Source organism: Sus scrofa, chromosome 9 (genome assembly GCF_054392235.1).
Source record: "Sus scrofa isolate SSC_HxYL_T2T_F1_AM1 chromosome 9, Sscrofa_HxYL_maternal_Yorkshire_Landrace_v2.0, whole genome shotgun sequence".
Classification (NCBI taxonomy): domain Eukaryota; kingdom Metazoa; phylum Chordata; class Mammalia; order Artiodactyla; family Suidae; genus Sus; species Sus scrofa.
Window position 1 is genome coordinate 86,410,366 of NC_139391.1, and position 121,896 is coordinate 86,532,261.

The window sequence follows — 121,896 nt, forward strand, 5'->3', positions numbered from 1 at the left end:
GGCAGAACAAAGAAATACATAAGTAACCTATAATTATAAAATTCAGAATACTGATTACCTCTGGATCTGAAGTGTTACTGAGTGTAAAAGGGCATGGAGAGATTTGGGGGATGGTGAAAATGTTCTACGTTTTGATCTAAGTGATAGTGACATGGTTACATACATATATAAACATTCACTGATATGGATACTATATATAAATTAAACCTCAGTAAATAAAAATGAAAGTTTAAAAATAGGTTTGTTTGAAAGGTCAAGATCTACAAATAGCTAAGTCGATTTGGAAAAAGTTGACCAAAAAGTCCAGTACATATTCTGTTGGATATTAAGACATGTAATAACTACAATAGTAAAAGCATATGGAACAAGCACAACACAGAAATAACCCCATGAAAAGAATACAGACTTCAGAAAGATAGAAATATAATGTTGATATATGATAAATAAGGCTCCACAAAGCAATGAGTTATAAAGAGATTATATAATACATTATGGAGAGAAAACTATAAATGATTACACAGAGGAAAGTAAGACTCAATCATTAACTGCCACCATAGATTAAAATCATGGAGAATATCTTTATGACTTCAACATAGGAAATTGCTTATTAAAGAAAACCCTGGGACCGAAATCCCTAAGTCAAAAATTGTTGTGCTTGAATAGATCAAAAGTAAAGATTTCTGTTGAATAAAAAAGACCGCAGAGAAAGGCAGCAGATAGCCAGAAAGAAGCCAATTGCAGTATGTAACACTGCCAAGGGACCAATGTCTAGAACTGTACACTTCAACACAGTAGTGTCACTAGCCACATGTGACCATTTAAATGTAAATTATTTTGAATTAAGTAAAATGAATTCATTTCCTCAGTGCCACTAACCATATTCCAAGTACTTAGTGGATACATGTGGCCATTACTATCATATTAGATAAGAAATAGAATATTTTTGTCACCATAGAAATTTCTATTGAACAATCAATGCTCATCTAGAATAGAGGAGTTTCTGCAAATAAACTGGAAAAGGATAGCAAACATGATTGAAAATTGGCCAAAAAAAAACTTAAAGGACAAACAAAAAAACAACTCACAAGGAGAAACCCATGTAGTTTACATGTAAATGAGTTTCTCAAGTTCACTTGTAATTTAAGAAATGCAAATTTAAAGATATTATACTTCACCTTTGAACTAGAAAAATTTGAATGTGGTATAATACCAAGTGTGGTCAAAGATGTAAAGGACTAGGAATCCTCATGCATGGCTAGTTGGAATATAAATTGTTCTAGTTTCACTGGGAAGCAGTTGATCCATATATAGTCAAATTGAATATGTATGTAAATTATGCCCAATGGTGCCACACTCAGAGAAATTCCTTCAGAATTTTATGAAGTTATTCATACAAGATTATTCATTGTAGTGTATTATGTAGTTCCAGAAGGTTGAAGACATATGCATACTGGTATCCATTCCTCCAGAAAAGGATAAGCAAAATGTAGTTGGACATACATTGTCAGATATGGTGGAGGAATTAAACACAATTCACTAGATAAATTTACATAGAGAAATATAAGTATTTATAAATATTTGTAAATATATTGTGAATATTATAGGGAGGATCAAACAGAATAGAGAGTATATACAAAAATATTTATGTAAATTGAAACATTCATGTACAGATAACTATATATTAATGATATATATAGAAATATGTGTGTACATGTCATACACACATACACACAAACATACACACAATAACAATAAGAGTGGAGATAGAACAAAGAGCAAAACAAATAAAAGAACAATTAAAAAAGAAATGCATGAAGTTCCCATTGTGACTCAGTGGTAGAGCCCAACTAGTATCCATGAGGATGCAGAGTCAATCCCTGGCCTTGTTCAGTGACTTAAGGATCTGTTGTTGCCATGAGCTGTGGTTTAGATCACAGATATGGCTTGGATCCCACTTTGCTGTGACTGTGGCTATGGCCAGCAGCTGTAGCTCCAATGTGACCCCTAGCCAGGGAACTTCCTGGTGCAGATATGGCCATAAAAAGGCAGAAAGAAAAAAAAAATAAGTAAAGAAAGAAATGCATAAATTCAATAGAAAATTCTTGGAACAAATGGGCACCTATGTGTAAAAAAAGAAAAAAAAGTAAAGAAATAAAGAACCTCAACCCATACTTTATCCCACATAAAAATATTAATTCAAAATAGATGATAACCCTAAATATAAAAACCTATAACTATAAAGTATTTAGAATAAAACAGTAGAAAGCCTCTGGGAGCTTGAACTAAACAAAGCTTTCTTGAATATACCACTGAAAGCATGATCCATAAAAGAAAAATAAAGATAAATTGGATTTAATTAAATTAGGAAATTTTACTTTTCTAAGACACTGTGACATAAGTGAAAAGGCCTACTTGAGTGGGAAAAAATATTTGCAAAACACATCTGATAAAAGACTTTTATCTAAATATTAAAGAACTGTCAAAACCCTAAAAAAATCTAATAGAATATGGGCAAATAATTCAAACCAACATCTTACCAAAGAAGGTATAGAGATGGCAAATAAACAGTGAAAAGTTACTCGACATTATTCATCATTAGGGCAATGCAAATTAAAACCACAATGAAATACTACTACACATGTATTATTACAATGGTAACAATTAAAAGACTGACAGGGCAAAGTGTTGGTGAAGATGTAGGACACTTGCACACAAAGCTAGTGAAATTATAAACCGGCACATCCATTTTGTAAAAAGACTCAACAATCTTTTTAAAAAGTAAACCTTGGGAGTTCCCACCATGGCTCAGTGGGTTCGTAATCTGACTAGTATCCATGAGGATGCCGATTTGATCCCTGGGCCTCATTCAGTGGGTTAAGGATCCAGCGTTTCCACAAGCTGTGGTGTAGGTCACAGAGGTGGCTCGGGCCACACATTGCTGTGACTGTGGCATAAGCCAGCATCTGCAGCTCCTATTCGACCCGTAGCCTGGGAACTTCTAACCATGTTGCTTTAAGGATATTCACAAAAGAATGACATCAAGCACTTAATGACATCAAGCACTTAATGAGTATGCCACAACTGGAAGATTCTACTAATGCTCATAAGGATGGAGAGAATTTTGGAAAATAAAATTCACCAACAAAAATGGTCTATTTCCACCATATTTATCAAATTTGAACTAAATATGACACACTAAGGATAATGAAGCCTGGAAGGCAACATCGTAAAAGAGAGTAGCAACTAAATTACCCACACACATACTGAAGGATGTTCAGTGTATGCTCCTAAAAAAAGGAAAGTGGGAAATACAGCTCAGTTTTTGTGGTCCTCAAAGACCCTTTATTTGAAATAGATGGTTATTAATTTCAAGGTAACATTGAGTCTGGGTCAAACAGAAACATGTAACAGTTTTATAGCAGAGTATTTTCCCAGAATGTTGTAAGTGACCATAGAATGCCTAAACTCTTTACAGAGAAGCAAAAATATTTTACAGAGTATGGAGCATGCAGGATGGCAGACTTCTTCCTAAAACAAAAACATTGATTCATTGCTCCTACTCTGATACCTAACAAATGCTGAAGTTTCAAAGAGAACTGTTTTCCATTTTGGTTTACTATTAACTTTATATATGACTTAGCATAAATTGCAGACCTTCTATATCTTGCTTTTAATAAAACTGTAAAAGCCTATCTTTGAATATTAATACAAACTAGTAACTATTTTCCACAAAATATGTTAAAAGTATTTTAAGCTTACACAAAAGAAATTATGACACTAGCTATTAAAATATATAACTAAAGAGATGTAACTATTGAAAAATATTAAATATTTTCAATATTGACTTGATTGGAGGTTGGTTGAAATCTATAGCTTGATATAATAAAACTATCTTGATTCACTGAAGTTTTACATTGACTGACATGTCAAAAGGTCCATTGAGAAAAACCTTGTATGGCTGTCATCAAAAGATTATAAAGTGATATGCTTTTCAAAGATGAGATCAAGCAGTCACACTAGATATCATATTATCTGTATAATACATTACATATTATTTTATGCAGCATTACAGCATCAGTTTATGAAGTGCTATGTGCAAAATTCCGTGAATTTACATGAGTGATACAAGTTTTCCTATATATAGTCCTAAGTATAAATGGATTTTACTGAATAGTGATCTTAATTACTAGTTTTTCATTCTGCAAGGAAAAAAAAAATGGTTGATTCTACAATAGGCCTTTTTAATTTACAGTTAGCTGACTGAAGCACATGCAAATGGAAATAAAACTGCAGCCCTGGGACATTCTAAAACATGACACAGGAGGTTGCCAAGGTAACCCACCAGGAGGCTGTCTTGGCATCTCCTGGAATAAAATGGGAAGAAAACATTATAGTGAACAGATGGGGGATGGGGATCTTCTGGGCCCAGTTATATAATAAAGTGTTGCAAAAAAACTACAGCTCCATGAAATTGCTTCCAAACAAAAAAGAAACAAGTATCACTCACACTTGCAATGTTTAAACTGGGCAGGATTTATGATCCACAGGAGCGGAATTTAAAACAAATTATTTTAAGCATTATTTAAATGATATAACTTCTGTAAAGTCACTATCCAATAATATTGGTGAATTTTTACACAACAAAAATACAACATGGGTGTAGAGCTGATATTCAAAGTGCAAAAGTGATGCTAACTTTGAGGCATGTTATTATTAGGATAGGTCTTGAAGTGGTAGCAGAATATGGCTAAGAAAATATACTCAAATAAACATCACAAGAGAACAGGAACAGGAAACAATAGATGACAGATCCTTTCACTTTAGCTCATTGATAATTTTACATACTTCTTTTAGAATTATAAAGTGTTTCTTTGATTTATGTGTTATTTCTTTGTATTTCAAAATGATGCTGTTTCTAGTAAACACACACACAAAGCTTTAGTTCCCTCTCTTTGAAGAGCTGACTCTCTCCAACATTAAGTTTTTCTATAAATAGTAAGTGAGTCTCCTTGGCCTGTCCTTAGGCTTTTTTCGTTTTTTCTCTGTCCCTGAAGATTGAATAAGAGCCCTCTGAGCTGACGAAGGACAAACATAGAGATAGGCCACTTTGGTTGGTGTGTGACAGCTCTTCTGGCTGTCACAACTGAGCTGCATTTAAGAATTCTATACACAAGGAAAAAGTTCCAATAGGAAAAAGGAGAATTTTAAAATAACACCGTTTTATTTCAGATTTTTATAAACTTAATAACTGTGGCGTTCCTGTCATGGCTCAGTGGTTAATGAACTCAACTAGCATCCATGAAGATGCAGGTTCAATCCCTGGTCTCCTTGAGTGGGTTACAGATCTGGTGTTGCCGTGAGCTGTGCTGTAGGTTGCAGATGCGGCTCAGATTCCACATTGCTGTGGTTTTGGCAAAGGCCAGAGGCTACAGCTCCAATTTGACCCCTAGCCTGGGAACTGCCATATGCCGCTGGTGCAGCCCTAAAAGACAAAAAGACAAAAATAAATAAATAAATAAATGAAGTGAAGTGTGATTTATTTAAAAATAAATAAATAAACTTAATAACTGCTTTTTTTTTCTTTACATAAAAACATAGACTTTTGTGTCCTTTGGAACATTGCCCATGCATGGCAAGATCACCAGAATCTTTGATTATTATGTGCCCTAGACAGCAATAATCCAATCAATTCAATTTTTAAAATCAAGGCTGATTATTTTGCATTATACATTCATTCATAATAACCAATGTTATTTTGCTGTTTGTGTTCAATGGAGATATTAAGGTACAATCTTCCTTTTAAGAGATTACTTTCCTTTTAATACATAAGCAGATGTAGACCTCCATCTGTCATATCACTATTTTCCTTAAAATCTTTCAATGTTTTTAATCACATGCAGACTAGTAGAATCTGTTACTGTAATTCACAGGGCCCTTCTCAATCAAGCCTCTAGATTTCTGCTTATATGCAGTAGGCTCCAGTCACCAGAAATTTTCTTTTTCTTTGAACATACAGGGATTTTTTTTTTCTCTCTCTAGGCTATCTGTCTACTTCTCTGGAAACTTGCTTCAACCCAGCTCACATGTCACATCTGTGAAATAATGTACCCTCCCTTTCTCTACTAAGGGAAGTAGCTTTTTTTTCTTCGCTACTACTGCAGTTGGAGTTTATCTAATGTACTATGTATCGCATTGCGATGTGCTTTGGAGCTCTGTCCCCCACGTGTGCGTGTGATATATTTCTTGAAGACAGAGGTACGTTTTGCTCATTTTGGACCACTGGTACCTAGCAGAGCCTCTGGCACTTAGTAGGTTATCAACAAATATTTGCTGAATACTGAATGAACTTCTTCAATTATAGAATGAAGAAGTGCCAGGGTGAAAAATGGATCCACAACTAGCTAGTTCCTAAATTTTGTGTTAAATCAGAGTCACATAGTTAAGGAGATCTGGAGTTGGACATATATACCTGCTTTTTAAATAAGTATTGGAGGTGATTGTGACACCAAGTTTTGGGAATTGAGGCATAGACAGTGGAAGGGGATTTTACTTGCACCATACAATTTTTTTCTAACATGGGAAAAAATGGGCAAGTGGAGGAATAATATAAAACTGGAGATATTTTCTCTTAAATAACAAATATGATTAATTTTAAGAAAATGCAGCATAATGCAGTAAAAACCTTACCATTAAGTCTAAAATGTAATCTGTCTGTAATTTTTAAAATGCTATTTGTTAACACCAGGGAGGGCAAGTTACAAGGTCATAAAATTGTAATCTCAATTAGGTGGTATTCTTCACTTTCTCAAGATCAAAAGAGCACCCATAATGTCATCCTTGTAACATCCAAACATGTCAGACTGAGGAACCCTAGAGTTCCTGCAGTGAGAACTGTAACACTCTTTGTATTCAAGAAAAGTCCGAGAAAAGAGTTTACAAAATGAGTGTCAGGTATAGAAAACCACTGTATTGCTCATATCAGGGACTGAAGTCTCTGCTGCTTGAGAAATAAACACTGGGCACCAATAAATTAGCACAATTATTTGGCTATATTTCAAATTTTGAAATGATTAAACAAAACTTATTTGAAAGGCTAGAAAACTTGCTTATATATTTCAGCTGATTTTTTCCTAAAATTACTAATTTTTCCAAGAGTTCCTGAGGATCCCATGGAAGGGTAGGAATAAGGTATGACGGAGATGCTAAATGGGCTTATCTCCAGTCTCCTCTGCCTACCATTCTATAGGAACGATAACTGGTCTCTCAGCCATTCCCATAACAGCCACAGTTTGTATCAGCTTAGCAGGAATAAGCTTATACATTAAACTTGTGACTCTAACTCCATTTTAGCTTCGAGTACCAGCTCCCAAATAGGGAAAGAATATTTCTCTGAATCACATTTTCTTTTCTGATGTCCTGCCTTGCCTTATTAACACTTGCTGTTACCTTAAGATGCAGACAGCACTATCTGTCACCCCCTTCCCAATGTCATCACTGGCCAGAATTCTTTCATAGGGAGCAGATTACCTGGACCAAAACGCCACTGAATTTTACATTGTGCCAGTTAGACTTCTCGTGTTAACTCTACCTAAGTGAAACAGGTCTCTGCAACTGCCATATCCACAACTTTTCTCTCTAAGCCATTCACATAATATACACATAATGATTCAGTGTCAGATCCAGCTATGCAGCTGTCTTTATATCCTTGCCCTTATAAAGCTGGATCTTTACATCCTCTTCTTTTCAACAGACCAAGATGCAATAGCTTTAACATATATTACTCTTAAGCCTGCATGGGCTAGGACACAATTAGGTCCTGATTAAATCATAAACTCTCTGGGAAAGTAATGCAGTATGTGTTATCAAGAGCCTAAAATCCTAACTTCTGCTATGAAATAAACAGTCACATTATTTAAGCACAGAATCATTGAAGATGGAGGAGTTACCCCTGTTGATCTCCTGGCACATTTCCTTTTAAAGGCAGTTTCTGCCTGTATGTTAAAAATATTCATTCTCCTCTCCTTTAGAAATCCACACATCATTTACCCCCATAAAAACAGTAACAGAGAGAGGAAATTCTCAGAAGGAAAGAAGCAGCCTTTCTAAGAAGAGGCACACTTTGGAACTGATGGGCAATGAAAGGGGAGTGGTCCTTTTTTTGGCTGATTTTGATCAGTTATTGTTTTATACTTTTAAAATTTTTACACCTTCCTCATTTTTTTTTTATTTAACTGGTTACTCAAAATAAGTTGTTGTTATTGGACTAAATTGGAAACAAGAAGAATAGTGGGGAAAAAAGAAATGCCAGAAATAAAAGAGTGACAAGAAACAATGTCATAGCTAAAATTACATTTCTTCTTCACAACTTTATCCTAAAAGCTTTAAAGTCTGAAAACTAGGAATTCCTGTTATGGCTCAGCGGTAACGAACCCGACTAGGATTGATAAGGATGCAGGTTTGATCCCTGGCTTTACTCAGTGGGTTAAGGATCTGGCATTGCCATGAGCTGCAGTGTAGATGGCAGACGTGGCTTGGATCTGGCATTGCTCTGGCTGTGGCTGTGGCCAGCAGTTTTAGCTCCCATTCCACCCCTAGCCTGGGAACTCTCATATGCCGCAGGAGTGGCCCTAAAAAGCAAAACAAAACAAAACAAAACTGAAAAGGAAGAGAGCCTAGGGTCAGAGGACTCTAAAATACTCAAAAGTGGGATATTTCTTTATTTTATTAATTTTAAAAAGTAATAGGAGAAAAACTGCCCTGAAAAAAGCAGACAGGGCAACTTTGCTTTTCTTCCTTACTCTACAGCTATGGTCCTCTGAAGAGTAATAATGCAAAATGTGATGATCTCCCTGTCTACTGTTTGACAGTAAACAGTAAGTGTGTATATAAATTAATGTTATGGAACATTAATTTCTATTTGTAAATTTCACTAGAACTTGACAATTAGTCCAGTAATATGCTGAAGATAAAAGAAGATCTTTAGGAGTTCCTGTTGTGGCTGAGGAGAAAGGAATCCAACTAGTATCCGAAACTAGTATCCATGAGGATCCCTGGCTCCACTCAGTGAGTTAAAAGATCCCATGTTGCCATGAGCTGTGGTGTAGGTTGCAGATGTAGCTCGGATCTGGCATTGCTGTGGCTGTGATGTAAGCCGGCAGCGATTCAACCCCTAACCTGAGAACTTCCATGTGCAGTGGGTGCAGCCCTAAAAAGACAGGGACACACACACACACACACACACACACACACAGGTCTTTATCAATTTTGCCTGACTTAGAATTAAATCCAGTGCTATAAAAGAAAAATAGTTTTGATACCACAACCAAACTGCTTCTCTATAAAAGCTACTTAAATATATGTCTAAGTGTTCATTTAGTGATGAAAATATAAACAAAAGAAAATGAAGTACCTTCGGTTCTTGATTAGAAAGCAATGTAAAAATTGCTTCCAGGTGTGATACTAGGAAAAGTTATATAGGTGCACATGTTTAGCAGTAGTTATAGTAAGTAGCAGCAGTAGTAGTAAGCTAATGACTACACTTTTAGATATTATGTCCTAAATAGAATCTGATCAGATAAAATCTGAAAACCAAACATCAGTCTTATATGTGGAATCTTATTATTTTTTTTTTTTTTGGTCTTTTTTGCTGTTTCTTTGGGCCGCTCCTGCGGCATATGGAGGTTCCCAGGCTAGGGGTCGAATCGGAGCTGTAGCCACCGGCAACCTACACCACAGCTCACAGCAACGCCGGATCGTTAACCCACTGAGCAAGGTCAGGGACTGAACCCGCAACCTCATGGTTTCTAGTCGGATTCGCTAACCACTGTGCCACGACGGGAATTCCTGGAATCTTATTAATAAGGATTTTAGCTGATATTTATCAGAGATGCCTGAGGATTTGACTCAGTCAATTCTCTTAACAACGTATTTCACAAAATTTATAGAAAAATAGGACACAAAATAGGAAATAAGTGAGAATCCAGCCAAGAACTATGTATTAGACCAAATGCTTGCTTTATCGTTCAGAGCAAGCAATGGATAATCTATATTGACAAGAAGCATGTTTTCAGAAGATGGGGTTAATTATAAGTACCTGAGGTGATTATGTGACTAATTAAAGAAAAAAGCTAACGGGGCTACAGCACTGATTACTCTCTAAGCTTAGGTTGTTGAGCATCTTGTTTCATGATCACATTCCCCCAAGTGTGAAATGACCGAAGCATCAAAAGCAGTTCATGATAGTCATGCAGAATCCACAGCTTCTGCTACATTGCTGCTATGTGTGATGTGTTATTTACTTCCTATCCCTTCTTAAAACTAAACAAAATTGTGCTGGTTAAAAGATATTGCATTTCATGGGTTTGACGGTCAATCCAAACCATAGACTATTACTGCTAGTATGACAGAGTGAGTTTTTCAAGGACTATTTACTATCTCTGTTTTGCAGATAAGAAAACAGAGGCTTAGAAATTGTTATGATGAAGTAGTCAAGACAGTACTGGAATTGCCTGACATCAAAGAATGTGTTTTTAAATAGTACCATATGTTCTGTCCATATTGTTCCCTGCTGTCTTAGCAAGTCCAGTTATGGAACTCTTAATTATTGTTACTAATGACTCTACGATATAACTGTATTTTGATACTTGGTAATATAATTTAATTCTATTCCCAATAGATGAAACTCATCACTGTACAGCAGGAAATCTATCTGACATCGAGAGTAGCCACCCTCAGCTCTCTCTGATATATGTCCTTTTATTGTGCAAACTATCACTGAATATTTTCCCTGAATTTCCCTCCAGGAACATGGGGTACAACAACTTTTTTCTGGGCTTGTTTATGTATGCATCTATAACTATTTTGCTGACTTCTTCTAAAATGCACCAAACCCTCAGTTTATTCCTTTGTTTTTCTATTTAATATTGGTGTCAATTATTTGCCAGCATAATCTTCATGTGACTCTTCTCATGTTGTCATAGATTATAACTACTTTAAATGTACAGAATGTGTCTGCCAATATCTTCCTCTGTATGCCAAGATGTCATACTTGTTTAACAGTGATAGATATTATAATAAAAGGTCATTAATTGATGTATGTGGTGTGCACAATTTTTATAGAAAATAAGTAGACATCTACTAAATTCAACTTAGATTACTATTTTTATAGAACACCCAGAAAAAAAGCTGAAATTTATGAACCTGGATTTATGTTAGAGTGTGCATGAAAGAGAAATTTCCTCTGAGCTACAATTTTGTTTGAGCCTTAGGGATAGAAAACTTTATTTCCCTTGCTATCACTTTTAAAGAAGAAATAAATTTTACTACAAAACCTACACAAACTTAATCATGAGAAGAAAAGGAGTTAGTTTATCTTCCAACCTAAACTTAAAAACAGCTGAATGAGCTGGCTCTGCTTTTTATAAAGTCATATAGGAAAATCTCCATTTTTCATTTTTGTGGGCCCAATTTATAACTGGTCTTTGCATTTTACTACATTAACCTTTTGGAGTTCTACTTTCCAGATTCCAGAAGCACAATTACACCTTTAACATTTCAGTGGATCACATTTGGTTTCTGTAGAGTATATAAGCACATAGTAAAGGATGACAGGATACTTTCTGGGGACACCTAAAAATACAGAAAATTTTCAAAGGATATATATTATTGATGATAGAGTTTCTGCTATCAAAAATCAGTATTTTTGTTCTAAGAACATAAGGCAATAGAGACTTACTAATGTTACATATTGTATCTACAGGTTACCCAATAATTCCAGTAGCTTACAAAAAATTCTATTCGTTTCCTTATTTATTGCACCATTGTTCTTTTTATATATTCAACTTATGCTATATGACACATATTATAGATATTAAAATTATGTATAGGAGTTCCCATCATGACTCAGCAGAAATGAATCTGACTGGTATCTGTAAGGACGCAGGTTCAATCCCTGGCCTCACTCAGGGGGTTAAAGATCCGGCATTGCTGTGAGCTGTGGTGTAGGTCATAGACGGGGCTTGGATCCTGCATTTCTGTGGCTGTGGTGTAGGCCAGCACCTGCAGCTCCAATTAGATCCCTAACCTGGGAACCTCTATATGCCACGGGTACAGCCCTAAAAAGAGAAAATAATAATAATAATAATAATAATAATAATGTATATATGTTTGTATGTTTATGTGATTTTTATTATTTTTTAAATCTATGGAAGTGTCTTAGTTTGTTGGAGCTGCTACAACAAAAACAACATAGAGTAGGTGATTTAAACAACAAACGCTTATTTCTTACAGTTTTGAAGGCTAAGAAGTCCAAAATCAAGACGCTGGAAGACTTGGTGTCTAGGGAAAGCCCAGTTCCAAATTCACAGACAGCCATATCCTTGTTGTGTTCTCATAGAGCACAATGGGCAGGAAACTCTCTGGAGGCATTAATCCCATCTATGAGGGCTCTACACTCATAATTTTACCACCTCCCAAAGGCCCCCATTCCACATATCATTACATTGAGGATTAGGCTGCAACATATAAATTTGGGAGGAATACAAACATTCAATCTATAACAGTAAGTTATTGAAAGAATGATCATTTTTTAAAGTATTAGAAGTTTAATACATTGTCAATATGATCTTACAACTCTCACAAGGCATCTATTATAATTACACTTACAGAGCGAATGAAAGCGTGACTCAGAGAAATTAAATTAGTGAGTACCAAGCACAAATCTGAACCAAGTTTAGGAGATTTTAGAGCTTATTATACTTTGTTTGTAAGGTTAACCTTTAAATTGTGACTATAAAAGGAACACATTGTGAAAAAATCATGTCAATGAAACTATCACACAGATATAACACCTGTTTAGTCTATGTAGCACCTATTTATATTCCATGAATAGAAACTCTTCCAGTTATATTTACATATGTATACATACATTTAATGTAATATATAATACCTGAAATTGACATCTTTTTATTTCAACATGTATAGTCAGATTGTTATAGTCATATATTTTAAAGGATTTTTGTATAGCCAATATTATATTCCACTTTTCATTTAAGTTAGTGAACTTTTTCATATATTGTTCAATATTTCACATTACTTTTAAAAGTTGTGTAATACTCCCTTATGACAATTTACAATGGAATAATGTTATTAATTTACAACTTATAACCCAGGTTGCCAAGTGTTTAGATCATACAACATGAAATTGGTCAAATAAGTTGCTTTTGAAACTGACTATATTCATGGCTTTCCTTTACCACAAGCCCCACCCTGATTCATTCCTCAATTCTGAGCAATTTGAATTTTGTTCTCTATCCTCAATTGAAAATGCTCTTGGCAAAGCTCTTGACAAAGCAACTTAGAACCTCCATGCTACTAAATTTAATGACTACATGTTGTTCTTAACTGACAATGCTCACATGTCATTTGTCGTATGTCATCTGAACTGACAATTGTTCATTGCAGGGAGTGACACTGTAGACAATTTCCTTCTTTTCTTCTCAAGGTCAGATAAGGCCATATTCTCTTGACATATTTCTCCACCATATCTTTCAAATCTTAGCTTAAAAGCCACCTCCCCAAACAAGCCCTCAAAACATTCTGTCTAAACAAGTTTCCCACTGCTTTATATCCATAACTCGGTTCATTCAGATACTTAGCACAAGTGTTTCTAAAAAACAATAAAACCAAAACAAAAAAATATATATAGTTTATGTGTTTATTCAACAGATAGAAAACAACAAAGTGCAAGAAACTTTTTTTTTTTTTTTAGGGCCTCACCTGTGTCATATCGACGTTCCCATGCTTGGGGTTAAATGTGAGCTGCAGCAGCCAGCCTATGCCACAGCCATAGCAACTGCTGGATCTGAGCTGCATCTGTGACCTACACCACAGGTCATGGTAATGCAGAATCCTTAGCCCACTGAAAGAGGCCGGGGATCGAACCTGCATCCTCATGGATATGAGTTGGGTTCATTACCACTGAGCCACAACAGGAATTCCAAAACATTCCTATTTGGCCATATGAACGTATCCCACAGCACAATGCCTGGCCCTGTGTACAGTGCTGAACAGTGAATAAAATTTTCCTTACTTCATTTTTCATTGGGAAGTGTGACTTTCTTTGAAACTTTTATCACTGAAGGGCATGCAGTACTATCTGACTCAAGGTAATGCCATAAGCTTTGTATAATTCATGAAAAGATCTTTTTAAGGTGGTAACATCAAAAAAAAATGTGTCTCTTATAGGAAAAGAAATTATCCCTTTCACTCATAAAGACCTTGTCGATGAAACCTATGAAAACTCTTTGTCACTAACTGTGTATGATCAAAAGCTATTTAGTCAACTTGCCCCAGGACAGAATTTGATCAGCAATTATAAACATCTTCCCTAGATTAATAATTTGAGACTCTTCATTAAAAAATGAAAATGATGCTAAGGAAATGTCATAAATCCACACGTTCTTTGTTTCTACCTTTAAAAGTAGATGATTCTATGTTCTTGGAAATCCAATTATATACCTCAAAAAGGACAATTTCTATTATAATACTTTCAGTCTTGAAGATTAATTACCTTCTCTAGCTTTGCTCCTTCAGCTGAGTTTTCTATAGCAGACATTAACTGGAAATTTCATTGTCTGCATTTCAAAATTTTGATACTAATTATATTTACATTTTTGCATAATTCTTTTCAAGCTGTTGTGTTACAAGGTATTAAATAAATGCTTCTGTGAATCTCTGCATATTTAAGTGTGCTCTATAAACTCAAGTTCCAACTTTATCTCCTGATAAGAAAACATGCTTCATTTTATTCTTAATCTTAGAGAATTGTTTTAAGCTCATTTCTTGGACTTAAAAACATTTTAAACTCTATTTTTCAATATTGAATATTCCCAAATAACAAAACAAAACACAAGCTCTGTGCAACACATCATTCAACCAGTTCCTCTCCAAATCTCTATCTTCTCTAGTTTACATTCCCAGTGGTATAAATTGTACTCCTAACGTAAAGCAACTTCTTCTTTAAAAAAACTTGATTGGGGTAGAGTTGATTTACAATGCTGTGTTAGTTTCAGATGTAGAACAAAGTGATTCAGATATATATATATATGTGTGTGTGTGTGTGTGTATATATATATATTCTTTTTTTTTTTTACATTCTCTTTCATTATAGGTTATTACAACCTCTTTCATCAAACTCATTAACTGGCAGCATGGCACAAGATAGAAACAGTTCCAGAATGTGTTTACTTAGCCAAGATTCTTTTTTTCTTTTTTTGTAATGGAGTTATCCCTTTCCAAGACAGGAGCATACCCCTAAAATCACTAAAATTCCTGAGATATTTGTATTAAACCACATGTTGATGGTCTTAATCATAAACATAGTACTGCCACCCATGGACTTCTTTAAGAAGATATGTAAATTGCAGCTAAAATCAGTTCCTCCATCATTTCTTCTTGAAATAAGAAATAATTTACATTGTTGGAATATATTTATTTAGTAACGGTATAACTTAATTAGTAAATAGGGCAAGTAGTTAATCCACAATTGCATCAAAATGAAAAGAATGGTTATGTCCTGATAAGCAACCAGCACATAGTATTAAAAATTATGTTCCCAGAGCATGAGGTTTTATGGCGACCACTGAAGAGTTACAAGATATGGTACTTGCAAGACTGATAATTTACACAGAGAGTCAAACCAAAAACACATGGAGCAAAGTAAGTGTTTTCAGAACTTTGAATCTGATTTCTTTAGTAATAACAAAAGCTGCCTCCAGAGAAGATTTATGTAGGACTTTTATTCATTCAACAAATATAGATTGAGCCCACCAGTGAGACAAACTGCTCTGGGTGCTGGCAATAATAAGATGAACTACTAAACATTAAGCCTCTGCTTTTATAGAACTTATGTTCTATTGTAGAGGAGGTAGAGGCTAAACAGCAAAACTAAATCCAACCAGAAGAAAATACCACCAATGACTGATTCCAAAAGACAATAGAAACAAGGTTATGTAATGTCAATGATGATTGGTAAAATTCTAGATTAAATAGTCAGAGAAAGCCTTTCGGAGAAGGTTACATTTACTTTGAAGAGAAGATAAGCAGGGAGAGGAAATAACTACATCAAAGGCCTATACGGAGAACAAATTTTGAGTGTGACTGTGACACAGAGGCAAGGGGAGAAATCATAAGAAATCATTAACAGAGGCCAACTCATGTTGGTCTACAGACCTTGGTGAGGACTTCAGCCTTTATTCCAAGTGGGTTAGAAAATTACAGAATGTTACAAGCAGCAGGAAAAGAGATACGTTTGGAGTCAATGGGTCCAATCGCATTTTTAAAGGATCAGTGTCTGAAACATAATTCAGTTTTCATGGGATTGCCTATTAGATTCTCACTTTTCATCAAAAATTTAATGAATGTACGTGTGGAGGACATAGTCTAAGGGGGCCCCCAGCGTCATATTCTTATATAATCTCATTCTTTCGAGGGCAAGCAGAACTGGTGGCCTTGCTTCCAACCAATAAAAACCAACAGAATGTGGCAAAGGTGATGGCATGTAGCTCCTACGATTACCTAAATTTATATAAAACTAGATATCATTAGCCCACAGCTGGGAGAGATGCTCTCCTGCAAGCCTTGAATAAGCAACCTGTCATGTTACAAAGTACTCAGCACTGTGGCAGGGAACTGAAGGTGGCCCCTAGAATCTGACAGCATCTTTCAGCCAATACCCAGTAAGGAACTGGGTGCCCTCGGACATAATTTTTATCATTTTTATGCTAAGTAGATTTTATACTCTCTGAAGTAAGTTTTCTATAAAAAGATTTTATGAAAGGTAATTTAAATATCTATAATTTAACACCTTAGGTTGCTTAATCTACATGGCATGCCAAACTGGCTCATAGTGTGATATTATTTCTTTTACAGTGGTTTAGTTCTTCATATGCTCTAATCCCAACTGGGTTTAATCAGTACATGGCAAAAAAAAATATGAACACTCTAATTACAGTGAATTATACAAGGACTCTAAAAATAAATATTAAAGTAAAAATATTTCATAGTCATTTGAAAGTCACTTTCTTCTATTATAGTCATTTCTTAACATGCTCTAGCCATTTTATTTGTTTTTATTTAGAAATAAGAATTTTTTAAGCATAATATATTTTCTATTTTTAAAAATCAAAGGAGTTAGATAATATCACATATCAAATTCTCTTTATCCTTAGAGTGAGGAAGAAATAATTGGCATTAGAAAGAGTATTTATTATCAGTTGTATAAAAGATCCTACACTATAAATATAAATACTAGATTTTCCTGTTTATTACAATTCTCAATGTTCTACATCACATCTGAGACGGTCAGGTCTCTACATATTTCCTGCTTGGTGGCATCATCCTATTTTACTTCCCTCCTTATCAAGCTCAGATCACATTACCTATTATTTCAAATATTCTCAATATCTTTTCCTGCCAGCCTCTTTGGCTTTTCCTTTCACCTACCTACCAAAATTCTAACAAGTATCCTCTATATCTGAGCTTGCTTCCAGGTTCCTGAAATCTACTGGAAAAAATAAACAATAATAGGGATGCAGATTGGAACTTTCCAATTTTATTGATTTCAAGTAATGCCTAAGAGGAGTTCCCAATTGGCTCGGCAGGTATGAACCCCACTAGTATCTATGGGGATGCGGGTTCCATACCTGGCCTTGCTAGGTGGGTTAAGGAGCCAGTGTTGCCATAAGATACGCTGTAGGTCTCAGATGCACCTCTGATTCGACCCCAGCCTGGGAACTTCCATGTGCTGTGGGTACAGCCCTAAAAAGCAAAACAAACAAACAAAAAAAAGAATGCCTAATAAATTTATGAATCCATAACAAGTCAAGAAAATTATAGGGAGAAATGATATAGAAAACTAAGCTTTTACCTAGTAAAGTTAGGTCTATGGCAGTTATCAGAATGCCAGATCTTGGAAAATAAAATTTAACTTTATCACAACAAGCTTGTTGGAGCTGTAGATATCAATCTATCAAGTGGCAAGATAATGTAAGCAGATAGACTTTATGATGATGCACACTCTATTTGAAATAAACATTTGCACAGACTACTTTTAAGCAACCCTCAATTTATTTTATTGGTATAAATTGAATGTGGTTTTTCCTTATGAACCCAATCTGCCAAAAGCCAAATCTATGATTTTTCTCACAGCTTCTTTACTCAACCCCAGGGCACCTAATGCCATTATTCTACACGTATATAACATGGTTGAAGTTAGGAACCTGTCAACTTTTTCCCATTAAGCATTTATTAGTTCACTCACCTTAGCCTTATCTGTGAAGCAGTGATAAGGTTTAGCTCATCTATCAACTCACTGCTGATAATAATTCTTCCGTATGCCTATGTGAGAAAACAGGACTCCTAAAATATGTATCACTTCATCATTAAAATGAAGAGATAAGCTCTTTCAACAGTTGTGTCTAAATCTAAACTTTTAAGCAAGTTAATTTTATCATTCAAAATAGTTCTTTTTATTGAAATCTATGGTGAAAAAGTCTTCTGTTTTCAATACCTATTTTTAAATGTATTTCATTTGTAGACCACCAACCAGAAAATAAAAGGACATGGTTTTGTTAGGAAAGAACAAACAGCTAAAATGAAAATTAATCTTCTACCGTTACATTCATCTAATGCTTATGGGAAAAACATAGAGACCCTGGATTAATTATTGACTTTTCTTTCTGATCACTTCAATAGAATTTATTTAGAAGTTCAAGTCTATCTATCTAATGGTCAAACTTAAGCTTTAAAATCTTAATATCTCTTAAACTGTTCATTCCTGTTGATTATTTTCCTCTTAATCATGTGTCTATTTTCCCTATTCCCTTGTCTTTTTTTTTTTCTTTTTTCTTTTTTTTCTTTAAAACGGCTGCACCTGCTGCATATGGAAGTTCACAATGCTAGGGGTCAAACTGGAGCTGCAGGCCTATGCCATAGCCATGGCAACAATAGATCCCAGCTGCCTCTGCGACCTACATCACAGCTTGCAGCAATGCCAGATTCTTAACCCACTGAGCAAGGCCAGGGATTGAACCCATCCTCACAGAGAAAATGTCAGGTCCTTAGCCTGCTGAGCCTCAACAGGAACTCCTCCCTGTTCTCTTGTCTTTTCATTCAAGTCGTGTTTTTACTATTCTTTACCCCCACACACACACCTCCTCCCTTCTCTCTCTCTCTCCTCCCCGCCCTACCCCCCCATCACACACACACACACACACACACACACACACACACACACACACACACACATTCAATTCAATTAGTCTGTTAACACCTATTAGTCCACCCACAAACATCTCTACCATCAGTCATCTTTTTTCCATGTCAACTGCCACAAACATGGTTGGCGTGTTCAATAACTCTTAAGTGGCAAAGCACAATAATTATTAACTGATTTCCTTCCCTGATCTATTTGTCTTTAGCCTTTGGGAGTTTCAGATTCTTTTGAAAATCTGATGATAGGTTTTAGATCCTCTTGCCAGAAAATTCCTGTCCACATGAAATTCACCACAAAGTTTCTGATGAACAAAAAACTAAAAACAAACAACTAAAATCTCTGATGGCAGAGTTAAGAAACCAGAACACTGGTAGTAGTTTAAAATTTGCTCTGATTTCCCCCACCTCCAATCTACCTCTATCCCACTGCCACTTTAATCCTCCTAATGTATTAGTGAATCATATTAATTTCTTCAAAAAACTTGTTTGATCCCACCATTGTTGTATTAAATCTAAATCTTTATTCTGGACTCAAAATTCTATAAGCCACAGCTTTAATTCCTATGGGACCCAACATTATCTCACTCTCAACTTGACATTCCAGCCAAAATCGATATTTACCAAATTTGCTGCCATGCTGTCTTTTTTTTTCTGCTGATTCTTTTCTTCCTAAATACTCTCTATCCCAATTTAAATATACCAATGCCAAGGTCCCAAACCAAGAGATTATGAATTTGTCAGTATGGGATAGAGCAAGAGCATCGGAGGGTTTAAAGCTTTCCAGGTGTCTCAATGTAGAGCAAAGTTTGAAAACTGCTGATGAAGATAATCTGCGTAATACTCTAATGCCTCAGTTCTTTCTCCATTTAATAATCTTTTCCTTCAGACTTAACTCAGAAGATGACCCAGGAAAACTTTTCTATAACCAAATGAAAGGTAATGATTTTTAAAAGAGGAAAGAAATAAAAAGCACTAGCTATAAACGAAAATATGTTCAGTTAGACTTGATTTAAATGAAGATCTAATGCTCATCAAAAGATAAAACTGGAAGAAGATACTTTAAATATATTTACCCAGTAAAGTCCTCATTTATAATATATTAAAACTTCTGCAGTTTAGTAAGAAATGGCAGGAAAAAATTTTAAATGTGAAAAGGTCTTGAATAGGCTTTTCATTAATGATAGTACATTTATCTAAGTGATCAATGATAAAGTAAAGGATGGATGCCATCATAAGTCGTCAGGGGCATGCAAACACTCACTACAATAAGGCACAGCCAAAATCTGAGACGACTCGATTAACTGACCACAAAAGTTGGTATCAAGCAAATTCAAAACTAGCATTCTTTTTCACTGCTCATACACATGTAAAACCACTTTGGAAAACTACTTCATAGCATTTATAAAAGTTTAACATAACTGAATATATACATCCTTATGACATGGCAATTTTATGCTTTGATATCACCCTCAAAATGATGTTCATATGCACAACTAAACATAGCATTACTTAAAATAGCCAAAACGTGGTAAAAATATTGTTTTGTTGTACAGTAATTAAATATTCACATATTCATACAATGGAATACTATCAGCAATTTAAAATAACAACTTACTGCTAAATGCAGCAACATGGGCAAATTTCTCAGATATAGTGATTACTGAAAGCCAAAGAAAAAGAATGAACTCTGTGTGATTTCATTTACATAGACTTAAACTGGCCAAATTATGAGCTCCCATCCTGGCACAGCGGAAACAAATCCGACTAGGAACCATGAGGTTGCGGGTTCGATCCCTGGCCTCTCTAGGTGGGTTAAGGATCTGGCATTGCTGTGAGCTGTGGTGTAGGTCGCAGATGCAGCTCCGATTAGACCCCTAGCCTGGGAACCTCCATATGCCGTGGGTGTGACCCTTAAAAGGCAATCAATCAATCAATATTTTAAAAAGTAAATAAATAAACTGGCCAAATTAAACCACAATGGTGGAAGCCAGCATACCTGCTACTTTTGGATGAACAGATGGAGATAAGACTGACAGGGACACAAGAAAGTCTTCTGAGCTTCTGAACAATGTTATATATTTGAATTTTGGTGATGGTTACACAAGTATGTTCACTTTGTAAAATACTCATTGAACTATACAGTTACTTGGATGTATATTATATATTTCAATACAATGTTTTCAGAAAGGAATAAAAATCTATACAGATATCTTGTTTTATTGTGCTTCACTTCATTTCACTTTGTAGATATTACATTTTTTTTTAACACACTGAAGGTTTGTGGCAACCCTGCATCAAGCAACCCCATTGGCACCATTTTTCCAACAGTGTTTTTTTTTTTCACATCATGTCTATGTGTCATATTTTTGTAATTTTCACAATGTTTCAAAATTCGAAAAAAAATTTATTGAAGTGTAGTTGAATTACAACACTGCATTAATTTCTGCTGTACAGCAAAGTGACTTATACGTATATATTCTTTTTCATATTCTTTTCCATTATGGTTTATCATAGGATATTGAGTGTCATTCCCTGTGCTATGCAGCAAGAGGACCTTGCTGTTTATCCATCCTATATATAATAGTTTGCCTCTGCTAACCCCAAATACCCAACAAATACCTCCCTCATGACCCTTCCCCTTGGCAACCACAAGCCTGTTCTCTATATCTGTGAGTCTTTTAATTTTGTAGATAGGTTGATTTGTGCTGTATTTTACATTACACATACAAGTGATATCATATGGTATTTGTCTTTCTATTTCTGATGTTTTCTGCTTAGTATGATAATCTCTGGGTCCATGTGTGTTGCTTCAAATGGCATTATTTCATTCTTTTTTATGACTGAGTAGTATTCCATTGCATACATGTATCACATCTTCTTTATCCATTCCTCTATACATGATCATTTAGGTTGACTTCATGTCTTGGGCATTGTAAACATTGCTGCTATGAACAGAGGGATGCATATATCTTTTCAAATTATAGTTTTACCTGGATATATGCCCAGGAGTGGGATTGATGGATCATATGGTAATTCTATTTTTAGTTTTCTGAGGTACCTCAATACTGTTCTCCATACTGGCTGGACCAATTTACGTTCCCACCAACAGTGTAATAAATCTTCACCAACTACCAATACAGCATTACAGCATTCTGTATTTGACTATACATTGACTTTACCAGCAGCTTATATTTTCATGTTTTTATGTTGTTGTATCACTTCCTATTATTTCAACTTAGAGGATTCCCTTTAAACTTTCTTATAGAGCAGGTCTAATGGTGATAAACTCTCTGAGTTTTGTTTATCTGGAAAAGACTTTTATTCTCCTACATCTTTGCAGGATAGTTTTGCTGGAATATAGTATTCTTGGTTGGTAGTTTTGTTTGTTTGTTTGCTTGTTTGTTTTTCTATCAGCACTTTTAATATGTCATCCCATTCTCTTATGGCCTAAAAGTTTCCTGCCAAGAAATCTGCTGTTAATCTTATGGGAGCTCCCTTGAAGATGACAAATTGCTTTCCTCTTGTTGATTTCAAGATTTTCTATTTGTCTTTGACTTTTGACAGTCTATTTTGTGTCTCTTGGTGTGGGACTCTTTGATTTTATCCTGGCTGGTATTCCATAAACTTCCTGAATTTTGGTGTCTATTTCCTTTCCCAGATTTGGGAAATTTTCAGCCATTTTTTCTATATATATTTCCCTCTTTCTTTCTTTCTTTGTTTCTTTTTCTCTCTTTCTTCTTTTTCTCTCTTTCTTCTTTTCTTTCTTTTTCTTTCATTCTTCTTCCTCCTTCTGCCTTCTAAAACCCCTGTAATGTATATATTAGTTGCTTAATATTGACCCTTAAGTCCCTCAGACTTCCTTCCCTTTTTTATATTTTTCTTTTTTCTTTGCTCTTCTGAATCGACCATTTCAAATGGCCTATTATTGACTTCACTTTTTTTTCTACTGCTTGATCAAATCTGTTGTTAAACTCAAGTGAAATTTTCAATTGTTATTTTATTATTAATTTTATTTCTTTTTCTTCCTTGATTTCCAAGGCTAGGACTTTCAAAACTATGCTGAATAACAGTGGGGACATCTGTGTCTTGTTCCTGATCTTAGCAAAAATGCTTTCAGATTTTCACCATTGGGAATGATATTAGCTGTGGGTCTTTCATATATGCCTTGTATTATGTTGAGGTAGGTTCCCTCTATTCCCACTTTCTGGAGAGTTTTTATCAGAAATGGGTGTTGAATTTTGTCAGAAGCTTTTTCTGCATCTATCGAAAGGATCATATGGTTTTATTTTTCAGGGTTTTGTTGCTATTGCTATTGTTGTTGTTTTTTAGGGCCACCCTGTGGTATATGGAAGTTCTCAGGCTAGGGGTCAAATCAAAATTGCAGTTGCCAGCCTATGCCACAGCCAAAGCAACAAAGGATCTGAGCCACATCTGTGACCTACAGCACAGCTCATGGCAATGCAGGATACTTAACCCACTGAGTGAGGCCATGGATCAAACCCACATCTTACTAGTTTGGTTCATTATAGCTGAGCAACAACAGGAACTCCTCTTCAGTTTGTTAATGTGGTGTATCACACTGATTGATCTGCAGATATTGAAGAATACTTGCATCCCTGGGATAAATCCCACTAGATCATGGTGTATGACCCTTTTATTGTATTTTTTTACCATGATTATTTTTAATTTTTAAATTAAAGTTTAGTTGATTTACAATGTTTCCTCAGTTTCTGTTGTACATCAAAATGACCCAATCACACAGTTTCTGTGCTGTACAGTACGGCCCCATTGCCCATCAATTCCAAATAGAACAGTTTGCATCCCAAAACCCCAAACTGCCCATCTATCCCACTCCCTCTCTTCTACCTGCTGGGAACTACAAGCCTGCTCTCCTTTGCCATGATCTGTTCTGTTTTGTAGACAGGATAATCTGTGCCATATTTTGGATTCCACAAATAAGTGATATCATGTGGTATTTTTTTTTTCTTCCTGGCTTACTTCACTTAGTATGAGAATCTCTAGTTCCTGATCCTTTTAATAAGTAGTCAGATTCAGTTTGCTTATACTTTATAGTTATTTTTTTATTCATCTCCAGAATTTCTATTTGGTTTTTATACCTTTTAACTCTTCACTGATATGTCTGTCTATATTTTCGGGTAGATCACTGACCTTCTTTAAAACAATTATCTTGAATTCTTTGTCAAGTAATTCATGGATTTATGTTTATTTAGATTTATTTTGTTCCTTTGATTGGACCATGTTTTCCTGTTTCTTTGTATTGCTACAATTTTTTTTTTTTTTTGATAAATTTTGCATTTGAAAAAAAAACAAAAAAACAAACAAACAAAAAAAAACAGTGCTTTGCCTATTACTTTTAGGCTGGCTTTGTACAGGGAAATCCTGTCACCAACTAACCCAGCTAGAGATTCTGGGGAATCTCTGAAATCTTTTTCAGGGGGATGCAGCTTCTGAGTTTGCAAATTTCCCAACTGGAGAGATTTTTCTAGTTTCTTTTTCAATAGCTCATAATCTCTTGCTCCCTCCAGTGTCTCCCTCCAATACTGCAGGTTCTGGGGTGCTGCAGCAGCAAGTTGTCCAGCTCCTTTTTATTCTCGGTGGCCTGAAGGCATCCAGAGTATACTGGTTCTCTGCTGGGGCTCCAAATCAGGCAAGGCAGAAAGTCCCTCTGAAAGCCGCTGGAACTCTGGGGTGAATGTCCCCACACTTCTCTCTCCCTCCCAAGAAGCCATAAGTTGGGTGTTCTTATAGCACCATGCCATATTCACCTCTATATGTGGGACTGTAGATCCTCTGATGTGACAGTAAGCTACTCCTATTCTCTCTTACTTTCAGTGGCTCCAGGAATCCAAACTATGCTGATTTCAACCATGACAATTCTCTAAATCATATGAAAAACAAAGTCCCTCAGGCACCCTTGTGAAAATCTTGCACACTGGACACCTGTGCCACTCTTTTCTTTCCTCCAAAGGAGAAGCCGTGAGCTGGCATTCTCTTCAAAGGCACTGAGGTTTGCTAACTTTAGGTGAGACAATTGGGAATATAGCGAAATAGATCTTATCATTCGTTTTGATGTGGCTGTTCTCAACTTTTCACCTGTCTGGATTACCACACTTCTTAACTGATTTTGGGGGTTCACATAAAGACGTTTTGGTTCATATATTGTCGTTAGGTCAGTGTCTTTGTGGAGAGACAAGGGCTGGGTGTTTTTGTCCAGTCACCTTGCTCTCATTCTCATTGATTTCTGCTCTGATCTTGATTATTTCCCTTTTCCACTTAATTTGGTTTTATTTTCTCTTATTTTTCTTGTTTCTTATGGTGGACACTAAAGTCATTGTTTTGAGACTTTTTTCTTTCCTAATATAGGCATTTGGTATTACAAATTTCCCCTTTAATACTGCTTTAGTACATCACACAAATTCTAGTACATTGAGTTTTCATTTTTGTTCAATTCAAAGTACCTTCTAATTCCTCCTTTGATCTTTTTATTTGACATTAAATATGTTATTAATTTCTAAATTTTGGAATATTTTTCTGTTAGTGACTTTTAACTTAGTATCATTTTGGTCAACAACATTCATTGAATGATTCAAATCCCTTTAAATTTAGTGAGATTTGTTTTATGGCCCAATGCAGTCTATCTTTGTAAATGTTTGTATGTACTTGAAAAGAATGTTCTAAAGTTAAGTATTTTATAAATGTCAATTAGATCAGTTCAATTGACTGACTGAACTTAGAATCTTTTATTCTAAGTTCTGGTTAGAATCTATTATTTTCTTATTCATTTTTCTCTTCTCTTGTTCTGTCCATTAATGAGAGAGTTTTATTGAAACCTCTGACTCTGTGGATTCATCTATTTCTTCTTATAGCTAAGCAGTTCCTGCTTCATGTATTTTCAAGTTCTGTTATTAGATGCATAAATCTTGATAAATTGACTCCTTTATTACTATGAAATAATATTCTTTGCTCTAAAAGTGAGTTTCTCTGATATTAATATAATTACTCAGTTTTTGTTTTATAAAGTGTTTGGATGGTATAGATTCTTTCACCCTCTTACTTTTAACTTACTTGCGTGTCTATGTATTTGAAATTTGTTTCTTATAGGCAGCATAGAATTGGTTATTGCTTTTTATCCAATCTTACCATTGTGTTTTTTAACTAGAATCTTTATATCATTTCAATTTAATTTGTTATTTTTTTGTCTTTTTGGGGGTAAGGGGGCCACACCCATGGCAGATGGAAGTTCCCAGGCTAGGGGTCGAATCAGAGCTGTAACTGCCAGCCCCCACAACAGCCACAAAAATGCCAGATCTGAGCTATGTCTGCAACCTACATCACAGCTCACAGTAGCGCTGGATTCTTAATCCACTGAGCGAGGCCAGAGATCCAACCCTGTCCTCATAGATACTAGTTGGGTTAATTATAGCTGAGCCACAATGGGAATTCCAACTTAATCTGTCATTAATATGGTTAGCTTCAAATTCTATATTTTGCCATTTAAAAAAAAATTGTCCCATCTTTTCCTTGTTTCTCTCTTATTTCTAGATTAATAAATATTTCTATCATTTTATCCCCTTTTTTGGCTTTTTAGCTATAATTCTTTTTTTTTTTTTTGTCTTTTTGTCTTTTTGTTGTTGTTGTTGTTGTTATTGTTGCTATTTTTTGGGCCGCTCCCGCGGCATATGGAGGTTCCCAGGCTAGGGGTTGAATCGGAGCTGTAGCTACCGGCCTACGCCAGAGCCACAGCAACGCAGGATCCAAGCCGCCTCTGCAACCTACACCACAGCTCACGGCAACGCCAGATCGTTAACCCACTGAGCAAGGGCAGGGACCGAACCCGCAACCTCATGGCTCCTAGTCGGATTCGTTAACCACTGCGCCACGACGGGAACTCCAATTTTTTTTTTTTTTTGTCTTTTTGTCTTTTTGTTGTTGTTGTTGTTGTTATTGTTGCTTAATTCTTTGCTTTATCATTTTAATGGTTGCTTCAGAATTTACAGGATACATGTTTAACTTATCACAATCTTCCTTTAAGTGATATACCACTATACCTATAGCATAAGAAACTTAAAACAGTATATTTCCATTTTTTCCTCTCTCAATATTTGTGCTATTTTATCTGTTTTATTTTTACATATACTCTAAACCTCATATTATGTTGTTATTATTTCTGTTTAAACAGTTACTTTTCTTTTAGAGAGTTAAATAATAAGAAAAAAATCTTGAATCTCTACCTATCTATTTACAATTTCCCATGAACTTCATTCCTTTGTGTAGATACATATTTCTATCTGCTATCATTTTCTTTCTGCTTTTAAAAGAATTTAAAAGAAATTCCCTTTGGAGTTCCCTTTGTGGCACAGTGGAAACAAATCTGACTACTACCCATGAGGTTGCAGCCTCACTCAGTGGGTTAAGGATCCAGTGTTACCACGGTCTGTGGTGTAGGTTGCAGACACAGCTCGGATCCTGCACTGCTGTAGGCAGTGGCTGTAGCTCTGATTTGACCCCTACCCTGGAAAATTGGGTACAGCCCTAAAGAAGGGAAAAAAGAAAAGAAAAGAAAGAAAGAAATTGCTTTTACTTTAGTTTTTTGTTTTGAATGTACTTTTTAGTGGGCATAGAATCCTAGGTTTTTACTTTTAGTTCTTAAAAAATTGCTTCATTGAATTGTTTATGACACAAAATATGCTATCATCCTTATTCTTCCATCTCTATGTCCCCTTAATTTTTCTATTTTGTTTTTTTTTTTGGTCTTTCTTGCTTTTTTTTATTACTCAATGAATTTATTACATTTATAGTTGTACAATGATCATCACAATCCAATTTTATAGGATTTCCATCCCACAACCCTAAGAATCTAGGATTTGTGGGTTTATAGTTGTCATCAAACTTAGACAATTTGTGATCATTACTTGGTGAAATATTTTTCCTTCTCCCTCTTCTGTCCTATGTGCTAATTCCATGGAATTAGGTAGATCGTTTAAAGTTGTTCCACAACTTCCTGATGCTCTGTCCATTTTTTTCCCTCTTTCTTCTATGTTTCATTTTGAATAGTTTTGTTGCTATACCCTCAACTTCACTAATTGTTTCTTCTGCAATGTGTTATCTACAAATAACCCTATCCAGTATATAGTTTTCATTGTGAGACAACCTCACACAATGCAGTTTTCATCTTTAGAAGTTATATTTGATCTTTTTAATATCTTCTGTGTCTCGACTTAAACTTGATCATTTAGAGTACCTTGATTTCTTGATCAGTTTAGATCACTTGATTTATCTTGTCAGTATGAATAGTATTTTCCTGCTTTTTTTTGCATAATTGGTAAATTTTGATTGGTTACTATACATTGTGAAATTTAATGTGTTGAGTGCTAAAACTTTTTTTATCCCTGGAAATAGTCTTAAGCATTTATTTTTCTGGGGTCCAGTTATATTACTTGAAAACAATGCCCTCTCTCTGATCTTGGTTGTAGCATTTGTTATATGGGAACAATGTAGTGTTTGGTTTAGGGTCATTTGTCTTCTGTTACTAAGGAAAGATCCTTCTCCATACTCTGCCAGATGCCTCATGATCCAAGGTTTTCCCAGTCTGTTTGGTGGGCACTGTTATCTTTCGCAAGGTTATTTCCTCAGCCTTGCATCTTCACACATATGTACTGATTATTACACAATGGAGGATCCTCTGAAGATCTCTGGAGTTTCAATACACAATGGAGGATCCTCTGAAGATCTCTGGAGTTTCAATACACAATGGAGGATCCTCTGAAGATCTCTGGAGTTTCCTTTTTGTACAGCTCTAGTGATCTATTCTGCAAACTCTGCTTTGGCTGACTGGACTCTCAGTTCCATATTTTTCTCTGACCCTCTGTATTTACTGAACTCCACCTAGGTTCCTCTTCCCTGTGTTGTGGTCTAAAAACTCTCTCAAGGGAGCTTTATCTTAATTGCCTGATGCCCAGTGTCTTAAAAACCATCACCATATATATTTTGTTTGTTTTTTCTTTGGACAGGAACATAAATCTAACCTCTATGACTCCATCTTGACCCAAAGCTGAAATTCACCAAGATGTTTTCATTTTTTCTCAAGAATTTTTAGTTGTTTGCTTGAATGGGTTGTTCTAAATGTGATGATGATTATAGTAACAAAGACTCTGTTAATTTCTTACCCTTCGGATTATCTATATTTTATGTTAATTATTTTCCAACATCTTCCTTATGTCCACAGTGATTCTTATCCAGGGGAGAGGTACTTTACTCATAATTGTATCACAGTTAAGTAAAATAAGTAAAGGATTTACAAATAAATCATTCTTATGACCTCAGAGATAAGAATAAGATTACATATGCTAGCATATAAAAAAATCAATGTAAATATTTGGATGAGCATGAAATGTAAACAAGACCTATCATAATGTAACCATTTTCTAACATGTCAGGCCATGGATATTAACCCAGGGATTAATGAGAATCCCTTCCCAAGATTTGGAAAGAGAGGGTTCTTACCCTCTTTCTTGCAAAACTTTAAGGATGTGAAAAAAGTGCTATCACATGCAATGGCTTTGGTTTTGGAAGAAAGCAATATGCAAGAAGTGAAATGATACCAGTAGGGAAATTGAAAGAATGCCTTGGTGCTCCTCAGCTTCCCACAGTCAGTCATCTTCACAGCCACCCCCTTAGCAGTCACATTAGCCAATGAATGCTCTCTCATGCTGATGAGATTTCGAGTATGGGTGTCTATCACTTGATGTCAAAATTGTACTAAATATTGATATTAAAGTATTTAAATACACTTTTAGAAGAATATCTTACTGGAATTTTAAGAATTCCCTTTATTTAATTTAAACGATGGCAAATAGGAAAATAGAGTTTATGACTGTAAATATTAGCTTATTTATTTATTTATTCTATTTTTTTTTTTTTTTGTCTTTTTGCCATTTCTTGGGCTGCTCCTGCAGCATATGAAGGTTCCCAGGCTAGGGGTCTAATCAGAGCTGTATCTGCCAGCCTACGCCAGAGCCACAGCAACACGGGATCCGAGCCGCGTCTGCAATCTACACCACAGCTCATGGCAACGCCGGATCATTAATCCACTGAGCAAGGGCAGGGACCGAACCCGCAACCTCATGGTTCCATAGTCGGATTCGTTAACCACTGAGCCACGACGGGAACTCCTTAGCTTATTTATTTATAAGACTCTGAGTTGGACTGCCAGTTAATAATAAAATCACCTATAACAAACAGTTCTAGTATAAAATATTATCATTATAATCTTTCTTTTGGTAAATATTTGGATAAGAAAAATAATTCACATTCTTTCATTATTTTTTATGTTCATGTAATGAAAAGGAAAATGTCTACATAGGTTCAATATTCAACAAAAGTTGCTTGACTTAATAATGTAATATGTAATGTAATGTTATTTGGAATTCCCCTTGTGGCTCAGTGCTAATGAACCCAACTAGTATCCATGAGGATGCGAGTTCATTCCCTGGCCTCACTAAGTGGGTTAAGGATCTGATGCTGCCACGAGCTGTGCTATAGGCCAGAGACACAGCTCGGATCCTGCATGGCTGTGGCTATGGTGTAGGCTGGCAGGTGCAACTCCAATTTAACTCTTAGCCTGGGAATTTCCATATGCCGCAGGTGCAGCCCAAAAAAGAAAAAAAAAGTAATGTTACTAGACAGCAACATTTTAGGTAGTAATAGATATCTTCATGGTCTACTAGTACAAGGATTTTTTTCTGGAATAAAATCTAATAGGAAATGGAAAAATTAGACATAACTGCATAATCGAGATGAAATCAAATATGAAATGAGAAAACATGTAAAAGAGACTGTGAAACCTGTTTAATCCTATACTTAACATTACATCAAGAGCTGAAAACAAATTTATAATGTAAAAATTTGTTTTTCAGTTTTAATTTTTTCTCTAAGATAATCAGTGATTAATACGATAGTGCCTATCAATTCCACATTTTTGTCATTTTCTCTCATAATATATTCATATTTTTTTCTGTGAGTAAATGGAAAGCAAATTAACCTATAGATATTAATGGATTTTAAGGCACTATGCAAGGTGCCAGCATTGCAGAGACTAATTTCACACTTTTCTAAAGTTTTATTTTAACGTGTTTACACTAAGAATAATATGACTTAAAGGGTTTATACCCTCTAACTGGCAGAATTTTTAATGGGTTAGGAAGGAGGAATTGTGGAGAGTTATGGAAGAAAAAAAGAGATGACTCATACTCTCTGTTTAGCCCACATTTTCACCTCCAAATAGTTTCCATATATGAAACCTCTTAAATTATATCATAACCCTTCTCTCTAGAGTCTTGACCTGCAGTTTGTGAAATACTGGCATTGATATATGAAATACACTGATAATGCAAAAAACTCATTTTACCAGATAGTTTCACCTTCTGCACCCATCAATCATATTACATAATCTGTCAACGGAAAGCAAATTGCCTGGCTTCACCCCCACTCCTTTCACATGGTCACTTTAAAGGAAGTGTAAATGGCCAATATAAATGTCAAAAGTGAACAGGAATAAAGATATGTAGACACCATTCTAGTTAATTAGCCTCTAAATAGTGGTATTAAACTATATTGCAAAACTTGTGTTGAAAAAAATGGAAGAAGTTTCCAGATATGTTTTCAAGAAAATTTGATACTATTCTCCAATACCGTGTTTCCTTTTTACCTTCTCCTGTTTTTCCAGTTTGCAGCTCTTCAGCCAATCTTTTCATCAAAATTTCTCCTTTCTTCACCTCACCTACTAGCCTGACAAAGTTCAACATGGTAAGGGGTGCAAATAAACTTGGAAGAAAATACTTTAGGTATGTGAAACTATATGGTAAATTTTAAACTACTGTATATGTCAGTTGGTTAACAATTATTTATCATACGGTGAATTTTAAATTATTGTATATGTCAGTTGGTTAACAAATATATGTCAGTTGGTTAACAAATATTTATCTACCAGACAAAATCATGAATTCAGATTATGGACATGGGAAATAGTTCCTTTTTTCATGGAGTTTATATTCAATAATTAACAGAGAAAAAAGTAAGTGTACCAGTATTTACCATCTGGTAAATTGAGAAACTGCTATGTGCAAAAGATAAGAAGTAGATTTTCACAGTGCTAAGGAAAGATGTAATTTGAAGATCCAGCTTATTCAAGTGCATTAGGAAAGGTTTACCTGCATATCAGGTATTCGTACTATGATTTTAAAGAGGCTCGCCACTTAGATAAGGCCAATATATAATAGTATGTATTAAAGCTGTGAGGCAGGAGAAAGCATTGCATGTCAAAAGAGCCAGAATGGCTGGCATGAAATGAGCAAATACTAAAATAGTGCAGATGTGCCTGGAGAGGCAATTAAAGGTCTGGTTGGTGGGATTTTACAGGCATTATCTGAAGAACCATTGGAAGCTGTTGAAAGATTTTAAGAGAGAAATGATGTATTCAAATCTGTGCTCTAAAATGAACATAACCTGGCTCTTGTGTGGAGAATGGGGCGCGGGACAGAGGGAATATGACTGTAATGACTGTAGCCTAGTTGAGGATTCTGTCTATGAACACAGAAGTGAATTAATTCTGTGGTGGTGAAATGTACTGTATTGGGGAGTAGGATGAGAGAAGAGTCTAGAATTATGCCTATTTTTAAATTAAATATATGACAGATAATGGAGAGTTTTACTGAACTTGGGAAAACCAAAGTTGGGAAAACATTTCTAGATGGTAAAATATATACATATCTTCACATTGCAAAGTTGGCTTAAAACTTAACTGCTAGCTGAATATTAAATGTATAATTATCAATAATTTTAATTGCCCTTTTCAGGGATTATAAGAATTCTGGGTGGATGACATGGATGGCCCAGTTCTTACTAAAACTTTCTCAATTTTGTATGAACATCTAAGGCATCTAAAATAAATATCACTGTTATTTTAAAATATGGATATGTCCATTAAATTATTTCTCATTAAGAAAAAAAGCCATGTTTAAAGGAGGGGTTGAAAAGTATGTCTTACTTCCTTTTTTTTTTTTTTTTGGCTTTTTGTCTTTTTAGGGTCAAACCCATGTTATATGGAGGTTCCCAGGCTAGGGGTTGAATCAGAGCTGCAGCTGCCAGCCTACGCCAGAGCTACAGCAACTTGGGATCTGAGCTGCATCCTCAGCCTACACCACATCTCATGGCAATGCCAGATCCCCAACCCACTGAGCAAGTCCAGGGATTGAACCCACATCCTCATGGATACTAGTTGGGTTCGTTAACCACTGAGCCATGACAGAAACTCCTGTCTTACATCTTGATGTATTTAGAATTATAAGAGGAATCTCAGGTGATAGAAATAATTCCATCAGAAAAAAGTAAGAGCTTTAAGCCATTTTTTCTCATTTCTTTCTTCTGCCACTGAAATTTTCATTTTGGGCTTATAATTCTGTGTTCTCTATACAATAAACTGTGATTTATGTTTTCCTCAGATACACAAACCCCCAAAGCTGACAGCTGCTTACCCAAAGATGCTTTGAATATTCTTTCTAAAAAACAAAGCCCAGGAGTTTCCATCGTGGCTTAGTGATTAACGAACCAGGCTAGTATCTATGAGGATGTGGGTTCGATCCCTAGCCTTGTTCTGTGGGTTAAGGATCTGGCATTGCCATGAGCTGTGGTATAGATTGCAGATGTGGCTCAGATCCCACTTTGCTGTGGCTGTCATGTAGGCCTGCAGCTACAGCTCTGATTAGACCCCTAGCCTGGGAACCTCCATATGCCGTGGGTATGGCCCTAAAAAAAAGAAGAAAAGACAAAAACAAACAAATATAAAACAAAGCCCAGTTATTACCTCAAAAAAAACTTAAATATTGGGAAAAAAGACAATATGAATTGTCCTTGTATCCTTTGCCTAGAGTTTGAGCTTTCAGCAAAGGATACAAAAGATACAAATTGTTTATAAAGCAATAATCCCATGGAACCCCATGAAGTAGTTTCTTATCTGTGCCAATACTGTCTGTTATTTTCCTCCAGCTATTTATGTGATAATGTACTATTGAAAGGATGTCACCTAACATTTCTCTCTCTTGGCCCATGACCAATTCATTAAATTTACTTAAGAAATGTTAAAAAAAAAATTCCATACTAAAACCATAGGTTGTGGTTCAGTAATCCCCAAATCAATCATTCATTTAAGTTTAGTGTGACGACCTATTTTGAGCAAAGCAGTCTGCTAAGTACTGAGCTGAAACAAAAAATATTAACTTATTATATCTTTCAATGATTTAAACCTTGCTAAATTGATGGCAGAGTGCTTCATATAGTTTGGGGAAGATGAAATAAGTATAAAATTATTAGCACCAAGGTTTAAAATACCTAATTTATTTGTTAACATTAAACATTTCTAATATAAACCTAAAAGAATCTTATGAGCTAACACAATTGTCTTTTCCAGTAGAAAAGGAGCAAATAATGTGATAAAGAGAAGAGATTTTAGCAACTTGATTTAATAGTAACATGGAAAGCATTAATTAATTTGACACAGAACCTGATCTCAAAATTTTTGTACATTCAAATACTTTATTTTTATTTATTTTTTTTTTTGGTCTTTTTGTTTTTTTAGGGCCTCACCAGCGGCATTTGGAGGTTTACAGGCTAGGGGTCCAATCGGAGCTGAAGCTGCCAGCCTATGACACAACCACAGCAATGCCGGATCAGAACCGTGTCTGAGACCTACACCACAGTTCATGGCAACGCTGGATCCTTAACCCACTGAGCAAGGCCAGGGATTGAACCCGTGTCCTTATGGATGCTAGTCGGGTTCGCCAACTACTGAGCCACGACTGGAACAACTACATTCAAATACTTTAAAGCTAATCAGTTAATCTATCAGTTACATTTAAAATGCCTCCTCATGACCATCACATTAACTCCTTGCTAGCCTTGAGTGATAATTAGAGCTAAAATGCAGCTAAGACGCGTTAAGAGTTAAGTTACTGTGAGGAAGAGATATGATATTTAAAGCTCTTCTAAATGAGAATACCAATCTTGCTTAATCTTTGAAAGTTGTTTTCCAATGATTATTGAGTTCTATTCAGATTTTAGAATTGCAAATCAACATAAATATTATAAAACTGTCATCTTTTTGAATGTAAACAAAAATGGGATAAAATATTAAGACGTATTCATGGATCGTATATACCTATTGCCTTTATGATTTATTCATTTTCTATCCTGAGGTCTGCTATTTATTTGAATCATGAGTAATTTATAAAGTTATCTTGGGCTTCTGATTTAAGATGACAAATTTGGCACAAGTATTTACCTCTTCTCTTGCATAAGTTTAGAAAATCTTGCAGATTTTATGAAAGCATAGAATGCCAGAACAAACCAGAGGAGAAATTCAAAAAGCTATACAAGAAAGGCACAGTCCAAGAACGTAGTTAGCATTCAAACCTGAATAAGAAGTCAGCAGGCCTAAGGAAGAATAATGGAATGGATAGCAAGAAAATGAAGTAATGCTGAAAATAATAAAGATATTGTGAGGAAGAGAAATATTTTTTCTTCAAAAAATAAAAATAAAAGACACAGGGAAAATAAAGCTACATAAGAAAAGTATAGGAGAGGATACAGAAAATTAAAACATGACCTGGTTTTGAGAAATTATTAATGATGCATATTACTTCTTTTCCACATTTTACTGGCTTTGTAGCAAGCTGCAGTGATAACTAGTAACTTACCTGCACTAAAAAAAAAATTTGATGACCATCTAGATCATATCTTATGCACTTACTGCAGAGTAGCAACAGTTTAAAATCTTATTTATTATTCCATCATTCACAGATATGACTTTCTCACTGCCCACTTTGCAAGATGACAGTATAATAATTTTCCCACCTCTTCTCATTCTATCATCTAGTTTCTGCCACCTGTACATTTTTATTGCAAAATTGGTAGTATTTACATTATTTTCAATAATAATAATATAATTTTCTGTCTTTTGAATATTCATTAATTATAAGTGTATAGTCTATAATAGCATTTATCTCATTATAACTATAGAAATATTGTTCATTACAGAGCCATATTGTGTTCTTTTATTGTATTTTTTCACTTCTATTTGCACTTCACAGAAGAGAATGTTTAATGAATTTTTACATCTAACTCTAACCATCCTTAAAAACAAAGAGAATGTTACACATCAATAGATAGATAGATAGACAGACAGATAGATAGACAGACCCTTGGGGATCTGTAGGACTGTAACAAAATATTTAACATTCTTGTCATTGGAGTCCCAGGAGAAGAGAAAAATGATGGGGCTGGAAATATAGATTAGACATAGATATAATATTAATATACAGATATAGCACATACATATATGCATACATATACATAATGTAATAGAGCAACCACCAAAAAGCTATACAGATTACACTAAAAAACAAAATAGATAAATCTAAATATATAAATAAATGTATCAAAATTTGGAGACAGCTAAAGCAGTGCTGAGAGGAAAATTTCTAGCACTAAATGTATATGTGTGTATGTATGTACTATATATGTGTGCATTATAAATATATACATATATTACATATATACATATTTATTTAGAAAGTAGATTAAAAATCTTAAGGATTAGACTTTAAATGTTTTTTAAATATATTAGAAATATTTTAAATTATCTAAGTTTATATGCATACATATTGTTAGGTATTATGTATATATGTTTGTGTATTCTGTATATGTGTACATATGTGTATGTATTATATAGACATAATAAAATACATAAAACTTAGATGCATTTTTTAAATGTTTTAAAGTATAATTCTTAAGATTTTTAATCTAATTACTCTAAAAAACAAAAATTATTCTGTATGAGAATAATTTTATTTTTTGATTGGTTAGGAAAACTAAACTGATACATTCAGACGCAGAAGCCACTAAGCTTAGAGAATTCAAATGAGTACTATTAACTAGAACATCAAGAACATGAAGACATTCTCAGGACTATGAAGCAAGCCCAATTAGAGTACAGTGGAGGAAGGCAATGGATAAAACCTTGGTGTGTACAAACTAACATTGATTATCACCCTTGTGTATCCTGGAACAGAAATTTGATCCTAGAAAAAACTGAAGAATGTGAAGGAAGTTTCTAGTTTTTTTAATTGTAAAGTACCAATATAAATGCTTATTTTCCCAAATGTGCATTGGTTATGTAGGCTGTCAATACTTAGGCAAAATGGATGAAGGCCATTCAGGAGCTCTCTGTACTTTCTTCGCAACTTTTTTACAAAGCTGAAAATATCCTACAGGGAGTTCCTGTTGTGGCTCTGTGGTAACGAACCTGACTAGTATCCATGAGGATTCGGGTTCAATCCCTGGCCTTACTCAGTGGGTTAATTATTTGGCTTTGCCAGATCTGATCCCTGACCCAGGAGTTCCATATGCCACAGGGCAGCCAAAAAAAGAAAAAAAGGAAAAAAAAAAAGGTGGACATGCCAGAACAAACTGAACCAGCTTCTTTAATCAAACTGGTTTACTTTCTAAGTGATAAATCCAGAATGAAATCAGAATACTTCACAGATTTTAAATAATTTCACATTGATAATATAGTGCATTAATTGAGTGTCAGAATAGTTCATACTTTGAAGTAGCCTCTGTTTGCCATATGCACTAGAAATGGATACAGTCTTCAAAGTTCCCACAAAAAAAGCACATTTGTATGCTATTATGAAGAAGATTAAGGAAAACTCTTGCAGAATACTTTGACAAAATGCAGACTGCCTTTAATCTCTGAAGTAAACTATAAAGTATAGGAAGCCCGTGTGTCAACCCAAGCAGTTTGGGTTATGTTTCACATACAATCTAAATTCAATTGCTCCCCATGCTGAATAATTAAAGGTGAAATCTCTGCAAGCCACTTACCATATTTTCTTCTTTAAGATCAGATTATAGTTTCAATCAGGAAAAAAATAAATCATGAATCCAGGCAAGCAAGCCTTGTTTTTTGTATTAACGTGAGATGGCTGGTCATTTTCCAGACACTATTATAAACTTCTCTGTCTCCAGCACACTGTTAGAAACTACAATTTGATTAAAAATTTAGAAAACATAAGAGTGTGGACAAGTAGTATTTTGTGTCATCCCCTGTTCCTTTAGGGGATTGGAAGGTGAGCAAAATTAGTATCAACCTCCAAAATCCTTGCCAATACAGAGCAAATCTGTGGAAGTTTGTTCCCTGTGTGTCTTGAGAAGCCAGCTCTCAAACGCATAGTTCTGAAAATTGAGTTAACCTTGAGTTAACCTTTTAACCTTTTAAAAAAATTCTAAGCAATACTGAAAGTAGAAATAATGAGGGAAAAAATGACTATAATTTTTAAAAAACAAAGATTAGGTATTCAATTTTGTTTTCTTCATAATAAAGTGTAAAACAAACTCCAGAGTAAATGCTGTAAAATATTAGAACTAATTAATGTAGGCAGATAGCACACAAATTAAGGTAATTTACATTTAGAGACTATAATTTTCCTCTGCTTAGTTTTAGCAGATTCTACTACATAAAGAATGAGTAAAATAAACAGCTGGTCTTGGTGGGAATGCATTCCATCAATAACACTTACTAGATCTGTTTGCTATTTAGACACCTTCTCAAGAACAGTCAATGCTACACATTACACTTATGCCTTTAGATCAGGTACTACGATGAATAAGTTTACGACAGTCAACAATAATATAAATTATGACATTCTGTAAATAAACTGAACTTTAGTCAACTGAGCTTTTATATAGGCAATACTCTACATCTCTGATATGAAAGTGATTTGCATATACCTACAATCATTAAAGTTGTATTCCTCAAAATATTAGAAAATTGAGACCAATGAATTTGAATTTGCAATATAAAATACATTTTTGTGTCTCTAAATTTTACTGTTCTTCAGATAATTCAAAATTTAAAACAATAAAATTAAAATATTTTAGGATAATTTATCATATGCTACTATATTAGGGTAATTTTTAAATTTATAGTCTGAAGTATTAGTCTATTTCTATTTAGACACAAATCTAAGGGACCTTTCTTATTATCAACCCATTATTTTTTATCAAAATGACAAAATAGCCAAGGGATTCAAAGAGGTAAAAGCAACGTGATAACATAAATGGGTACCACAAAAAAAAAATGAGTATTAATAGGTTTAGGAGTTTAATTCCCCCTCTGTCACTAGCAATATAACCAATACATGGTCATGGATCTTCATTTTTTAAATTCACTGTTTTGTCCCAAGATCCAAGGCAGAGCTACAAAGTATACACTTTAATATTCATTTCAGGACTAAAATGTAAAAATCAAAGCAAGTAAGCATGGAAAAAGAAAAGTTAGATAGTTTTTTAAATAAGTCCTCCATTTCTACATCTTTGGTCAAGACAAACCATATTAGAGGTAAAATGATTATTATTACAAAAAAAAAGGCAGTGAAAAAGCATAATGGATAACAATTTCATATGGATAATTTGTAATATACCCTTTTTTAATAGTAATAATTAAATGGTTGTGAAGTCAAACCATCTGGTTTCCAATCCCAGAGCTAATAACTTGCTGTGTGACCTGTGAGCACTTAACCATTCTGTGCTTGCTTTTCCTCAACAGCATGTTGCAGACAATAATAGTACCTACATCATTATTAGTTATGATAATGAAAGGATAAATGAAAACTGCTCCTTAAGTATTAGCTGGCAGTATATAATAGTGGTGGTAGTAGCAGCAGTAGCTGCAGCAGTAATGTAACTTAAAATGTGTCCAGAATTATTTGAGTGTCTTTATCTATGGACACCTCTAACCAAGGCAAAAATGGACTGAAAAAAGAATTTCACTTCACAAATAAAATGTATACACAATAGTAATTCTTCAAATTTCTAATGATTTTCATAGTTAATAAACATTAAAAATTTATCTCTAAACAGTACTCTACAGATATATGAAGAATATAAAACAGATTTAGAGACTGGGAATACCTTTTTAAACTCATACCTACAGATAAAATCACATGTAAACTATCCTAACCACAAGTGAATTATTTAATATGTATTTAAATATAAATTAATGTCTAATATTGCTTATAATTACATATCTTCATTTTAAAGCTAAAGATAAAAAACATTTATTTACTGCTTATAGCATCTCTCCTCTAGACTTTAGTTGTGATAACACTATTAATTTCACTGTGAGTCTATGTTCTGCCATGTTGAATCATTTAAAAGGAATAGAAAAGAAATGTACTTCGATTACTATATGGGAATCTGGAACAAGTCTACTTAAACAATAAGTTAAATTACTATGTGGTTAGTCTTCATGAAGTAATAGATCTGAGGACATCAATTTCAACTGCATAATCTGAATTCAATATTTCAGCACAAATGTTTAAAAATGATTTTAAATGTGTGATTTTTTTATACATTTTATGGGTTGAATTGGGTACCTCCCCAAAAGAATCTTGAAATCCTAGCTCCCAATATCTCCAAATTTTAGCTTACTTGGAAACAAGGTATTTACCAGGTAAACAAGTTTAAATAAAGTCATTATTCTGGGCCTTAATCCAATATGACGGATACCCTCGTAAAAAGGGAAAATTCGGACAGACAGACAGGCACAAATAGAGTAAAGATGGAGCAAAAAAACAAGGGAGAATGTCATTAGAAGACAGAAAATTGGAGCAACTCATCTACTATACGCCAAGGTATGCCTGAGGTTACAAGAATTAGAGCCTTAGAAGAAAGGCAGGGTAAGTTTCTTCTCTACTACATTCACAGGGAATATTGCTTTGCCAACACCTTGACTTCAGACTCCTGGTCTCCAAAACTGAGGGACAAGAAATTGCTTGTTGTTGTAAACCATTCAGGTGGTGGTACTTTGTTACAGCAGTCCTAGGTATAAATGAATTTTTACTAGAGGTGCTGTTACCTTTCTGATGTTTGGTTACCTGTCTTCCATAATCTTAATTTTAATTCATTCAAACTGGAACTTTCTATTAAGAATGTTAGATCCCTGTAAAAATAATAGCGAATTGAAAGGTGTTAACACCACCGGCATAAATCAGATTTTTCATCAGTAGATTTTACTGCATTCTCTTGCATTCTGTATTTTGTCTATGCAGAAAAACTGGATCACACATTGAAAATGTTAATATAAATGTCAGGTTTTTTTTTCTAACAGAATATTTTATCTTGGAGCATTTTTCAGTGAGAAAAAGAAAGTTCTATGTTCTTGTACACCTTGATTTGAATACACAATCCATGTATATCTTAATGCTAGTATTGGGTCTAGGATATCAATGCTTCAAATGAAAGAGCTATACTAAACTACATCCTATATATAATTTGGACCACAGTAAATGAATGTACCATATCATATGTATTTATTCACCAGGAACTAAATACAAAATAACAAGCAGGAATCAACTGAAATTTCTATTATAATGAATTCTACTATAATTGAGAAACATTTTGCATCATTTCTTTTAATATTTGAGAAAGTAAATTCATTCTTCAAGCCATAATTCCTAGGTTATTCTTATATAATGCATAAAGTCTATTGACATAATAATTGTAAGAATGATGAATATGCCTTTTCTTTGTCTCCTCAAATGTATCTTCCTTCTTTTTGTTGGACTTCCTCTTTCTAATAGTTCTGATTACCTCCTGTGCACTACTTTAGTTCAGTTTTGAATTCCTCAGCTATATTAGTCTTTAGTGAAAAGACTGAAGTTTGTAACAGATTATATTTACTACACAATGTTTAAGCAATTGCAGCCTGCAAAGACATATGTTGACAGCTCCCAAGGGTAGAAGAAAGTAATGTGATACTAACTGGATGGAGGAAAAGAGAAAATAAATTGAGAACAGCAAACCCAGGCAGGCATAAAGAATACAAATCCATGAGCAGAAGTGGAAACTTAGAATCGGGACCAGGCAAGTTGGACACAAAGGGAAGCATTATAAAGGAAATGGTTAAGTATGTAGATTATGGAGTCACACCACATTCATTGGCTGTATCTTTTAGTAGCTATGTGATCTTCAGCATTAGTTTTCATATCAATTAAAAACAGCAATATTAACTATCTCATTAGGGATAAAGTGAGATGACCTTTCTATGATTCTTAGCACAGTATTTGTGTGGCACATCCTAAGGAGCTAATAATTAGTTAGCTTACAATTAGTTAAAGAGTAGTAGCCATGTTAAAGCAGATATAAGAACTGACCCATTAAGTAGCAACACTGATCCTAGGATTATTTTCTGCACTTAAAAAAAAAAAAATCTAGTTGACTGGAATATTTCTTCTCTATGTCCACTGAAACAAAATAAGTATTGCATCCGTGCCATTATTAATTATATTTTCCTCCAGACCCAAAGCTTTGAAGTATCAATATGTTGATAACTCCAAAACTTATCTTTCCAGGTCTGATATTCCTTCTTCACTATATATTCAATTTCCAACCTAGTTTATCCCCATAAACTTTTAGGTGGTTCCCATGATCCTCACATCCTGGATTTCATGCGCTTGTAGAATACAGCACAGAATATGGGATGTCACTCTTGTGATTATATCACATTATATAAGACTCCATCCCACTAGATGATTGCTCTAGAGTTTTGCTCTCCTTGCTGATTTTGAGGAAGCGAGATTCCATAAATCCTAAGGCCAAAAGGAAAGGAAGTCTGCCAACAATCTGAGTGAGCTTGGAAGCAGATACTTCCCCAGTCAAGATGCCAGATGAGAACCCAGATGGTTGATACCTTGTTTTCAGGCTTGCAGAACATCCAGCTCAGCCATAGCCATACTCCAATCCCACAGAAACTGTGAAGTAATAAAATTTAAGCTTGTGATGATTTTTTTTTTATGCAGCAAAGAAAACAAAGACAATGATCTAGCAGATATATATATATATATATATATATATATATCCCATCTAAACTAGATGCCATTCAAAACAGCATGTCTTCTAATATTCTATATATAAGTTAATGGCCCCACCATTCACCCAGCTGGTCAGGTAAAACTTCTTGGAAACATTCCTTTTTAAAAAATTATTTTTATATTTGGCCCCATCTATGGCATATGGAAATTTCCAGGCCAGGGATCAATCCCCAGCATAACAGTCACAATGCCAGATTCTTAACCCACCATGCCACATAATTCCATCTTGGAAACATTCCTGATGCCTTTATTCCTCTTGGACTCAAAGTTCTATCAAGCTTAATTATGTCTAGAATAGGAATACTAAATCCTAAAATCATTTGGTTCTATCTACCATGGATTCTTTTCTAAGTTACTATATTGGCCTCTTTCTCCAATTCTTGATCCTTTAGAGTCTATTTCCATACACCACCAGAGAAGCTCTTTAACAGGTAAATCATTTATCAATTCCCTGCTCTGAAGTCTTCCAAATAGACTAATGACACCTGGAACAAAACCCAAAGCGTTTATATGACTTGTGGTTCCAAATGACCTAGCCCAGGGATAACTCCCACCTCACATTCTACCTTTCCTGTGTTCATTCATTGTTCTCCAACCACACTGATTCTTTTGCTAGTTCTTGAACACTTCAAGCAAATTCCCTATGATGGTCCTTTTTGTCTGAAAAGATTTTCCCTTAAATATTCTCACAAATTACCTTTTTTTAAATTAAAACTTCTGCTTATATGTTATCTCCTCATATAGGTCCTTTATGAACAAACAAATGTAGAAAACTGCAAGACACCCATTTCACTTATCTTGCCTTAGGTTTTTTGATAATAGTTCTTATTAAAACTATCATTATTACCATTTGTTTATCCATTTATGTTCTGTCTTCTTGTAAGTTACACAATGCTAGGTAATTTGTTGGTTTTGTTTGTTTCTATATTCTAGGACATTGTATGGCACAAAGTAAATAGTTGATGAATTTCACTTAAAATTGCAGTTGAAACCATTTTGGAATTCTTCCAGAGGAGACATTCTGCCACCAAGCTTTTGGAAGTTTAAGTTACTGCAGAGAAAAGAACAAGGGTACATTTAACATTTTTATTGCATACTTAATGTTAACTAATCACGAGGCTATATTGTCTTCATCTTTTTGTATTATGTTTTCAGAAATTATTTACATGAGTTATCCTCATGAAATAGTGAGTATCCCAAACTGCAGCTCTTGACTTCTCTGTTGGCTACATTTCCACAATCATTTTTTTAAATCTCTATTGTGCATTTAATACAAAGATATAGAAAATAGTGTGGCAGAAAAGTAAAATAACCCATGCCATAAGTATGTTAAAGGTGAGTGTAAAAGTCATGTCTATAATGTTATCAGACAGAGGCCAGAGACTGTATTCACAGGAGATCTGCTGGGGGTGACTCGATCCATCATACTGCCATTGTTTGACAGTCACAGGCAAGAAATACTTAGGAACTGCAAATGAATCTTCTAACAATTCATAACAATTTTCAGAGTGTTCTATTTGGCACATTTTCTTCACATATGTTCCATATGTTATCATAAAAGGAAGCTATTTTTTATGCTGTTCATATTTTATGCAAGATGATATTTGCTCACAGAGTGGCATAATGTGTTAATGAGTTGAATCAAGTAATTCTCCCCTTCCTTCTCTGAGTCAGTGCTTTGCTGCTGGAAGAGTGGGTAGCTTAGATGATTGATAACAGAATCCACAACCTTCTGCCTCCAACTCACCAGTTTGTACCCAGCCTAGTTGAGCAACGAGAGACATTTGTTTCCATAGGCAGTTCGTCAGAGACGTGCATGAAATGAATGAGTAGCCTCTATTTGCTTACTGGACCTGAAATGATAGTTACTTTGAATCAGAAATACATTCTGCTGTGAGTAAAGACCTAGATTACCATTATACCAGTATATTTTTCTCAAAGCCCTAAAGTTAATATTTAATAGTTTATATTCAATTTCTGTCTGGAATTTTACTCACTGAGCTAAATATATATTCAATGTTTTCAATGTTTTAGCATTAAATAATGTTTATTTTAGATTTTTAACAATTAAAATTTAAGTATATCACAGTAATAAATCAAGTACACATGTAATAATTAAAGATTTGCCTTAAATTTATTTTCATTTCTCAGAAGTTGGGTTGTTACTTTTTGAAAATTTTAAATAGCTTTTATATTTTAAGTTAATGTAATAATTAGTGAATTTTAAAAGTAAAGTCACAGAAGAATGTTTTCTAAAGACATTTTAAGACAAGGGAGATTACATCTTCCGCTATTAAACTGACATAATCCAATGAAAGAAGTGAGACAGGCTAATGGGGCCTTTCTTTTTCCTAGAAGCTATCAAAATCTATTTAATGGAGGAGTTCCCCTCGTGGTGCAGTGGTTAACGAATCCGACTAGGAACCATGAGGTTGTGGGTTCGGTCCCTGCCCTTGCTCAGTGGGTTAACAATCCGGCATTGCCTTGAGCTGTGGTGTAGGTCGCAGACGTGGCTTGGATCCCGTGTTGCTGTGGCTCTGGCGTAGGCCGGTGGCTACAACTCTGATTAGACCCCTAGCCTGGGAAACTCCATATGCCACGGGAGTGGCCCAAGAAATGGCAAAAAGACAAAAAAAAAAAAAAAAAAAAAAAAAAAAAAAAAAAAAAAGTGCTGTAAAACTGATGCATAGAGGTAGACCCCAGAGGCACCAAGTGGTGGTAAAATGTTTATGACTAATTTTCTGCCTGAAAGGTGACACTTATAGCACATCATATACTTTCCAAATGAGTAGTCCTTCACTTAGGTATTTCAGACTCACAGTTCATGTTTAACTACAGAGGGAAAGTTATAATCCCCTCCATAATCCAACTAGGATCTCTGACTAAAGAGGGGACTTGAGAACAATAGGAATAGTCTCACTCTAGATAGAGATGATTACAATCTTATGGCATAAAAAGGAGTCACCAATGCTCTAACAATTGTTTCTTGTTGGCGCAATAGGAACAGATGTGTCAGAAGATCTCAGAAAAAGCAATATTAGGTCAGGCTGAATACAGACCATGGTACTTCAGACTTTTCATTGGGTGGCCCTTAGGGGCCCTTTTCTTCAGGAGTCAAGTCTGTGATTTCAGTGTTTCTGGAAGTAATCAGGCTTCTGAGGACCAAACAGAACTATCCCTATAAAGGTGCCTGGGTGTTGAGGGAATGGACACCAATCCCACAAGCACACCAGTGAGGACTAGGCACTTCTATTGGATTTAGCAGACAAAGACATTAAGGAAGCTATTTTAAATATGTTTAAAGTAGAAAAAAAAAACAATATTGATTTCATTAAATCAGAAATAATGAGTAAGAAGAAAGAACACAGCAGGAAATGAAAATAAGATATGTTGAAGTTGAACTGAAAAGTTCAATAATTTAAATGAAAAATCATTGAAGCTGGTGGAAGAAATTGTTAAAGAATGTTAAGAGTGATTAATAGAAACTACTCAAAACAAAGAAAAATGAAGAAACTGAAGAATAATGAACAGAGCTGTAGTGTACTAATTGGACTCTCCGAAGAAAGTAGGAGACCTGGGCAGAAAAATATGTAAAGAAAGTGGCAAACATGTCACATGTTTTTGGGAGAAGAACATAAGCTCATAAATTCAGGAATGTTAGCAACCCCCAAGAAATATGAAAGAAATCATGAACTTCTTTTTAATTTTGTTGAGATTTTTCTATGAATAACATATATATAACAATGTAACAAAAACTATATATATATATATACATATATAAAATTTGTAAGAGTCTCCTTTGTTTCCAGTATAGAGTCCCTATACTCACTATAATGGTTAAGGTTGTCACTAGAGTTATTTAAAAATATTCTATTTGTCCTTCCTGGCACACAGTAGGGTAAGTATTACAGTTAGGTGTGGACATGTGACTTGCTTTTTCTAATAAAATGTGAGTGAAAGTAATGTGTTAGCCTTCCTGCTGTGGCTGTGGTCATGGAAGCATAAATCAATCTGATGGAGATCTCCTCTCACCAACTTGCACTGGGTATGAATCATGAGCAAGAAGGGTTTTTTTGTTGTTGTTGTTTTGTTTTTTTAATATTAAGGACTTGACATTTAGGGGCTACTCAGTACCAGGGAAATAACTTGGCCTATCCTGACCAATACAAAGTTCTTTCACTGACATGCCATTAATATCGCATTTTGTCTCTGAGGATGAAAAGCCTCAGAAGGACTACAATATGTAGCACAAGAATGGACTGGGGCAAGGCAAAAGCTGGGAGAATTAGCTCTATGGACAGGGAATTACACAAATTATTCAGAGGAAGGGAAAATAGAAAAATGTTCACTGTCATGCAACTGAAAAAAAACAAAGACATGGGAACTCATTTCTGAGAGAGATTTTGATGAGTGAAAATGTTGTATATGTAATAGTACATGACACACACCCCCTCAAAGCCTCCCCCTAACGGGTCTTTGGTAAAATCCTTTTTGCTCACTACTTCACTGTGAAGTGTGTTTTTTTTAGGTGACTGGAAAAAAAAGTCATTGTTATCATACAGAGAAACCAGAAGCTACAAATGGGAGACAACCAACACAATTTCTTTCCCAGAAGATAAACCGAAAATATATTTTATGTGGTCAGAAAATGTACAGCCTTTGTTATGATTGATAATTATGTATCCATAAATACTGCAAATGCTAAATATTGATTTAACCAACAATTGTAAATATGTGTATTGAAACTATAGGAAGAGGGAAAGTGTGTATGATGGGAACGGAGAAGCCAAAGAGGAGAAATAAAACCTCATCCAAGGAATTCAACAGATATCTGTAACTGAAAATCAGGAAATATCAGTATGTACATGTTATTTAGAAATATGAACTAAAGCACTATCAATTCAGTGATTGAAAATGCTTGTCTCTGGGTAATGGTTCTTACCAGGGAAGAGGAGAAAGGTATGGAAGAATTAATCATTCCTCCAGAATGATTTATTTATTATTTGACAAAAACTAAAAATATAAGTAAAATTAAACAAAAATATATTCCCACTTCCTTACTTTTAATCATCTAAATTTGTTTTGATTCCTTTAATTCTTTTTTTTTTTTTTTTGGCTTTTTTGGCTTTTTTGCCATTTCTTGGGCTGCTCCCACGGCATATGGAGGTTCCCAGGCTAGGAGTCTAATCGGAGCTGTAGCTACCGGCCTACACCAGAGCCACAGCAACGTGGGATCCGAACCGTGTCTGCAGACTACATCACAGCTCACGGGAACGCCGGATCCTTAACCCACTGAGCAAGGCCAGGGACCAAACCCGCTCATGGTTCCTAGTGGGATTCGTTAACCACTGTGCCACCAAGGGAACTCCTGATGCCTTTAATTCTTTTAAAAAGTTCAATATTACTGTGATCATCAAAGAAAATAATTTCGCAAAATTTAGAAAAATACAGAATATTACCATTCTGACTTGGTTATGCTTCCGAATCATTGTCCAAGGCTGTTCTGCGTCACACAGAAAAGGATGCTCTCAAATGAAATAAGGAACTGCTCATCTAAACATCAATGTTTTGCTTAAATACTGAGATTCTCTTTCATCTCAGAATCTACAAGGGCATAACAAAGTGTAAGCTTAATAAATAATTATGGACTGAAAATTTCCAATTGACAAAATTTCCAATTGAGAAGAGAGTTGATGTGGATTATCAGAGCACATAGCAATGCATATTACTCAAAAGATTTGAAATGATCAAGAAAATCATTACTTGTGATTATTTACACAATTATGAGAAACAAGAATGCTGAACTAATCTATTTCACTGAAGGCCTTTTGATCAATCAGTCAAGTAAAGAAAATAATCAGGAGCTCCTGTCGTGGCGCAGTGGTTAACGAATCCGACTAGGAACCATGAGGTTGCGGGTTCGATCCCTGCCCTTGCTCAGTGGGTTAAGGATCCAGCGTTGCCGTGAGCTGTGGTGTAGGTTGCAGACGCGGCTTGGATCCTGCGGTGCTGTGGCTCTGGTGTAGGCTGGTGGCTACAGCTCCAATTGGACCCCTAGCCTGGGAACCTCCATATGCCGCAGGAGTGGCCCAAGAAATGGCAAAAAGACAAAAAAAAAAAAGAAAAAGAAAAAGAAAATAATCAAGGAAGAAAATGGACAATGGTAGACCTTTTTTTTTTCCCCCCCTCTTTTTTCCCTCCATCCTTTCTTTTCTTCATTCTTTTTTCTCTCCCTCTCTTCTTTTTCTGTAAAAAACATGTGAAGGAACAGTCATTTTCAGTAACTGAAAAGATTTCTCCTCAGGAAACAGTTGTTTTAGGCTCAGGATTCAGCACAGAATCAATCTTAGCTGAGGAGCAGGGGGAGGGAAATAGGATTTACCAGGGATTTTTTCGATGGTTGTGACCTCCAGGGCTTACAATTCTTGTTGATGTTGTTTCTTGACTTGTAGTTTTCTAATGTTTCCCACTAAATTGATTATTGCCTTTAGAAGTAATTTCATGGCTCTTGGAGTACTATAGCTTTATCTTTCTAACCTTCATGGTGCTGTGAAAGATGGGTCTCATTTCTTGTTAATTCAGATTCTTCTTTGAGGTTATTCTTTCCTTCTCCAAGGGAATCATCAGGTATAGTTTTATTAGTCTTACACATCATGCCACCTCTGGGGAATTTACACTGACTAATTCATCTTTCCTGACAATTGCCAAAACAACTGGTAGCCAGAGAACTTGTTTTATTTCTGTGCATTTATGCGATTGCCTGCCACCTCTCCCAGCAGTAAGCAGTCATAAACACCAAATAGACAAGGATTTTCTTTTTCAAATATTTTGTATAATGGTCAATCATAAATCATTATAGTTGTATAACTCTTTTTAAAAGACTAATTTAGCTATACATTTTTATCTGACATATTCTTTTTTTCTCGTACATGGCAGTGAAGGATAACGAAAGAAACAGTTCAGTAGTAGTAGAGTCTAGATTCTGGTCTGAGACCTATGTATGACCTCACAAAACTTACTTAAGTCCTGCAAGCATCAATTTTATCATCTGTAAAATAAAGGGACCCACCTTTAAAGCTGGTTGAAGTTTTAAGATATTGTGTTTCCAGTAAGAAAAAAATATCTTCCAGTTATTAAATCCTTAAATACCACCAAATTCTCTCAAGAATATATTTTACCTTCCATTAATTAAAAGGTATCCAGAAGACAAATTTCAAATGTCTCAGTTTTTAAAAGATATGTCTTACTATGAAATGCTCTTTTGCACATACACAATTAACAGCAGACTAATAGATGCTGTGATCACAAAAGGTTGCAAAGTTTGGAGCAACATCTTAGAGCATGTTATTAGACTAATAGAGACATTTCATTTTTCCTCCAAAATTCAGCCTTCAGAGTCTAAAATATTTACTATCTGGACCTTACAAGGAAAAGTTTTCCAAGCCTTGGAATTAAATCTTTTAAAAAATGGGAGGGAAAGGACAAATTTTCCTTATAGAAGAATTTCAAAGATTAAATATAGAAGTGTGAGAAATAGACAATCACCATTAGAATACAACAGTAACAATTACTGTAGATGAGAAATACAGATAAATGTCAAAATTAGTGAACAAAACTTTAAAAAGAAACAGAATAGTTGCATAGTGTCAAAATATTCTCCCCCCATATGTAATAATTACTGTGGTCATTTTAACATATACCCCAAATTTGTTATATTCCTTTCTCCAGAAAATTGAGCTCAACTCTCCTACTCTTTATTCTGAGCTGGATTTAATGACTCACTTGTAAATAATAGAATACATAAAGGGAAAAATAGTGCCTTTACAGAAGAGAAACATGGCAGATACAATCTCAAACAAGTGATCAAGATTAAGTGATAATACATCTTGGTATCATGCGCCTCTAATAGGCTGCAATGAGAAGGGCATGTCCTCATTGTGGTATTCTTCCTCAAGACCCAGAATCTCAGTGTAATCATGAGAAAACATCAGTTGTGCCCACATCGAGAGACACTCTACAAAACATTTAACTAGTGATCTTCAAAAATCTCAAGAGACTTTGAGAAAATGCCATAAACTGGAGGAAACTAAAAGACACAATGCCTAAATGCATTGCAATATTTTGGATTGGATCCAGAAACAGAAAAAGGTTGGACATTTAATGGCCACAAATGCGGCATATGGAAGTTCCCAGGCTAGGAACATCTGTATTTCAGAAATCAAGAAGGGAAAGGAAGAATAAAAGCTTTCTTAGAGTTTCTGAAATTGCCCCACACTCATACTTATAAGACCGGTGCTATAAAAATATCTATTTTAAAAGTTCTTATGACTGCATCTTTATTTATAAAATGAAACAATTATTTTGGTGTCCAATCAAATTTCTTTTATTTTTATTTTCATTTTTTTATTTTTAATGGCTGCTCCTGCAGCATATGGAAGTTCCTGGGCTGGGGTCGACTCTGAGCTGCAGTTGCCAGCCTACATCACAGCCACAGCAACTCAGGATCTGAGCCCCATCTGAGACCCACACCATAGCTCATGGCAATGCAGGATCCTTAACTCACTGAGCAAGGCCAGGGATCAAACTCGCATCGTTATGAATTCTAGTCAGGCCTTTGTTACACTATTGTGCCCCATTTTTCCATTTTCTTCTACATCATCTCTATTTTATTCAAGAAAAAAATCCATGAAAATTTCTACCTAAAATGTTACTGTCTAATAACATTACTTTTGTTTTTTCTTTTTAGAGCCACACTTGCAGCATACGGAAGTTCCCAGGCTAGGAGTCAAATCTGAGCTGCAACTGCCAGCTTTTGCCACAGCCACAGACACATGAGATCCGAGCTGTGTCTGTGACCTACACCACAGCTCACATTAATGCCAGATCCTTAAGCCACTGAGCAAGGCCAGGAATCAAAGATACTAATCAAAGTCATTTCTGCTGAGCCACAATGGGAACTCTGAAACATTCCTTGTTCACAGAGTTGAGTATTAAACATTCCTTGTTCACAGACTCTGTATTTATTAGATGCTTTAAAAGCTCTTGAATAAATTAATCTAAAGGTAAATACTGTCGAGTTGGTAGGAAATCTGCACTAGAAGTAAAAAAAAAAAATCAGCTTCTTGCTCACTTTAGTTTATATTTCTCTAATGTTTCTCTCTCTCTCATTCTGTACCTGCCTCTCCTTCTCTATTTAGCAGAGTTCATTTCCAACAAATGGAAAAAAGTTAAAGTGGCCACCAGGAAATTCTTCTAGTCTATAGTCAAATACCTTTGGAAAAATACACTTAATTTACAATCACAACGCATACATCGGGGTATCTTAACCACAAATCTAATGCAATTATTGTTCCTTTATATATTTCCTCAATTTTATATGAATAATAAGTACACTCTCCAATGACAAAAAATAAAAACTAAAAGCAATATAAAAAACCATACAACTTTGAGAAGTTTCATATATAAACATGCACCGTATGACCCAGCAATCCTGTTACTAGATAGTTACCCAAGAGAAATGGAAACATACCTTCACAAAATAGTATTCAAATGTTAGTAGCACTGTTTATTACTTATAGTAAAACATTAAAAACAGTCTAAATGTCTGTCAGCTGGTAGATGAGTAAGCAAATTTTTGCATATCCATGAAGCTGTAATACACCACAACAAAAAGAGATGAACTACCAATTCATGCAAAAGCGTGAATGAATTTCAGAAACGTGCTTAGAAGTTAGACACTGAAGGCTACATACCAGGTTACTCCATTTTTATTAAGTGTCCAGAAAATGGTGGTCTATAGTGGGAGAAAATAAATTTGTAGGTGCCAGGAGCTAGGGTTAGTGGGAAGGGATTGACAGCTAGAGGCCCAAGGGAACTGTTTGGTTCAGTGATAGAGTGTTATATCATGAATACTGTCAAACTCCATCAAATTGTACACTTACTGGTGAATTTTCTTATATGTAACTTTTACCTTAAAAAGTCTGATTAAAAATAATTTTTAAAATGGTAAATATGAGCCTCAAGTAGGCTCCAAATATTTAACAGATTAGAGGGGTATACTTGGAATACCTGCCTAAATTATTGGGGCCACTCAAATATGCTTTCTTGCCAGGCACTCACAGTGCATATCAGACATTCACAGGCGTCTTACTACTTATGACTATGGAAGAATTTAGTGAGTGAAGTGCATAGACCTGAGACTACATCCTGATAATATTAAGGGATTGTTAAGGGGTCAGGTTATAGTATGAACCTGAGTTGGCCACAGCATGCTGAAGCCTTGAGACAAGTCTCAGAGTGCTCTTTGGATGACATATAACTGGCAAGGGGTAGTGCATGTATCAGACACCAGAATGTAATTGGCAGGAGGAGATTGGAAAATACTCAATATCCATGATTTAGTGAAATATAAGTAATTTTTAAAATGACTAAACAGAAAGGGCTGAGTAAAAAGGTCCTCTTATTTTAAGGTTCTCTGCTTAGGACTAGTGATAATAGAGACCTTAATGTGTAACCAGGAATTCTTTTATCAACTGGAAGAAATAATCACAGGCAGGGATAATTTCTAAAGAATATCAAGATATTTAAATAAGATCTGTTGTACAAAAAGTATAATATATGCAATTATATAATATAATGTTAATGTCCATTAATATATAAAACATAGATATGACCTTTCCTTTTTAAACATGACATAAATTATGAGTATTAAATGAGTAAAAAGAAACACTGAATTAAGTTCCATAGTACAAAAGATATAGCAATAAAAATTGGAATTTTATTTCTAATTTGGGGCTTTTTCTTTTAAAAATATATAAGAAAATGAAAGTCAAAATATTGGTAAAATGTTATATAATAATCTGCTCTTATATAATAATTATTCTTGACAAAGTGATAATGTGCTTCAATGATAAAACTCTTTTGAAGTTAAAAAAGAAACTCTTGAAACATGCATTTGTTTCATTATAACTGTATCTATTAGTAAAATAGTTTTTCCTAAAAAGCAGAATAAGTGTCTATCTTTGTTTTGTCTTGAAGGGAAAGTGGCCCAAACATTACAAAAACACATTCAGATTTCTGTTCTTTCTTACTGGATTTGAATTACACAAAAACAGGGATAGATTACGCTGTGGACAATGATAAATAAGTGGGAACTTACAGTTATACTTGAACAGATAAAAGCAGCTTTTCATTACTGGGGCAAATTATGATTCTTTTAGAAAGTTTACCCCAAAACCCCTGCTGACAAAGTTATAATGCCTGCCTGAATGCCCTTACTGCAGTATGTGTGCTTTTGTTTACTAAATTATATTTGCTAATAACAAAGATTCAACTAGATCTTGGTCCCAGCCTAAACTGATCCTCATGATCACTCATGACTTCAAACACTGCTGATTGCTGCTCCCTCCATACAGAGATCTGCTTGAGAACAGGATACGTGAGCACAGGATTTCTCTATTCCAGGAGTTTTACATCAGGTCCTCAGAACCTATTCATCATACAGATTAAACTCTGTACCCTTCTACCAACTTCTCCCTATTTACCCCACACCCCGGCCCCTGGCAACCACTTTTTTCTCCCTCTGTTTTTATGCGGAGTTTTTAGTCTGTGTTGTTTTTAAATTTACATATAAATGATACTGTACATGATTTGTCTTTCTCTGCCTGACATTTCACTTAACATTATGGCCTTAAAAATCCATCCATGTAGTCACAAATGGCAAAACTGCCTTCTTGCCCATGGCTGAATAATATTCCATCTTCTTTTTCCAGTCATCCATTGATGGACACTTAGATTGTTTCAATGTTTTAGCTATTGTAGATAATGCTGCAATGAACATGGCAGCACAGATATATCTTCAATGTCTTGTTTTCATTTTTTTTTTTTGAATATACAACCAGAAGCGGGATTGCTGGATCATACAATACTTGAATTTTTAACTTTTTTAAGGAAACTCCATACTGTTTTCCATAGCGGCTACACCAATTTACATTCCCACCAACAGTGCACAAGAGTTCCCTCTTCTCCACATCCCAGCCAACCCTTGTTTATCTCTTGCCTGTTTCATGATACCCATTTTAACAAGTGGGAGGTGACATCTCATTGTAGTTTCGATTTGCATTTCCTTGACAATTAGTGATATTGAGCACTTTTCTGAGTACTTGTTGGCCATTTGTATGTCTTCTTTGAAAATATATCTATTCAAATCCTCTGCCCATTAAAAAAATCAGATTGTTTGTTCTTGCAATTGAGTTGTTTGAGCCCTTTATGTATTTTGGACGTTAACCTCCTATTAGATATATGATTTGTGAATATTTTTTCTTATTAAGTTGGTTGCTTTTTCAATTTGTTGATAGAATTGCTCTGTTAAGCAGGTTGCTTTTTTGATTTGATAGTCTCCTTTGCTGTGCAGAAATTTTTTAGTATGATGTAGTCCCACTTTTTTGTTTTTGTTGCCTATGCTTTTGTCAGATTCAAAATATCATGGCCAAGAATCATGTCCAAAAGTTTACCCCCTTTGTTTTCTTCTAGAAATTCAATGGTTTCAGATGTTATGTTAAAGTCTCTAATCCATTCTGAGTTGAATTTTGTGTATAGCATAAGATACAGGTCCAGTTTCATTCTTTTTCATGTGTTGGTCTAGTTTTCCAAATACAATTTATTGACAAGAATCTCCTTTCCCCATTGTATATTCTTGGTTCTTTTGTCATAAATTAATTGACGATAGGCTTATTTACGGACCCTCTTTTTTGCTACATTGCCTATGGATCTATTTTTATGCCAACATTATACTGTTTTTATTACTATAGGTTTGTAATATAGTTTAAAATCATCTTCAATACTAAGTAATAGATTGCTAGCTATATTTGTACACTATGCTTTTTTGTCTGTTCTCATACTGTACTATTATCCCTAAGGCATGCCCTTCACTGTCCCTCTCTACCTCTCAAAATTCTATCACTAGAAATGCCATTATTAAAAGTTTAAATAAAGGTTAGTATTTATTAAACAATTAAGTGTTTGTCTATTCTTTTCCTAGAAATTACTGTCCCCCTCGAAAAATGCTGGGGGGGGGGGAAACAGAGATGTGAACCTCACTGCCAACAAAATAACAGAACAAATTAAATGACTGACAAAAGTAACACAAGTCAAGCAGAATGCAGGAAAATGTGGAAAACGGATGCCCCCAGCTGTGTATTCTTAACACTGCTGATAGAATACACATCTTCTAATAATCATCTCAATGTGAGAAAGAAACCCCAAAATCATCTGTTTTCAATAATAATAAAAGGGTGAGTGGGCAGGCAGTGAGAATGCTCCTGTACTCATGTGGTAGAAGGCAAGGATGAATGGGGAAAAAATTATTTTTGAGCATTGCTTCTTTTCTGGGATGTTGGTCATTCAAGTGTTCATTTGCATTAGTTCATTGTATATTAACATTCATTGATTTTTCTAATGTTGTATTTCCATAAAAATAATTCATAAGGGGATATAACTTCTATTTACTAACCTCTATAACTTGAAGAAAGAGAACGCACTTTATATTCCAGTTATTATGGCTCTGTAACAAATTACTCCATGCAACTATTTATTATCTTCATAGATTCTGTGGGTCAAGAGTTCAGTCAGAGCACAGCAGGGATGGCTGTTCTCTACTCCAGCACTTCTCTTCTTCAGCGACAAGGCTCTAATCTGGGGGCAGGAACAATCTGAAGATTTATTTTCTCATACGTCTGGGAGTTGATGCTGGTTCACAACCATTTAGAGGATCTTATAAAGGATACAACTTCATTTACAAAAGCGACAAAACAAACCAAAAAAGAGTAAGGAACAAGAAAGATATCTATGAAGGAAACTGTAAAGTTCTACTGTGGATATAAGTCAGAAAATAAACATTACATTTCTGAGTTTAAAAAATCAGGGAAAGGAATTCCCGCCATGGCGCAGCAGAAACGAATCTGATTAGGAACCATGAGGTTGTGGGTTCAATCCCTAGCCTCACTCACTCGGTGTTGCTGTGAGCTGTGGTGTAGGTCACAGATGTGGCTCAGATCTGGCGCATTGCTCTGGCTCTGGTGTAGGCTGGCAGCTGCAGCTTTGATTAGACCCCTAGCCTGGGAACCTCCAAATGCCACAGGTGTGGCCCTAAAATGCAAAAAAAAAAAAAAAAAAAAAAAAAAAACACCAAAAATAACAAAACAAAACAACAGGGAAGAACACAAAGATGTTGATTTTCCCTATGTTAATTTAAAATTGTAAAGTGTATCAAATAAAATAAAATAGGACTCAGAGTTCCTGTTGTGGCATATGAATCATACTAGTATGATTGGAAATGAATCACACTGGTATCCATGAGGATGTAGGTTCGATCCCTAGACTCACTCAGTGCGTCAGGGATCTGGTGTTGCCATGAGCTGTGGTGTAGGCTGCAGACATGGCTCAGATCCCGTGTTGCTGTGGCTGTGGTATAGGCTGGCAGCTGTAGCTCTGATTTGACCCCCAGCCTGGGAACTTCAATATGCCAAGAGTGTGACCCTAAAAAGCAAAATAATTTAATTAATTAATTAATTAATTAAAAAACAGGACTCAACCATAAAAATTAATGAAATAATGCCATTTGCAGTACATGGATGGACCTAGAGATTATCATACTAAGAGAAATCAGACAGAAAAAGACAAATACCATATGATATCACTTACACGGAGAGCCTAATAAAAATGATACAAAACAACTTATTTACAAAACAGAAACAGACTCACAGATTTCAAAATCAAATTTATGGTTACCAAAGGGGAATGTAGTAGGGAGGGGATAAATTAGGAGTTTGGGATTAACAAATACATACTACTATACATGAAATAGATAATCAGGGAGTTCCCCTTGTGGCTCAGTGGGTTATGAACTACATGAAGATACAGGTTCAATCCCTGGTCTCGCTCAGTGGGTTAAGGATCTGATGTTGTCGTGAGCTATGGTGTAGGTCACAGAAGTGGCTCAGGTCCTGCGTTGCTGTGGCTGTGGTGTAGAGCAGGAGCTGCAGCTCCCATTCCACCCCTAGCCTGGGAACTTCCATATGCCACATGTGTGGCCCTAAGTAGCAATAAATGAATAAATAAATAAATAAATAAATAAAATGCAAATGAGTCAAGAAGAGCTGCACTTTTAAAACAAATAAATAAATAAAATAGATAATCAGCAAGGATCTACTGTACAGCACAGGGAACTCTACTCAATATTCTATGGTAACCTATATGGGAAAAGAATCTGATAAAGAATAGATGTATGTATATAAAGAAAACTGAATCATTTTGCTGTACACCTGAAATTAACACAACTTTGTAAGTCAACTATACTCTAATAAAATTTTTTAAAAAATAAATTAAATAAAAAACAGGATTTTTTTTTTCTATGAAGGCAAAGTGATTCTAGGCAAATTACATCATCTGTTCCATGAGCTGTTACTGGATTCAGAGCACCTTTGCTGGCCTGAATCCATCACTGGTGCAAGACATCATTACCTCTCATCTGGGCTACTGAAATACCCTAACTGGACTACCTGCTTCCACTCTTCTTGTCCTCTCCCTCATTCCACTCCCATTAGGCTATTCTTTAAAACATGAACAATTCCTCTGATAGCATCGGTCAGACTTGCTCCATTGGCTTTCCTACACAGTCATAATCCAAAGTTCTTCACGTGGTCTACAATGCATTCTAGGACCTGGATATTTCTCAGAACACATTTTCTACCACTGCCCTACTTAATCGCCTTTGTCCTTTTTCATTTTTCCCCAGAAATATTCCTCAATATGCTTTTCAAGCTCTTTTCAGGTTTGCACTCATTGTTCCATCTGCCAGCAATATTTTTCTCTATAAAATCAAATCCATTCCCCTTTCACATCAAATGTCACCTCAGAGAAACTTTCTCCAGAAATATTCCTCAATATGCTTTTCAAGCTCTTTTCAGGTTTGTACTCATTGTTCCATCTGCCAGCAATGTTCTTACTCTATAAAATCAAATCCATTCCCCTTTCACATCAAATGTCACCTCAGAGAAACTATCATTGAATATCCTATATAAAATACAGTATTTATGCTGATTTATTTTCTTTATATTATAGTTTTATTTGTTTGGGGGTTTTCTGTCTTCTCCACTAGGAAGCACATTTTTACAAGGATAGAAACCTTTTCCCTAAACACTTAAAATAATATATGGCATATTTATTGGCAAGCACTCAATAAATAATGAACTGAATGAGTAAATAGAGTGAGAATCATTTTCAAAATTAGTATATCATAAAAACAATGTAACCCCAAAGTAGCATAACATAACAGCATGACTCTATAGTAACATATCATAACCCTACAAATAACAGTGATAACAATCAATGGAATTAATAGTTATATTTAAGACCAGAAATTGACCCAAATACAAATGCAATTTAGTATAAAAGAGAAAACACTTCAAATTAGGAGAAGGGTTGGTTCAAAATTATTGGTGTCTCAACAACTTGAAAAACTATTTGGAACAAGAAAATAAATTAAGCAGAATATTTTACCTTCAGGCCTTAAAGTAAACCAGATGAACTAAGTATTTAAATATAAAAAATGATATCAGGAAGTACTGGAAAATTCATAGGAGAATCTGGAAAATCACCTTAGAAATGGAATACTTTTTTTTAAAAGGTTGCACAAAGTCCGGAAACCATTTTTTAAGCATTGAAACTTTTTACTGTAAAAAATTTTAAATGTCTTTATTTGAAAAATCGCTTAGGGAGTTCCCGTCGTGGCACAGTGGTTAACGAATCCGACTAGGAACCATGAGGTTGCGGGTTCGATCCCTGCCCTTGCTCAGTGGATTAACGATCCGGCGTTGCTGTGAGCTGTGGTGTAGGTTGAAGATGCGGCTCGGATCCCGCTGTGGCTCTGGCGTAGGCCTGTGGCTACAGCTCTGATTAGACCCCTAGCCTGGGAACCTCCATATGGCGTGGGAGCGGCCCAAGAAATAGCAAAAGACAAAAAAAAAAAAGAAAAGAAAAGAAAAGAAAAATCGCTTAAAAAAACCCAAAGGAAGGAAAAACATCCATAACTTGTATCAAACACAAATTGCAAATTTTCTCAATATATGATAAGTTCCTAAGATAAATAAGAAGACAACTGACAACCTGGTAGAAAAATGAGCAATGTATGTGAATAGATACCATATTAAATTAAATAACTTTAAATATGTGAAAATATGTTAAACTGCACTAAGAAAATGCAATTCAACATGTTATGGCAATGACATTTTGTTATTTACCTGTTTCACTGGCAAGCATTAAAAAAATGACACTACACTGTTTTAGGGCAGACAGAGGATATCAGGCACGTTCATACACTGCTATTGGAAGTTTAAATTGGAGCAACTTTCATGAAGAATGTATTAGCTATCTATTGTACATAACAAAATACTGTGAAACTTAGAGGCTTAAAAACAACAACAAACATTTATTTTCTCTGACAATTTCTCTGGGACAGAAATTTGGGAGCAGCTTAGGTTGGGTGGTCCTGGCTCAGGTTCCTCTATGAGGCTGCAACCAGGATGTTAGTCAGGGCTGCAGTCATTTTAAGGCTTTCTGAGGCCTAAATATTCCACTCTTAAGAGTGACTCACACACCTGGCTACCAATTTGGTGCTGATTGTTGGTGGGAATCCTCAGTTGGTCCACCTGTAAGCCTCTCCCAGGGGTGCTTTGGGTGTCCTCATCACATGGCAGCTGGATTCCTCTAGAGAGATTCAAAAGAAAGCAAAGTGGAAACATTATTTTTATTACTAGACTCTGTACTCTTATCATGTTCTCAATATCCTATTGGTCATTTAGGTTAACACTGTTCATTGTGGGAGGGGACTACAAAGAAGCATATACTTCAGGAGAAAATGACAACTGGAAATCATCTTGGAGGTTGGCTACCACAGGAAACAATTTGGAAAATAATTTTCAAAATAAAATTTCATATAAATTCTGAATCTTAAGTTCTACTTCTAATTATCCTCCAGATAAACACCCACTTGTATATAAGGATATATTCATCTCAGCTTTGTTACCAAAACACAGAAAATTGAAATAATCTAAATGCTTTTGAATATGGGTTCTGATTAAATAAATTATAATGCATCCATACAATGTAATATACATGTCTTTCAGTAGATTCCACACAAAAAAAAGAAAAAAAAAAAGAAAGAAAGAAATAGTACTGCCTTTGGAAAAGGCAGTAGTAATCAGGGTGACAAGGGAAAAGACGGAACATTTTTTTTCTATGCATGCTCTTCTGTATATTTAATATTTTGTAGCTACGTGCAAGAATTATCTACTTTGAGAAAAATGGGAAAAATATACAACTGCTGTAGTCTTTGTAAAATTAAGTTCCCAAGCAAATGTTAGTTGGGCTGTACTGAGCCATTGTGCTTTTATTTTATCTTTTTGTTAATCAATTTTCTATTATCATCATCATTATTTGGACCTTCAAATCAATTCTCCTCTGAGATTTCAAGCCTCTGAAGTGTACTGATTACCTGGCATATTCCTAAGTGCTTAACATATATTTGTTTAAGTCAAGGTCTCATAACCTCAGCACTACTACTATTTTGGGGCCAGATGATATTTTGTTAAAAGGGGCTGTTCTGAAGTCAGATAAAGACAAATATATGAAATCACTAACATGTGAAATATAATAAAAATTGTATAATCGAACTCACAAAACAGAAACAGACACAAAGATTTCAAAACCAAACTTATGTTCACCAAAGAGGAAATGTGGGATGGGGGGGGGATAAATTAGGGGGTTGGGATTGATATATACACACTACTATATACAAAATAGATGGGTAACAAGGACCTAATGTACAGCATAGGGAAATTAACTCAGTACTCTGTAATAACTTATATGGGAAAAGAATCTGAAAAGGAATGGATATACGTATAACTGATTTACTTTGCTGTACACCTGAAATTAACACAACTTTGTAATCAACTGTATTCAAATAAAATCAAAAGAGGTGGGAGGTTGTTCTATATATGGTAGGATGTTTAAAACCACCCTGGCCTCCAACTAGATGCCAGTAGTGTAATATAAATCATAACAAATAAAATATTTCGAGACATGGTCAAATGTCCCCTGAAGGGAAGGAATCATCCCCAGTTGAGAGTCATTGATTTAAAGTAATGACATATCCAACCTTGGAGTAGACACAGAATTTTAAAAGATTTTTAAAGCAAGATTTAGTATACATTTTCTACTACAATATAATAATTAGGCATATACTTTTGATATAAGTGAATTAAGGGATGGAATATACTAGAGATTATTAACTAAAGGAAGAATAATATTTAATATTTTTGTTATTATTCATTTACTATTCTTAATTGTTCCTTGTTATTTGACATCGAGAATTGACCTTGCATAAGAAGGTGAAGAATTCAGAACTCCTCATTTAGCGAAACAGTATGATTTGCAAAATGATGAATGATGGCCTATACGTGAGATACATCATTGTCTTTCCCCTTTCTTCTAGATGACTATAATGATAGCAAAAAATTGATTGTCAGTACACGAAGGGTATGATTTAGAATAAACACTCCATTCTTTGATGCAGATCACTTCATCAAATAAGGATTAAACTACATAAAGATTAATTACGCTAGCCAAATTGCTAGTTCCGGATGATTTCTTTTAATTGATAACCAATGGTTTACAAACTAGAAATCACCACCTATGAAACTGGATGAAGAGCCTCACAGTGAGAATGACAGAGTAACACTGAGGATATTTAAGATAGATCATTGTTGTCTCATAACAGCCTTACTATGGAGGAAAGACCTCCATAACACATGGATGAGGGAATTAACAAATCTTTCCCTGTCTTTAAGATCATTATTTTGTCATTAAAGGCTTTGTGGTATTTAGAGCATTTCCCATTTCTCCTACTCAACTCACTGTCTTGTCTTAATCCCAACAAAAGGAGAAGGAAGAAGAAAGGAAGGAGGAAGGGAGGCTGGGAGGAAGGGAGGCGAAAAAGAAAGAAGATAGCAAAGGAAGAATTGAAAGGAATTTTTCTGTTAAAGAATAAAATTTTCAATTATCTACAAGATAAAAATTAAACTAATGGCCTAATTTTATATTTTCTTTCCCTTTATTTCTACTGAAACACAATTCAGCCAACATCTATAAAGCCAATTTTGAAATATACTTAAGAAACTTAACTAAAATTACTATGTTCACTACATTTCCATAATGTAATTTTTTTAATGTATTATAAAGGATCACTATGGGCAAACTTACTGGTGTTATTCAGACTAATTTCAAATAATACTGCCTTAAAAACTAGAAATTCCTGCTGCCTTTAATTCTACAATATTTGCATTGCTTTCTCTTATCTGTCTTGATACTTGAGTATCTGCCACCAAATTCCAAATGGTGTTATGTATCTACCAACAGTTCCAGTACTTAAAAAAAGAACTAAAGGTATTTTCAGTTAAATTTTTTTTCTCAATCCTAATTTGACTAGAGTATAAGACATTAACACTGTATATTGTTTTTAATACCGACTCAATTTTGTTGGCTCTATCACTGTATAATAATAGTCCATCTGGTTAAAATATTAGCAGAGTGCAGTACCTAGTTATTATTTCCTAGTAACATATGACATATTATTATCATTATTTATTTGAAAGGCAACCAGTTATATAGTCTGTTCATAAAGCAAGAAGATATTATAGAATCATCCTATCAAGGTAGGTCACTTGTGTAATAACTAGAAATTTACACAAAATCCACAATTCAGTAGTTTAAATGACTGATCATACATCAAGCTTTAAAAACAGAACAAGTAATCAAGAAGGAATATGCTTTGTGTGCTTATAAGTGGAAATATTACATCTTCTTTGTAAGATAAATGTTATTTCATGGAAAATAATAATGTCTACAACATAATTAATCTCAAACGAACTGATCTTAGAATCATGATGAAGCTAAGTATAATGTTTATATTGATGAAACTAATTGTAAAGTTTGTCTAGAAATTCTAATTTATCTTTTTTTCCCAAGGAAAAAATAGACATATAGTATTACTCATGAATATTTAAAGATAAATACTCTTGGTATCATAAACACATACTCATTTTCTATTGTAATTTCTCATAATTTAAGCCCAATGCAAGAAATGGAAGAAGTTGAAATTTCATATGGTCCAACCTAATTGTATGAACAAGAAAATTAAGGAACTGAAGTAAGAAAGTAAAAGAAAGAAAATGTAAAGGAGAATATTGGCTTAGTAAAAAGTAGAAAATCCTGCAGCATGGATGGACCTAGAAATTATCATACTAAGTTAAGTCAGTAGAAAGACAAATATCATATGAGATCACTAATATGTGGAATCTAAGAGAAATGATATAATAGACCTTACAAAAGAGAAACAGACTCAAAGATTTCAAAACCAATTTATGCTTACCAAAAGGGAAACACTGGGTAGGGGGAAGGTTAAATTGGGATGTTGGGATTGATATATACATACTACTATATGTAAAATACACAGACAACAAGGAACTACTATACAGTACAGGGAAATTATACTCAATACTGTGTAATAATCTATATGGGAAAAGAATCTGAAAAGGAATAGATATATGTATATGTTCAACCGATTTACCTTACTTTACATTTGAAATTAATACAACTTTGTAAGTCAACTATATTCCAATAAAAAATTTTTAAAAAGTAGATGTCCACTTTATATTATATTCAACAAAACAACAACAAAAACACAAAAAAAAATACATACAAATAGTTTTTTCACTTTGAAAAATTTATATATAGTATTATGAGGTTTAAACAACCAATTCACATATGACACGTAAATATTACATTTTAACTTGGTGTCATAATCGGCAGCCTAATGGATAAGAGATTAATTAAAACATTCCACACAACACTGAATAAAGATAGTGAATGCATTAACTCTGATTATAATTTACATAAATTTCAATGCATTTGCAAGAGAAAAGATCCTTTATTTTTCTTCAGATTTAATGACAGGGTTTTATCACCTTTCATGACTGCAGATTTTAAAATCACACTGTAGTGACTAAAGGATGGTCTCTGACATCTTACACCTGAAACTGCTCTACCTAAAAACCTAGGAAGCAATTTGCCATAGGTTTATTAAGAATGTAAACATCTATAATGAATTCTAAATTAATAATCAACTATATAATTGATATATTTTGAAGGATGTAAAGGTCAATTATCTATGATGGTTTAGGATATTAATATTAATTTGAAAAGGACAAAAATTGTGAAAATACCATTGATTTCAGCTTTAACATAAAATTGGCATAATATCCAAAGCAAGTGAATGTTATTAGGCAATTTGAAAATATTATATAAGACAGAGTATAGAACTTGAAAGAATTCAAAGACCTCAGTATAGGATATAAGAAGTTATTCAATACACACATTACTGACCACACTTTCTACTTGAGTACTGAATTTTGGGCTTTCCTCTAAGGAGTAAAATCACCTGGTAATTCAGATTGAGAGAATGACTCAGTGGTTTTTGACTTTGTCTGGTATTACCACATTTCAGTTACCACATGCTACATAACATACACTGGTAATTATAGCCACCATACTATGCTTTAGAGACCCAGAATTTACACATCTTATAGCTGGAAGAATATATTCTGACCAAATCTCCTACCCCCCCCCATCCCCTTCAGCCTTTGCCAAATATTCCACTGTGTATATATACCACATTTTCTATATCCAGTCATCATAGATATGAAGTCACCCATGGACACACATAGTTGTTTCTATGTCTTGGATATTGTGAATAAAAGCTGCAAGGAATGTGGGAGTACAGATATCTCTTTGATACCCTGGAGTCAGCAGGTGCTGAGATGAGCCAGGGGCCTGAAAGCCCTCACCTGGTATCCTTAGCACTTATGAAGTGACTTCCAAAATTGATATTTCTGGGAGAAAAATGGTGCTAAAATTTCCTATATAGCCATTTTGCTGATGTCCCTCCCTTGTTCAGGAGTATTTCAAAATAAAGATTATTTATATTTCTGATTCTGACTTTACTATTTCAAAAATTTCTAAACTGTGGCAAAGTTAAATGAAAAATTCCGAAGCAAAATTCCAGAAATTCCACTACTTTAGAAAAGCTAAAAATATTCAACTTTGGATTAATTACCAAATACTTCTTCAGTATTTTTAAGTGAACATTTAAATTAACTGATTAGAATTTCACATACACAAAAAAGAAAACTATTCATGAAAATGAATTAATGTACTGCTTCCATTTCAAATAATTTCCAGGTGGATAAAATTTAAGACAATCTTCCTTTATCCTAAAGAAACCAAAAGAATTTTTGATCTATTAAAGGTATACGACATTTCAATTTTTTTGTTTGTTCCACAAGATGAAAAATGATTAAGCTGCCAACCCATACACGCTCTGCTCTCATCTCTATTGGTCAAGAGCTGTTCCCTTCCCTAAAACAAGACATCTTCCTCTATGCTTTACCACCACCACCTCCATAGCACCAGTATATCAACATCCATGTCACCATAAACAAGCATCCTCTCCTTCATTATCAAATTCTGTGAGGTCATTCCTTCAGTACCATTTCCTCATAGGGCCCCTCCTTGGCACTCACAGCCAACTAAACCAACTGTTATTCCAAGTCCAAAACCTTCCACCACTCACTGGCCAAAGAGAAAATTGGAATGATCCAGCTGAAGTCACAAATATACTTCAGGACCATATTACTGAGGCCAGCGAGAAAGGATTTCTTTGTCATGCATGCCTGTCCCTTCCTGGATTATAGCCAAAGGGAAAATTCTCACAGAATATGTGAGCACAGAGCCAATGACATTGCTAGTAAACCTTATATAAATTCATAGTAATCCTCAAAATACATATTTTAACTGGTCAATCACCCTAAATATATAATTTTCTACCAGATAGATTCACCAACTCATTAGTAAACTAGCACTGTAATGATTTTTAGAATTTTTTTTTTCTTTTTATGGGAGCACATGTGGCATATGGAAGTTCCCAGGCTAGGGATCAAATTGGAGCTGCAGCTGCTGGCCTATGCCACAGCCATAGCAACACCAGATCTCAGCCTCATCTGTGAATCTGCGACCTACACTGCAGCTTGTGACAACAATGGATCCTTTTTTTGTTGTTGTTCTTTTTGCCTTTTTTTCTAGGGCCGCTTCCGCAGCATATGGAGATTCCCAGGCTAGGGGTCTAATCAGGGCCTTAGCCTACTCAAGAGCCACAGCAACCCAGGATCCGAGCCACGTCTGCAACCTACACCACAGCTCAGGGCAACGCCAGATCCTTAACCCACTGAGCAAGGCCAGGGATCGAACCTGCAACCTCATAGTTTCTAATCTGATTCGTTAACCACTGCGCCACAACGGGAACTCCAACACTGGATCCTTAACCCACAGAGTAAGATCAGGGACTGACCCACATCCTCACAAACACTATACTGGGTTCTTAACCCAATAAGCCACAACAGGAACTCCAATTTTTAGCATTTCTATTTATTTATTTATTTAGTCTTTCTGTCTCTTCTAAGGCCACACCCGTGGCATATGGAGATTCCCAGGCTAGGGGTCTAATTGGAGCTGTAGCTGCTGGCCTACGTCAGAGCCACAGAAACTTGGGATCCAAGCCATCTCTGCAACCTACACCACAGCTCACAGCAACACCAGATCCTAAACCCACTGAGCCAGGCCAGGGATCGAACCCGCAACCTCATGACTCCTAGTCGGATTTGCTAACCACTGAGCCATGATGGGAACTCCAGAATTTTTATTTTTTTAAATTTTTGGTTTTTCAGCAGATTTAACACAGACTTTCAACTACACAATTTAGCAGAAATTTTATGAGGTCAGATCCCATAAATAACATTTATATGTATGTTTTCATGTGTCAGACAGACATAAACAAATCTCAGACTCTTGATGCTATACTGCATGAGTGATCTACCCCTTAAACACACCAGAAACACCCAGGAATTGAGCTCTTATGTAGAGTTTTTCTACAATGATCTGAACAAATAATTCCAGATAAATAAGCACTTTAAAAGCAGAGGAAATATTCAAAAGTACATTATTTACCATGTATTTCACTTGAAACTCTAGAGTTTAAGAACTTCTAGCATTTCTTTCCAAATGACAATGATTTACCTCCTGATATCAAAGAAAGTATTTAATAATATAAATGCATGCATTGCACTTTCCAAAATTTAAAGTAATATTTTAATTTTTATTTTATATTTTAGGTCGCACCTGTAGCACGTGTAAGTTCCAGGGCCAGAGACTGAACTTGCACCACAGCTGCCACCCGGAGCCAAAGCAGTGACAATGCCGGATCTTTAACCTGCTGGGCCACCAGGGAACACCTGAAGTAATATTTTTAGATAAAATTTTATCTATATCAGTGCCCTTTTTTTTTCCCATTTGAAAAGAATTCTTTGGGCTATAGTTTATCTTCAGATTGAAACTATGGTAATTTATTTTTCAATTTCATCCTTACATTTTATTATTTTATTATTTTTTATTTTGGGGTGCATATCAAGTTTATTGCTGTCTTCCACAAGAAGGCAGCCCACAGCATAGAATGGTCCCCACCCTTGTTAATGGTACTTGTCAGGACAAAATCAGGCTGAAACAAACTGTACACATTGTTATAATTCAGTCTTATAATTTTAAGTTGAAAATTAAATTCTATTCCATAGTCAAATAATTATAAGGAAAATGGCAATTTATGTAATAATCGATAGTAAATAAATATATACCACTTTGTAATTTTAAATTAACATGTGAAAACTATCATTAAGCTGACTTGACAAATTTATGTGGTCTCCTCCGACCTGTGTATACAAATCACTTAACAGAATGTGTTAAACACAGACTGTGACTCAGGAAGCCTCGGCTGCAATCTGAAATTCTTCATTTCCAATAAGTTTTAGTGATGCCAATGCTCACAGACCAAACATGCAACCCACTGCGTAGCAAGCGAAGATATTAGGAAATTCGTGACATACTATAGTTTAACTATTGTAAATTGTACCTTCCTACAGGTTGTGCTAACCCATTATATATTATCCTAAATTAGTATTTATGCTGGACACAAGTTGGAATAACTACCCAGCTCACACTGATCCTTCCAATGGCTTTAGTACCTATGTAATTTGGTACTAAATATGCTCCAGATCAAAGATATTGGTCCAGTTAGACACTTGATTTAGGAAGAGAGTAAGATTCTCTCTGGATGATTATTACAGCTCAGTCACTTTAAAAGCAATCTCTCTGAAAGTCTCAGTCTCCTGATACTGAAGTCCTTGGAGCTGCCTTTTTGAAGCTTGATCAATTCATATTTTAATATCCAAATTAATTTAATACCTTCTCATAAGTCTTCTTAAGTTACTCAAAGTTGATTTTTGTTGCTTGCAACCCAATGAACCATAATAACACAATTTATCAGAGCAGGGGACAAAATGGAATTATTAAAAACATCCCGGAGTTCCCGTCGTGGCGCAGTGGTTAACGAATCCGACTGGGAACCATGAGGTTGCGGGTTCGGTCCCTGCCCTTGCTCAGTGGGTTAACGATCCGGCGTTGCTGTGAGCTGTGGTGTAGGTTGCAGACGCGGCTCGGATCCCGCATTGCTGTGGCTCTGGCGTAGGCCGGTGGCTACACCTCCGATTCAACCCATAGCCTGGGAACCTCCATATGCCGCAGGAGCAGCCCAAGAAATAGCAACAACAACAACAAAAGACAAAAAAAAAAAAAAAAAAAAAAAAATCCCCTCTACTGAACACCACAAAAAAAGAGTAAGTGCTGCTATGCTGTCTATCAGAATAGCCACCAGGCACATATGGTTATTTAAATTTAAATAAATTTAAAGAAAATTTAAAATTCATCTTCACTGTCACACTAGCCACTTTTTAAGTGTTCTATACCAACATGCGGCTAGTGGCTATCACATTAGATGGTGCAGATAAATGGCATATTGAACATTTCCATCGCTAAAGAAAGTTCTATGGCAACACACTGTAAGGAGACTGGGCATCAGATAAATTACTTGGGGTATGTGGGTATAGCAAATTTTGGAAAAAGACTACTCAAATATGGTAAGAAATTCTTCCACTGACACTGCACTAGGAACAAATTTATACATGATGCCTCTAGGTTCTAATTTCTCTTTTCAGAAAGAAATTATTCACAAACTGCCCATTCCTCTAGGAATGCTATGACATTGTTGAAATGATTTCTATGACTCTTTGGTCAGCATGCTAATCCAATCCTTATAGTCATTAGTAAACCATACAAAGTTATTATTTAATAAAACAAATTTTCATTAACATGGTAAAAAGTAAATTTAAAATGGGAATTATAAATAAATGAAAGAAAAAACATTAAAGGATTGGATAATAAATATGAATTAATTTAACATGCATATTTGTATCTGGTAAAATATGCTAAAATATGCATATTAAGTAAAATATGCTAAATAAGGTCATTCTCAAAGACATTAAAACAAATGAGCCTCATAGATTCACTGCAGACTTATGAGGAGGGGGTTAAAGGCCATTCACCATCCATTGGTTGGACAATGATCCCCTTCATAGATAATACAAGAGAAATTATCTTGGTATTTTAGGTCTAAAATCATATGTCATAATATATTTCTACATTACCCAAATAAAAAAGTAAAATATTACAAAGTTTGTTAGAGATTAAATATTTACCACACCATCCTCCTAATAGGTATGCACTCATTTAAAATGCAGCATCAACCTTATAAAAGGGAAAGGGGACTACATACCTACATATGTTAATACATTCATGCAAATATACATACATATATTCACAAATCTGGAGTCAGACTCTTATTTGCCTGAATCTTCAGCCCTGTGTTTTCCAGTCACTGTTTTCTCCCAATATAGGATGATACAAGCATGAAAATAGCTACTCTTTTAGTTTTTATTGTTTTCAAACTACAACATACTGCATCTAAGAGGCAATAATTGATTACAAAAAACTGCCTGATTAATAAAAGTAATGAACAAGTTATGGTCTGTACATATGTGTAAGTAAACATGTCATTGTAAGAAAACCCGTGATATTCTAATGTAAACTTAAAGTGATAACACTTACAGGCTGATGTGTTCTCTACCAACTGATAAAACAAATCTTTTTCTGCATGACTTCAAACACAACATGGTACTTTTAATCTGAATTTTATGATGAAAATATATTGACCATTAATTTTAAATAAATAGACCACTTAATATTCATATGAAAATATGGATACTACTTAGAGCATGAAAAATCCTAGCTCTGAAATTTAATTATTTAGGCTTTTAAAAAACTGTAGCACAGTTTTTAGAGTATAAATGATGAATTAACTAGTTGATAAAAGAAGTATGCTAATGAGACTTTGGTTCCTTTTACATCAGCTAATTTGTCTTTTTCACACTTTTTAAATATTAAGACTGTGTTTGTGTGTGTGTGTGTGTGTGAGAGAGAGAGAGACTGAATTAATGTAAATGATCCCTATATCAAGAAGAATAGCTTTGAGTACATGTGCTACTGATACTGGATCACCAGAATTAATTTGAAAATGACATTTAACCATATTGTTTGTTCATTAAGTTACAACATCCTCTAAATCTGGAATCTATTATGGTATATTATGGCTTGTTATATCTTATGCAATTTTATAATAAAATAATTTTAGCGGGTCTTCCCAGCAGATTTACCAGTACTGATTCCAGAAATTAAACCAAACTATTCAATTACATGTAATTGGCCAGTGCTCTCCTAACTCAAAAAACAACACTCATTAAACTTCAATACATCTTATTACTTGATATAACAAAAACATCATACATCAAAGCAAAGGAGCAACTGTAGTAAAACAAAATACCCTCTTCCTTTCTGGAGAGTGTTAGAAAATCTGATAGGTGAATTAAATCCACAGGGGAAGCTTAGAAGAGTAAAACAATAGAGATACATCTCCTCAGCAGAATTATGAACCTGTTAAAGGAGATTTCTCTCTGGAACTGTCATCAATGACCCCTACACTTGTTCACACTAGACCACCAATATTGTGTGACAAATGGAAGGTGTATGTTTCAATACAAAATGTCACATTAAAAGACTCTGATCGATACTCTGGCACTTCTCAAAGTTGAAACACATAGGCCATGATGTCACCATTGCTATTTCACATTTGTATTACTTTGCATTTTCCTAAAAATATTATTTATCACTGATTCTGTATACTTTTTCTTTACCACTGATACAAATTTTATTTCATATTGATGTGAATATGAGTAAGGAAATACTCTGCTATTCTATCACTACTACTGATTATAGTGTTTGCAAATTTCAAAGGTAAGTTCAAGAAGGACACTTTAAAGGCATTTCTACTTTACTTCACCAAAATGTTATGTTTTGTTACTGTAAGTTTTTAATTTTTTGATGTAAATGAACATGTGGCTATAGATTTAAATGTTCTGAGGAGTTCCTCAGAACACGACTGGTAGCCACTGCTGCCGGAATCTGGCCTCTGGTCTGCTGGTGTGGAATTAAAACACAGAGAGAGAGTTTTGGGTAAAGGAGAAAAAAAAATAGCTTTTTGCTTTTCCAGGCAAAGGAGGGTCAAATCAGGCTAATGCCTTAAAGACTGTGCCCCCCTTAAAAAGAATTGAGAGGAGTTTTATAGCAAAAAGGAGAAAAACAGGTTTTCAGATACGAATCAGGATTGGGACAAACATGCATTCTTCTTTCTTTGGGGGAATCTTAGTCATCAAAGCTAGAGTCAGGAGATCTCAGCCTGATCAAGATGGTGGTCTTCTGGGTTATTGCCTAGAATAACACTACTTGCAAAAAGGGAATATTGATCAGAGATTAGAACAAACTAGGAAAGTTACTGAAAAATGTCTTATGCTAATAATCTTAAAACACAAGTAATTATGCTCAGGGTGCCTAATCTTTAGTTTACAAGTGATTGTGTTTAGGTGCAATTCAGTCAGTGAGAAAGACAAAGAAGGACTCTAAGCTGTTCAATTTCAAAGTATTCATTTCTAAAAGAAACATAAGGAATGTAGCTTTTCTCTTAGGTGTATAAGATGCCTGTATTATTATGTGTATTCTTTTAGAGGGAAGCAGGATACTGCCCCAAGGTTGTACTATTGTTGCTTGACTGTTTCTCCCTTCCCTGATCAGCAACTGTCTGAACCTGTCCCTAGGAACTGAGGGAAGGTCATAATGGCTGAATGAGGCCCATTTCCTAACAAGAAATGGGGGACACAGAAAGGCTTTTGCACCCAGGAGCCACACAGAGCCATGTCCGGTTTCAGCATGAGGACATGGGTTCCATCCCTGGCCTTGCTCAGTGGGTTAAAGGATCCAGCGTTGCCGGGAACTGTGGTGTAGGTCACAAATGTGGCTCAGATGTGGCATTGCTATGGCTGTGTCATAGGCTGGCAGCTGCAGCCCTAATGCAACCTCTAGCCCAGGAACTTCCATATGCCCTGGGTGCAGCCCTAAAAAGAAGAGAAAAATTTTGAGAGAGCATTTCAGCTCAATCTTTATAAATATTTTGATTTATAGTCAGTGAGCTACAGAACAAGAAGCTGAGGCTTTAGAGAGAAGAGACTTGTGGGTGGAAGTCATGGAAAGGGAGAAAAGTAGAATCTTAAAAAATTTAAATTACAATTACATGAGTTTTTCATTTTAAAATCAGTATCTGCATAACAAACAGTCCCTTTTCCTCTGGGAGGTGGAGGAGGAAAAATGTTTACCATATGTTGGATATTCCAAATAAAGAGGGCGAAGAGTACTCCCTTTCTCTGCCTCTATAGTACAAGTGTTATCTATCAATAAAGCACTGTAGTCAGACCAGGTGGTCCACTTTAATGAGTCCTCCCGAGTGGCTATTAATAAGCATGTTATTATATAATGTCTCATTATCATTCTATCATTTATAATTGGTTCCTTTACTTCCTTCTTTTTTTTTTTTTTTTTTTTTTGGCTTTTGTTGTTGTTGTTGCTATTTCTTGGGCCGCTCCCACGGCATATGGAGGTTCCCAGGCTAGGGGTCGAATCGGAGCTGTAGCCACCGGCCTACGCCAGAGCCACAGCAACGCGGGATCCGAGCCGCGTCTGCAACCTACACCACAGCTCACGGCAACGCCAGATCGTTAACCCACTGAGCAAGGGCAGGGACCGAACCCGCAACCTCATGGTTCCTAGTGGGACTCATTAACCACTGCGCCACGACGGGAACTCCCCTTCATTTTTTAGAATACACTTCATGACACTTATGAAGAAGTTGAAATGCTTAGAAGAGCTCAGTGCAGCAAATTGTTTTGTGGTGAGGGGGAAACTTGATACTGGTGAAGAGGGAGCAAACAATGAATGAGCCAACATAATAGAGGATAACTAGTAATAAAGGAAAGACTAAATAATGATGAGTGGAATTTGTTAGTTTTCTATATCTCAGGATTTAGCACCACTTAACTAGACAAAATATGTACATATCTGGTTCAAATAATACTATGTTTTCTTCCTTGATATTCATTTATTCATTCAACAACTATTTATTGTTTACCTGTGTTATTTCTGGCAATGTGGTTTGAGGTAAAATTACTTTTTTTGCCCATGCACATGGCATGGGGAAGTCCCCAGGCCAGAGATCAAACACACACCACGGCAGTGACTCAGCCACAGCAGTGATAACACTTTTCCTTAAACCACTAGGCCACCAAGGAAGTCCTAAAATTACTTTTTAGACTTCCCAATAAACATGAATTTTAGGTCTCTTGCTTTTTTGCACTTATACAAGATAAGAACCATCTGACTGAAACTTGTGAAAACTTTGAAAAGGTGAATGAAACACTGTAACAAAAAACATCCACATTACTTAAAAATACAAGAAGCTATTATGTGGCATTACACAAAATGTATGTGTATTTCTGCTCTTTTCAATTTAGATTCTTTCCTTCAGAACAGTAGCATTCTATACCCCCTCTTTTGAGGAGACTACTTAGGCAGCTACCCAGTCAACACAGATATAAAGAAAAACAAACAAACAAAAAAAAAACCAGGGCAACGTATTTTCTCTAAAAAGAAAAATAAGCTGTATCTAGAACTATAAAACTGGTATTACATATTTTATAAAAAATATAAAATGCCAATCTTTAAAAAAATAATATAGACAATACTTAAACTTCAAAGAATTAGAAAAAATAGAGTAAGAATTAGAAAAATTTAGGAGTTCCCGTTGTGGCGCAGCGGAAACGAATCCCAACTAGGAACCATGAGATTTCAGGTGCAATACATGGCCTCGCTCAGTGGGTTAAGGATCCAGTGTTGCTGTGGCTATGGTATAGGCTGGCAGCTATAGTTCCAATTCAACCCCTAGCCTGGGAAACTCCATATGCTGCAGGTGCGGCCCTAAAAAGAAAAAAAAAAATTGGAAAAGTTTATAAAACAAACAATACATAAGCATAGAGACACAGCAGAATACCTAACCATAACTGGAGATCAAAAGAACTGAACCCAAACTTAATTAAAAAGAAGGTGATGTCTTTTCATACATCAGGATAAATGTTATGGCAATTTCTTAGAGAAAAACAAATATGGAAACCCACTATTTGTTGTACATAATTATGCTCCCAGCTGACTGAACAGCAAAGTTTGTACAGTTCTCATTCTACAGTGAGTTCAGTGATTCTAGACAAAAACATCAAGTATTCTTAGAGTTCTAATAAAGAGGATCCTCCCAGGCACATTTGTTAACAACGACCTCTATGTAATTAATTACTCTAGCCAAGTTCTAGTACCAGGAGTAGGAATAAAATATTTTCACAGATGATTGCATTTAATAGGGCTTATTTTTGTTTGGGTGTTTTATTTATTACACATGCATGCCTGATCATTTGTGAAACTAACAACCTTTAGGAATGTGAAGGTTAAAAGTGAGACTCTGTACTTTTCCATTAGTCATCAGGTACTAGATTCAAGCAGCAGATTGTGTCTTTCAATTGGTTTATTTAGCTAGTTCCGATGTTCTTGTGTGTTACTAACTTTTGTATTTGTGACTCAAAACATTGCTGCCAAATATTCTATGAGGTCTCCAAAATAATTCAATGAAAATAGCTTGGCAAATGACATAGGAACGATTATATTAAGCAAAAAGTTCAAATAAATCTACGAGTGAGTTGGGGTAGGGAGAAGTACTTCCATGGAAATAACTGTTAATAATGAGGATAACAAAAATAAGGCATTGATGATATACTAAGTGTTTAACATTAGCTAGGCAATAATGAAACTGTGATTGCAAGGTAATGAGTACATTCCAAGCAGAAATGAAACCAAAGTGGCAGGAAGAACAAGACAGGAAATGCAGAAGAGCAGGAAATGCAGCATCCTGGCAGAGTGTTTGCACCTAGATTCCCTTACAGAAGGCTTGGCTGGGCTACAGTGCCAATATTTGGCCAAACATCATTCTGGATGTTTCTGAGAGGGTATTTGTAGTTAAAATTTATATTTAAATTAGTGGACTTTTGAGTAAAGCAGATCGTCCCCCCCCATAATACAAGTGGGCCTCACTCAGTCAATTGAAGAACTAAATAGAATAAAAGACTGATCTTCCCAAAGCAAGAGGGAATTTGGCCAGCAGTTGGATTTTGGACTTGAACTGCAACACTGGCTCTTCCCAAGTTTCCAACTCTCTGCTTCTTTTTATCTTTGTTAATATTGATGTAAATATAGACATCAGCATTGATACAGACATAGACAAAGAGCAATACATCTTGTTGGTTTTGTTTCTCTAGCGAATCCTGGCCAATACATTGGAGTTACAGATTTTGGGGGTGAAGACTCCAAAATTAAAGTGCCATTCTCATGCCATTATATCAAGGGTACATGTTATCATCATGACTTATCACCACTGATGTTAACCTTGATCACCTGGCTGAGGTAGTGTAAGATTTCTCAGACGCAAAGTTACCATATTTCTGCCTTTCCATACTGTTCTCTTTGGGAGGAAGTCACCATATGCAGTTTACAGTTAAGGAGTAAGAAGTTATGTTCCACCTCCTTAAGGGAAGAACTCCTATGTAAATTATTCCAAATTCTTCTTTTTATTTCCCACATTTATTTATTCAATCATTTATTTACATCTATATGAACTTGGGGATGCATATTGCATAATTCAGGTTATGATCATATACCATATTTATTTATCATCATATACCATGTTATTGTGGTTCAAAGTGTACAAGCTTTAGCTGCTGGGAACTTTTTCACTGTCTCTTGTGTCCCTTTGATATACCTGCATCACTGTGGATTGCTGTAACTCTCTTTTGTTTGCTTAGCCAATTCCTTACCTTACAGAAGTACAAGATTCTTCAGGCTTATCTTATATATTTCTTGAACCAATCCTACAATAATCCCTTTCTCTAAGGATCCTTAGTTTCCTTCCTAACGATGTTAGAAATCAAGGTATGGGCACCAGGTAAGCTCATGCTACTCCCCAGTAGCATGTCATTGTTTCCATGTCTTCACAACTGACAGAGAAAGGACATCTATGTGTGTATAATAACATGTGAATATACACAAAAATATGTAAACATTTGTGTAAAAAAACCTTACTATTTGTATTTCCATTAAGCTAAAATGAGTTCATACCCGTGTCTCCAACCCTAATCCATTACTGCACTGATAGCCCCTTCCCTTGCTTATCTACAACCTCCCACTCCAACAACGAAAAACTTGGCTCCACTTGTGTCCTATCCATCAATTGTCCAATTCCCATATATATGTATGGGGGTATCAGAATTGGTCATCTGTAGCTCCACATGAAACCACTTTATTAACTATAGTATGGTGCTTACATACATTTTCTTTTGCATTTAAAGGCTCCATTCATCTCCAAAGTTACTTAGGTCAGTATCTTCCTCCCTCATCCCCATACTTTCAGCAAGGTCGTTTCATTTATTTATAATAAAGTTAGATTGTTTTGCCATATTTTATCTGCATCATTCCTGGGATCACACAACACGCTAAATTTTTTTTTTTTTAATTTCCATACATTTAAGCTCAGTCATTATATTGTAAAGTTCTGTGGGTTTTGACAATGCATAGTGTTTATATTCTATTTCATTAACTTCTGCTTTTCTATATATTATTTCCTTTCATCTTCTTAAATTAGATTTAATTTTGTCTCCTCTTTTGTGTCTTAATGTATAAGCTTAGCTAGTTCACTGTATGTCTTTTTTCTTTTCTAATATAGGCATGTAATATGAATCTTTACTGTGACTGGTTTTAAGATTTTATTTTGTTTTTTAGGATTCATTGAGCTTCTAGAATATGGGGATTGATATCTTCAGTCATTTTGGAAATTTCTCATATTTAATCTCTTCAAATATTTCTTCTGTCCCTTTTTTCTTCTTCTTGGACCTCAAGTACACACATGATAGACCATTTGGTACTGTCCTATAGATATCGGACACTATCTTCCATCTGCCCCCTCCCCTTTGGCTCTGCATATTTGGTTTGTATAATTTCTATTGACCTGTCTCAAGTTGCTATGTCCTTAAGTCCTAAAGTTCTGCTGTGTCCAGTTTGCTGATAATCTAAACGGACATTTATGTCTGATATTTTATTAATTCTTTTCCATCATTTTCATTTTTTTAACCAGTTCCCATCTCTTTCCCAAAACACCCTGTCTGTTCACACATGATGTCCATTTTTCCTACAGAGTCTGTAACATATTTATCATAGTGATTTTTTTTCTTTTTTTTTATTTTAGGGGCACACTTGTGGCATATGGAGGTTCCCAGTCTAGGGGTCCAATTGGAGCTATGGCTGCCAGCCTACACCACAGCCACAGCAATGCCAGATCCGAGCTGAGTCTGCAACCTACACCATAGCTCACAGCAATGCTGGATCCTCAACCCACTGAGCGAGGCCAAGGATCGAAGCTGTGTCCTCATGGATGCTAGTGAGATTTGTTTCCGCTGAGCCATGACAGGAATTCCAACCATAGCCATTTTAAAGTCCTGTTCAGATAATCCCAACATCTGGGCCATTTCTGTGTTTGCCTCTATTAACTGTTTTCTCTTTTGACCATGGCTCACATTTTCTTGGGCCTTTTCAAACCTCACTTTTTATTGTATGTTAGATATTATATAAAACAGTAAATAATTTTTACCCTAAAAAACTATCTTGCCACTTTTTCTGCTTTTTGAGTCCTTAGATTTGCTGAGTCTGGACACTGCTGAAATTAATTAGTTTCAGTTTACCATGTGCTTCAAATGTGTTTGGGTTCTTAGTGCTGGCAAAACCCCAGAGATGACTTTGTACCTGATATTCCATCCTCTCAACTATCTGCTCCTCTCTTAGCTCAGAGGCTTAGCTTCCAGCATGTCCACGGGATGTTCTCTTTACTGCCTAGTCTTGCCTGTTTTTCTGTGCCTCAGAACTCTCTCCATCCTGATGCCCTGCCCCAGCCTTCAGAGGATTGCTACAGTACACCTGAACAGGCCTGCTATCCTCAAAGGGATTGTTCCCAGCAATCCTGCCTCACTCTCTGCCTTTCACATACTACTTTTGAGCACTTAGCTAAGGACTTGGGAAGAGTCACAGGGTGGCTGCAGACTCAAGCTATGACTGGAGCTCCATGAGACTGAGAGCTTGCATTTCAGCTCACACACAGGTGTTAAAACATTTGGCTGGTCTCCCTTTACTTCCGTTTATGGTAGTAAAAAGCTACTTGGTGCACCATAAACACCATAAGCTATTCCGTAAGAAATGAAAACAGCTGTCATTCTTTTCTCTCTTAGGAAGTTCTTATTACCTTTAAATTTATTAAAGTTTACTTGTGGGAGTTCCTGTCATGGCTGAGGTAACAAACCCGACTGGTACCCATGAGGTTCAATCCCTGGCCCTGCTCAGTGGGTTAAGGATCCAGCGTTGCAGTGAGCTGTGGTATAGGTCACAGATGCAACTTGGATCCCGCATTGCTGTGGCTGTGGCATAGGCCAGCAGCTGCACTCTACTTCGACCTCTAGCCTGGGAACACAGAACGAGAACAAACAATCCAAAAATTTATTCAGAACCACAAAGACCCAGAATTGCCAAAGCAATTCTGAAGAACAAAAACCAAGCAGGAGGCATAAATGTCTCAGACTTCAGGCAATATTACAAAGCCACAGTCATCAAGACAGTGTGGTACTGGTACCGAAACAGACAGACCAATGGAACAGAATAGAGAACCCAGAAATAAACTCAGACACCTATGGTCAGTTAATCTTTGACAAAGGAGGCAAGAACATAAAATGGGAAAAAGACAGTCTTTTCAGCAAGTATTGCTGGGAAACCTGCACAGCTGCATGCAAATCAATGAAACTAGAACACACCCTCACACCATGTACGAAAATAAACTCAAAATGGCTTAAAGACTTAAATGCAAGACAAGACACCATCAAACTCCTGGAGGAGAACATAAGCAAAACATTCTCTGGCATCAACCTTACAAATGTTTTCTCAGGTCAGTCTCCCAAAGCAACAGAAATAAGAGCAAAAATAAACCAATGGGACCTAGTCATACTGACAAGCTTTTGCACAGCAAAGGAAACCAAAAAGAAAACAAAAAGACAACTTACAGAATGGGAGAAAATAGTTTTAAATGATGCAATGGACAAGGGCCTAATCTCTAAAATATATAAGCAACTTATACAACTCAACAGCAAAAAAGCCAACAACCCAATGGAAAAATGGGCAAAAGACCTCAATAGACATTTCTCCAAGGAAGACATTTCTCCATCTGGCCAACAAGCACTTGAAACAATGTTCAACATCACTGATTATTAGAGAAATGCAAATCAAAACAACCATGAGATACCACCTCACACCAGTCAGAATGGCCATCATTAATAGGTCCACAAATAATAAATGCTGGAGGGGGTATGGAAAAAAGGGAACCCTCCTGCACTGGTGGTGGGAATGGAAGCTGGTACAACCACTGTGGAGAACAGTACCTTAGAAAACTACACATAGAACTACCATATGACCCAGCAATCCCTCTCTTGGGCATATATCCGGACAAAACTCTACTTAAAAAAGACACACACCCCCACATGTTCACTGCAGCCCTATTCACAATAGCCAAGACATGGAATCAACCCAAATATCCACTGACAGATGATTGGATTAGGAAGATGTGGTATACATACATGATGGAATACTACTTAGCCATAAAAAAGAACAAAATAATGCCATTTGCAGCAACATTGATGGAACTAGAGACTCTCATCCTGAGTGAAGTAAGTCAGAAAGAGAAAGACAAATACCATATGATATCACTTATACCTGGAATCTAATACATGGCACAAATGAACCTTTCCAGAGAAAAGAAAATAATGGACTTGGAGAACAGACTTGTGGTTGGAAGGGGAAAGGGGAGGAAGTAGGAGGGACTGGGAGCTTGGGGTTAATAGATGCAGAATGTTGCCTTCAGGATGAATCAGCAATGGGATCCTGCTGTGTACTACTGGGAACTCTGTCTAGTCACTTATGGAACACGTAATGTGAGAAAAAAGAACGTATACATGTGTGTGTAACTGGGTCACCATGTTGTACAGTAGAAAAAAAAAATATATATATATGTAAATGATAAAAAAATAAAAACTAAAAATATTAAAATAAAATAATAGGAAAAAAAATAATAAAAAAAGAAAGTTCACTTGTGTCCTCAGTTCTCTAAGTTGTGTGTGTGTGTGTGTGTGGTTTTTTTTTTATTTATTTATTTTTCTGTAGCTTATGCTTTTTTTTTTTTGAGGGGTAGAAAAAGTGTAAGGTTATTATACATAACTGAATTGTTATGAAGTGGAATAATCTCTTACTACTTTGTAAATTCTGACTGGACACTGTATTTTTGTTTTATAGTCCTTTCAATACACCTTGTCAAGAGTTCTCTTTTCAACAGCAGTGATGACTGATCACTAAAGAGTGAACTTTCTTTTTTCTCTTAACCATTTAACTTTATTCACTGTTCTCCCTTCCATTCATGTAGTAAAAACTACTTGATCCCCTTGTGACTATTATTATCTGGCCTTATTTCCCATTCTCTGAGTCTCTAACACCGATAATGTTTCCTTTTCCACCTACCTGTGCATAGTTGGGCCTCCCCATACTTTGAGAACAATTCTGACTTTGGAAAGAGAGCAGAACTTGCCCTAAAGGGCCTTGATTTACTATTAAGCTCCATTCTTTTGTACCCACCAAAGAGGTATCATTGCTCAGACATTCTGCCTACATACATAATTTGTATTATGTTGGCTCTTTGTTCAGAACTTCCCATACTGTTTTAAGGATAGCATCTTCCTGAAAGCTTTTGTTTCTTTAATATTAACCATCTAGTACAAGCCAGGAATCAGAAAGTACTGCTTCAAAGCTGGGCTGACTTTTTGGATTTGATTAACTGCCCAGCTGAACACAAAAACTTGCTTATCATTCTCTGACTTCACTGATCTCTATAGTTATGAACTCTGAAGGGAAACAAAAGCTGCCAACTCCTCTTCCCTCCAATCACTCCAACTTGAATAGTCTCATTGTCTCCCATGTCACTTAGTAGATTTGTTGCCTAACCTGAGATTACTCTTCTGATTATTTAATAATTAACCTTGTAGTACAAACACAGCAGAAATTAATTAAGATACTAATACCAGGAGAATATATTATTCTCCTAGAAAGATGTGAATCTTAATCTCCTGGAAAGGTTTGAATCCCAAATAATCATGAATTTGCAAGACATATAGGGATATACTTTGAATATAGTGGGCTTCACCTATTTCTTGATGACCAGGGTCTATTACTAATCTAATGACCGTGTTGATTTACCAGCCATCTCATTGATCCCACTCCACTACTTCATCAGAAAACAAAGTATGTAAAACAAATACTGAAACTTCAAATTATGTATAGCTATTCCTCATCTACACTATTTATGTTGTTTAAGCTTTTGGATTTTTTTGGCTTTTTAGGGCCGCACCTGTGGCATATGGAAGTTGCCAGGCTAGGGATCAAATTGGAGCTTAGCTTCCAGCCTACGCCAGAGCCACAACAATGCAGGATCTGAGCTGCATCTGCGGCCTACACCACAGCTCAGGGCAACACCAGGTCCTTAACCCATTAAGCAAGGTCAGGGATCGAACTTGCGTCCTCATGGTTACTAGTCAGATTTGTTTCCGCTGAGCCACGAGAACTCCTGTTTAAGCTTAAAAATACTTTTTTCCAACTGCCATTATTTCACTTCTTCCACAATCTCTCAGGTAATATTCAGCAATAACCAAGCCTTTCTGATTCTATTTTCCAATTAGTTGTAGCTATTCAACTTCTCTGTCCCCTAGGCATCATTACTTTTGTCTGGGGTCCTTCTCAAACTTCTTATCTAGTCTCTCAGCCTCCAATATCCCTCCCATTCAGTTCCCATGCATTTCCAGTAACAATTCCGTAAATGATCTTTTAAAAATACATACATGACTATAATGATTGGCACTACGGCATAACTCCTTAATGAAAAGGATCCTTCATGACTAATTTATTTTCTCAGTTTTCAGCCTAATCTCATTTTCTACTTAGTTTTCACTTGCACACTATGCTCCATATTCATAGTTAAATATACCTTACTCTTTCAGAGCCTGTGCACATGTTCTTTTCTTGCATATAATTCCACTTCCAGCTTTACTCAGTGAGCTTTTCCTCAAGTAGCCCCTCCTGCAGAACGTCTTTTTTAATCCCTAAGTCTGTATCCAATGCCATCTCTCTATATAGCCTATGCAAATCCTTATCTTAGCACTTAACACCTTATATTGTATTTGTTGAGTTACTTAACCCTCTTTCTCACTTGGCTTTAGGTAATGTTGATGAATTCAATTCTATCAAAATGAACTTCTGCTCTTTGAAATACACAGTTAAAGGAATGAGAGAGAGCACAGCCACAGTTAAGAAAAAAATTCTGCATATCCCTGATAAATACTTTTTTTTCAGAACACTTTTCCAAAGGTACTATGAGAATGGCAAATAAGAACTTAGAAAGATGTTCAACATCAGTAACCGTTAGGGAAATGCAAGCTAAAACCATAATAAAAAACCACTACTCCTTTATCAGAATGGCTAAAAAATTTTTAAAATGACTATACCAAGTATTGGTAAAAGTTTAGCTCAGTGGAAACTTAAACACAGCTAATGCGAATATAAAATGATACAGCCACTTTGGAAAGTAGTTTGGCAGTTTCTTAAAACTTTAAACATTCAACTACCATAAGTCATTCTACTCCTGGGTGTATACTCCAAAGAAATGTAAGCAACATGTCTTGGAAAGTCATGTACATGAATGTTCAGAGCAGCTTTGCTTGTAACAGCCAGAAAGTCAAAATGTAGGCCAAAATATCAAACAACAGGTGAAGAGACAAATTGTGGTATATACTTAAAGTGAATGCTCCTCGGCAATAAAAAGGGATGGACTCTGAGTACTTACAAGATGGATGAATCTCAAAATGAGCAGACAGTGAAAAAAGTCAGACAAAAAAGAGTACATAATGTTTGATTTCATTAATGTAAAATTCGAGAAGATGTAAGCTTATCTATAAGGACAGAAAGCATATCGGTAGAAGAGTAGCAAGCATGAGGTTACAAAAAGACACAAAAAAAAATCCTTGTGGTTGTGAATATGTTCATTATTTTGATTATAGTTTTGGTTTTACAAGCATATTCATATGTTCAAACTTCTCAAATTTTACTCCTTAAACATGTACAGTTAAGGGAATGTCAATTATACTCCAATAAAACTTTAAAGAAATTTTTTAAAAATCTTCACATTCCTCACTTCTCTAATAAGGAATCCTCATCAGTCTTTTAGTACCAGTTAGATAACATTCTTTAATGCATGTCTATCATTCATATACCTTGTCATATTTCAATGTTTTTGTTGATTTACCTATCAACCTCACTAGATTTATAAACAATTTGAAGGGAGATATTATTTTTGAGATTGATTTCTTAGAATACACACTCTTTCTGAACATACACATTGGTTTTGTCCCAGGTAGAACAGTGACTTGAATGGACACTGGCCTGTACTGATACCTGTTGACTAAAGAAAAATGTACAATCTCAAAGTTGTAAACTACATTTTACTAGGGGACCTGTGGACTATAGCCCAGGAAACAGCCATAGCTCTGAGGACTAGCTCTGAGCTGTTCAGATAGCTCTGAGGAACTGCTCCAAAGAGGTAAGGGAGGAGCCAGGACAGATAGGAGTTTTTGCTGGGGAAAAACAAAACGTATAATCACACATCAGAAGATAGCTGCTAACCACAAAAAACAGACATCTCAAGTTGGTGATTCCTATGTAAGGGAAGATGCAAGAGTCTGCATTTACCGATTTCTTAGATATGCATCTCAACTACCTAAAGCCAGTACCCTGTTTTTCTCCGTCCTGAATTCCCCTCAGGATGCACCCTCAGGGGGAGCTGCAGTGGCCGATGGCTTGAGGGTAGAGCAACATCCCTTGGTTACTGGAATAGCAGGCAATATTCATTGTTTACTGAAATGGCAGGCAACAATTTTTGTCTACTTGCCAGATGCCCTCATCTACATACTAATATCTGTTGTTAAGGCCCTCATCTACATACTAATATCTGTTGCTAAGGCCATCATTATTAATTACTAATAATTAATTAGTATTAATTTTAAGACTAATCTGAGAGATTGTCAGAATTGAACATCTTCAAAGTGATATTTAAGAATCTTGAAAATAGAAATCAGAAGGTTAAATAATATACTTTGACATACATCTTGCAGGTATGCCAGCTTCTACTTGACTCTTCTGTTTTAATTGAAAACTAACCTGGTCCTCCTACACACTTGTCATTTACGGAAATTCTCAAGAAATTTTCTAAGGGATTTCATGCAGAGAAACAAAAGAGATAATAATGCTAATAGGCCAAACTGTATCAAATTGTCATAATTTAAGAGTCATAGTGGGGAGGACCTTTGGAAAGCCATGTTCAAGAAGAGAAAAAAAGTACAATGAAAAATAAAGTATTTGGGGTTAGCATAAAAGTCTCACTAGACACTAAGATGAGATATATACTGTATTATTTTCTCCCTTAAACTAAAATTTTCTAGTTATATATAATTTAAAAAGTCCTAGGAACTCTTATTGGTGTTTTGTGTTGTGGTATAGAACTCTGTTACCTAAAAGAACAGAATACATCCTAACCACATGTGACTCTGGAGCACTTGAAATGTGGCTACTCTGAATTAAATTGGGCCAATCTTTAATCTCATATGATAAACAGAATGTAAAATGTTTTGTTAATTCTTATATTTATTTTGAAATAATAATGTCAGACATAATGGCTTATTAAAATTTATTTCACCTATTTCTTTTTATTTTTTCTAATGTGGCTACTAGAAAATTTTAACTTACATATATAGCTTGCATTTGTTGCTCAATTATATTTTTGTTGGACTGCACTTTATAGAGAGAATAAACTTCCATCCAGTGCCTGAACTGGCAACTGTCATTTCAGAGGAAGAATTTTCATACTTATAGGTTAATCCTTTTACATTGTATTTTATTTGGATAAAGAAACAAAAGAAAGGATTTCAAAATTTTAATACCAAATGTCATTGGGAGTGACAAAAAAGTTGGGAGGATGTTGGGATATTGAGAACTGAGGCTATTGGGAACAAACATAGGGGGCATTTTGGTTATTAAAAAAAGTCTCAAGGCTAATCTTATAAAAGAGAGGCTGAGATAAAGGTAAAGCCAAACTGGACTGTAGAAGGGGAATTTTTCATTTTTGCTGCAGCAGCTTGAAAAAAGAGGAGTCTGGCCCCTAGACTTAGAGGAAAGCATTTGGGGAAAATCTCAATAAAGAGTCAGAATGGGCTCCTGGGGATCTGATGGCAGCCTGGGCTCAGAAGGAATCACTCCAATATGACTCTTGGGCAGAAAATGAACTCTGAATTTTAGTAAAAATCAATGCTGGATACTGGGATTTAAGTTGTTTGCTGTTTTGTGTACCTTAACCACTTTTTAACTCCTATAAGTCTGTGGTAATAGTCTGTTACACATACAGCTTTCCGTTCACGGTGACCTGTAGTATGACAGAAAGGAACCGTGTTTAAAGGAGTGGCAAAGGGATGCAGAGAGAGCAATGAAGATTTCAGAAATAGTAATAAGACAGTACAAAGTGATCACAATTTGAACCAGGAGCACAGCACAGAAAATAATGACAATCAATCACCAACAAAAAGTGATAAGCCTTCCATCTCAGAAATCTTTAGAAAAATTGGAGTACACTCCCTGGAAAAGAGGCTACACGTTATTTGCCTATTAATGGAAAGGGTGACTCTGGAAGACTAGAGAACTAGGGAGACACACTGAGTAATTTATACATACGGAATCTCTACTCAGATTTTTTTCAGTTTCTTATCCACTTTCAATTCCTTTCTCAGATTTAATATTTAATGAGAAAGAACAAATTAATTTAATTACAAGCTCTAACTAGATTTTTAAAACATCCTTTTGAGCTTGGGAGATACTAGTTGTCAAAGTGGTAAGATCTCAACATTTAGAAACTTCCTTAAGACTTACATTTTACATTTTTAATTTGATTTTTATTCCTTTTCTCTTTAAATGTATTATATTTTGAAAATCATTCATATGATTGGGGCATCGATATTTTTTAAATGACAGTCCATAAAATGACGAGTCTACTTCGATGTCTGCCCACTATTCTGTACCTTGGTGATTACTGATGAAAATATGAAGAACACATAGCCAGAATCCAGGGTACCCAAGCTATCTTATAAATAAAAATAAAAATTTGCCCCTTTAAACGTTAAACTGCAATATAAACAATGATACAATGATAACACTTTTTTTTTTTTTTTTTTTTTGTCTTTTTGTTGTTGTTGTTGCTGCTATTTCTTGGGCCGCTCCCGCGGCATATGGAGGTTCCCAGGCTAGGGGTTGAATCGGAGCTGTAGCCACTGGCCTACGCCAGAGCCACAGCAACGCAGGATCCGAGCCGCGTCTGCAATCTACACCACAGCTCAAGGCAACGCCGGATCGTTAACCCACTGAGCAAGGGCAGGGACCGAACCCGCAACCTCATGGTTCCTAGTCGGATTCGTTAACCACTGCGCCACGACGGGAACTCCCGATAACACTTTTTAAACAGAGAAAATAAAATAAAATTGTAAAAAAAAAGGAAAGAAAAATGAATCTTTTCAGGGTTTTCTAAAAATAAATGTGAGGTCACCTAAGTATTGATATACTACAATTGAATCTTGCCTCTGTTCTCTATCTAATTCGTAGTTACTGTTCCCTAAAGCCACTTTTGAAAATGAGAAGAAATAAAAGAAATAATGGCTAGCAAATATAACACCACAGTTGGACAGCCATCTTTATCTAGTTGGTTTTTGGGTTTTTTGTTTTTTGTTTTTTGCTTTTTAGCATCTCACATGCGGCATATCAAAGTTCCCAGGCTAAGTGTCAAATCAGAGCTGCAGCTGCCGGCCTATGCCTCAGCCCCAGCAATGCAGGATCCTTAACCCACTGAACAAGGCCAGGGATGGAACTGCATCTTTATGAATACTAGTCTGGTTCATTAGCAGCTGAGCCACAAAAGGGAACTCCTAATTGGGTTTTATAACCTATTTTCTTGCAATTAATCCTTAATTTACAGCCAGGGTTTTTGGTTTTTGGTTTCTTTTTTTTTTTTTTTTTTGTCTTTTTGCCTTTCCTAGGGCCGCACCCATGGCATATAGATAGAGATTCCCAGGCTAGGGGTCTAATCAGAGCTGTAGCCACTGGCCTATGCCAGAGCCACAGCAACTCGGGATCCGAGCCAAGTCTGCAACCTACACCACAACTCATGGCAATGCGGGATCCTTAACCCACTGAGCAAGGCCAGGTATCGAACCCACAACCTCATCGGTCCTAGTTGGATTCGTTAACCATTGAGCCATGACAGGAACTCCCAGCCAGGGTTTTTAATCTGGTCCTCATGGACAGACTTCAAGGATATCTGTGAATCCTTTGAAATCTTTTTTTATGTCTCTTTTATTCCCCCTTGGGAAAGGAGGCTTCATTTCATATTCCAGATTATTAAAGAGATCTGTGACCTAAAAAAGTTTTAACAGTTGCTGCTTTGGAATGTATTTTAAATGAACTCTAATTTGGCAAACCCAGTTATCTCTTAAAGAAAACCTATTGTCTTATATGTGAAGAATTAGACCAAGATTTGAAAATACAAATAGTCTTGAGATTCTTGATTAGGAAATAACATTTAGAAAAAAAGCAAAAATACCTTTGATATTTAAGATCCTATCTCTCTAAAAAATCTTAAAAAAAAAATTCTTGCTTTTATCATTCTCTTTCATGAAAGCCCATAGCAGTTTTATTCCCTTCACAGTCTCTAGTATGAAGTTTAAGAATTATTCTTTCATTAGCATATATCTTTCAGTGTTCATATATTTTAACTTTTTCTAGACAAAAATCCATCTTTCTAATTAAATATAGATATTTCTGCTACAGTGGTTAATAGCTTAGGCTTTGGAATCAAAATATCCAAGTTTGAATTCTGATATATGCTAGTCTGAGGCCATAGAAAAGTTGTAGTACCTGGAAACCTCTATTTCCTCTATTTCAAAAAAGATGTGGGATAATAACAGAACCTAATTTGAAGTGTTTCTATAAAAATTAAATTAGGTTATGTAAAGAAGGCTTGATACAATAAATTCATTCCTTCCAAACAGAACAGCCCTCTCAAATTCAAGTTATTCTCATCAGAAATTATAATTAAGGAGTTCCCGTCGTGGCGCAGTGGTTAACGAATCCGACTAGGAACCATGAGGTTGCGGGTTCGGTGCCTGCCCTTGCTCAGTGGGTTAACGATCCGGCGTTGCCGTGAGCTGTGGTGTAGGTTGCAGACGCGGCTCGGATCCCGCGTTGCTGTGCCTCTGGCGTAGGCCAGTGGCTACAGCTCCGATTCAACCCCTAGCCTGGGAACCTCCATATGCCGCAGGAGCGGCCCAAGAAATAGCAACAACAACAACAACAAAAACAACAAAAAAGGACAAAAGACAAAAAAAAAAAAAAAAAAGAAATTATAATTAAGACAAAGATCCTGCAGAAGATTCAGATGCACTGAAGTCACTAACTTGTTTTAATTACTTTTACTTTTTCTAGCTTTATTGAGATATAATTGACATATAATATTGTGTAAGTTTAACGTGTACAATATGTTGATTTAATACTCATACATTACAAAATGATACCACAGTAACTTGCATTAGCTAACACCTGCATCATCTCACATGATCACCATTTCATTGTTGTGGTGAGAGTATTTAAGATCTACTCTTTCAAGTACACGATACCATGTTATTAATTACAGTCACTATGCTTTACATTAGATCCCTAGAACTTATTCATCTTATAACTGGAAGTTCATCCTCTTTGATCAGCACCTCTCTTTTGTCCTACTCTCCAGCTCCTGGTAACCACCATCCTAGTCTCTGTTTCTATGAGCTCAGCTTTGTAAAATTCCACATGTATGTGATATCATACAGTATTCATCTTTGTCTGACTTACTTCACTTAGCATAATGCCTTCAAGTTCTACCCATGTTGCCACAAACAGCAAGATGTTTCTTCTCGGCAATCAACAGTCACCTGCGTGTGTGTCTGTGTGTATACACACATATACACAGATGTATAGCGTATATATACATACATATACACACACACTTCTTTTTGATTGATTCACCCACTGACAAACACTTAGGTTGTTTCAAGATGTTGGCTATTGTGAACAATGCTACAATGAACATGGGAATTCAGCTATCTCTTCAAGACCCTGTTTTCATTTCCTTCAGATACCTACTGAAGAAGTGGGCTTGCTGGATCATATGGCAGATTTAGTTTTAATTTTCTGAGGACCATCATACTGTTTTCCAGAGTGACTGAAATAATTTACATTTCCACCAACAGTGCAAAGGATCCCTTTTCTCCACATCCTTACCAACACTTCCCTGTTGAAGAGGTGGGAAGATGAAGAAAGCCCTCCCAGGCCTTCTGACCTCAGTGTGGAAAGCCAAGCACCAGATTCCCCTCTGGTGTTTGCATAGCTGGGAGCTTCGCTAGTTGTCCCTGATGAAGAGACTGGACTTGAATGATCTTAATTCTAATTGCAAATCTGCTTATATCTTCTAGCTTTCCCTGCTCCGCCTCTAAGCTCATTCCTTGGCTTATCCCTCTTTTCCCCTATTCTTTCCCAACCCAAACACTCTATACCCTCTAGACTGAATTGCTGATCATCTCATCAACAAAGAATGTGGATTGTGAGGCTGACAAACTTTGACTTAAATTCTGTGTTGCTTATTATCTGCGTGATGTGGGACACATTGCTTCACCTCACTAAGCCTCAGTTTTCTCATGTGTAATAAGGGGGGAAGTTATACATTTTTCATAGGTTCTGGAGCTTCAAAGGGCTCATGTTATGGTTACTTATTGCTGAATAACAAACCACCTTGGATCACAGTAGGTTAAAATAGTGAGTTACATTTATTTTGCCCATAAATCTTCAATTTAGGTAAAGTTCCAAGAGAAAGAAAGCCAGGTGGAAAACAATGCCTTTTATGACCTCACCTGGAGGTCTTAGAGGGTGACTTCTGCTATTTTCTGCTCATTAAGGAAGTCACAAAATTCCACTGTTTCAAGGGGAGTGAAAATAGACTCTACTGTTTGAAAGGCCTTAACTTTTATGCAAACTTCCTCTGAAAGAAATTTTGCCATATGGTTGATTACTCTTAGGATCGAGGTGATTTACCATTACAGTTAAAGAGAAAACCAGAATGTGAGGCAAAGCTAAGTTCTCAAGAGAAAATTAAACATAGAAAAATTCCTTAGCTCCAGTATCATTGGTGAGTACAACCAGAAATCACTACAGAAGAATTATCACCTATTCAGAGTTCTCCTGGACTTTTAAAGGATATGGCCTTCATATCTGTTATCACAGAGACTGAAATGGAACTCAGGAAATCATTGTTAACCAAACAATTGCAAGCTTTGCCAGTAATTTTCCTTTCAAAATGTCCTTTAGTGATGAAAATCAGAGTACAGGAGCAAATGCACCAAGTATTCAACACCTATTTTTAAAAATATTCATTGTTATTTGGGCAATAAATTTTTCATAATAACATTTAAATTTACTACATAACTTAGGGTGCCAACTCCTGGGTAAGACCCATTGAGACTGGCATTATTACTATCCCCATTTTACAGATAATAAGTTAGGTATAAAGAAGGTTAAGTATCTTATACAAACTCTGTATATCCCAATCAGGCTGGGCTCATCCTCAGGTAATGTGGCTGTAAAGGCTATATTTCTAACCATGCCACTAAACTGCTTATTACAGCGATCTTCTTTTAAAAAGACTCACTCCTATGTGAAATCCAGTTATTTGGATAAGGACATGCTGTGCAGCCAGAATTTTTAAAGTTAAGTGATAAAGATAGTTGAGAGAATAATGAGTAAGTATTCCCATGAGAATTAAAAAAAGAAAAAACTTTTATCCAAAAAGTTAAACTTGCTAATTCAAAAATGCATGTAGTAGACCAAATGAAAATAGCCTCAGATTACAAATGACTATATTTTGCATGGTTTCTTCCATTTATATCTATATGTTCTAAATGTGAATATATTTTCCAGCCTTTATAATACTTCATATACTAGCTACTGCATACTGCTTTTACTTAGTGATATACTATTATCACTTCTTATGTAACATAACATGGGCTTTACCAGATCTCATTGCATGGCTATTCTATATTAAGTTATCCTGTAGAGTCATACAGGTGGACTGTCAGAATAGATACATAAGTTGCTCTTCTTTCTTCTCTCGCATGTTCTGATTTGTTTTAGCTATACTATTTATTTTGAAATTTCAAAAAATGTTAGTGGAAAATAACCATTCCTCTACCCACTTTTAGGAGAAAATTTGATGGGATAAATGATTTACTCAATGGCCCACAGGAAGACAAGGGCTAAAAAGGGTGGAGAATGATTTAATCAACATGGCATTGTTGGATATTTAAATGAAAACATTTTGTACAAAAATCATATTAGTTCTCATTAGGGTCAGGATAAATTCCAAAGGATGTGAATGCAGGATGTGAAAATTTAAATTTTTAATACTCTTGCTACATAATGCCTAACTGCTTGCTAGTAATTTTATGAGCTTATATCTTCACCAATATAGTGTGAGAAAGCTCATTATCTTACACATATATATATAATTTTGGTATTAAAATTATATATTTGTTATTTTTCCATCCCTGGCCTGGCCTGGGAACTTCCACATGCTGCTGGGCGGGGGGGCGCGGGGGGGGGGATTCATATTGCTTTGATTTCTTACTTTTTTTTACATATCTTCATATTCTCTTGGTCAAACAAATCTATCCTGTCAGAACATAGAAATAAATTACTATGACTTTCTTCCTGGGTTACTATATATACATGCTGTTACCCTGATTATAACAATGACTTTCATTCACTAAACATTAAACAGTGCAGGCAATGAGTAGCCTGAGCTTGACAGTCATTTCCATTATCTCATTTAACCCTCAAAACAACTCTGTATTGTTATTCTCATTTTCTTAACGCTTTGAGGTGTTAAGGAGAGTAGACCCAAGTCACAGAGATGAGCTGAAACACAGTATTTGAGCAGACTCACACCCTTGTAATTAAGCACTTAGGGGGCGGGGGAGGGCGCACCTTGCGCAAAAACAAAAACAACCAGAACAAAACCAAAGCCGGTTCCCGCCCACTCACTGTTTTCTTCTAATAATCACGAGATTCTAAATTAAAACAGATGTGACTTTTTGGCTGCCAGACATGGCTATCGACCAGTTTATCTCACTCCTAGCGTCTCTAGTGTCAGGGGTCACTTGAAGAGGCAAACAGGTTTGAGGCAAACAGTACACGTCTTTCCCCTTCGCAAAGGGAAACAGCCTGACAGAGTCACAGAAAACGGAGGGGGTACCACCATTTTTAAATCTTCAGAGCTCGAGCGGCCAAATTTTACCTCTAAGTCTTAGGAGACCAAGGTAACGAAACAGGTAGACCGATCGAGCACAGCACCAGGCCTTCAGCGCTGTAGAAAGGCGGAGAATGGACGCAAACGTGACGCACGCTTCCGGGCTACACCCCCCTGCTCCGGGAGCGCTCTGCGCAGGCGCGGGAGCAGGTCGCAGCAGCGCTGGGCCTCGGCTTAAGCTGTTGTTGTGCCGCCCCTCCCCCACCCCTACCCTGCGGCGGCCCAGCGCTGCAGGCCGCTGACTCCAGCCCCAGCACCCGGGACTGCGGACTTCGTGACCCTTTCCTCGGGCCTGTCCGCGCCGGAGCAGCTCGGGACTGCGCAGCACTCCGCGTGCCGGTGAGCGACCCAGGACGCGCAGCCCCCAAGTCCCCTTCTGGAACAGGGCCGAGCGGGCGCCCTGGGAAGAGCCGAGCCCTACGAGGAGATGGAGGAGGGGAGGCTGCCAGGGAGCTGGGCCCGCCCGGCGACCAGGGAGGCGCTTTGGGCTGGGCAGTGGAGGTGTGTCACCTTCTCTCACCCGGGCCCAGCCTCCTGCCAAGGGGCTCCAGGCTTCGGCCCAAGCCTGGCACACAGGGTAGTTTCCGGGTCTCCGTACGTTGAGCGCCCAGGTGGCCCCGGGTTTTCTCTCCTTGAGTTTTCTTTACTCGCTGCCGGTGTTTCAACTTTAACCTTTCCTAGAGTAGGCAGGCTGCGTCCTGAGTTTTGTTTATGTAGTTTTTAAAAGGCGCCGACTTCTCTCGCTCAGATCATGACCCATTTAAATTGGATGGAGTCCTATACAGGTTTTTTTCCCCTCTCCGTAAGGAGTCTGAGATCCGTGTTGATTTTGAGTAAATTAAAGGATTTTGATAAAAACATCGAACACAGGGAAGAGGAACGGTCCCAGCACCTCTTTATAAACTAAAGGAATCTCCAGAAATAAAAGTGGTTGAAGTGCTCTGAGGAAAATCCGGTGGAGAGGACAAGGATGCCCCAGTACCTCACAGTCTGCAACTTGTCCTTTAGCCTTGATGATGCAAACACCAGTCAGAGGCTGACTCTATCAAGGCAACTGTTACATAAGAGTGGAAAAGAGGCCCAGACTGAGAGCCACTTGGTTTTGCCTTCTTTGTCTTTTCCCCTTAAGACATTCCAGTGGGAGGCACCTTATACCTCTGTTGTGTTAACTGAGATCCCAGAAAGGGTGCCTCTGAGGCCCTGGCTGCTAAGGCCCGATCCCAACTCATCTAATATTCCATACAGGCTCCAAGGTCAAAGTGTGTGGAGACGGTGATGTTAATTTGCCCGTGAGCCACCTGTGATTGGCAAGTATTGGTTTGGCCTGGATTTCATTTCTTTGAGCCAAATCAAGAGAAAATAGTGCATTTTTAGAAGTTATAAATCGTTTATGTTTTTGAACATAATAATCAGTGTACATAGATTTTTTTAATGGTGAAAATAGGCATCTTTATTCATCATTCTGAAATTTTGTTTAGTTTTTTATCTTGCTATTGACACAATGTTTGAGTAACTCCAGCACACGGATGGGGTTTTTTGTTTTGTTTTGTTTTTGGCTGCAGCTGTGGCTTGTGGAAGTTCCAGGATCAGGGTTCGAACCCAAGCCTCTGCAGTGACAACACCAGATCCTTAACCTCTCCCCGAATGCCATTTTTAAAAAGCAAACTTTTCTTTGCAGCATAAGATAAATTGAATTATTTTGAATGCCAGTTTTCCTTATTAAAATCAATGAGAACTTTTAAAAGAAATATCTTTTTATGTGAATGACTTTAATAATCTGTTTTTAGAAACTGATAAAAGTATATGTTCAAATTAAGAAAAAGAAGGAATGGATTATTTTTAAATTCAGCTTTCTCCCTTTGTTACTTTGCTCTAAGAATATCAATAGATAGAATGTATGACTTTTTAAGTTCGTTTTATCCTTAAAATTGTATGACCTTAACTGCAATGTTATTATATTACCTACCCGCTGAGGTTATTTTGATATAGGTACTAGCACTAATTACTTATTTTTATTTGGCTTTAAATTGATATTTAATTTCCCCATGTATTTTTGATGAATTATAGTCAATATTTTGGAATATTAATTTCATAATTTTAACTTCACTAACTATTGAAAGAAAAACATGAACGTTTTGTTTTTCGAGTTTGTGTGCAAGTATTTAAATGTTTAAAGCAAGAAATGTGAAGATGAGAAAGTTTGTGGATTTTATTTATCACATGGGGGTATGAAAACTACTACTTTGATATTACCTGGTGATAACTAACTGCAGTCTACCCAAAGCAACTTTTGCCTTCATTTAGAAACACAGAATGTGTTTTTGTTTTATTCTGAGTGAAGTCCATGTATTTCTAGTCAGAGAACTAGTGTAGGCTTTTGTCAGATTAATATTTAGTATTTAATATTCTTTGAAAGCCCATTCTCATCACAAATCTGATGTGATGTCTTTTCATTTTGTTAGAAAAATACTACTGAACTCTAATAAATGGCTCTCTTATTTCAGATATTACTTTGATTGAATGTAATTCTGATCCAAATAGTGGTTTAAACATTCCCTTGAAGGTTGTTCTAAATTACTTTGACTAATATAAATATCCTGTAATTTTCTTGAGTGGCTTTTTGTTTGTTTGTTTGTTGTTTTTTTAGGACCGCTTCTGCAGTATATGGAAGTTCCCAGGCTAGGGGGACAAGTCAGAGCTGCAGCTGCCAGCCTATGATACAGCCACAGCAACGCCAGATCCAAACTGTGTCTGTAACCTACACCATAGCTGAGAGCAACACTGGAAACTTAACCGACTGAGCAAGGTCAGGGATCAAACTTGAGTCCTCATTGTCGGGTTCTTTACCACTGAGCCACAGTGGGAACTCCATATTCTTGACTATACTGTTTTACTGTAGTTTACTATAAGATTTTTCTTTTTCTTAGACATGGGAAAGTCTTTTTCTCATTTGCCTCTGCATTCGAATAAAGAAGATGCTTATGATGCAGTCACATCAACTGAAAATATGAGAAATGGATTAGTCAATAGTGAAGTCCATAATGAAGATGGAAGAAATGGAGATGTTTCTCAGTTTCCATATGTGGAATTTACAGGAAGAGATAGTGTCACTTGCCCCACTTGTCAAGGAACAGGAAGAATTCCTAGAGGTATGTGTTATTGCACAGTTTTTCCTTTTAAGAATGATACCAGCATTTGCACAAGTACTATGAAACCAGGGGGTTTAAGCACAACCCTTTATGTTTTAAAAGACTCTTAGAATTGAAATCAAAACTTCGCATCGGTTATCTTCAGTCAAAAAACACAAAGAAACAGAGATATAAATTGAGGTTCCTAAAGCAATAATGAAAACCACCTCTCTACCTACATTATTTTTTCTTTCCCACCTTTAATTATAGCTGACTTGCAACACCTCTTTTCATCCTATTTGACATCAATAGAGGTCATATCACAGTTGCTTTGTTTTATTGGATGTTAGAAACAATACAAGTAATGAGGTGACCTGATATTTTTAATTTGTTACTAAGCTGGTCATGTGCTAATTAGTTATTTTTTAAAAGAACTATGTGAGGAGGAATGGCATATGAAGATGAGCCATATAGGAAAAAAAAAAATCAATTTGTGGCATGTCATAGGGGAAATTAGTAGTGAGTAATTCCCATGTGCTGTTTATAGGCTACCTTAGTAGCAATGGCAATAAGTAGAAATAATAAAAGTACCTTGTGCTATGCTCATTTTCTGGTTAGTAAAAGTTGATATTTGACCCTGGGGAGACCCTGATGGGAGGACAGACTGACAGTATAAAGTTTTATTTTTTCAGAGGTAGTAGAATAAAAGGATTATTGTAGTGGAAGCTATTAATGCACCAGGCTGGGGATGGAGAGGGGGTCAAGTCCTATTTTAGCAATCTGGATATGTTTTCGAGCTATAGCCAGTAGATATTTTTGGCAGCCTAGATGTGCATTGTGTATAGTAGGATCAAGGGTGATTTCAAGGATGTTTTTGTCTGAGCAGCTGGAAAAAAGAGGTAGCTACTTATTAAGAGGAAGAAAGGAAGGTTTGAGTGTATGTCTCAGGGGAGAAATCAGGAGCTCAGTTTTAGATGTGCTAAGTTTGGAGATGTGTATTTGACTTCTCAGTGGATATGCTCAGTAGGACATTAGTTATAAGAAGGGCCCGAAATTCAAATACAAGGCTTAGGCTAGAGTCATCAGTGTTAAATGCTGTTTAAAACTGAGTTGGTTGAGGGAGTTCCCATTGTGGCACAGTGGAAAAGAATCCAGCTAGTATCCATGAGAATGTGGATTTGATCCCTGGCTCGGTGGGTCAGGGATCCCACTTTGCTGTGAGTTGTGATGGAGGTCGCAGACGTGGTTCAGATCCCAAGTTGCTGTGGCTGTGGTGCAGGCTGGCATCTACAGCTTCAATTCGACCCCTAGCCTGGGAACTTCCATATGCCACAGGTGTGGCCCTAAAAAAAAAAACCAAAAAACAAGTTGTTGAGAATAGTAGGTTTATCAGTATGAACAGAAGACAGAAGAAACTCTAGCACGGACCCTTGGGGCATGGCAACACTTCAAGGTCAATGACATGAGAATTGGCAAAGGACACTAAAAAGAGCAGTCACAATAGAAGTAGCAAATCCCATTGTCTGTGGTGTCCTAGAAAATAAATGAAGAAAATGTAGTCCTTGGTGGAGGAGAGATTGATCAGCTATATTAGATCCTAATGGATCAGGCAGTGTGGAGACTTGGTGAATTTAGAAGCCATTGGAGACCATTAAAAAGGGAGTTTTGGTAGCCTGCAAAAAAATGTATAGCCTGTATAGAGTAGGATTAGGAGCGCGTAGGAAGAGCAAAGTTATATAGTGATAAGAATAGCTTTTTTGAGGAACTTTGCTGTATAGAAAATGAGAGAAGGCAAGTGGTAGCTAGAGCAACTTATAAGGTCAGAAGAAGAATTTTTTGAAGATGGAATGAATAATATGTTTGTATGATAGTGAGAATGATGCATAGAGAAAAATTTGATAGTGCGGACAACAGAGGGGAATTATTAGATTCAGTGCACAAGTGCAGGGGGCTGCTATTAAAGAGGAGCACAGACAATTCACTCCTAGTGATAGAAGGGAAGGTGTGGATACAGAAGCAGGTGGAGATTGTGTAAGTTTTCTTCCCTTTGCTATATGGTGAGCTAAGAGTAACAATGGGGTGAAGATAATGGGCATTTGAAAAGAAAGTGGGAGTTCCCGTTCTGACACAGCAGAAACCTATTCCACTAGTAACCATGAAGTTGCAGGTTTGATCCGTGGCCTCGCTCAGTGGGTTAAGGCTCCGGCATTGCCATGATCTGTGGTGTTGGTCACAGACGCAGCTCGGATCCTGCATTGCTGTGGCTGTGGTGTAGGCCAGCAGCTGTAGCTCTGACTCTTGACCCCAGCTTGAGAACTTCCATATGCCGTGGGTGTGCCCCTAAATAAAAGAAAAAGAAAGGAAAAGAGAGTGGACATTATGAAGTTATAGTTTGAGAGAGTCAGATTGAGAGTGTGAACTAGGGAAATATAGTGTGAGTGTTGGCATCATTAAAAGGCACTTGAGATTGGTGCTCTAAAATGAGATCGTTGAGCCTACTGGTTTTGTTTTTCTCTCTCTGCTTTTAGCTGTGTGGACATAGGCATAGTGGCTAAAGGGTTGGTTTTAACCAGATGTAGTTCAGACAGATGAATACCACCAAACAAGATAGGATATGTAAACACATACACATATACAAATGGTATATATTTATATACTTATATGTGGGTAGTGGGAGTATAGATAAGGGGAGACTTGTGGAGGGGGCAGGGAGGAATAAGAGAAGTATTACAGAAAGCTTTAAAGAGAATTTGACTGTGGTGCTTTAATAGTTAACACAAAGAGCCAAGTTATGGTAAGACTAGAAAATTTGTATTTAAAAATTCCCTTATCTATTAAAGCATATAATGTTCAACTCAAGTTATAAATGTTGGATTTTGAAGGGACTAAGTGTGGAGAGGGGTGTGACCTGAAAGAGTCCTGGAAGCTATGTATAAATAGGGGTTCCTAAAGCATGAGCCTTAATATGTGTCAGTTTTGGTTTTCAAGAGGGAGAGTGTGAGGACCTCTATAGTTTTAAGGGTTTCAGGACACAGGGGCAGCAGTATGTTTCTTCTGCTCTGATTCCTATAACCAAATTAAAGTCTTAATGGAAACCTGTGGGGAATAGAAAATTAGAGAGGGAGTATGAAGGAATGCTTGGTAAATTCAGATCTTCTGAAAGCTGGGACTTTTTAGATGTTTTTCTCAGTAGAGAAGGAATTACTCCATTTTGCTTTTTGTTTTTTGTTGGCTTTTTAGGGCCACACTTGCAAGCCTTATGAAAGTTCCCAGGTTAGGGGTCGAATCAGCTGCAGATGCTGGTTTCTGCCAGAGCCACAGCAACACGGGATCCGAGCTGCATCTGCAACCTACACCACAGCTCACGGCAACACCAAATCCTTAACCCACTGAGTGAGGCCAGGGATAGAACCTGCATCCTCATGGATACTAATCAGGTTTGTAACTCTCTACCTCACAATGGGAACTCCAGAAAGTATTGCTTTTTCTCCTTCTTTATAATATTTTGACTAGGTAGAAATCTAGGTGTGAAAAAAAGAGTATCTGCTTTGGAATTCAATTGCTACTGATAATTTTTGAAGATTTCGAGAGCAGTTTATTAAAGGAATGAGATGAGGGCCAGATGTTATTCTGGTCTTTCCATACCGGATTTTGATGAGGAGTCACTATGTGTTTAATTAATTATGTTAATAACTTTCCAAATCTACTTCTTTTACTTTTAGGACAAGAAAACCAACTGGTAGCATTGATTCCATACAGTGATCAAAGATTAAGACCAAGAAGAACGTAAGTGATTATAAGAAAGTGGCAATTGTTTTAATGTTTCTTACCTTTCAAATTATGTATAAATAAATACTTTAGTTAAAACTGTTAAAAAGAAAAAAGTACTGTCAGGTTGTTGAGTAATGCCTCATATGCTTTATGTCATAAAAAAACAAAAAAGGATTCCTGATTGGGTAAGTTCTTGAAAGCAGCATAGTATCTAAGTCTTCTCAAATCTATTCTTAAAACAGACCTAAAATAGCAGTTAGGAAAGACAGAAACAACATTTTCATTAAGAATGGGTGTTAAGGTATTCCCACTAAATTCAAAATAAATATGGGTATTCAAATCATGAAAATCATGATTGCGTAAGGACCCAAACATGCTTAGCAGCTGTGTGGAAGTTGTAAAGGGAAGCCTAAGAGCCCTTACACAATGTAAATTCTTTACCCCAGAAGAAGAGGCCCCCACTCAGAGGACTTTCAGTGAATACCCCTAAGAATAATCTCTGGAAATGGGAAGACTACAAACTCTAGCTTGGAGAGAGTGCAGAAAGGCCTCAAGAATATCTGAAGGAACCAGATCATCTTAAGACATCAAAAACTCCTACAAAAGGACAGATACAACCTAAAGGGAAAAAGTGCTGGGGGTGGAATCCAGGTTCTGTAGGGCAAGAATAGGTATAAAAGAGAGAAAAGGTTCAGTAGAGAGATAATCTCAGAAGATAAGTGGATATACATGCAGACCATCTGTTTTAATCCTTTATGTAACAACATAGCGTGGAGTTCTTGAGCAGTGAAGCTAGGAAAAAAATCCTGGCCCATCCTGACCACCTAAAATGGCAGCTTTTCTTCAGAGTACCAAAATGCATCTCATTTAAACATGGGCCAAAAAAGGAGGGGATTATTATCAAGCATTATCACAAAGATAGTAAAATTTTACCAAGATGAAAATGAACTGAACAAAATGCTAACAGATGATGAAGCGTTATTGGAACAGTAGATGAAAGCTTTAACTTAATACCTAATGTTAAAAGAGATTAAGTAAACTGTAGACATTACGATAGCATAACATAAGTCAGAAATTGAGGAGCTTGGAAGTGAGATGACCAAAAACTAGAAAGACAGTCTACAGGCCCCTGGAAAGAATTAGAAAAAAATAATTTCAGAAATGAAGGCAAAACTGGAAGAACACAGTGCAAAGTGATACCTTGGAAAGTGCAATTAAAGAAATAGAGGATACAAAGGAGGAAATGAAACCATACATCCCATGAGTACACACACACAAACACAAACAAGTTAATGAAAAGTACTTAAGAGAGAAAGGTAATAAAACACAAGGCAAAGAGATTGAGCATGAATGTAATTCAAGTCTGTGAAGAAAATCTCAGGAGGCAAACTGAACAAATAGTTAACATGTAATTCAAGATCACTTCCCTGAAGTAAAACAACATGTGAATCTGCACATTTCAAAGATACACCATAATTTTGAAAATAACCCATCCTAGTGAAATTTCTGAACTTGTAAAAATAAATAGCCGAAAAGCCTTTTTGAGCACCCAGGCAAAGGATCAATGAATTTATAAAGGATAGAAAATCAGATTGGCATGTTATTTCTTGACCACATTGCTTCAAACAAATATGCAATAGAGCAGCATATCTAAGTCTTGAATGGAATGAAAACTAACCCAAGATTTTATAAATAGTCTGACTATTACATAATGTATAGACAGTTCTGAATTTGAAAGAAATTAGGGTTAATTTCTTTATAACCTGAGAGGAGAACAACTTTCCTATGATCTAGAATCCAGTAATGAAAGAAAAGATTAATAAATTTGAATAAAATAAAAAATTAGTAAAAGTGTAAATTAACTTTTACAAGATGAAAACAAAAAAAATGGAAATCACAGAATACAAGGAGCCAGGACCATGTGAAGATATAAGGAGAAGGCAGCCAGCAGCTGTAGGCCAGAAAGAGTGCCCTTCCCAGAACCTGGCATATAGGCATGCTCATCTTGTATTTCCAGCCTAGAGAGCCATGAGAAACAAATGTTTGCTTTTCAAGCCAAAAAAACAAAGAGCAAACTGGGATGTGATGTCTACAAATTATTATCACAAAAATCCAATATCCTTCCTGTAGAGTTTCATGGTTTGGAGAAAGAAAAAGCCTAACCAAACAAAAGGTAAGGGCTATGAACAGACAATTCAAAAAGAAGAAAAGCAAATATCCGTTAAACATATGAAAAGATGTTCAGTCTTGCTCCTAAGAGAAATGCAAATTACAACAACGTTGAGATACCATTTCTTTTATAATGATTTTTATTTTTTCCATTGTAGCTGGTTTACAGTGTTCTTTCAATTTTCTACTGTACAGAAAGGTGACCTGTTACACATACATGTACACATTCTTTTTTCTCAAATTTCTTATGTATCAGATGAACAAAAGTCCAAAATTTTGACAGTATATGTTGTTGGCAGTACTGTGTGAAAATAAGCACCCTTGTGCCTTGATACAGACGGGAAAATTTGGCCTTATCTATTAAGATTACACATGCATTTACCCTTTGGCTCAGGAATTCTACTTTGGAAAATTTATTTCTAAGGATTACTGTCCTTAGAATGCAGTAGTAAATGGCATTTGCACAAGTTATTCACAGTGGCAGTGTTTGTATTAGCAAAAACAAGAAATGTTTGAAATGGCCAGTAGTAGATGACTGGTAGAAGTAATGCTCTATCCATATGATAAAATGAAATGAGGAAGGACTCTTTATTTTACTACACTGTGATATCCACAGCACATTTTTATTTGAAAACACACACATGCATATACACACACAGAAAATAGAATGATAAACCAAAGACTAACAAAATTGATTACCCTCAGAGTTTGTGAAAGGACTTTGAAGAGAGAACAGGTAAGCAAGTGAGATCTCTGTGAGCACATATATATTTTTCTCTTGTTTAGACTTTAGATCATGTAGTTGTTTAAAATACAACTTAAAAGATTGTATCAAAAGTTAAAAAAAAAAGCAGTTCCTAAAAATTGGAACAAACTGAAACAGATGATTCTAACTGTATATCAAGTTGATAACATAACCACACATCAAAGACTTACTTTAAGTGACTTAAAAACATTGTATTTTGACTGTCAGTGTCTAGGAAGATACGTTCTAAATGGGAAAAAAAAAAAAAACTAAAATGGTATTTTAAACTGCACTCAATAGTTGCATTACTAGTAGTAATTTTGGTATAATTTAGAAATTTTTGTACATACAGTAAATAAATAGCTGTGTAAATGCCATTAGTGAACAAGATTTTTAGCATCAGAACAAAGACTTAAAACTACAAAATCAAATAAATTGTATTTTCCACTTCTGACCAAGATGGGAATCGCAAGGACTGGAATGATCCACTCGCATGAAACAACCACAAAATTATGCAAATACAAAATAGTGAAATGTTATTTTCAATCAGTGAACATCAAGCAGCTCAGGACAGATATCCCTGTGGAGGGATAAACAAAAGAAGTGAGCCTTATAATTTCACCCGCTTACTGTCCAGAGAAAGGTTTCAGGGTGTAGCCCATAGAAAAGAACCCAGGCAGAGCTTAGCAGTCTTCCTGAATTAAGAAGTAAATGGTGCTAGGGATCCAGGAGGACAAGATGGCTAGAGTTATCAGGGCAGATTTCCAAAAGTAGAGGGTTACAGAGGGTGCTCCTCTGATGTTAAGCTGGATACTGATAAGTGTGAATGCATGGAGAAAGTACCTGAAGCTAGAGAAAGAGCTGTCTGAAAGGAGCAAAGGGAATGGTCCTCAGAGCTTACACAGGGCCAGGAAAGTTGTTTCCATCAATGAGTGTAGAAAATCTCATAATGCATAGGATGTTGGGTGGAGTATTCAGGAGGGTATTGCCAGAGTGATAGAGATAAAATTAGAGTGATAAGAGTCAAAGCAGCAGTCTGCAGCCTAGGAGCTTCCACATGCCATGGGTGTGGCAAAAAAGAAAAAAAGAGAACCTGAAATAAATGTTGAAACTCTCATTTAAAGAAAAGAAGTACAAACCAAAAAAAGGGTGCTGTGGGCTTTGAGCAGAGTGCTATTTATTGGAGAAACCAAGAAATAATGTTGTCCCTTAGTATCAGTGCGGAGATTGATTCCAGGAGCCTTGGCATGTACCAAAATCCACTGGTATTCATTCAAGTCTCTTTTGTAAAATGGCATAGTACAGTCGACTCCACATCTGAGGTCTCAAATCTGTGGATTCAACCAACCATAGAAGGAAATTTCAATATGTGGTTGGTTGAATCCAGGGATTCAAAACATGCAAATAATGGAGGGCTGACTGCAGTGTCTTGAAACTCTAGTTTAGAGGGTAAATCGAAGATAGGAGGTAGTTTTCATCTATGGATGCTAAGTATTTCCTTCTCTTTGTTAAGAGTGAGAAATGAAAGAAACATTTCAGGGGGAGTTAGAATAGCAATGTCACAGGAGGCTTTTTTTTTTTTTGGTCTTATCCCTGCATAATATTATCCCTTTTCTGGTTTTTTTTTTTTTTTGGCCTTCCCCATGACATGTGAAAGTTCCCAGGCAAGTGACTGGATCTGCAACCCGAGCCAACACCAGGTCCTTAACCCCCTGTGCCATAAGGGAACTCTATATTATTCCCTTTTCTTGATTTTAAAGAAACAGTTTAACAACATCTTCAGAGCATACTTGATGAATGTAAACAATGTTTTTAAAATGGAGTATGTAAATACTTTGGGATGAGGAGACTCAAAAGGGCTATCTTAGATTGATAAGGTTATGTCTTTACATTTTTAAGGGGTTCACAGGTGGTTCTGATGAGCAGTCACTTTAGAGAATCATGTGATGGCAAAACTCACATGTGAAAATTCTGCTTCAGTGAATTCGTCAGGGAGTCTTGAAATTTATATTTGTATAAAGTTTCCCAGCTGGATTCTAATGAAAAGCCTAGTTTGGGAATCACTGCAGTAAAGGTTCTATCTGTAAAAAATCTGAAATCCTAGTCTCCAAAATGGTAAATATGTCTTTGAAGGAGGACATTTTAACACTTAATAGATTGAAATTTAATCATTTTTAATACCGTTATAATGTAAAAAGGTGGTAAAATCATACATCTTTTCCTGCTGGCATAATATATAGGGGCAAAATTCAAATCAAAAATGTCTTCTCTAGTAAGTGTTTTGTTATGTAATTTTTGATGAATTATGTTTAAATATTCCATTTTCCTTTGCAGAAAACTGTATGTGATGGCTTCTGTGTTTGTCTGTCTGCTTCTTTCTGGATTGGCTGTGTTTTTCCTTTTCCCTCGCTCTATCGACGTGAAATACATTGGCGTAAAATCAGCATACGTCAGTTATGATGTTCAGAAGCGTACAATATATTTAAATATCACAGTAAGTACATAGTTGTATTAAAAATATTTGACCTCATTCCTTTATCATGTTAAGCAATACCTTTGTCCTTATTGAGAGATTATTTAACGTTAGATATCAGTACTGTTTTCTTTGTGTATGTCTGTTATATTGACCTTCTCTGTCATTTATGATTCTGCTAAAAGTGGCAAATAATAAATATTGGCAATCCTGTGTATACAAAATCATTTAGCATTTGAAGATGCCTTTAGGAAGGTAAAATAGACAAAACAATTAATTACTGTAAAAAAAAAAGTATTTACCATCTATTTACTTTTCAGTATTTGACTCTGAATAGCTTCTAGCAAGATACTAACGTAGTTGATTCAATAGATGTTTAAATGTAATATTTTCATTTCCTTGTATCTTGTGAAACACAATTTTTGCTAAGTGGGAAAAAAAATCCAACAGTTCCCTTGTCATGAAATGCTTTACAGTTAGTACTGTATTCATTTATCTTTAAATGTAAAGAACAAGTAACTTATTTGATTTCTCTTATAAATTAGTATGTGTGAAAATAGCCTCTGTGTGTACCAGGACAGTGATTTTTTTTTAGGACCCTGCAGCCTTCCTGCATCTGAACACAAACAAAAACTCAGAGAAAATCCTATACCTATTTTACACGTTAACATTTGTTTAAAAAAAAAAACATGATTTGCAAACCACTGTATTGTTAAAAGACATATATTGATTCATGTCTTAAGGTACATATTTGTGGCGGTGATGTGTTTAGAAAAGTGATATTGGACTTAAGTTCCTCAAAGAGATGTTTGGTACCTTTAGGTTGCGGTAGAGATGCCTATGGTGTTGCCTTTGAGGAAGAAGGCTTTGGAGGGTCAGGGAGTGAAATGGAATGTGTGTTAAAGTGGAACTACTTAACAAGTACAACAAAAAAGGAACTTCCATGGATCCATTTATGCTCATTGCTTACTGTCAAAGATGTCAATCTAAGTAAGGGCTTGAAAAAAGAGAAAATCCAACAATTGTATCTGTGAATATATATGTGCAAAAGTATAACACAATACTAATTTTATAAAGCATTTCATATGACTAGGGAATTGTTGGGTTTTTTTCCCCACTTGAACAGCCTTTTGGAACAAAGATTGTATTTTCCTTTTTTGTACAGTGTTTAAAACGATGGCTGAATATTTTTGGCCAACTTCCAGAGCCTGTTTCAGATGAAATCCTGTAAATTTATAATGAAAGATAATGAAATCCATGTGCTGTTCCCTTTTAGATACCAGAAAGTATGTTTAAATAACAGTATCTTTATTTTAAAAAACTATTCAGGAATTCCTATATTTTGGGATACTAGTACCTAACTAAATTGAGAAAATGAGAACATTAAATAAGAAATAGGTTTATTATATAGATAAACACTAGGCTTAACTGGATGACAGTGAGATAAAAGGCTGAGATTTCTGCTGGTTTTCTATCAATATTTTGAAAAATGGAATTATGTAATGTTGCTTTTGTCCCTTAAAATGAAGTAGTACTACTTATACTTTATCAGTAGTATTTTTTGTCTATTTGTGAAAATATTTATCGTTATAAGACATTTGAAAAATACTGTAATGTATATTTTCATGTCTACCTAGACCTAACTATTAGTATATTACTAGTCTGCCCTCTGTATCCACCAGTTCCAATTGTACCCCTAGCCTGGGAACTTACATATGCCACAGGTGCAGCCCTAAAAAACAAAAACAAATAAATCAGAGATTTTTTAAAAAGTCAAAGTTGCAGTTCCCACTGTGATGCAGTGGGATCAGTCATGTCTCTGCAGTGGCAGGGACACAGGTTCAATCCCTGGCCTGGCACAGTGGGTTAAGGATCCAGCATTGTAGCAGCTGTGGCATAGGCTACATCTCCAGCTCGGATTCTATCCCTGGCCCAGGAAACTCCATATGCCATGGAGTGGCCAAAAAAAAAAAAAAAAAAAAAAGCAAGACTTGAATTTGCTGTGTTCTGGAAACTGTTTACATACCATTTACATTGTATTTACAACTGTGTACATAGCATTTACATTGCATTAGGTATTTTAAGTAATCTGTAGTATGTGGAGAATGTGTGTAGGTTATGTGCAAATACTGTGTCATTTACATAAGGGACTTGAACATTTCCAGATTTTAGTATCCTGTGGTGAGGTGAGGGCTGAGTGAATGTGAGTAGGGAGAGTCATAGGTGGTCTTGGAACCAGTCCTCTTTGGATACAGGGACAACTATACATATATTTGCTAACAGTGTATATATACGTGTATATATTACAAATAACACATAATTGGACTTTTTATATAAAGGATACACACATATGCAAGTGTATGCAAATGCACGTTCTCTCTTAATTGAGATCTCACTACTTTTTTCCATATTAAGTGATTGTGTGTAGGTTCTTTACATGGCTGTATTACAATTTACTCAATCATTTTCCCAATAGATTCTTAGTTTTGCTGTCATAAATATTTATTCAGAAAATATCTTTGTGCTTAAACTTCATGTTTCCATTTCAAATTCTATCTTATTATTTTGTTTTTATGTTTATTTTTGTTTCTTTCTAACTCCCAATATATCTTGTTCTAATTTTCATAAGAATTTTTGTTCTCAATCTGTTTTGCATCATTGATCTCTTTTAATGTTGTAGTGAAAACTATTGACACTTCAGAAGAACCACATACCAGTATTATTTTGCATATGTATAGGACTGCAAGATTCTCCTGAATCCCATTCTTTGGTCTGTATCAGAAGGTACATTGACCTTAAGTTAACAATCCTTTTCTATAGTGTCTGGAAATGAAATTGATGTTGGTATTAAAAGCCAAATCAATGAAACTATTTATGTATTTAGATAAAAATTATTTCTACCATCTTATAGAATTTTTTTTAATTTCTACATTTAAAACTGTAATAATGTAAATGAATGCATAAATATGACCATAAAATTGCTGATTTTTTTTTCACTTTTTTTTTTTTTTGTCTTTTTGCTATTTCTTGAGCCGCTCCCGAGGCATATGGAAGTTCCCAGGCTAGGGGTCGAATCAGAGCTGTAGCCACAGGCCTACGCCAGAGCCACAGCAACGCGGGATCCGAGCTGCGTCTGCAACCTACACCACAGCTCACGGCAACGCCGGATCGTTAACCCACTAAGCAAGGGCAGGGACCGAACCCACAACCTCATAGTTTCTAATCTGATTCGTTAACCACTGCGCCACGACGGGAACTCCTGCTAGCACTTTTTTAATCTTTTTTTTTTTTTCTTTTTTGGCCACCCTGCGGCATATGGAATTCCTAGGCCAGGGATCAGATCTTAGCAGCACTTTTGAGCTAAGCTGCAGCAACACCGGATCCTTAAGCCACTGTGCTGGGGAAGGGGGAACCAACCTGTGTCCCAGTGCTCCCAATACACCGTTGAGTCACAGTAGAAACTCCTTTAATCCTTTTTCACTAAGATTATTTTCTCTCTTCTTTTCATTTATCCCATATTGTATCTTTCCATATCTTTTTCCAAATTCATATTAACTCATAAACTCACATGTTGTTTTTCTTAAATCATTATTTATTTTTAAAAGCAATGTTTTGTACATACTTTTACACATCTTGATTTTTTTCATTTGTTATTAATACCTTGTAGAAATCTCTCCATGTTTTCTGGCTTAGAGTTAATCCATTCTGCATATTATTCCATGTAATGGCTTAATATTATTTTTTCAATCATTCTTTTTTATGATGGGCATTCACTTTATTTACAAGATTTTTGTTTGTTTTTGTTTTTGTTTTTTTGCTAGTACCAAGAACACTGTCCTTAACAGCCTAATGTTTTTATTTCTATGGAGTACTCAAAAGTAGAGTTGCTAGGTCAAAGGATATACAGAATTTTTATTTTAATAAATATTGCTGTAATGTTTCACATATTTCCAGTAGTATAAAAATATATCATTTTGTGCATATTCTTGCCTGGAATAAAATCTGTCACTTCTACAAGTTTTACTAGTTTATTGAGTATAAAAAAATATTGCATTTTTACTTAAATCAACTTTTCTCTGACTGTAAATGAATTTGAGAGATTTTACATGTTTCTTTGCCATTTATTTTATTTTATTTTTTGTCTTTGGTCTATTTAGGGCTGTACCCACGGCATATGGAAGTTCCCAGGCTAGGGATCCAGTCGGAGCTGAAGCCAGAGGCCTATGCCACAGCCACAGCAAGACGGGATCCGAGCTACATCTGTGACACAGCTCACAGCCATGCCGGATCCTTAATCCACTGAGCCAGGGATCGAACGTGCATCCTCCCAGATGCTGATCAGGTTCGTTAACCACTGAGCCACGACAGGAACTCCTCTTTGCCATTTATATTGTACTCTTCTGATTTCTTTACTCATGTTGTTTGCTCTAATTTTTTTTTCCGACAGGGAAGGCTTTGACTTTTTTTTTTCCAATTTATAAGGCACTTTGTACAAATGTTAATCATTATTATCTGCCTTGCAAATTCTTCAAGATTTATTGTTTATATTGTCAATTTTGTTGATGATTTCTTTTGCTATGACTTTTAGATGTTTTATGTTATTTCTTGATTTAACATTTTTCTTTCTTATTTTCATTGACTGTTTCCTAAAGTAATTTGAGATAACTGTTGTAAATTAGAATTGTAGAAGTTCACCCCAGCAGTTACTTAAGCATAGAAATGATGCAACTGCATTTCTTTGCAGCCAGCCAGTCTTGAATTTATCCCATTTCTTCTAAAAAATGACCTGTTGGAGAGTTTCTGCTACGGCACAATGTGATCGGTGGCATTGAACTGATCGATCAGTTGAACTAGTTCAATCTCCAACCCAGCACAGTGGGTTAAGGATACTAACTACATTGCCTCAGCTGCAGCAGAGGTTGCAACTGCACCTCAGGTCTGATCTCTGGCCCTGGAATTCTATATTCAGAGAGGCAGCCAAAAAAGAAAAAAACTGAAAACAAAAACCTGTTGGGACTCTCTCCTGATATATGTTAGAAATACCAATGTCTTTTAAACAAATAGTTTATTTAAAGTACTGTTTAATATTTTAAATGATTGCCTTTGTATTTAATAGAATAGGAAATAGCTTAGTCTGTGGAGACATATATGTATTAATATTTAGTAAACATTTAGATGAAATTTTAGAATTATTTTTATTGAATTTTTACTTAGGCCACAAATATATTTTCTAACATTCGTTTTTCTATATTCCTGTACTATACATTTTCTGGAGCCATTTTTAAGTGTGATCATTGTAGGCATATTGTATACTTAGCACTCATGCATAAAACCAAGTAATTTGTTCATTTAATGTTCCTTGACATTTTTGGTAATACTTTTCTTCCACGTAATAAATGGAGCATGGCCACAGCTGGAGTCATTTTCTCTATTAATTTTGAATACATAGTTGTTATGCTTATTTTAAGGTAACTTGTACATATTATGCCTCCTTTCTTTTTCAGAATACACTGAATATAACTAATAATAACTATTATTCTGTTGAAGTTGAAAACATCATTGCACAAGTTCAGTTTTCAAAAACAGTTATTGGAAAGGCACGCTTGAACAACATAACCAAAATTGGTCCACTGGATATGAAACAAGTAAGCTTCGTTTATCAAATACTTTTGAGAAGTTAAATGAGTAAATTAATCTCAGCTTTGTATGTCATATTAACCTGAGGGAGATGGAGGATTTCCTAAAAACTAGACTTTGAAATGTACCCCATACATGTGTAAGAGAAAGTCTTAGAATCAATGGAAAGGTACAGATTTCTAAACTCTTTGAAGTTATGAAACGTATCTGAAATACTGGATGTTTTGATCCTATCCTCTATTGGTTCCTTTTCATTTTTTGCCTTTCAGATTGATTATACAGTACCTACTGTCATAGCAGAGGAAATGAGTTATATGTAGTAAGTTCTGATTTTTAATTATATTCTCTCATTGAATTATAAATGTGTGTGTAAATATTAGTTTCCCATCTTCTTAGCAGTGAAAAGACCACATTTTGGAATATTCCTTCTGGCTTCTGATCATCTCTGTTCTCTTCTCCCTTTTTCAACATATGTAACATTAATGATATGTAACATTAATGTTCATATACCTATACATATAATTCTTTTTTTCAGAATTAGGATCAAATGAGTAAATTAATCTCATTTTTTTATTAACTATGTTTTAAGATCCATATTCTCACATTCTTTTATTTGTTTCTATTTTAGTCTAGGAGGAATAAAAATACTAGTGATATAGTAATATTCAGTTACTGGTTTTAAGTTCTGAAGCTTTTAAATTGGATCTAAATGATTATTAATTCTTGTTACGTAAAAAATAGTAATAAATTGGGAGTTCCCAACATGGCACAGTGGTTAACAAATCCGACTAGGAACCATGAGCTTGCGGGTTCAATCCCTGGCCTTGCTCAGTGGGTTGAGGATCCGGCGTTGCCATGAGCTATGGTGTAGGTTGCAGACGCAGCTCGGATCCCGCGTTGCTGTGGCTCTGGCGTAGGCCAGTGGCTACAGCTCCAATTAGACCCCTAGCCTGGGAATCTCCATATGCCGTGGGAGCGGCCCTAGAAAAAAAGCAAAAAAAGACCAAAAAAAAAAAAAAAAAAGTAATAAATTTCATCATCTTTTGATATCAGCCTGATATAGAATTTCTGAGTAACACACTGGTTACTAAAATTTCAAAAAAATAAACAGTAGCAGTAATTTGTAGCCCTGTTAAAACAACTCTACAGTTGCTATAGTATGAAAACATGTTTTTATGTATTTATTTATTTTTTGTCTTTTTTAGGTCCGCACCCATGGCATATGGAAGTTCCCAGACTGGGGATCGAATCGGAGCTGTAGCTGCCAGCCAACACCACAGCCAGAGCAATGCCAGATCTGAGCCATGTCTGCAGCCTATACCACCTCATGGCATCACCAGATCTGAGCCATGTCTGCAGCCTATACCACCTCATGGCATCACCAGATCCTATACCACCTCATGGCATCACCAGATCACTGAACAAGGCCAGGGATCAAACCTGTGTCCTCATGGATACTAGTTGGGTTCATTACTGCTGAGCCACAACAGGAACTCCAGCATAATGTTTTTAGAATAAGAAGTCATGATAATATTTATCATTTGAGGTATAGAAAATGCTCAACTAATAAATGCTTATTTATTATATCTTAATAGTATTTTTGTTAGTGTTAACATAGGAAGAAGAATAGTAATTAAACTATTTTAAATTTATAATGCCATAGTTTGCATGTATTCACATTTTTTTCTTTAACAGTGATTTCTGTACACTGATATCCATCAAAGTACATAACATAGTTCTCATGATGCAGTAAGTATGAAATTTTTTTTTGAAAGCAATTCTTTGTTTAAAATTAGATATATAACATTGGCTTAGAGCATACATATACATCTCTATAAATGCCAGCTCATTTGGTATTAAGCCTTACTAGAACGCTCTAAGGTGAAGTAAATATTATTCCACTTTACACATGAGGAAATGGGAGCTCAGAGAAATAGTGAAGGATCACTTGGCTGCTAAATAGCCTGGACCTTTTAAGAACTCAGGAAAATGGCAGAAGTTTGGTAGTGAAAAGGACAAGCTCAGCACCCAGTTAGTTCCTTGCTGCCTGTGGTAAAGAATCATTAAAGATAGGAGAAATAATGTTACTGGTTTGCAAATTGGGTGTTATGCTAAGTCATGGAAACATTGTGGGTTATAGGTGGAGTAGTTGGGCCATTAGCTGATCTTTGATTAACCCTTTCATATGATGAGAGAATTGTATAATTATTTTTAAGAGTGCAGTGGTCTTACATGTTTTTTAAATAAAGATAGGTATTCTGAAAAAAAAATATTTTTCACCTGTTTGGATAGGGCTTGCTCAGCCAGCATTTCTGTGGTCTGTGGCAAACTATTTCCTACTAGGCTCATGTCCAGAATATTAAGTCATTAAAGAATATCTCTCTGGAGAGAATTTTGATATATAAAGTCTTTTTTATATAGAAATATTCAGTGTTTCTCTCCATTTGTTTTATTTTTAGAGTTACTGTAACAACAACTTACTTTGGACATTCGGAACAGATATCCCAGGAGAGGTACCAGTATGTTGATTGTGGAAGGAACACAACTTACCAGCTGGGGCAGTCTGAATATCTAAATGTACTTCAGCCACAACAGTAAAAGCAGAGATGCAGCTGGGGAAGAAGAAATAGCTGTTGATATTTTCAGAACTCTGTAGGGTGAGGTACTTAACTTCCTGATAGATCTTAAATTGAACAACCTAAAGTTTACACTTCTACTTTAAGAGTGTAGCTAAAAGTATGTGGACTTGTAGATTATCATAACTCTCCACTCTGTGTTCATCATATTTGTACCAGGATCTTTACTTGAATCTGAATTTACTGATTGGTTCTCTTCTCTCCTGGTCTCCCCCCAAAAGGGGCGAACTTAGACTTCTACAGGACAATAGATAATTATTTGAAATTCATAGCTCTAATCACTACTGAAAACATAATTTTGGTGATGAACATAGTTTGAGAAACTTTATTTCTGAATGCTTTTTATAGACTCTTATGAGGGCCTCTTATTCATGGAATACTTTTAAAGAATAACCTTTTTTTTCCCTGTTTTATAAATTCCCATTGCTACTTGGTAGTATTTCAACTATATTTAAGCTTTTAGCTAAATGTTCTTATTTGTTCATTTGAAGTCCTCATTTGCATGTTTTTGTCAGTCTTATTTCAAGCTAGTGCTTGCTTGCATAACATTTATAAACCAAAATAATCTTTGCATAATTCTGTACCTAACATTTTTAAAAACCTCGAAATAATGTTTCACATGTTTTTCCATGTTAGTTATAGTTCTGTGAAATTTTTGTGTAAAAACCTAAGCATTTATAGTATTGTAAATAAATTGTGCATGGCTTTTATATAGCTTTAATAATTGTCAAAGTGGTACAGATTTAAAATATAGTAAGTTGCTCATTAAAATTAAACAAAAATGAAATTCAGAAACCTCTAAATGTGAATATTGTTGCAATTACATATTAGATCAGGCATAAAGTAGGTTTGAAATAAAATATTGATGCTCCACTTTTTTTTAATGTTGCTTTTCATACTAAAGAATTGTGAAGACACTTAACTTTTCACAGCTGTTAAGTACCCAAGTCATCAATTTTATGAATGTTTTAGAGGAGGAAATTACTTCTTTGGTAGAAATTACCCAGGGAATCATGTTATTAAATGATGGTGGCTATATCAAAATAAAACCTATATTATGCTTTTAAAAATTTAATCACTTTGCACATCGTGGATATCATGCATCTAGCAGTTAACATTTTTATAGGTTTCTGCTTTTGATTTGGGTTTTATTTAAAGTTATTTTCAAGTGTAAATTATTGACTTACTTTGCTGTTTTATATTTTTAATCCTGTTTCCATTTGGGCTTTTTGCCTTTTCACTTACCAAGTTCTGAGTACCTTTTAAATACATAGCACTGAGCGTAGGGGCTGAATATGATACCAAAAACAGTTAAGTGGCTTGAGATTAGTTTTCTTCTGTTTTCTAGTGACAGAAATCAGGCCACCTACCCCTTCTCCCCTCAAAGTGCCTAACTTAGGTCTGAAACATACTTATGAATAAGTCTGACTCTCTGAACTATAAAACATAAGCTTTATTTAATTAATTAGAGCTAATGAAGCCCTCCTTTCTGCCTTTAAACACACTCAGGTCTGCCCTTAGCTTTCATATCCTTTTCTCTACATTTTCCTGAGTGAATATTTAAACAGGTGAAATGCACTAACTTCCTTTTTTTTCAATAACTACTTAGACTTCCCTTAATCCATTGCTAATTCACCCATCCTTACTATTGAACTAAAGTCACCCCTTTAAATTTATGAACTTTGTAGTCCAACACAATCTGTAATTTTTTTTTCTGCTATGTTTTTTGACTACTCCCCTTTTCCTTGAAACTACACAGTTCTCTAATGTGTAGATTCATTTTGCACTTTTCATATCATCTTAATTTTTTTCTCCTTCTCCTGTCTTTTGATGTCTTTTATTGAGTAGTAATCTAGACCCTTTGCTGCCTCAAAATTTCTACTGTTTTGGCTTCAACAATCACCTATATTGGGACTTCCACATCTGTTTCTACACACATGACCAGTAACCCATCTAGTTTCTCAGTTAGCTAATGACTTGGAAAATAATAGCATTTCACTGTCTCTGTGTAAAATCAAACAATGTTAAAAATTTTTTATCATATTTTGTTTTGTTCGCACCTTGTACTCATGCCCCATTTCCTCAAGATCATCCTTCAGATATGTCTCCTTCAAAATCAGTCCTGATTTATTTTCCTGATTTGTATCTTTAAACCTTGGAAAACTATGTAGTGTAAATTAAATGGACTTTTCTGTTGACTTGTGGCTCTAATATCCTTTTATAGTACATGCAAAGTATCTACCGAAGAGTCAGGAAAATAAGGAACCATTTGCTTTTAATGACTTAGTTTTGAATATTTTTTTCTTCATCTTTGATTTAAAAACTCTTTATTATACCTGCTTTCTGTAGAGTTCAAGTCAGAATAAAACTGGAATTTGAAATAAGTTTTAAAAAAATCCCAATAATAGAGAAATAAAGATCACTGTGACTACTTTTAGAGATGGTTCTGTAACTGCCAGAACAAGCCTAGAACAAAGCAGACTATAAATTAATAAAACTACACAAACACATTAAGATGAAGCAAACTTATAGCCACTAAAAAAATAAAAAATCTTAAAATAATGGGTGAGGCTTTAACTTTTCTTAGGTCATTGTCCAGTGTAATTTCTTATGTAGTGTAGGGTAGCTATTGATAACATTTTTTGAAACTGCTCTTAGACCTTATACAAAGGACATAGTAAAGAGGTTACAGATTTTTTTCTGATACTTCTAAAAATAACTTTCTCTTAAATTGTACCTTTAATAGACTGGTCATTATAACCACATCTAATATAGTAACAAACCTATGTGTTTTGATATGACATGTATATAAATAGCACTGTGCCCTTTTCAGAACTCTTTGATATTTTTATCTTAAATCATTTCTCATATCCTGTGAGTCAGAAAAGGATGGTGGTAGGGTGAAGAGGCATGGAGAAGTTGAGGTACTTGCTCAAAATCTCATATTTAGTAAATAGTTATTTGCTAGACCTAGTTATTCTGTCTTCCCTATCTGTGCTCTGTCATTTAAAAATAACCATTGGAGGAGTTCCCGTCGTGGCCCAGTGGTTAACGAATCTGACTAGGAACCATGAGGTTGTGGGTTCGGTCCCTGGCCTTGCTCAGTGGGTTAAGGATCTGGCATTGCCGTGAGCGGTGGTGTAGGTTGCAGACTCGGCTCAGATCCCGCATTGCTGTGGCTGTGGCGTAGGCCGGTGGCTACAGCTCCGATTCGACCCCTAGCCTGGGAACCTCTATGTGCCACGGGAGCGACCCAAGAAATGGCAAAAAGACAAAAAATAATAATAATAATAACCATTGGAAAGCCCTGTTGACTCAGGTTAGTATGAATAAAAATTAGAGAAAACATTCACATAGGTAATACTGGCAATCAGAATAATAATGATGGCCTAAGATTTCAGTATATTGAAATTGGTACCTGAAATACTTTAAATGGCAAATGAACATTTGTAAAATATTTTGGAGCATAATCTCTAGCTTAATTTGTCTGTTAAAGTTTAGTACTCCTTCCAAGAAAGATAAAAATATGTTTCAGAGTAGACTATAAATAATAGAGATTATTGGATTTGAGATTTGAAATAAGAATAGTATGAAAATATTAGATACTGTTAAAGCTGCTTGAAATGTCTAAGTAACCATCTTTACTGTAGCACATAGTACGTAAATGACTGATTTTATTGTGTGTATTTTTTCTATGCCTTTTTTCTTAATTTAGGTAATGAGTTAATTATTTTCTCTAAGAATTTATGAATGATAAGGAAATAAAATTAACCTCAGATCTTCTGAATTTTTTTGGGAATGACACAGTTTGGTGTTAAAATAAATAGGAAGTGACTGCCAAAACACAAGAAAAATAACTTAGGAGACTTCAGACTTTAGCCTAAATCAATCCTTTGAGTTACTTAGCCTCATCATTATTACAGTATAATTCTGGGTGTTTAATTGGAGAGCATATTCCCAACTTCCTCTCATAGCATTTTACTTGTTTTTTAAAAAGTTTTAAAATAAACAGTTTTTTATATAATGACCCCATCTTATTTAAGAACATAGTTTATTACATGCTTAACTCCAAAAATAAGTCACTACTCAGTATAGCTAATATTTACTGGTTACTTACTGTGTCATATACTGTACTAAGCTTTTGTGTGCATTATCTTATCCCTGAGAAAAGCCCTTTAAGGTAGTTATTATCATTGCCCCTCATTTCACCTCTGAGGAAATTAAGTTTTAAAGAAGTTAAGAATTATGCTTGAACGTGATTAGGGATTCAAAACAAGTCTGACTCAAGCATCATTGGTCTTACAATTAGCATATTTTCTTTCTAACTTTTGAAAATATTTTAAATGTAAAAATGTGTTGGATATCGTACTTAATATATAAGATTCTGAGGTTTTTTTTGATGGTATTTTCAAAAATAGTCTTAGAGTACTTATTTTTTAGATCATTAGTACAAAAAATGTGTATCATTGATTTTTTAAATATTAATACTTACCCTTTAAAGGTTTTTTTCTGTTGCATCCAGGGCATGTGGAAGTTCCAGGCCAGGGACTGAACCCACGCCACCACTGTAACCTTAATCCTTAACCCACTGGGCCACCAGGCTCCAATTTTTTTCTTTTTAAAAGATATAAAAATTTAAATTACAAATACATATCATTCTTCTTTGATAAGCAGTATGAATTGAACTTCAAGTTATTAGGTTGTATGCCAAGGTTACTCATCGTAATGTCATGATTTTTAGTTCATAACATCTGAAAACAGTAACGGCTTGGCTCAAATACGTCTAAAAGTAATTAATTTTCTCTCTCTTTTTTGTAAAATCAGATTTTAAATGAGATGTTAAACTATTTTAAGGAAAAAATATGTTTGAGAAGATGGGGTAAAAAGATTGTTAAACACTATTTCTTTAAAAAATTTATTTTTACATGAAAACAAAATATATTTGCCATATGCTTCAGTCAGAAATTTCTCTTCTCTATCCCATATCTGTATTTCAAGGTAAAAATGTTCGCTTGTCAGCTGAAATTTCTGGTTAGAACTAATATTTGTGTATTTTTGTGCTTAGAATGTAAATTTCACAGGGGATTTTTGAAATTTATTCTTAATTTGGATAAAAGCAAGCGATATATATATAGTTACTCTAGGGATAAAAATGTTAATTTCCATTTTTTGAAAAACTACCAATGTGGTTATGTTTTTAGTTCTTTTTACAGACATTCAGCACAGTCGTTAAATTAAAAAATACAGTATGGTCTGTATTGACCCAAAAAGTATTCCATAAATTAATTTAACAAATATATGGCAAGTTTTTCATAGCTAAATCTAATTCTTCTAGAAGGAAGTTTGTTGCCTTCTGTTTAATTACATTAATTGAAATGTGTTTAAGAGAAATGTTTTCAGCATATTTTGTATACTAAAAACCAAAAAGGATTAGTACTGGGCCAATGGCCAAGATGTAATATTACTACCTTGTAGACTGTTACAGTTTAAATTGTCCCACTTCCCCCAGAATTTTAGAAACTAGAAGTCTGGGAGATAACCGTATCAGCTATAGTCAGGTGATTCTAAATGCTCTAAGCACTATTCATCTTTGAGTTAGTGTGTGAGACAAAAAAATGCCAAGTTTCAAAAGTGCATAATTTCATTTTGTTTTAGGCATAAAATATCAGCAAGATATGTCTTGTGTGTTTTGTCTTATATTTCCTCATAGAAATAAATTAAGAGTTTGAAAAATGATTTGAAATGCTTTCTGGTTTGAGATGCTTTTTGACTTGACCTGCTTGGTCGAATATTTGAATGATGGCACTGCTGGGTAAATTCTAACCCATGGTTATGATTGTGGAATATAGCGTGACACTATGTTTGGGCACTTACTCTTGGTTTATATTATGTATTAGCCTCCATGATAACATACTTATTAAATTTCCAAGTTGAGCAGTTCTGTAATTGTAACCATTGTTGCTATTCCTCTAACAAAACATGCTTATGATGGTAAAATGAATAGAAGTGCCCCCAAATGCTATTTTTTTAATCACTTGTAACTGTTACTCTTGTAATTGTGTATGACAAAATAAAATTTGTAAAAATTTTAGCATGAAAAATAAAATTTGTATCAGTCAGGTATTTTGGTTATGCTTTTGAAATCCTCTTGACATAGACACATCACCATAAATATTTTAAAAGTCCTTTAGCTTAAAGATCTTGAGTTCTTACAGTTGTTACCCAAATTCCACTTTTATATCATTTGATTTCTTTTAACTTTTATATGCTTAGTTTCCAATCTGTTGCCAATTCTATCTGTTCTATGTCTGTAATACCTTTGGAGTCTGTCTCATAGTTGAAATCCTCATTGCTATTTCTCCCTAATTTTTTATTGAAAAAAACCTAAGTCTCTATTGTGTTGTTGGGAACCTTTCATTATCTAGTTACAACCTAAATTCACAGTCCTATTTCCTATCATTACCCCTCACTTATATCCCAGCCAAATTGAGATGTTTGCCATTCCTTGGAAACTTAGCTTTATTCACACTTTGCTCATTCTGTTCCTTTTTTCTTAGAAAAGTATTTAACCATCTCTTTAATCCCCCAATCTTAATTTATTTTTCAACACCCAGCTCAAGTGTCCTATGCCTTTCTCCTTTCCGCCAAGCTTACTAAATCATTTGGTGACATTTTCCGAAATATGTACTCTTTTTTTTTTTTAAAACTGTCTTTTGTCTTTTTAGGGCCGCACCCACGGCACATGGAGGTTCCCAGGCTAGGGGTCTAATTGGAGCTACAGCCGCCAGCCTATGCCACAGCCAC

At 35.5% G+C, this 121,896-nt stretch overlaps 2 protein-coding genes across 3 annotated transcripts; one reads left to right on the forward strand and one right to left on the reverse strand.

Annotated features, from left to right (window-relative positions):
• Positions 1-37,796: 37,796 nt before the first annotated feature.
• On the reverse strand, positions 37,797-95,762 carry LOC146400019 (uncharacterized). Its single transcript, XM_084978598.1, has 9 exons — positions 95,689-95,762; positions 94,522-95,174; positions 68,622-68,734; positions 60,932-61,040; positions 56,788-56,969; positions 45,025-45,130; positions 44,125-44,328; positions 43,097-43,157; positions 37,797-41,347 (listed from the first exon to the last, which is right to left on the reverse strand). Exons 1-4 carry the CDS (start codon positions 95,760-95,762, stop codon positions 61,020-61,022), a joined length of 861 nt encoding a protein of 286 aa, XP_084834724.1. The 3' UTR covers positions 37,797-41,347; positions 43,097-43,157; positions 44,125-44,328; positions 45,025-45,130; positions 56,788-56,969; positions 60,932-61,019.
• Positions 94,737-121,215, forward strand: TMEM106B (transmembrane protein 106B). Of its 2 annotated transcripts, none has more exons than XM_021102434.2 (8): positions 94,737-95,034; positions 97,461-97,682; positions 101,384-101,447; positions 106,681-106,840; positions 112,324-112,464; positions 112,726-112,775; positions 114,152-114,205; positions 114,916-121,215. In XM_021102434.2, the coding sequence occupies exons 2-8, from the start codon at positions 97,463-97,465 to the stop codon at positions 115,052-115,054; spliced, it is 828 nt and encodes a 275-aa protein (XP_020958093.1). In that variant the 5' UTR covers positions 94,737-95,034; positions 97,461-97,462; the 3' UTR covers positions 115,055-121,215. The 2 variants fall into 2 exon arrangements, with proteins under 2 accessions (XP_020958093.1, XP_003130224.1); XM_003130176.5 differs by having other exon boundaries at positions 94,737-94,872.
• The last annotated feature ends 681 nt before the right edge of the window (positions 121,216-121,896 follow it).

Coding starts and splice junctions, on each gene's coding strand:
- LOC146400019 (XM_084978598.1), bottom strand. CDS start 95,762: ATGAGTTGGGATCGGGCCTTAGCAGCCAGGGCCTCAGAGGCACCCTTT. Junction 95,175..95,688: donor TCTCAGTTAACACAACAGAG/GTATAAGGTGCC, acceptor CAGCGAGTAAAG/AAAACTCAAGGAGAGAAAAC. Junction 61,041..68,621: donor GGAACTTACACGTGCTACAG/GTGCGACCTAAA, acceptor GAATCTCTCTAG/AGGAATCCAGCTGCCATGTG.
- TMEM106B (XM_021102434.2), top strand. CDS start 97,463: ATGGGAAAGTCTTTTTCTCATTTGCCTCTGCATTCGAATAAAGAAGAT. Junction 101,448..106,680: donor AGATTAAGACCAAGAAGAAC/GTAAGTGATTAT, acceptor TTTCCTTTGCAG/AAAACTGTATGTGATGGCTT. Junction 106,841..112,323: donor CAATATATTTAAATATCACA/GTAAGTACATAG, acceptor TTTCTTTTTCAG/AATACACTGAATATAACTAA.